Source organism: Scyliorhinus canicula, chromosome 22 (genome assembly GCF_902713615.1).
Source record: "Scyliorhinus canicula chromosome 22, sScyCan1.1, whole genome shotgun sequence".
Taxonomy (NCBI): domain Eukaryota; kingdom Metazoa; phylum Chordata; class Chondrichthyes; order Carcharhiniformes; family Scyliorhinidae; genus Scyliorhinus; species Scyliorhinus canicula.
This window is the reverse complement of record NC_052167.1, coordinates 25,179,304-25,323,482: the sequence shown is the minus strand read 5'-3', so window position 1 is coordinate 25,323,482 and position 144,179 is coordinate 25,179,304. Positions and strand designations below refer to the sequence as shown.

The 144,179-nt window shown below is 51.3% G+C and overlaps 1 protein-coding gene across 4 annotated transcripts; it reads right to left on the bottom strand.

Annotated features, from left to right (window-relative positions):
• Positions 1 to 32,406: 32,406 nt before the first annotated feature.
• Positions 32,407 to 138,231, bottom strand: LOC119956183 (carbohydrate sulfotransferase 3-like). 4 transcript variants are annotated; one of them, XM_038783123.1, is made up of 4 exons: positions 138,100 to 138,231; positions 75,436 to 75,606; positions 36,266 to 36,543; positions 32,407 to 34,564 (listed from the first exon to the last, which is right to left on the bottom strand). In XM_038783123.1, exons 3-4 carry the CDS (start codon positions 36,349 to 36,351, stop codon positions 33,334 to 33,336), a joined length of 1,317 nt encoding a protein of 438 aa, XP_038639051.1. In that variant the 5' UTR covers positions 36,352 to 36,543; positions 75,436 to 75,606; positions 138,100 to 138,231; the 3' UTR covers positions 32,407 to 33,333. The 4 variants fall into 4 exon arrangements, with proteins under 4 accessions (XP_038639051.1, XP_038639052.1, XP_038639053.1 ...); XM_038783124.1 differs by lacking the exon at positions 138,100 to 138,231 and adding an exon at positions 137,424 to 137,670; XM_038783125.1 differs by lacking the exon at positions 75,436 to 75,606.
• Positions 138,232 to 144,179: the final 5,948 nt, after the last annotated feature.

Here is a 144,179-nt window from a genome sequence, read left to right as displayed (position 1 = left end):
TGAGCAAACTGAAGATTACCCTTGGAATGATGGCCTCAGGCAGCCCTCTGCTAATCACCATCTTCCTGTTCGGAATGCTGGAACTCTGATGTGACCTCCTCAGCCTGAACTGCTGTGCCTGGCAGCTGAAGAGCAGTCAGTGAAGAACCGATGCAGAAACACATTCCATGTTACCCCCTGCTCCACACACATATGCCTTTAAAACAGCAGCTGTTGCAAATGTCAGAGGCTTCTGGGATAGCCCGCAAGACTTGAATAAGCTTCCAATACCGTTCCCTAGCCTGTGATTGACAGTTTAATGATTCGGACACAGCTGCTTGGCGGACTGTTTATTTATCTTTCCCTTCACGCTTAAATGCATCTCATGTACCCTGCTTTGATACTGACCACAGCGTTTATCAACACACTCTTGGTATGATTGACAGCTCCTCACCACATCAAAGGAGCAAAGAGGTTTCACTTCCTCATTTCTCACAGCGGAAAGACCAGGAGGATGCTATTCTGCAGAGGGTCGCACTGGTATCATCGTGATCTTCAGGTTGCCCGGTGCTGGGTGGGGCAGACCAGACATGGGACTCCCCCAACCCAAGGGGGGGGGGGATCCAGGGGTCAACCCCTCACCCACAGCGTGAGCTCACCTACCCCCCCTCCCCAGGATCCGTCTCTGCAGCCTGAGAGAGGAAAAGGGGCACATTATCAGTGCCCTGACGCCCCCCCTCCCCCCGCAGGCTCCACTGTTCCAAAGCTCCACGTGGCAAGCTCGCACCAACGTCCGCCAGAACCGAGTTTCCATGCAGGTTTATCATGAATTCGCTCTAGATTCTCCCTCAAGAGGAAACATCCTCTCCACATCCACCTTGTCAATACCCCTCAGGATCTTAAAGGTTTCAATCAAGTCACCTCTCACTCTTCTAAGCTCCAGCAGATACAAACATCGCCCATCCAACCTTTCCTCACAAGGCAACCCGTCCAGTCCAACACATCCAAAGAGAGGCCCTGGCATTCTTGGACAATCCCATCAACATTGTTTTTTTTTTCTGTAATAGTACTTTCTAGGAATAGGAGAGTAACTCTCTTCCTGGCCCCACAAAGCCTATCATCCAGCTACAAGGCACGTCAGGAGTGTGAGGGAATACTCTCCACTTGCCTGGATGAGTGCAGCTCCATCAACACTCAGGAAGGTCGACACCATCCAGGACAAAGCAGCTTCACAGCTCCAGGGTCCCAGGTTCGATTCCCGGCTTGGGTCACTGTCTGTGCGGAGTCTGCACATCCTCCCCGTGTGTGCTTGGGTTTCCTCCAGGTGCTCCGGTTTCCTCCCACAGTCCAAAGATGTGCAGGTTAGGTGGATTGGCCATGATAAATTTCCCCTTAGTGTCCAAAATTGCACTTAGTGTTGGGTGGGATTACTGGGTTATGGGGATAGGGTGGAGGTGTTGACCTTGGGTAGGGTGCTCTTTCCAAGAGCCGGTGCAGACTCGATGGGCCGAATGGTTTCCTTCTGCACTGTAAATTCTATGATATGAAGACCTTGGACAACTATTCTGGTTCAGCGTCAATTTCTGTGTGATTATGAAGAGGATCACCCTCAGAGAAGTTCACCTTGTTAAAGGGACTACATAAATGAACGATGTTCATCTCAGTGCTATTAAATTTCAATGTGCTGGATGCAATTACTACCCCTTTATTTTGCCAGTTGCAAGTAGAATTCGTCAGTCGTTTCTAGAAGGGGGACATTTTCTCCTGGCTACACACAACTAACATGGCGGCTTTCGATTGAACAAAATGGCTGCGCACACATCTGATACATCCAAATAAACATTGTTATCCAATCGTGGGGGCGGCACGGCGGCGCAGTGGTTATCACTGCTGCCTCACGGTGCTGAGGGCCCGGGTTCGATCCCGGCCCTGGGTCACTGTCCGTGTGGAGATTGCACATTCTCCCCGTGTCTGCGTGGGTCTCACCCCCACAAGCTAACGATGTGCGGGTTAGGTGGATTGGCCGCACTAAATTGCCCCTTTGTTAGAAAAAAAAAGTTATCCTGCCCGGCCTTTTCTCATTAGAGCGGAGAAGGATGAGGGGCTACTTGATAGAGGTTTATAAGATGATCGGGGGAATAGATAGAGTAGACAGTCAGAGACTTTTTCCCCGGGTGGAACAAACTATTACAAGGGGACATGAATTTAAGGTGAATGGTGGAAGATATAGGGGGGATGTCAGAGGTAGGTTCCAGAGAGTAGTGGGGGCATTGAATGCACTGCCTGCGGAAGTAGTTGAGTCGGAAACATTCGGGACCTTCAAGCGGCTATTGGATAGGTACATGGATTACGGTAGAATGATGGGGTGTAGATTAATTTGTTCTTAATCTAGGACAAACGTTTGGCACAACATCGCGTGCCGAAGGGCCTGTTCTGTGCTGTATTTTTCTATGTTCTATGGGGCACTGACTGGATCTGAGTCTCGCCTGGTCATGCTGTTTCACATTCTGCTAGAGTCGTGAAATGTGTCTCCATTCACAACCGATCCAGTTTGGGGTTTGCAACTGCAACAAGACTTCTTTCACTTTGCTGTGTAGAAATGTTTAATTTCAAGTGAAGCATATATTTTTTGTGTGTGTGTGTGTGTGTGTGTGCTTCTTCCTGTCACGGCCAACAAATCGTTCTTTCTCGACCCTTTCGCAGAACAGCAAGAAACCCCTATTCAGTGGCAGGCAAGAGGCCTTAGACAAGCCCCTGAATAGAATGTCCTTCTAAGCAACTGGGCTCTGCTTATTTTTCTAACCACACTCAGGGGTTGTGGAGAAGCTCAGAGCGTGCCTTTGTATCACTCACTGGGTCTACGAGGAGTAGGAGTCAAAGAGCCTGAACATTGATACCTTCGAACCCAAACCTTACAGCCAGCCCGTTCATCGCACGTTACACTTGGGGAAACTCAGAGGGGAGCCTGACCAGAGCGGGCGTGGAGGGGAGTGGAGGGGAGTGGGGTGGGATGTCACGTATGAGGAGCATGCCCATGAGAGGGCTGGAGGGGAGGGCGGGGGAGTGGCAGGAGATGGACTGGGATTGGCTGCTTAACCGAGTAAACCTTCAGGCCGACAGGGAAGGACAGGCCCCACAGTGCAAGTGTTAAGAGATGGACTTGTATTTATGTAGTGCGTGACCTGTGGAACGCTTTCCCACAAATAACAATGAGATCATGAGCAGTTCGCCCGTTGTCCTTGGCCTGTTTTGAGCTTTTCGTTCTTGGCTGCTCCGTGTTATACGCACACATGTTTCTATCCCAGCACCATGTTGGGATAATGGGCAGGATGCTCCTTCCCTGGACACCTGGAATACATTCCCCGATGGGACGGAAAATCGGGTGCGGGGGAAAATCAGGATAGGTGCCGGGCGCCGATCCGAAGGCAAATGCTCCAAACTCAGCTGGCGGCGTGAACGAGGTCCATGACGCGCACCGGCCGGGGGATGGAGGCGGGGGGGGGGGGGGGGGGGGGGGGGTGTAAATAAATGCAAATAGATCTCACTGACCCAGCAGCCGGGAATCACCCAGGACAGATCACACGTGGTCACAGCAATCATCAACCTGCCAAGGGGGTAATGGTTGCCCCCTTGGCCCACCGCGAGGTCCACCACGCCAGTGCCAGACTGGTGGAAACCATCCGAGCCCATCCCAGGGTCAGCCAACCCACTAACTGCCTGCCTTCGCCTCCTCTAGCAGCCCCACACACATCCCATCAGTGTTACCCAACTGAAGGCCTAACCTAGAGAAAGAATCTAACTGGAAGACATTGATCTAAATCAAAGATCCTCACCCTTTGATTCTATCATTATTTATCTTCCCTTGCCACCACCCTTTCTCCCTCTGTAGATTGTCGTGTGTGTGTGTGTGTGTGTAGAGAGCGGGGCGAGTTCGAGATGGGGGTGGTGTTTGGGAATCTGATAATGGAGAGACAATTGTAATTTCTTAAAAATCAACAATTTGTGCTTAAACTTCCAAAACCGCTGACTGGGGTCAATCTGACGGAACCAAAACCAGGGAATGAATATAAAAATCTAATTCCGCATGTGTTGCGACTCGGTGTCAAGTGGGGCTGGAATTTTCCGCATGCGAGCCCAGGGTGCTCACATGGGCCACACTGTGAGATTCTCCTCTCCAGTAAATTCTGGGCAATTCAGATAAAATGTAGAGCCTCCCCTGATCGGTGATATGTTTCTGGAATTTTCTGTAGTGGGGGGGGGGGGGGGGGGGGGTGCCGTAATCATTTCATGCATGGCCCCTTTAAATTCAACCTCAGTCGGAAATCCTTAAGATGTTTTTTAAGGAATCTCAGTTCTCCTTTTGTAATCCTCTTGCGAAAACACCCAGAGCAATGTTGGCCTGGGAATTGAAGCTCGTTTTCAAATCTGTCCTTTTCCAAAGTCGAACAGCTGGTTTGCGGCTGGATTTCCCTTTTTGGAAAATGCCTGTTTTTAATCCCACGTCGTCTCTAGTTTAAAAAGTCAATTCTCGGTTTGCGATTTGGTACTTGGGAGCGGAGGGCGAAAGAGCAGGAGTGGGCCATTCGGCCCTTCTAGTGTGTACTCCAGAAGCAGTTAGATATAGCACTTGGGGGCGAAGGGAATCAAAGGAATAGGAGGGGGGGGGGGGGGGGAAGCGAGATCAGGCTATTAAATTGGATGGTCGGCCATGATCATAATGAATGACAAGGACAGCGCAGTGGCGCAGTGGTTAGCACTGCTACCTCACGACGCCGAGGTCCTGGGTTCGATCCCGGCTCTGGGTCATTGTCTGTGTGGAGTTTGCACATTCTCCCCGTGTTTGCATGGGTTTCACCCCCACAACCCAAAGACGTGCAGGGTAGGTGAATTGGCCACGTTGAATTGCCCCTTAATTGGAAAAAAAAATTGGGTGCTCTAAATTTAAAAATATATATATATTTTAAAAATAAATAATGAATGGCAGGGCAGGTTCAAAGGGCCGAACGGCCTCCGCCATTTGATAAGACTCTTGACTGACCTGCTTGTGGCCTCAACTTCACTTTTGACTGACGCCCATGACCCTTGACTCCAGTGTCAGACATGAATCTCTCTGACCCGGCCTGGAATATATTCAATGTCTCAGCCTTCACTGCTCTCTGGGTAGAGACACCCTCCGACAAAAAGTGTTTCTCCTCATTGCCATCTTAGAAGGGAGACCTCATTCTTAAACTGTGAACACAAGAACACAATGATAGGAGCAGGACTGGATCTTACGGCCCATTGAGCCTGCTCCGCCATTCAATACGATCATAGCCCGTTTAGGGCTCCAACTCCCACGTTGTTCCCGCCCACTCCCCATTTCCCTTGATTCCCCGAGAGAGCAAACATCTGCCTATTCCATCCTTCAATGTACTCAACAATGAAGCATCCACAGAATTCACGAGTAAAGTAACATCTCCTTCCCTCAGTCCTGAATGAACGACCCTTCATTGGAGATGATGAGTTTTGGATTCCCCGACTGGCGCAAACAACTCTTTAGCATCGACCCCGCCATGTTTCAATGAGATCATCTCTCATTCTTCTAAGCTCCAGGGAATGTGGGCAAAGTTTTTCCAGAATCTCATCATCGGACTCATCCCTGGGACCAATTCGGTGAACCTCCTCTCCACCACCCCCAATGCAAGTATACCCTTTCAGAGGCCAAACACGCACACGGTATTCCCAGATGTGGGGCTGAATTCTCCGGTCCCCCCCGGCCAGAGTGCGCTGCCGGCGGCAACAGAGAACCCCAATGTCTGGAGAACTCCGGCAATGGTCTCACCAAAACCCAGTACAACTGGAGCAAGTCTTCTTTATTCCTGTCCTCCAATCCCCTCAGCAATACAGGCTGTGGTGATATGATTTGCATAGCTGTCTGCCATTGGTGCAGAACACCGGCTTACCATTGGCCCTGGTCGGTCATGTGCCTCTCGACCGATTGGTTGAGACCAGTCATGTGACGGCTCTCCAATTGGTCGAGAGGCTGAGTTAACCACGCCTCCATACCGAGGTATAAATAGTCAGAATGCCCGGCGGTTGTCCATTTACTGTAGTCAACCGCAGGGCTAACATCTCGCTGATTAAAGCCTAACTTTTGTACAGCAACTCGTCTCGTGTTCGATTGATGGCTCATCACAGGCCAACAAGCTTCCTGATTACTTGCGTACCTTGCGCTACGTACCTTGCCTGAGAATACCCAAGGGCACAATTTTGGAGAGCGCATCCCTACCAACTATGACACTTGACGCTCTAACAAGTATCAACTGGCAGCAGGCGGGACAACCGTCCTCACGGGTGGGCATCCCGCCTTGTAGAGATGCCGGACAATCAGATTAGCCATATGTAATCCCTCGTGTAATCTATGCTGATACCCCAATGCAGCACTGAGGGAGGAGTGCACTGTTGGAAATACCCCTTCTCGGGCTAGTAGTCATTCCAAAGCCCCCCCCCTCCCCTCCCAAGTGGATGCAAAAGATCCAATGGCACGATTTGAAGAAGAGCAGGCAATTTCTCCCAGCGTCCTTGCCAACATCTATCCCTCAGCCAACACCTAAAACAGGTACTTTGGCTATTATTTTCATTGCTGTGTGTGGGACATTCCCGTACCAGCCTCCCCGGACAGGCGCCGGAATGTGGCGACTAGGGGCTTTTCACAGTAACTTCATTGAAGCCTACTCATGACAATAAAGCGATTTTCATTCATTTCATTTCACATTGCTATGTATCGATAGGATCCTGAGTTTCCGACAGGGACCACCTTCCAAAAGCATTTCATTGGCTGGAAAGCACTTTGGGATGTCTGGTGGTCGTAAAGTTGCCGCAGAAATGCAGGTCCTTCCTTTGCCTGATGTTCCTTTGTTCAAGAAGGGGAGTAGAGATAACCCCGGTAACTATAGGCCGGTGAGCCTAACGTCTGTTGTGGGTAAAGCCTTGGAGAGGATTATAAAAGATACGATTTATAATCATCTCGATAGGAATAATATGATTAGGGATAGTCAGCATGGTTTTGTGAAGGGTAGGTCATGCCTCACAAACCTTATCGAGTTCTTTGAGAAGGTGACTGAACAGGTAGATGAGGGTAGAGCAGTTGATGTGGTGTATATGGATTTCAGTAAAGCGTTTGATAAGGTTCCCCACGGTCGGCTATTGCAGAAAATACGGAGGCTGGGGATTGAGGGTGATTTAGAGATGTGGGTCAGAAATTGGCTAGTTGAAAGAAGACAGAGAGTGGTGGTTGATGGGAAATGTTCAGAATGGAGTTCAGTTACGAGTGGCGTACCACAAGGATCTGTTCTGGGGCCGTTGCTGTTTGTCATTTTTATAAATGACCTAGAGGAGGGCGCAGAAGGATGGGTGAGTAAATTTGCAGACGACACTAAAGTCGGTGGAGTTGTAGACAGTGCGGAAGGATGTTGCAGGTTACAGAGGGACATAGATAAGCTGCAGAGCTGGGCTGAGAGGTGGCAAATGGAGTTTAATGTGGAGAAGTGTGAGGTGATTCACTTTGGAAAGAATAACAGGAATGAGGAATATTTGGCTAATGGTAAAATTCTTGGTAGTGTGGATGAGCAGAGGGATCTCGGTGTCCATGTACATAGATCCCTGAAAGTTGCCACCCAGGTTGAAAGGGTTGTGAAAAAGGCCTATGGTGTGTTGGCCTTTATTGGTAGAGTGATTGAGTTCCGGAGCCATGAGGTCATGTTGCAGTTGTACAAAACTCTTGTACGGCCGCATTTGGAGTATTGCGTACAGTTCTGGTCGCCTCATTATAGGAAGGATGTGGAAGCTTTGGAGCGGGTGCAGAGGAGATTTACCAGGATGTTGCCTGATATGGAGGGAAAATCTTATGAGGAAAGGCTGATGGACGTGAGGTTGTTTTCATTAGAGAGAAGAAGGTTAAGAGGTGACCTAATAGAGGCATACAAAATGATCAGAGGGTTAGATAGGGTGGACAGCGAGAGCCTTCTCCCGCGGAGGGAGGTGGCTAGCACGAGGGAACATAGCCTTAAATTGAGGGGTAATAGATATAGGACAGAGGTCAGAGGTGGGTTTTTTGCGCAAAGAGTGGTGAGGCCGTGGAATGCCCTACCTGCAACAGTAGTGAACTCGCCAACATTGAGGGCATTTAAAAGTTTATTGGATAAGCATATGCATGATAAGGGCATAGTGTAGGTTAGATGGCCTTTAGTTTTTGGACTTCCCATGTCGGTGCAACATCGTGGGCCAAAGGGCCTGTACTGCGCTGTATCGTTCTATGTTCTATGTTCTATCTCGCGTGATGTTCCTAACACCCAGTTCGACTGCGCAGGAGGAGACTCGATGCACAGACCACGAATTCTTAGGCTTGGAGCTCATGAATGTACTTCTTAGGGTCACCAGAACTGTGATTTTCTAAGCTGCAGTTATCTCAGGTTATCCCTGTATTACAGAGAGAGTCGTCGGCCACAGAAACAGGCCCTTCAGCCCATCGAGTCGATGCTGACCATCAAATACCAATCTATGCTAATCCCATTTACCAGCACTTGGTCGATGACAGCGATAGAGGTGCTCGTCCAGATGCCTCCTAAACATTGAGAGGGTCCCTACCTCCACCACCCTCTCAGGCAGCTCAGTCCATATTTCCACCAACCCCCGGATGAAAAACTGTTTCCTCAGGTCCTGTCTTAACCACTTACTCCTCACCTTAAACCTCCCAGGGAGCGTCCCTGCGAAACTCCTCTGCACCCTCTCCAGTACAATCACGTCCTTCCGATGGAGTGACGACCAGAAATACACGCAATATCCCGTCTGAGGCCTACCCATTGAAGCCACTCCCTTCGGCCGGGACGTAGGTGGAGGTACGGGGATAGGGCAGGGGATTTAGCCTGTGTAACGGGCCTTTTTGGAGGGTCGGTGCAGAGGCGATGGGCTGAATGGCCTCCTTCTGCACTGCTGCCTCACGGCGCCGAGGACCTGGGTTCGATCCCGGCTCTGGGGTCACTGTCCGTGTGGAGTTTGCACATTCACCCCGTGTCTGCGTGGGTCTCACCCCCACAACCCGAAGATGTGCAGGGTAGGTGGATTGCCCTCGCTAAATTGCTCTCAATTGGGAAAAAAAATGGAAAAGGAAGGCTAATCGAATGTTGGTCTTCATCGCAAGAGGATTCAAGTACAGGAGCGAGCCCTTACTTTACTTGTTTGGACTTGGTTAGAGTGCGCACCTGGAGTATTGTGTGCAGTTTTGGTCCCCTTATCTCAGGGGGCTGGTTTAGCTCACTAGGCCAGGCAGCTAGTGATGCCGAGCGAGGCCTGCAGCGCGGGTTCAATTCCCGTACTGGCTGAGGTTATTCATGAAGGCCCCAACTTCTCAGCCCCTCGCCTGAGGTGTGCTGTGATGAGCCATCAATTGCACGAGAGACGAGTTGCTATACAAAAGTTAAGCTTTAATAAGCTAGAACTTAGCCCTGCGGTTGACTACAATAAAATGGACGACCGCCGGACGTTCCGACTATTTATCCCTCGGTGTGGAGGCGTGGTTAACTCAACCTCTCGACCAATCGGAGAGCCGTCACATGACTGGTCTCAAACAATCGGTTGAGAGGCACATGACCGACCAGGGCCAATGGTAAGCCGGTGTTCTGCACCAATGGCAGACAGCTATGCAAATCATATCACCACATGCTGATCCTCAGGTTAAATCACCACCAGTCAGCTCTCCCCCCCTCAAAGGACAAAGGTCGTCTGGGACTATGGTGACTTTACCTCAGAAAGGATATTGTTGACATAGAGGGAGTGCAATGAAGGGTCACCAGACTTTGTCCTGGGAATGGCGGGATTGTCTTATTCGGGAAACTGGGTCTGGATTCTCCAAAGTTCGGAGAATGAGAGGTGATCTCATTGAAACCCACAAAATACTTAAAGGAACAGACCGGGGTAGATGCAGGTAAGATGTTTCCCCTGGTTAGGGTATCTACAACCAGTGGGCACAAATTCAAAATAAGGGGGAAGCCATTTAGGACGGAAATGAGGAGAAATTTCTTTACACCGAGGGTTGTGAATCTTTGGAATTCTCTACCCCAGAGGAAGCTGACTTATGGAGTATGTTTAAAGCAGAGAGTGATAGATTTTTGTAGTAATAGCGTTAAGAGTTATGGGAAAGAGAGGGTTGAAAAGGGGCAGCACGGTAGCATAGTGGTTAGCGCAATCGCTTCACAGCTCCAGGGTCCCAGGTTCGATTCCGGCTTGGGTCACTGTCTGTGCGGAGTCTGCACATCCTCCCCGTGTGGGTTTCCTCCGGTTGCTCCGGTTTCCTCCCACAGTCCAAAGATGTGCAGGTTAGGTGGATTGGCCGTGATAAATTGCCCTTAGTGTTGGGTGGGGTTACTGGGTTATGGGGATAGGGTGGAGGTGTTAACCTTAGGTAGAGTGCTCTTTCCAGGAGCCGGTGCAGACTTGATGGGCCGAATGGCCTCCTTCTGCACTGTAAATTCTATCTATGTAAAAGGCATTGAAGTGCCATGATCGTATTGAATGGTGGAGCAGGCTTGAGGGGCTGAATGGCCTAATCCCGTTCCTATGTTCATTCCCATTGACGGACGGAAGGAGAACAAGAGGACACCGATTTAAGGTGAGTGGCAAAAGAGCCAAAGGCAAAATGGGAGTCTATCTTTTTTAGTAACAAGTAATTAACAGCTGGAATGTGCTCCCTGATGGTGTGTTGGAGATGGATACGCTAGCGGCTTTTAAAAAAGGTATTGGATAATTATCTGAAGAGGAACAATTTGCTGGAGTGAGTGCAGGGACGGGGGGGAGGGGGGGGGGGGGGAGAGTGGGACCGGCTGAGCAGCTCTTGTGGAGAGCTAGCATGGAGCCGATGAGCTAAATGGCCTCATTTGGTGCTTTACCCGTTCTACGAAAGGATTAACAGTGTTCCCGCGCTCGACATGCCAGGAAGTTGGAATATTTCATGCCACTGTGAAAGAGTTGAAGAGGCCACAAAGTGTTAAACATCCAGAGTGGTGTCTGAACCACAAGATAAGAAGGAGATGCAAAATGCCTTTGAATGTTTAACAGGCTCTGACTCACGCCCTGATCTTATTACAGTTTGCAAGATAAGGGTTAGGATTGTTCCCGCTGGAGTTCAGGAGAATGAGGGGGGATCACATAGAGACTTACAAAATTCTGACAGGACTGGACAGGGTAGATGCAGGGAAGATGTTCCCAATGATGGGTGTGTCCAGAACCAGGGGTCAGAGTCTGAGGATTCAGGGTTAACCATTTCAGACAGAGATAAGGAGACATTTCTTCACCCAAAGAGTGGTGAGCCTGTGGAATTCATTACCACAGGAGGTAGTTGATGCTAAAACATTGACGGCGCGATTCTCCGCAAATGCGGCGAGTCGTAAAGGCTACCGTGAAACTGGCCGTCTTTCACGGCAGCCTCCGCGCCCCCTCCCGGGACCCGATTCTCCCCCCCCCCCGGGCGGGGCTAGCAGCGCGGCCCCATGAAGCACGGCATCGCGGGCTTAGCGACGGTCGCTAAGCCCGCGCGCCAAGCGTCACGGCGGCTGATGCACACGATGACATCAGCCGCACATGCGTGGGTTGGACGGCTCCAACCCGCGCATGCACGGATGACGTCATCACGCATATGCGTCAAACCCGCGCATGCGCGGGCCGTCATGCCCCTCAGCCGCCCCGCGGACTGATCCTGCGGGGCGGCGGAGGAACAAATAGTGCGCAGGTATCGGACCCGCTGCCCGCGATCGGTGCCCACCGATCGCAGGCCCATGCCACCCTTGGCACGGCCGTGGTGCGGCCGTGCCAATCGGTGCCATGGTTGTCCGGGATGGCACTTTGCGGCCCTTTTCATGAACGGTGAGAGCAGGTGCGTTTGCGTTCGTGAAAACGGCCGTAAAGGCCTGGGAACTCGGCCCATCGGCCTGGGGAGAATCGCTGTACGCCGTAAAAAACGGCGAGCAGCGATTCGTGTCGTGGGGCGGCCGTGGGGGGGGGGGGGGGGAGAATAGCAGGAGGTCGGGAAAAATGTCGGAAGGCCCTCCCGCTATTCTCCGACCCGTCGTGGGCAGCGGAGAATCGCGCCCTGAATATATTCAAGAGGCAGCTGGATATAGCACTTGGGGAGAATGGGATCAAAGGCTATGGGGAGAAAGCAGGATTAGGCTATTGAGTTGGATGATGAGCCATGATGGTGATGAATGGTTGAACAGGCTGGAAGAGCCAAAAGTCCTCCTCCTGCTCCTATCTTCTATGTATCTATGCAAAGCCAAGACTGAAAAGTGGGGGGAAAAAAACTTTTTCAGCTCAGTGAGGTATCTCATTTATTATTTATTTGGCGAAAATATTTTTTTGTCACTGGGAGCAGGCCAGGGAAAAATAATTGCCCACACCTCATCTTCAAAGAAATCAAATGTGACAATAACCGAGAGGCCTTGTTGACCGGACATGGGAAGAGTAAGTGTTTGTATTCTCGTTGCTCCAGTTTTCACTCACTGGTAACTTCAGAAACAAGCAATGGCAACAATCTCTGCTCATTATCACCTTGCGGGATCTTGCTGTGCACATGCTCAGAGTGTTGTGTTTTTGGGCATTACAGCAAGAACCACACTTCTTGAATTCGTCGCCGGCTGTAAAATGTTTCGGGCCTTCTGAAAGTCGCAAATCTAAATGTCGAGCATTTGGCTGGGTCCATTGAATCCGGGTGGGAATTCCCATACCCGCCCGCGGAGGACGTGACGGGAAATATCTCGACCTGTGTTTCTCCACTCATCTGCAACGCAAAGAACTGGTTCGTCCTTTCCCTCACACGGGTGAGGCGGAGACGGGAAAACCCGGTAGCCGGGAATCCCGTGTTCCCTTTCCCGAAACAAAAAAAAGGAGACCCCCCTCCCAACACGCGCAGAAGGGGATTCACCCCTCCCCCCCCCACCATGCCCCTCACCCCAACAATGGGGCAACCTGGAGGGCACCCCCCCGACATTGCCATTCTTAGCCCTAACTACAGGCCGTGCTGAAAGAGATGGCAGCACGGTGGTTAGCGCTGCTGCCTCGCTGCGCCGGGGATCCGGGTTCAGTTCCAGCCTTGAGTGACTGTGTGGAGTGGGCACTTCCTCCCCGTGTCTGCGTGGGTTTCCTCCGGGTGCTCTGGTTTCCTCCCACAGCCCAAAGATGTGCAGGTTAGGTGGATTGACCGTGCTAAAATTGCCTCTTAATATCCAAAGATGTATAGGTTAGGTGGGGTTATAGGGTTACGGGGATAGGTTGGCGAAGTGGGCATAGGTACGTTCCCTACAGGTTGATGGGCCGAATGGCCCCCTTCTGCATTGTAGGTATTCTATGGTTCTATGTAGGACCTCCAAATCTAAAGCAGCGAAGGGAAGCAAAGCCATCCACTTCCTTTCCCCAGTGTCACTGTGAAGAATCAGCCACCTTTCGTACCACCAGCGCACTTCATTCATTATGAGAAAGCTGCAGCACTTTAGGAGCTGCTGCTCTGCAGGATCTGGTGCTGACCAGTCTGCCAAGTAACCTTGGGAATGCCTTCCCTGGACCTGCGGCCCGTGGCAAAATTCAGGCCAAGCGGAAGTGCAAGCAGGAACCACAGACAGCAAGAGAAGGAGATGTTGAGGTGGATAGCCGAAACCTCACAGAGATGAGCTTTACGAAGAGTCACGAAGGAAGAGACGGAAGTTTAGGAATACCTGGGATTGAGCGGAGCGATGGGTGGGTGGAAAACAAGTGAGAGGAATTGCTGGTTCGGGGATGGGAGTGTTGTAATTCTCGAGGGCGTCACACACAGTCAGTTTGAGAATCTTCAATTTTTATAAAATTCTCTCACGGAATATGGGCGTCAGTGGCTAGGCCCAACCCTTGCCCGATTGGTAATTGCCCTTGGGAAGGTGGTGGTGAGGCGCCATCTTGAACCGCTGCAGTCCATGAGGTGTATGTACACCCACAGTGCTGTTAGGGAGGGAGTTAGAAGAATAGAACAGTACAGCACAGAACAGGCCCTTCGGCCCTCAATGTTGTGCCGAGCCATGATCACCCTACTCAAACCCACGTACCCACCCTATACCGGTAACCCAACAACCCCCCCCTTAACCTTACTTTTATTAGGACACTACGGGCAATTTATCACGGCCAATCCACCTAACCCGCACATCTTTGGACTGTGGGAGGAAACCGGAGCACCCGGAGGAAACCCACGCACACAGGGGGAGGACGTGCAGACTCCACACAGACAGTGACCCAGCCGGGAATCGAACCTGGGACCCTGGAGCTGTGAAGCATTTATGCTAACCACCATGCTACCCTGCTGCCAGGATTGTAACCTAGCGACAGTGAAGGAACGGCCGAGATATTTCCAAGTCAGGGCGAGGAGTAGCTCAGAGGGGAAAGCTCCAGGTGGAGGGGGAGGGGGGGGGGGGGGTCCCATGTGTCTGCTGCTCTTGTCCTTCAAGGTGGTAGAGGTTACAGGTTTGGAAGGTATTGTCGAAGGAGCCTTGGTGAGTTGCTGCAGTCCATCTTGTAGATGGTACACACGGCTGCCATGGTGCATCGGTGGTGGAGGGAGTGGATGTTTAACGTGGTGGTCAGGGTGCCGATTAAGGGGGCAGCTTTGTCCCGGACGATGTTGAGCCTTTTGAGCGTTCTTGGGGTTACAGTCATCCAGGGAATAGAGGGTCCATCACACGTGCGACTTGTGACTCGTAGATGGACAGGCTTTGGGGAGTAAGGAGGTTATTCCGGCCTTGGGTGACTGTCTATGTGGAGTTTGCACATTCTTCCCGTGTTTGCGTGAATTTCCTCTGGGTGCTCCGGTTTCCTCCCACAATCCAAAGGTGTGCAGGTTGGGTGGATTGGCATTGATGAATTGCCGCTTAGTGTCCAAAGATGTATAGGTTCGGTGAGGTTACGGGATAGGGTGGGGGCCGAGGTAGGATGCACTTTCAGAGGATCGGTACAGGCGTGATGGGCTGAATGGCCTCCTTCTGCACTCTCAGGTTTCTGCGGTTCTATAATATAAATGAATAGGGAGCAGACTGGGAAAAGGCCCAACAATCTCTTGCCCTGGATTGGAGGTCACGGGAGGTGCAGGGGGAGGTGACTGCACAGGATTCCCCTGAGCGGCAAGAATCAGCTAGATTGGTTCCTTCCATGAGGGGCCTTGTCCTGTGACGAGGGAGTAAATTGGCTCTATATTCGCTGGAGTTCAGAAGAATGAGGAGCAATCTCTTTGAAGCATACACGATTCTGAGAGGCTTGGACATGGGAGATGCTAAGAGGCTGCTTCTGTCTGGCCGGGGTATCTGGAACCGAGGTGGGGGGGAATAGTTTTAGGATAAAGGGCTGACAATTTAGGACTGAGGTGAGGAGACATTTGTTCCCGCAAAGGATTGTGGGCAGTTGGAAGACTACCAACCTTTCTTTGGAATCCTCTACTTCAGAGGATGTTCCAACATTGGATATATTTCAGTCTGGGATAGACAGGGGCGAGATTCCCCATCCTGCCAGCCCCATTTTCCGACGAGGTGCAACCGGCCGGCAGCGGGATTCCCCGTTCCCTCAGCCGGCCATTGTGGCCACATGCCATCGGGAAACGCGCGGACATGGGAGCGTCGCCGGCGAAGCGGAGGATCCCGCCACATCATAGAATTTACTATGCAGAACCATCGAGTCTGCACCGGCCTTTGGAAAGAGCACCCTACCCAAGCCCACACCTCCACCCTATCCCCATAACCCAGTAACCCCACCCAACACTAAGGGCAATTTTGGACACTAAGGGCAATTTATCACGGCCAATCCACCTAATCCGCACATCTTTGGACTGTGGGAGGAAACCGGAGCACCCGGAGGAAACCCAGAATCCTCTTGGTAATAATATAATAATAATAATAATCGCTTATTGTCACAAGTAGGCTTCAATGAAGTTACTGTGAGAAGCCCCTAGTTGCCACATTCCGGCGCCTGTTCGGGGAGGCTGGTCCGGGAATCTGAACCTGTTGTGGGACTTGGTTCTGGAAGATGTCTTTTTCATTTATTCTATTTGTTCATATGTTCCTCTTCGACCAATCGCTTACATTACAGTCTGGCTGGACGTAGTTATAGAACCATGACAATACAGGGGGGGGCCATTTGGTCCATTAAATCGATGCCAGCTCTCTATAGGACAATCCAATCAATCGCATACCCCTACTCTATCTCTGTAACTTTCCATGATTATTTCCCTCAACTGCCCATCCAACTTCCTTTTGAAATCGTTCATCATCTCCGTTTCGGTCAACATCGTAGGCGGTCAGTTTCTGGTCATTGCTGCTCACTCTGTAAACAAAGTTCTTAATCACATCCCTCCCCCATATCTTGCCCCAAAACCTTAAAACCTGTACCCATTCTCCTCTGCGCCATCTCAGGGAGCCGTGGACGCCTTTTCTGAAGTGTGGTGGCTAGAACTGAAGACAATGCTCCACCACACCTACCAGAACGTTAAAGGTTGTATCACATGGCCCCCCCCCCCAACCAACTCCAATGCCCCACCCACTCTTTCCCCGTTAGCTGGCCAACTAAGTGACGATTGGAACAAAGGAGAGCCGCATTATAGAATAGATATAGAATAGAACAGTACAGCACAGAACAGGCCCTTCGGCCCTCGATGTTGTGCCGAGCCATGATCACCCTACTCAAGTCAACGTATCCACCCTATACCAGTAACCCAACAACCCCCATTAACCTTATTTTTTAGGACACTATGGGCAATTTATCATGGCCAATTCACCTAACCTGCACATCTTTGGACTGTGGGAGGAAACCGGAGCACCCGGAGGAAACCCACGCACACACTGGGAGGACGTGCAGACTCCGCACAGACAGTGACCCAGCCGGGAATCGAACCTGGGACCCTGGAGTTGTGAAGCATTTATGCTAACCGCCATGCTACCGTGCTGCCCACGGTATCTCACACACTGTGAATCAAACAGCCTTTTCTTTCCCAACTGGAAAAAAGTGTTGAGGAAAAAAGGTCTATAAATGCCCCTGTGTTTGCAGAAATATTTTCCTTCAATGACTCGAGGACAATATAGGAGCGTTGAGAAGCAGCAGTTTCGGATAATGGCCTGGAATGGGACCCTGAGTTGATTCTTTCCCCACCCTGACCCTGTAATTCATAAAATCCATGCGGCGCAAAAGGCCATTCGGCCAATTGAGTCTGCACCAACGCTCTGACAGAGCACGTTACCCAGGCCAACTACAACCCCCCCCCGGCCTATCCCCAAAGCCTCACCTTAAGGGATAATTTTATCATGGCCAATCCACCCCTAGCCTGCACATCTTTGGACTGTGGGAGGAAACCGGAGCACCCGGAGGAAACCCACGCACACACGGGGAGAACACGCAAACTCCACACAGACCCATTACCGGAATCGAAGCTGGGTCCCTGGCGCTGCGATGCAGCAGTGCTAACAGCTGTGCCACTGTGCCGCCCCAATTGCCGGGAGCCATATTTACTCTGGCAACCGAGTATGGTAAAATGCAAACCAGCGATTTTTAAAACATACACATGGCCGCGTGGGCTTCGTTGGGTAGGCCAGCATTTGTTGCCCATCCCTAGTTGCCCTTGGACAGAGTGGCCTGCCGCACCATTTCAGAGGGCAGTCAACCATATGTGGATCTGGAGTCACAAATAGGCCGGACCGGGTTTGCACGCAGACTTCCTTCCCGAAAAGATGAGTGAACCAGATTACAGCAATCGATGATAACTTCATAGCTTTCATTACAGAAAAAATTCCACATTTATTCATTGAATGTAGAGGTTGCTGTCGTGTGATTTGAACCCATGTCCCCAATGTGTTAGTTTGAGCATTTGTAATGCAAGCTCAGTGACGTTATCATTAAGCGACCACCTCTCCGATTGACTGAACCTGAGGATACTTTGGTCCCTATGAATCAGGGGTAGACCGATCTCTTACAGTTCAGGCAGAAGAACTTGCTTCTCATTTTCCAAAGCTCAGAAACTCAACAATCTGTTCAGCCTACTGCCAATGTCACTATCAAATCCATCGGCAATAGGAATGCAAGATCAGCTCAGGGAGACTCTTTCCATCTCATTCTCTGCCTCCATAGTCTTCCGTAAAGGAAACGCTTCCTTGGGAATACTTCCATAGAATTCGTACAGTGCAGAAGGAGGCCATTTGGCCTGTCAAGTCTGCACCAACGCTTTGAAAAGAGCACCCTACCTAGGCCCACTCCCCTACCCTGACCCCGTAACCCCAACTAACCTGCTCACCTTTGGACACTAAAGGGAATTGTACCATGGCCAATCCACTCCTAACCATACTGTGGGAGGAAACCAGAGCATCCGGTCAGGCATGGGTGAACACACAAACTCCACCCAGACTGTGACCCAAGACCGGGATTAAACCTGGTCCATGGCGCTGTGAGGCAACAGTGCTAACCACTGCGCCACCATGCCTCCTCTTGCCGTTTACGTTTCCCAATGCTCCAGTGAGGCCTAGTCTACAATCGGATTACAGGAGAGCTCGGAGCGACACTAGTCATTTCTCTCTTGCTGTAACACAGAAGCTTGCACAGAGATAATGGGCCAAATGGCCTTCTTCCATGCTATGAACCTCAATGCAGCGAATAAGGACACCCCGAAAAAGACACCTGTAACAAAGAGAGTTCTGTACATGTTCCACGATAAAGAATCTCAACATTTGTTTCCCTTTGCTGGCACCGATGGTCCTAAAACACAAATCTATCTCTTTTTCTTTCAGATGCTCCTGAACCCCTTCAATTATGTTCCACTTTTTATTTCTGTTTCTATTCATCAAAGTTAATTGTCATTAACTTTGTCAACAAAGGTTTGTCACATTGCCTCAACAGGTAAAGAGGACATTGGCTGTATGAAGGGAATGTGAGAGGCCATGAGCAGTGAGGTACATAAGGCTTCCCATGAACAGGTTTAGGTGAGGAATTGAACAAACGAATGTAATATAAAATGGGATAATTAGTTAGAATAATCTAGAGGATAGAGCCGGTCTGATGGTAGTGCGTTAGCAGGTAATGAACAAAGGAATTTAGCAAAGCATGGCCTGAAAGGGGGGAGGGGAGCCTCGTGCAGAGGATGGTGAAAAGAATGCTGGGTAACAAGAGGTCCAGGGTTGAGGAATGCGAAGTGGGCCAATCAGGATATGTGGCCAGGTCAGGAGGTGGATAGGATGACCTATGGGAATCTTGGATGTGAAACTTGATGCCATTTGAATGATATGTATAGAGATCTCTTTGTCCTCGGTCTCACTCGGCTCTGGGAGCTTCAGGAGACTGTATGCGTTCTGAATCTCTATAGAGCGGGTCAGCCTTGCATGTTGTTTAAAAATAAATAATACCATACCTACAGATCCCTCTCGAGTTTTATTGAGACCAGACTGACGGGTAAAGAACTTAATTTGTCACAGGAATCCCCTTGAGGAGCAGACGTGCAGAAGCTGTACCCCATGAAGTTGAACAACATCAACTTGCATTCGTTTAGCACCTTCACAAGAGTTAAACATCCCACGGTGTCTCACAGAACAGCGGCACAAAACAGTGCTTGACCACCCAAGGCGAATAAGGAGATCTTCGGGCAGGTCAAGGAAGGGGGGGGGGGAGGGGTGAGTTTGGAGGTTTTGGAGGAGAGGTTTATGGGGGGGGGGGGGGGATTCCAGAGCTTAGGGCTGAGGTGGCTGAATGGTCAGGCAATTCAAACTGGGGGCCCACAAATGTGGATGACACAAAAATGGGCGGGAAGGCAAGTGGTGAGGAAGCACAAAAGATCGGCAGAGGGATATAGATAGGTTAAGTAAATATTGGGCGAAAATGTGCCCTGGGAATATAATGTAGGAAAATGTGAAGTTGTGCACTTTGGTAGGAAGAATAAATGAGCTGAATATTATTTAAATGGAGAACGACTGCAGAAAGCTGCAACATGGGGATCTGGGAGTCCTTGTGTATAAATCACAAAAAGCTAGCATGCAAGTTTAGCAGATGGTTCAGGAAGGTAAGTGGAATGTTAGCCTTTATTTCAAAGGGAATGGAGTATGAAAATAGGGAAGTCTTGCTAAAACTATACAATCATAGAATGTACGGTGCAGAAGGACGCCAATCGGCCCATCGATTCTGCACTGACCCTTGGAAAGAGCCCCCTACTTAAGTCCACGCTTCCACCCTAACCCCGTAATCCAGTAACCCAACCTAATCTTTTGGACACTAAGGTGCAATTTAGCATGACCAATCCACCTAACCTGCACATCTTTGGACTGTGGGAGGAAAACCGGAGCACCCGGAGGAAACCCACGCAGACTTGGAACCCAAACAACCCAAACTCAGCACAGACAGTCACCTGAGGCTGGAATCGAACTCAGGTCCCTGGTGCTGTGAGGCAGCAGTGCGAAGCACCCACTACAAGCCACTGGTTAGACCACGCCTGGAATACTGTGAACAGTTTTGGTCCCCTTATCTAAGGAAAGATAGACTGGCACTGGAGGCAGTCCAGATAAGGTTCACTAGGTCGATCCCGGGTATGGAGGGGTTTTCCTATGAGGAGAGGTTGAGTAGGTTGGGCCTGTGCTCATTGGAGTTTAGCAGAATGAGAGGCGGCCTTATTGAGACATATCGGATTCTCAGGGGGTTTGACAGGGTCGATGCCGAGAGGTTGTTTCCCCTTGTGGGAGAGTCTAGGACCAGAGGGCATCATCGCAGAGTAAGGGAGTCGCCCATTTAAGACAGCGAAGAGGAGGAATTTCTTCTCTCAAGAGGGGAGTGAATCTGAGGAATTCTTTACTGCAGGGAGCTGTAGAGGCCGGGCCGTTAAGTATGTTCAAGGCTGAAATAGACATTTTGTTTCAGTAAGGGAATCGAAGGTTATGGAGACAAGGCGGGAAATTAGAGTTTAAAATCTCATTGAACGGGGGAGCAATAGTCGATGGGCCAAGCGGCCCACTTCTGCTCCTACATCTTATGGTCTAAATGGAGGAGCACAATCACCTTCAAAGGGATTTAGGGTGGAGCAGGTTATAAAACTAGCGAGAGATTCTTCCTGAAAGGCGGTAAGAGAAATCTTCCTGGGTAGAATTTTAAGAGTAACGATGACAATGGAAGCTGCGATACCTCGGAGTAACCTTGACTGAGGTAAAGCAGGAGAGAGATGGGGCGCGTCGTTCGCCAGCAAGTATCCGGGTAATTGAGACTGGTGACAAAATGGCATCGTTGGCGATGGGACAAAATCGGTGGAGTCCATTGAAGCCCCTCCTGATTGAAAAGGATGTTGTCCCAGTGTCCCGATCAATCTGTCTCCCTCAAACAACCTCACTATGAACAGATTATCTGCTCATTATCCCACTGCAGTATCTTGCTGGGCCCACATTGAGCGTTGGGTTTCCTACATTGCAACAGCACTTCAAAACTGTACATTGGTGGGAAAGCACATTGAGAGATCCGAAGGTCCTGAAAAGTGTGATATAAATGCAAGAAGGGGGCAGCACGGTAGCATTGTGGATAGCACAAATGCTTCACAGCGCCAGGGTCCCAGGTTCGATTCCCCGCTGGGTCACTGTCTGTGTGGAGTCTGCACGTTCCCCCCGTGTGTCCGTGGGTTTCCTCCGGGTGCTCCGGTTTCCTCCCACAGTCCAAAGATGTGCAGGTTAGGTGGATTGGCCAGGCTAAATTGCCCTCAGGGTCCAAATTGCCCCTTAGTGTTAGGTGGGGTTACTGGGTAATGGGGATAGGGTGGAGGCGTGGGCTTGGGTAGGGTGCTCTTTCCAAGAGCCAGTGCAGACTCGATGGGCCGAATGGCCTCCTGCACTGTAAATTCTATGAAAGAAATCTTTCCTTTCTTACGTAACTCAAGACAAGAGTGCGTCAAGAGGTGGGGTGGGTGAATGACAATAATAATAATTATATTTATTAGTCTCAAAAGTAGGCTTATATTAACACAGCAATGAAGTTACCGTGAAAAGCCCGTGGTCGCCACACTCTGGCGCCTGTTCGGGTACACTGAGGGAGAATTCAGAATGTCAAATCCACCTAACAAGCACGGCTTTCGGGACTTGTGGGAGGAAACTGGAGCACCCGGAGCAAACCCACGCAGACACGGGGAGAACGTGCAGACTCCGCACAGTGACCCAAGCCGGGAATCGAAGCTGGGACCCTGGCGCTGGAGCTGTGAAGCAACAGTGCTAACCACTGTGTGACCGTGCTGCCCTGCACCGTGCTGACCAGTAAGCTCCCAGGCCTCATTTTCACCTTACGACTGCCAGATGCCAATGGGAATGGCAAGCTGGCCGCCGGGCGGGAGTGAGGAATGGAGCAAGAGCACGCCATTGCTGAGGTCCAAACAAACGGTCGGTGCTTGAGGTGAGTTTTGGGAAGGGGTGGTCGAGCTGAGGGGGCGACACAGTGACACTGTGGTTAGCCTCACAGCGGACTGTGGGAGGAAACCGGAGCACCCGGAGGAAACCCACGCACACACGGGGAGGATGTGCAGACTCCGCACAGACAGTGACCCAAACCGGGAATCGAACCTGGGACCCTGGAGCCGTGAAGCGATTGTGCTAACCACCATGCTACCGTGCTGCCCCCAAACGCACAGGAACTTCCAAAGCCACGGTATTTTCTTCCAGTTGCTGTGAACATTGGAGATTGGAAAGGGAAGCTGACAGGGATCCTCCAACTGGCGTGGGGAGAAGGAACACGGTCGCAATCGGTGTGTTGGCCAAATAATGGAGGAGTGTGGGGCAAAAAGTCAGGTGGTCAAAACTCCAGGAACGCATTGAAAGCAGAGTTGGCTAACTTCAGAAGCTCAGGGGCTGCAATAGTGACCGACAGGAGTACGGTGGAAATGGGACGGTAAATATTATTAATAATATTATTAACCCCTTGCAGGCCTCATTATCCTTGGATTCATGCATGTGGGGAATTGGCCCTTTAGTATCCATTTGAAACACCCCCCCACTGTTATCACTTGCAAGTTACTCTAAACACTTAATACCAGATATTTGTTCTAAGGGTCTTGGGGCGCAGTGGATTAGCATCACTGCCTCTGAGGCAGAAGCTCCGGCTTCTAGTCCCACCCCAGGACTTGACGGCCAATGTGGACAAGCAGGTCGAGTGTGCCAACCTGCGAAACTATTCCAAACGCACCGATGGCTGGCAGCAAGCGCGGGAGAGATTCCTGGTCAGCCAAGCTTGATGTGGAGTTTATAAAGTTATAAACCCCCAGCGACAGACCAGTGATCTGTTCCATGAATTACTCGCTCTGGAAACAGCGAAAGTCTGTCTTAGTGCGACCACTCGGAAGAGGATTGGAATTTGTTCTAAGTGTGATTTTCACAATGCCCAGTGAGTACAGAGCATTGAAGAGATAACGTGATAGGCATTTGCATTTGTTGAATGCCCCAATGCATGACAGGCAGTCGAGGCTCAGGAACGTTAAGCACCGAAGGATTGTGAACATTTACTTGGAAAAGAACACCAGCATATTGAAGAGGTTTCAGTGAAGAATCTCACTATTTGGAATTCATTGACGTGGGACGATGACTAACAGGGGAAACGATCCAGCTGTACAAGGCATTGCAGGAGATTTATGGAGGATAATTTATGGTGCAACATGAGCAAGCCTCGAGCAAGATTTGAATTGTTTTCCTTTCTGATGAATAAGTACTTGGAATCAATTCTCATAAAAAGTACTTCCATACATTCTCCAGGTCAAAAGGAGGCCATTTGGTCCATCGAGTCTGCACTGACCCTTTGATAGAGCACCCTACCGAGGCCCACTCCCCTACCCTAGCCCCATAACCCCACCTAACCTGCACATCTTTGGGCACTAAGGGGCAATTTAGCACGACCAATCCACCTAACCTGCACACCACACAGGGCAGCACAGTAGCATTATAGGTAGCACAATTGCTTCACAGCTCCAGGGTCCCAGGTTCGATTCCCGTCTTGGGTCACTGTCTGTGTGGAGTCTGCACATCCTCCCCGTGTGTGCGTGGGCTTCCTCCGGGTGCTCCGGTTTCCTCCCACAGTCCAAAGGCGTGCAGGTTAGGTGGATTGGCCATGCTAACTTGCCCTTAGGGTCCAAATTGCCCTTAGTGTTGGGTGGGGTTACTGGGTTACGGGGATAGGGTGGAGGTATGGACTTGGGTAGGGTGCTCTTTCCAAGAGCCGGTGCAGACTCGATGGGCTGAATGGCCTCTTTCAGCACTGTAAAATTCTATGTAAACCATTGGACTGTGGGAGGAAACCGGAACACCCAGAGGAAACCCATGCAGACATGGGGAGAAGGTGCAAACTCCAAACAGTCACCCAAGGTCGGAATTGATCCCAGGTCCCTGGCGCTGTGAGGCAGCAGTGCCAAACACTGTGCCACCACGCCGCCTGCGACTTAACTTGTTGCCTAAATCATTTAAAATAAGTTGGGGAAGTATTTGACAGAAAGAACATATTCTGAAGGCAATAAACTTTATCACAAGTGAATCTTGAGGCCGGGGTTATAACATCATTTCATAGGGAATTGGACAATACATTGAAAATGAAGTAGGCAGGATATTGGGATACAGGGAAAAGGGATCAGCGTCAACAGTTTAATTTGCAAAGTTAGAAATAGAACTGGTTCAATGACAAAGTGACCTATCTCTGCCCAGTAGCAATAGCGACAGCCCAGAAAGAATATTTATCAAAAGAATTATTCGAAAAAGAAATGCTTTATCACAGCACGAAATACATACCCCCAACCATTTTATTCTTTCAAGGGAGGTGTGGGTTGCTGCAAAGGTCAGTATTCATTGCCCATCCCGAATTGCCCTTGAACTGACTGGCCTGCTCAGCCATTTCAGAGTGGACTTAAGAGTCAATCTGCGGGTCTGGGATCACATGTAGGCCAGACCAGGTAAGGTGAGCAGATTTCCTTCCCTAAAGGGCACCAGTCAACCAGTTGGGTTTTTTCAACAATCGGCAATGGTTTCATGATCACCATTAATGAGACCAGATTTTCAATTCCATGTTCATTTATTAGAACATAGAACATAGAACAGTACAGCACAGAACAGGCCCTTCGGCCCTCAATGTTGTGCCGAGCAATGATCACCCTACTCAAACCCACGTATCCACCCTATACCCGTAACCCAACAACCCCCCCTTAACCTTACTTTTTAGGACACTACGGGCAATTTAGCATGGCCAATCCACCTAGCCCGCACATCTTTGGACTGTGGGAGGAAACCGGAGCAACCGGAGCACATGGAATTGGATTCCATGACCCGCCTTTGCAGGATTTGAACCCGTGTCCCCAGAACATAAGCCTGGGCCTCCTGGCTACCTGTGGAATGACATTAGGTGGGCGGCACGGTAGCACAGTGATTAGCACAGGTGCTTCACAGCTCCAGGGTCCCAGGTTCGATTCCTGGCTTGGGTCACTGTCCGTGCGGAGTCTGAACGTTCTCTCCCCGTGTCTGCGTGGGTTTCCTCCGGGTGCTCCGGTTTCCTCCCACAAGTCCCGAAAGACGTACTTGTTAGGTGAATTGGACATTCTGAATTCTTCCTCCGTGTACCCGAAGGGATTTTCACAGTAACTTCATTGCAGTGTTACTGTAAGCCTACTTGTGATTATTATTATAAACATGCGCTCCTTACTGACCTCAGAGACAGAGGGCGGGATTCTTTGACCGCGTCCACCCGGCGACTGGAGAATCCCACCTGAGGGCAATGGACTTCTCCATTGTCCGTGTCTCGCCCGTGGCGATCTTGTGGCGGGCTGGGTGGAAGAATCCAGCCCAGAGAGAGTGCCCGGGTAGAGATCAACCGGGTATTATATATATATCGTTTGTAAATAAACCCCGTTCTTCACTTCACCCGATGTGGGCTCCCCGTGTACTTACTAAGACCAGCATGTCCCCACCTTCCCTTACCAGCGAATACTAGACTGTCCAACCCGATTGGAAAGCAGCAATGTCATGCAACACAGGTTGAATGAATGTTTTCATTTAAGAGTACTAAGTTACGGCAGAACATGCTAATCTGCAATAATGTTTATGTGTTGGGGGTGAAAATTTCACTTGGTGTGATTGTGTAATGTATCGGATGTGATCACACCCATGTGGAGCACCTGAGGATGGCGAAGGTGCCGGATGAATGCAAGTTGTTGTTGTTGCCCTTGGATAAAATAGGGGGAGTGGGGACTGTGTGCAGGGAAAGCGTGAGTTGAACCGGGCGGATGTCCTCTTCTGGGTCACTATGCGGAGTCTGCACGTCCTCCCCGTGTGTGCTTGGGTTTCCTCCGGGTGCTCCGGTTTCCTCCCACAGTCCAAAGACGTGCAGGTTAGGTGGATTGGCCGTGATGAATTGCCCTCAGTGACCGAAAAGGTTAGGAGGGGAGATTGGGTTGCGGGGATAGGGTGGAAGTGAGGGCTTAAGTGGGTCGGTGCAGACTGGATGGGCCGAGTGGCCTCCTTCTGCACTGTCTGTTCTATGTTCTCGTTCCATGCCTTCCCACATAAAAAGAGCTCTGCCTACGAAGCTGAGAGGGGGGGTGCCTGTTCTCACGTCAATCACCTCCTGAACAGCCACGGTCTGACAGATTTCACCGCGCTACACGTGACCTTTCATGGCAGCCACAGAAGCGAACAAATGGATGACGCGCGGCATGACTCCAATCTGCCCGACACAACTTGATGTATAACTAGTTGGCAATATCCTCTCCCCTTATCTTTGCAATTTTCACTGCTAGTGTTGGGCCTCATTCCCATGGCCAGGATACCGGGTTTGACAGCTTGGCTTTGGGGGATGGTGCTGGTCGGAGCTGGAACCAAACCGGCTGCGGCCGCTGGTATGAACTCTTGAGAATTCAGGGCAGCACGGTAGCATGGTGGTTAGCATAAATGCTTCACAGCTCCAGGGTCCCAGGTTCGATTCCCGGCTTGGGTCACTGTCTGTGCGGAGTCTGCACGTCCTCCCCGTGTGTGCGTGGGTTTCCTCCGGGTGCTCTGGTTTCCTCCCACAGTCCAAAGATGTGCGGGTTAGGTGGATTGGCCGTGACAAATTGCCCGTAGTTCCCTAAAAAGTAAGGTTAAGGGGTGGGGGGTTGTTGGGTTACGGGTATAGGGTGGACACGTGGGTTTGAGTAGGGTGATCATTGCTCGGCACAACATCGAGGGCCGAAGGGCCTGTTCTGTGCTGTACTGTTCTATGTTCTATGATTGGGTTATTCGCTGGACAATGAGGATGAGAGCATTGGACAGGAACTCAGACCAACAACAAGAGAGCGCATGTACAGCCATGTAATACCAGTCGTTTAATGACTTATCATCCATGGTACAGAGGTGTTCCTAACTGCAGGTACAGTACAAAGAAACAGTCTCAGAGCCGAACATCGCGCTCCCGCATCCACAGCTTCCTCAATAACTAATTCTCTGCAAGCCAGCTGCAGAGCGACTCCCCAATATACCTTGTCGGGGAATCAGAGCTGAGGTAAAAATGTGTGTCCTCCCGCAGCCAGAATGGGTCTGAGCTTTGAACCGTCACAAACGAAAACTCCGGGTGTGCCTTGCGCTGACTCGGAACGTTCGGCGTCGCGGTGGGCACGCGGATGGTGCAGGCGAGCCCCCCCCCCCAGCCGAGTAGAAAAGCCAGACGAGGGGCCCGGCCGGCTCGCAGGCGTCCCCCTGTTGTAGGCCCGAGGCTCGCTGGGGCTGACCAGGCCGTCCCGACCGAGCGTCAGCAGGACCAGCCGTCGGACGACAGAGCCCCTGGCCCACGTGTCATTCGGGAACCGTTGGATCAGCAGGTCGGAGTTCACCAGGAGAAAACCCTCCCCAACGCCAAATCGGAGTACATTTGTTTTCAAAAGAAAAAAACACGGCTTTGAGGCATTCCGTGTAAAGTGCAGCGTCAAGTGTCGGATCGTGAAGACCTACAAAGACTTAAATAGCTACTATTAAAAAAAAAATGAAGACAATCATAAATAAGTTGAAGCCTTGCGTAACTAAAATGCTCCTTTCCCTACTCCCTAAGCTACAGACTCGACTGGTCCAAGAGTGAATCGCGAGCTCCCAATTTGTGACGTTTATTATTTGGTCCCCCGAGTTTCCAACTTTTTTTTCGCCAAATCTGTCCTGATGTTTCCCCTGATGATGATGATTTACCCTGGGCAGCAGGGTAGCATGGTGGTTAGCATAAATGCTTCACAGCTCCAGGGTCCCAGGTTCGATTCCCGGCTGGGTCACTGTCTGTGTGGAGTCTGCACGTCCTCCCCGTGTGTGCGTGGGTTTCCTCCGGGTGCTCCGGTTTCCTCCCACAGTCCAAAGATGTGCAGGTTAGGTGGATTGGCCATGATAAATTGCCCGTAGTGTCCTAATAAAAGTAAGGTTAAGGGGGGGGTTGTTGGGTTACGGGTATAGGGTGGATATGTGGGTTTGAGTAGGGTGATCATGGCTCGGCGCAACATTGAGGGCCGAAGGGCCTGTTCTGTGCTGTACTGTTCTATGTTCTATGTTGTCAGAGTGGGCGTTCCGACCGATCGGATTCCTGCTCACCCACCTCAGCAGGAACCATCCAGAAATTATAAGGCCGTGTGGAATTCTCCGGCCGTCCGCTGGCGGCGGGATTGTCGGGTGTCTCCCCGGCAACGCACCCCCCCCTCCCCCCGGGGTCTGGCGGCTTCAGTGGGAATTCCGATCGACGGCAGCGGGAGCAGCGATGGCTGGGAAAATCCGTCCCTACGTTTATTTCCCTGCAGCGGGCATGCACCAGTCACCAACCTTACCCCTCCCTGCTCGCGCGCTCAAGTCGGATGCAGAGACGCGGCCAATTTCTAAAATGCAACGCCGTGATTCCCCTGCGTATCGGACACCAAATTGGAACCATTCCCCCCCTCCCCATCCTCCCACCTACCTCCTCCTCCTCCCCCCCCCCCCCCCCCCCCAGCCTCAAGAGTAAACAAATGATCGAGCAAGTGACCCAACCAGCGTTGTGCACTTTGAAATGGTTTACTGCTCGCCCAACTGCATCAAGAGTATTACATCGGGCACATTTTGGGCAGACGGGAGTAGAAGGTGGGGGCATGAGAACTTGAGGATAAAAAGGAGGCTCTTTATTATAATGGGCAGCGATGAGCGGACTCTGAGTTACAGAGCGAGTTGGGCGGCCTGCTGTACAAAACGTCAGCGCGCGGGCGCAGCGAGCGGTTAGGAAAGCGACTGGAACATTGCCGTTTATTGGCAGGGGAACGGAATGTAAAGGTAGCGATGTTTCTCTGCGGTTCGAGAGGCCTGGTTAGGCATAGTTTCTACCGTTTAGGTCACCTTTAAAAAAAAGGATAGTCAGAGGAGGCACACTTCATCGCAGTGTTAATGTAAGGCTACTTGTGACACTAATAAAAATTATTAGTGTCATTACGCTCGACGGATACCCAGCCTGGGGAAAGTTATATTCGGAAGAAAGGTTGGCGAGGCTGGGCCTGTATCGTCCATTGGGGTTTAGAAGAATGAGAGGTGATCGTACTGATCCGTGTGCCAGCCCCTGCCCCAATACCAACCCCCCCCCCCCCCCCCCCGCCCCGGCCACCTGACAGGGTGGATGCTGAAAGGATGTTTGCCCTTGTGGGAGAGATTAGAACTAAGAGGCACGGTTTAAACGTTAGGGGGTCTCCCGTTTAAGACAGGGTTGGGGGGAACGTCTCCCTTCCCAGGGGGTCATGAACCTGTGGAACTCTCCAGGCTGGGTCACTGAACGTAGTTAAGGCAGAGGCAGACAGATTCTTGGCCAACGAGGGGATCAAAAGAGAGGCCACAGCCAGATCAGCCATTACGGAATGGCCGAGCAGGCTCGAGGGGCTGAATGGCCTCCTCCTGCATCTAATTTGTATGTTTGTGTAGGGGTTTTTTTTGTCCCTGTGAACGTGCCTATCTTAATTAACAAATAAATCCTAAACCAACATAAAATAAATCCCACCTACTAAATCACCACTCCGCACCATGTTAGACAAGGTGCCATAAGCTTGATGGTCGTGTTACTGGGCATGTACTTCAGAAGCCTGGGCTAACGATCTGGAAGGATGTGTTCAAATCCCATCGCGGTGCTAATTCTGTAATGATGACCATGAAACGGCTGGGTTGTCACAAAAAAAAAAATCTGGTTCACCAATGCCCTTTTGGGAGAGGACGGTGGCACAGTGATTAGCGCTGCTGCCTCGCAGCCCCAGGGATCCGGGTTCAATTCCAGCCTCGGGTCACTGTCCGTGCGGAGTCTGCACGTTCTCCCCCGTGTCTGCGTGGGTTTCCTCCGGGTGCTCCGGTTTCCTCCCACAAGTCCAAAGACGTGCGGGTTAGGTGGATCGGCCGTGCTAAATTGCTCCTTGCTCCAAGTGTCCAAGGTTAGGTGGGGCTACGGAGATGGGCCGGGGGGGGGGGGGGGGGAGATCCCCTGTCAGAGGGTCGAAGGAGACTCGAGGGGCAGAACAGCCTCCTTCCGCACTGTAGGAATTCCACATTCTAACAGAATATGGGGAGGAACATCGGTCATTTTTACTCGGTCTGCCCTACAAGTGACTCCAGACCCACAGCAATGTGATTGACCCTTAACTGCTCTGTGAACTATGTTCATAGAACATTACTGCTCAGTACAGGCCCTTCGGCCCTCGATGTTGCGCCGACCTGTGAAACCCCTCTAAAGCCCATCACTATTCCCTTATCGTCCATATGCCTATCCAATGACCATTTGGATGCGTTTAGTGTTGGCGAGTCTACCAACATCAAGGGCAATGTGGCAAATAAGCGTTGGCCTAGCGATGCCCAAATCCCATGTATAAAACTGAAATTCACTCATTATGTAGCAACAGTGCGATTTCACTGAAGTACTTTTCATACACCGTGTGGATTACCGTTTGGAAGAAATAGCATCCCGATAAGATAATGAATAGAGCAGTGTCAAAGTTCTGGGTCCAAATGTCGAACATTCTTATCCAATTGGGCTTTTAGGGAGGGAGCTCCAGGATTTTGCCCCAGCGACAGTGAAGGTACGGCCGATATATTTCCCAGTCGGGGTGGGAACCTCCAGGTGGTGGGGTTCCCAGGTATCTGCTGTTCTTGTCCTTCTAGACGGTAGTGGTCGTGGGTCTGGAAGGTGCTGCCTAAGGAGCTTTGGTGAGTTCCCACAGTGCATCTTGTAGATGGTACACACGGCTGCCACTGTGCGTCGGTGGTGGAGGAGGGTTTGAATGTTAATGGAGGGAGAAGCAATCAAGCGGGGCTGCTTTGTCCTGGATGGTGTCGAGTGTTGAGTGTTGTTGGAGCTGCACTCATCCAGGCAAGTGGAGAGTATTCCATCACTCACCTGACTTGTGCCTTGTAGATGGTGGACAGCCTTTGGGGGGTCAGGAGGTGAGTTACTCGCCGTAGGATTCCTAACCTTTGACCTGCCCTGGTAGCCACAAGGAGGGGAAAATCAGGTGGTTTAATGTCAGAATATCTCCGGATCTCATTGGTTACGGATGTAGTCATCGCTGGTTGGGCCTATTTGTTGCACATCCCTAATTGCCCCTGGAACTGAGTAGGTCATCTCAGAGGGCAGTTAAGAGTCAGCTGCATTACAGTGGGGGGACTAGACAGAGCAAGTGTAGGCCAGACAGAGCGAGGAGGGGAGATTTCCATTGCTGAAGGGACATTAGTGAACCAGGTGGCGTTTTTAAACAAGAACAGTCCTGGTCACCATTACTGAGTCCAGCATTATATTCAAGATCTATCAACACCAGCTGCTGTGGAGCTTTGAACCCATGTCCCCAGACCACATCAGTCTGGGCCTCCGGATATTGAGCCCAGCGACATTACCACCATCGCCCCCCCCCCCCCCCCCCCCCCACTCATATTTCTGTCACGCGTTAGAATTGCCAATAGGAATTTCTAGGACCAATTTTTCATACTACTGTGAATAGCTTGGTTGCTCAGCCCAAGAGAATGGGTTCACAAGACCCTCACCGGTTGGCGTGGCGATCAGTCACTCCTGCAACATTTGCAACCCATTAGGTGGGAATGTGTGGGTAGTGTTAAATTTCTGCTGCCAGAATCCAGAAGGCGAGGCCTCCGCGCACGCTGCTGTTGCTTCTTGAGGCGCAGTTGCTCATAGAATAGAATTTACAGGGCAGAAGGAGGCCATTCGGCCCATCGAGTCTGCACTGGCTCTTGGAAAGAGCACCCTACCCAAGGTCAACACCTCCTCCCTGTCCCCATAACCCAGTAACCCCACCCAACACTAAGGGCAATTTTGGACACTAAGGGCAATTTATCATGGACAATCCACCTAACCTGCACATCTTTGGACTGTGGGAGGGAACCGGAGCACCCGGAGGAAACCCACGCAGACGCGGGGAGAACGAGCAGACGCCACACTGTCACCTGAGGAATTGAACCCGGGACTCTGGCGTAGTGAGGCCGCAGTGCTAACCCACTGTGCCACCATGCCACCCTTACCTTTCATATTCGCCAAGCGCGCACCTTGAGGTGGGGCATTGCCTCAATATATTCTCACATATTGAAGTGAAACATTTTCTCAGTGTGGTAAACAACCAATTCATTCTTGGACCAGCCTTTGCTCTTCTACAGCGATTACAACGTCACCTAGACTTACCTAAATGGCTAAGGAGGCCCCAGTGTGGAGTTCAGGCACGAATGAGAATATCCTGACCTGGAACCTTCCAGAAGGAAATCAAATCCCATATTCCCACTGACAAAACAAAACATTTGGCACTGATTGGCTAAAATGTACCCCAAAACCCACAATCATCACCTCCTTCAAATTTGGCCCCAAATATCGACAGTCAAAAATAAAATCTCCCAAGTCCCAAAGCCAACTCGATTATTGGGTAGCTCAGTGAAATTCTAATAAAACATTTCTATAACTTAAGATCAAAATGAGTCCAAGCTCTCTCCTATAATTTGATATTTTAGTCTAAAGCCTAAATTCAATACAAATAAAATTAAGTTCCTCTGTAACTTTGGTTCCCAAAGCAGCCCCAATACCGTGCTAAACCTTTATAAAATCAAGTCATAAAAATAATCTTTTTCCTTAATAAATAAATCTCTTTTTGTGTGTGTGTGTGTGTGTTTAATATATCTGTGTTCCTATTATCAGGCCTCTGCTGGGCCTTCTATGGCCGTCCACGAGATGCCAGATTTGTGCTGCACCTCCGCAATAGGTCAAACAAGAATTCACAACAAACGGAACTTCGAATCCCAAGGCTGGGACAGCGAAGAAAAGGCGTCGGACTTTCAGCTATTCCCGGATAGTTATATCCTTCAGTTAGGCGATTCCAAGGCTCCCCCTATCCTCCAGCAGGCTGGCCGATCTGTTGGCCAGAGTTTCCGCGTCTTTGGCCAGCTTGTAGCCAAACAGTTTCATCGTCGGCCCGCACACGGTTTGGACGACCTGAGCGATTTTGAACGGAAGGGCGAGCCTCCACTTCTCGAACTGCTCTGTCGAGTTCTTGCGCGTGGAGTAAAGATTGTCGCTGCCCTGTGAGGTCTGGGTGTTGGTATAGATCCACTTTTTGACCTCCGGCGTGATGGGAATGCCGGCGAAGCGGTACATCTCGTACGCCTTCTTCATGGGCTCCAGGGCCACGTCCTCGTAGCGCATCAGCATGAAGCGGTCCTTGAGCCAAGCAGGTTGGCTTAGGCCGAGCTGTGCGGAGGTGCGGAGGTTTTCACAGTTCCCTCGGAGCTTCCCGACCTCCTCGTCATCTGGCACTACCCCTTGGCTGGCCCACTTCTTCCAGGCTTCATATTTGCTGGGGAAGGCCACCATCCGGGAGGCCAGCACAGCCCTGGGGTCACGGACCAGCTGGATGACCTTCAGGTTGATCCGGACATCTTCCATCAACGGGCGAAGAAAATCCAACTGCCGTAGGCGCACGGTTTTCATCGCCACATGCTGCTTCTGGAGGCAGGCGTGCATGGCCAGCGTCATGTTGAGCAGCCCACACCGGTGCAGTCGACAAGGGAACCGTTCGTGCCATGGGTACTTGGTCCTGGGGGGGGGAGTGCAAACCGGCTTCTCGCACAGCGACTTGCTGGAGCCCCGGCGGAACAGGAAAGCAGTGACGTGCTGGACAGGCAAGGGTAGCAGGAAGTTCTCCAGCGCGTACATGTCGCACAGCATCAGCCGCTGCACCACGTCGCGGTAGACGATGGAGGTGGCCACCGCGTTGGCACCCTTTGGCTCAAAGGTGACCGTCCGCTCCACGTGCCACAAAGGTTCAAACAGGTAGAATATGTTGCTGTTCTGATTGAAGAACTCGCCCACAAAGGAAGAGCCTGTTCTCGTCGTTGCCATCAATATCAAGTGCTTCCGGCCGGTCTGTTCCTTTGAATCTTCCCGCTTTGGCCCAGCCTGCGACAACACGCAGTTCAACAAGGAGGCGCTTGTGCCGGTCAGAAGGGAGTCATTCTCGGTTAAGGCTCGGGCGGAAATGCTGTTGTTTAACCCTGCGAATTCCCCTTGTGGGAACTTCAATATTAACTTGTCAGACACCCTAAACAGGGAGATAGAAAAGCTCAGGATTAATGGAATAGAATCATTAAATAACAATCAATACAATCACCTGCAGGCGCAAGGTCAATATTATAAACAGCGGGCAGGGTTCTCCGTCCCCCCGGCCCTGTTTTCCGGTGTGGCGTGCCCCCCCCCCCCTCCGTCGCCGGCAGCAGGATCCTGCATTCCCACAGCCGGCCAATGGGGTTTCCCCATTGTGGGTACCCCTAAGCCGCCGGGAAACCCATGAGCGTGGGTGCGCTGCCGACGAAGTGGAGGATCCCGCCAAGGGGGAATCCCGCAGAGAATCAGTGAACTAATCATTATCAGGAATAGAACTCAACTGGTATTACAGATCAACAGAATCAATTGATGGATCCAAGAAAATGAAATGAAAATGAAAATCGCTTATTGTCACGAGTAGGCTTCAATGAAGTTACTGTGAAAAGCCCCTAGTCGCCACATTCCGGCGCCTGTCCGGGGAGGCTGGTACGGGAATCGAACCGTGCTGCTGGCCTGCTTGGTCTGCTTTAAAAGCCAGCGATTTAGCCTTGTGAGCTAAACCAGCCCCTAAGCCCCTAAGAGGATATGTATGGTGGCGTGCTGGCCATTCGTTGGCAGATACACGGGGAAAGAGTCAGGGTTGTGAATCTCTGCTCGGTACAACACCAAAGAAGGTCAATCAAGGAGGGCGGCACGGTAGCCGAGTGGTTAGCACCATTGCTTCACAGCTCCAGGGTCCCAGGTTCGATTCCCGGCTTGGGTCACTGTCTGTGCGGAGTCTGCACGGCCTCCCCGTGCCTGCGTGGGTTTCTTCCGGGTGCTCCGGTTTCCTCCCACAGCCCAAAGATGTGCGGGTTAGGTGGGTTGGCCGTGATAAATTGCTACTCATGTCCAACAAGGTTGGGTGGGGTTACTGGGTTACGGGGATAGGGTAGAGGCGTGGGTTTGAGTTGGGTGCTCTTTCCCAGGGCCGGTGCAGACTCGATGGGCCGAAAGGCCTCCTTCCGCACTGTAAATTCTATGATCTATGAATTGCATCAAGGACAAAGAAGTCACCTTAACAATGGGCAATAAATGCTGGCCTTGTCAATGAGACTCACACAGAACTAATTGCAAGGAAACGCATTCTGAAGAGGGTGAGATAGAGAGCACCAATTTTATTCTATTCACTCAGGGATGCGGGCGTTGCTGGCTGGGCCAGCATTTATTGCCCATACCTTATCACCCTTGAACTGAGTGGGCTTGCTGAGCCATATCGGAGGGCATTTTTAACACTCAACACAGTGCTGTGGGTTTGGAGGTTCATGTAGGCCAGACCGGGTGAGGGTGACAGATTTCCTTCCCTGAATCATTGAACACCTACAGAACATTTACAGTGCAGAAGGAGGCCATTTGGCCCATCGAGCCCGCACCAACCCTCCAAAAGAGCATCCCACCTAGGCCCAATCCTCGCCCCCATCCCCATAACCCCACCCAGCCTTTGGACCTGCACATCTTTGGACGTCTCCTGTCTAAAGATTAGGTGGGGGTTAAGAGGTTATGGGGGTTGGGGGGGGGGGGGGGGGGGGAGTGGTCCCAGGTGGGCTGCTCTTTCGTAAGGTCGGTGCAGGCCCGATGGGCCGAATGGCCTTTGTCTGCCCTGTAACGGGCCTATCATTTCAGGAGATTTGGAATATAAAGCGACAGGGAAAACCTTTACCTTGAAATGATGTTGTTTTCTTTCTCAATGATCACCAGAGCAGCAACAAAAAACAGAATAATTGCATATTTGCTTCTCATTCTCATTGCTACTGGCTGGGTGTCTGCAGTTCCTGGTGCTGTTGCTGCGCTGGGGGAGGCCCAGTGTGCTGATGTGAAATCCTCAGTGGCACGTCAGCGATCCTGCGTTGCCAGCCTCAATACCAGGGCAATGCCAGTCGACCGGCGAAGACATCTGTTGCGTCAGCTTCTGCCTCTTCCCAGCGACAGCGGACTGTGCTGCGGAGATAACAAGAGAGAGAAAGGGGGGGGGGGGTGTTTCAATGTTTCATCCTTGTTGCCAGACGCCCACCAAACCGGCCCCTCCCCCCGCAGTGCTTACACCCGGCTGCCAGACCTGGCGGAACGCAATCCTGGCGCTTTCACCGCTTGACGGCTTGTCCCTGACTGCCCCCTCCACCCACGCAGCCGCCAGCGGCCGCCTGACTCAGCCACCCTCGATTGGAAAGATTCCATTGGAAAGCCAAAGTCTTCACCTCCAGGAAACATAGAACATAGAACAGTACAGCACAGAACAGGCCCTTCGGCCCTCAATGTTGTGCCGAGCCATGATCACCCTACTCAAACCCACGTATCCACCCTATACCCGTAACCCAATGCTGTGAAGCATTTATGCTAACCACCATGCTACCCTGCTGCCCTGCACAATCTCAGCAATTTTTGCAGAGAGAGGAGGGAGCTATTGTTTCGAGTCCGGATGACTCAGGTCGGGGCTGGTTTAGCACAGTGGGCTAAACAGCCGACTTGTAATGTGGAACAAGACCAGCAGCGCGGGTTCAAATCCCGTACCCGCCTCCCCGAACAGGCGCCGGAATGTGGCGACTAGGAGCTTTTCACAGTGACTTAATTGAAGCCTACTCGTGACAATAAGCGATTATTATTATATTTTTATCAACGTCAAAGCTCTTTATCAACCAGATTCCACCCGTTAGCTCCCTTCTGTCTCTCTCACGGACGCTGTCAGACCCACTGGGATTCTCCAGCATTTTGTGTTTTCTTATTGGATTGGATTTGTTTATTGTCACGTGTACCGAGGGACAGTGAAAAGTATTTTTCTGCGAGCAGCTCAACAGATCATTAAGTACATGGGAAGAAAAGGGAATAAAAGAAAATACATAATAGGGCAACACAACAGCTCCAGGGTCCCAGGTTCGGTTCCCGGCTGGGTCACTGTCTGTGCGGAGTCTGCACGTCCTCCCCGTGTGTGCGTGGGTTTCCTCCGGGTGCTCCGGTTTCCTCCCACAGTCCAAAGATGTGCAGGTTAGGTGGATTGGGCATGCTAAATTGCCCGTAGTGTCCTAAAAAGTAAGGTTAAGGGGGGGGTTGTTGGGTTACGGGTATAGGGTGGATACGTGGGTTTGAGTGGGGTGATCATTGCTCGGCACAACATCGAGGGCCGAAGGGCCTGTTCTGTGCTGTACTGTTCTATGTTCTATATACAGTGTAACTACATAAGCACCGGCATCAGATGATAAAAGAGAGAGGTTAGTAATAATGTTTGTTTTAGAATTAATTTTTAAAAGATTAGAACGAGTATAAGTTAAGTAAAAAGTGGATCTGTTGGAGAGAGCTCGCAGAAAGTCGCCTCGCTCCGGCTCCATCTTGGCTATCTGATTCCAGCCTCCGCAGTACCCCACTTATTCCTCCACCTCCAAATTGGTTGACCCTTGACCGTGAATGAAAAATCCGTCTTCCCCAGTTCCCTCATGAGCTGCAAGGTCGAAGGAACTGAAAGGAGACACACAATTCAATTTGGGGGAAAAAACACATCTTTCCACCCCCCCCACCCCCCTCCCCCACCCGGCTTCCAGCTCTCAGCACTGTCCCGGAGCGTAATCTTCAATCGTTGCAGTCTACAGGCCCATGCCAGAGGCTTGGCAAGCTCTGATCCAGTCACGATTTGCAAACTCCCGCTCTCACACTTGCGTATTTAATTATAAAATCACAACTGCAGAATGTGAGGGGGGGGGGGGGGGGGGGGGGGGGGGGGGCGGGGGGAATCTATCTGGACCAGCGCGGTAGCATAGTGGTTAGCACAATTGCTTCATAGCTCCAGGGTCCCAGGTTCGATTCCCGGCTTGGGTCACTGTCTGTGCGGAGTCTGCACGTCCTCCCCGTGTGTGCGTGGGTTTCCTCCGGGTGCTCCGGTTTCCTCCCACAGTCCAAAGATGTGCGGGTTAGGTGGATTGGCCATGCTAAATTGCCCCTGGTGTCCAAAATTGCCCTTAGTGTTGGGTGGGGTTACTGGGTTATGGGGATAAGGTGGAGATATGGGCCTGGGTAGGGTGCTCTTTCTAAGAGCCGGGCAGACTCGATGGGCCGAATGGCCTCCTGCTGTACTGCAAATTCTATGATATTCTATTCTATGACCAGCGGCAACTCTGATCAACTGGTGGAACTTCCCAAGGAGGTTTACGACCATCTTTTGAACGCAACCACTTACCGAATTGCAATCACGCCACCCCCCCCACCCCCCCGCCTCCCCCCCAGCCCCCCCCCTCACCGACCCCAAGGCACATCGATGTCATGGACCCGACATTACCACGCCCAGGCGAAGCAAAGCAAATGCTTAATAAAACGCCCTTCCGACAGGGCTCCCTCCCTCCCTGAGCAGCCTGTGGGTCACACCTCAGGAAAACCTCCACAGAGTGGGGGGGGGGGGGGGGGGGGGGGAGACTGAGCCTCCTTGCACTGGGACTTTCCCCACGGACCTTGCGACCCACACTTCTGATGAATAATAAAACACCGCGACTTTTTTAAAACTACTGTCCCAAATTATTCCCAATGCAACGAGAGGAAACGTTTATTTTTCTTATTCATGGAATGCGGCCGTCGCTGACTGGGCCAGCATTTATTGCCCTCCCCTATTCGCCCTTCTGTGGCGCGAGCATTTAAGAGTAGACCCGCATCACTGTGGCCTGGAGTCGCATATAGGCCAGACCGGGTAAGGACGGCAGATTTCCCTCTCTGTAGCTTCGTTCTTCTTAGTGAACCAGATGGGTTTTTTACCACAATCGACAATGAGTTTCATGATCGTCATTAGATTTCTAATTCCAGATTTTAATTGAATTCAAATTTCACCATCTGCAGTGCTGGGATTTGAACCCCTCTCCCCAGAGCATTGCCCTGGCTCTCTGGGTTACGGGTCCAGCGACAATACTACTACACCATCACCTTCCTTGCACTGCACCTTTGATGTTACAAAACCTCCAAATGTGCATTGAGTATAAAAATCAGGGCCGGCCCAAGGTACCGGCAACTCGGGCAGTCGCCCGGGGCGCCATGTGCTCGGGGGCGCCAGAGACTCAGGTCCCGCGCATGCGCAGTTGGGCCGGCGCCAACCAGCGCATGCGCGGTGGCCGCACCCCCAGGGCGGCCCCCCCCCGCCTCGGGTCTGTCCCCCCGCCCCCCCCTCGGGTCCGCCCCGCCCCCCCCCCCCCCCAAGGGCGCCAAAGTTCAGCTTGCCCGGGGCGCCAGCAACCCTAGGGCCGGCGCTGATAAAATTGGCAAGTCATGCTGCAGCTAATAATAATAATCGCTTATTGTCACGAGTAGGCTTCAATGTGAAGTTACTGTGAAAAGCCCCTAGTCGCCACATTCCGGCGCCTGTTTGGGGAGGCCGGTACGGGAATTGAACCCGCGCTGCTGGCCTTGTTCTTCATTACAAGCCAGCTGTTTAGCCCACTGTGCTAAACCAGCCCCTGTTAGAACCTTAGTTAAGCCACACTTGGAGTATAGTGTTCATTTCTGTTCGCCACACTAGCAGAAGGATGGGGAGGCTTTGGAGAGGGTGCAGAAGAGATTTGCCAGGATGCTGCCTGGTTTGGAGGGCATTAGTTCTGAGGAAAGTTGGATAAACTCAGTTTGTTCTCACTGGAACGATGGAGGTTGAAGGGCAAACTGATAGAAGTCGACAAACTTATGCCTGGCATGGACACAGTGGAGAGTCAGAACATTTTTCCCATCGTGGAAGAGTCAATTACTAGGGGACATATATTTAAGGCGCGATGGGCAAAGTTCAGAGGAGATGTGCCAGGTTTTCCACACAAGAGGGTAGTGGGTGCCTGGAACCCGCTACTGGAGGAGGTGGTGGAAGCAGGGACGATAGTGACGTTTAAGGAACGTCTTAATAAATACATGAACAGTGGTTAGCACTGCTGCCTCACAGCGCCAGGGACCTGGGTTCAATTCCCGCCTTGGGTCAGTGCCTGAGCGGTGTCTGCACATTCTACCCGTGTCTTCGTGGGTTTCCTCCGGGTGCTCCAGTATCCTCCCACAGTCCAAATATGTGCAGGTTAGTTGGATTGGTCATGCTAAATTGCCCCTTAGTATTCAAAAGATTAGGTGGGGTGACTGGGAAGGGTGGTTTGTGGGCCTGGTGGGGAGGGTCAGTGAAGGCCTGATAGGCCGAATAATCTCCTTCTGCACTGTAGTGATTCTATGAATAAGCGGGAATAGAGGGATACAGACCCCGGAAGGGTAGAAGGTTTTAGGTTAGACGGGCAGCGTGGTCGGCACAGGCTTGGAGGGCCGAAGGGCCTGTTCCTGTGCTGTACTTTTCTTTGTTCGTTGACTGCTGATAAATGCTGGAGCTCTTTGCTCACATGCCTGACATACTCGAAGGAATGTAACTCAAAGTTTGGAAAAACAATTCGACGTACTGAATTAAAACCCTTCACCCTGCTTTTCAGCAGTCTCCGTAACCTCGTGCCATCCTACCCGACTCATGCACCTCTTCGCTCATCCTCCACACCTCCCTTCCTGACCTGCTCTCCACTGGTAACACGCTCCTGTGCCTGACTGAAGGTGGCTTCATAAATCTAACTGACCCTTTGGACAGCAATGTTGAAAAATGAAATGAAATGAAAATCGCTTATGGTCACAAGTAGGCTTCAAATGAAGTTACTGTGAAAAGCCCCTAGTCGCCACATTCCGGGCCTGTTCGGGGAGGCTGTTACGGGAATTGAACCGTGCTGCTGACCTGCCTTGGTCTGCTTTCAAAGCCAGCGATTGGCGACTGAGGTAGCTTGCCGTGGAATTTAGTACCGCTGGCTGGCGTGCCAGTTTTTCAATGACATCCCACCCCCCCAGTAAGAAGTCTAACAACACCAGGTTAACGTCCAATAGGTTTGATTTGAATCACTAGCTTTCGGAGCACTGCTCCTTCCTCAGGTGAATGGAGAGGTGGATTCCAGAAACACTTATGTAGGCAAAGTCAAAGATGCAAGACGATACTTTGAATGCGATTCTTTGCAGGCAATTAAGTCGTTACAGGTCCAGATGGAGCAGGTTAAAGAGGTGTGAATTGTCTCAAGCCAGGATAGTTGGTAGGTCTCTGCCCCTGATTTCCTGACCCCCACCCCCCTCACAATTCTGGTCTCATTCTTATATATCCATTTATACCAGGGGTGGGCAAACTACGGCCCGCGGGCCGCATGCGGCCCGCCAAAGGTCTTTATGCGGCCCACCAAGATCAAGTCATTAAAAAAAATTTTTTTTTTTTAAAGTTAATGGGGGTAGCTGTTGGGTTACTGGCATAGGGTGGATACGTTGACTTGAGTCGGGTGATCATTGCTCGGCACAACATGTGTTTCATGTGAAATTTCTACTTTAAAATATTAATTAATAAAAATTAATTGCTTTTTTTTCTTTAAACTGAGTTACTTTGTTTTTCAAATAAATGTGTTTCATGTAAAGTTTCTACTTTAAAATATTAATTAATAAAAATTTATTGCTTTTTTTTTCTTTAAAAACCTTTTATTTTGGCTATTTTAAATATTAATTATTTTACTTAATATACTATGCGGCCCTTTAAAATTGTGAATTTCTGAATGTGGCCCTTGCACGGAAAAGTTTGCCCACCCCTGATTTATACAAATGTGGTCCAAGAGGTTTAACGTAACGGGCGAGATTCTCCGGTCGCCGACGTTGCCGAAGGCCCATCCCTCCGATGCTCCACCCCCGACCGGCCGGGTTCCCAACCGCGTGGGTCACGTGCGGCCTCATCCGTCGGGAACTTGGCGTGGTGGCTGGGGGCTCAGTCCAGCGCCTCCAGAGTCGGGGGAGGGTCGATCTGCGGGGCAGGGGGCACTTTGTCAGGGGCTGGGGGCACTATTGGGGGGGGGGGGGGGGGGGGTCTGGAGCTCGCCCAGGCCGGGTCCACGCGCAGCCAGCGCCATGGCTGGTTTAGCTCACTGGGCTAAATCGCTGGCTTTGAAAGCAGACCAAGGCAGGCCGGCAGCACGGTTCGATTCCCGTACCGGCCTCCCCGGACAGGCGCCGGAATGTGGCGACTAGGGGCTTTTCACAGTAACTTAATTGAAGCCGACTCGTGACAATAAGCGATTTTCATTCATTTCAGGTTGCCCCCTGGCCACGGCCATGGAGCCGGCAATTCTCTGGGCCGTATCGGCAGCCACAGCCGGGTGCTCTACGTTACTCGACTGCCAGCCCCCAGCCAAACGGAGGATCGGTTGCCGTTTTGCATCGAATTCACGGGCGTAAAATGCCACCGTACCCACGCCGGTGTAAGGACATAGCCTCAAAGTCAGAGAATCCAGCCCAACACCTCTGCTTTCCATGCCTAATCCTTGAGATATGACAGTGCGACGTTTGCCGTTGCCTGTGAACTATTTTGATTGATTTCCAAATCTGTACCAGGCTCTGATCTCCATGTACCTCGTGCAAACCCGTCTTGGGCCTGGCGATCATTCTTTGCTCACCCACTCCGTGAAGGGGCCTGGGACGGTGCGGGTACGTCCTATCTCGCCCGTCGGCTGCTTGCCCACACTTCGAGCGGGCGCGCGGCAAAGATGGCGAGCCCACCATGATACTTGGCTCAAATCTCGGGAGACTGGCGCGGGTCAATCGACAGCCAGCGAGGGAGACGGAGCGGCACGACCCATCGTTGTTGGAGGGCACTGACCCTCTGCCCCCGCACCCCGTCTGCCAGGTGGGCCCAGGTTGGGGGGGGGGGGGGGGGGGGGGGGGTGAAGGACTGAGGCTGCAAACCTTCCTCTGGCCAAAATTCGCCTCGACAGTCGGGACAAGACAGAACCAGCAGGCTGATAGCGGAACATGACAGCTCCTGTTTAGTTTCATGTAGGTCTGTGCCTAGGAGCCCTTGGGGGCAGAAGAGTCAAGTTAATGAGTAACAAGCTACAGTACAAAGGTATGCGCATGGGAGCCTTCTGCTGGCATTCCAGTCATTATTCTTTGTTTGGGGGTTTGCACGCTAGTGATGGCATTATCCCACAATGAGCTGCCTCCCCTGAACGCAACCCACCCCACCCACTGCCCCTTCCTTCCCTTTGCCAGTTAAATTGACTCCCCTCCCCGTCACCCCCTCCCCGCCCCCCCCCCCCTTCCCCCCCCCCCTCCTGATCTTGCCGGAGTTCAATTCCACGAGTCAAATGGAAAAGAGAAAACAAGAAAAAAAAAAGTTGGGAAACCTGAAATGAAGGAAAAAAGGAAATGTGCATCTGCTTGTTGGGGTCAGAATCTGCTCCCACATTAGACATGGAGTGGCACATCCCAAGTAAAATGTACTGTAGCATTCCTACAGTGCAAACGGAGGCCATTTGGCCCATCAAGTTTAAAAGAGCATCCGACCTAGGCCCACTCCCTCATCTTATGCATGGTAGTACAGTGGTTAGCACTGTTGCTTCACCGTGCTAGTGTCCCGGATTCGATTCCCGGCTTGGGTCACTGCCCGTGCGGAGTCTGCACGTCCTCCACGTGCCTGCGTGGGTTTCCTCCGGATGCTCCGGTTTCCTCCCACAGGTCCCAAAAGACGTGCTGGTAATAACAATAATAATAACCTTTATTGTCACAAGTCGGCTTACATTAACGCTGCAATGAAGTTACTGTGAAAAGCCCCCCAGTCGCCACATTCCGGCGCCTGTTCGGGTACACGGAGCGAGAATTCAGACTGTCCAAATGACTTAATTACCTAACAGCGCGTCTCTCGGGACTTGTCACCAGTCCCCGTTACCTCGTGAGACGCTTGTGGCTGGCCGGGAGAATTCCCCGAGGGAACGACGGGCATGGGAATCAGCCTCGAAGCTCTTTCCCGGCACCCTGTCCGGTCTTGGAGAATAGATTCCCATTCAACGTGGAATTCGTGCTAGGATGGTGCCGAAGCAGGCCTCACGTTGCCAGCCCAGCTTCGCCAGATCTCCTAATGCTGCCAACTGATATCTGGGAACATTTCCAAAGTCAGTAGGATTTTTAAATAAAGAGGCTATTAATTATGGTGCTTACAGCAATGCGCACAAAAAAAATTGCATTCACAAGTGACGTGGACTTTTTGAAATGAAAGACCGTAATCTTTTCCCAGGAATATTCCCTTGGGATTATAATTGCTGCAGCACTGAGGCATTCTGGCATGTGAACAGGCAGGCACTGCAGACAAACTCAACTGGAATCATACACTCTCCCTTAGGATGAATAGAAGAGTCTTTAACCCTTCCGAATGTTTCCCTAACTTTTTTTAATGTTTAGAGTACCCAATTTTATTTTTTCCAATTAAGGGGCAATTTAGCGTGGCCAATCCACCTGCACATCTTTGGGTTATGGGGGTGAAACCCACGCGGACACGGGGAGAATGTGCAAATTCCACACGGACAGTGACCCAGAGCCGGGATCGAACCTGGGACCTTGGCGTCGTTGAGGCAGCAGGGCTAACCCACTGTGCCACCGTGCCACCCAGTAACTAACTTTGTTTTGTTGCTTTTCTTTTCGTCAAGTGTCTCGTGAGGTAATGGGACACGTGAGCACAAGGGCTGGCACACTTACAAGCATCAGCACCGTGCGATGGGTTACATCGGGGGTCGGAGGTACAATGAACATTGACGCACTCTCTCTGCTGCCTTTGCGATGTGTTCCCAAGTCAGTTATCAATAATCATAGATTCATAGAATTTACAGTGCAGAAGGAGGCCATTCAGCAAATCCAGTCTGCATTGTTCCTTGGAAAGAGCATCCAACCCAAGCCCAGGCCTCCCTCCTATCCCCATAACCCCACCTAACCTAGTGGACATTAAGGGGAAATTTAGCACGGCCAATCCACCTAACCTGCGCATCTATCGGACTGTGGGAGGAAACCGGAGCACCCGGAGGAAACCCACGCGGACACGGGGAGAACGTGCAAACTCCACGCAGGCAGTCACCCGAGGCCGGAATTGAAACCGAGACCCTGGAGCTGTGAGGCAGCAGTGCTAACCACTGTGCCACCATGCTGGTCGATCGGTTCCTTAAAAGTGAGGGGCAGCCACAGGCGCAAATAGGCAGTGAGTGTATCTACTGGACAAGGTCTCACAACAGAATCTGCAGGAGAGAGCTGCACAGGAGAGTCCATGGCTGAACAGAGCAATGCAAGTGTTCGCTCTGTACAGAGCTCCTGCGCCTCTAGTTAACAGCCTACAAAGAAGAAACTTAACTCAGGAACAAAGGGGTATAAACATGGGGCGGGATTCTCCCCTAACCGGTGGGGCGGGCCGTATCAGCGACGAGGAGTGGCGTGAACCACTCTGGCGCGGGCTGTCCAGAAGGTGCGGAATCCTCCGCACCTCCAGGGGCGAGGCTTGGCGCCGCACCTACCGTGCCAAAGGGCCTCTGCCGGCCGGCCCGATTTGGCGCATGCGCGGGAGCACTAGCGTGTACTGGCGTCATCCCAGCGCATACGCAGGGGGTGTTCTTCTCCGCACCGGCCATGGCGGACCATTACAGCAGCCGGCGTGGAAGGAAAGAGTGCCCCCACGGCACAGGCCCGCCCATGGATCGGTGGGCCCCAATCGCAGGCAAGGCCACCATGGCGGCCCCTGCTGAAGCCAGATCCCCCCCCCCCCCCCACCGAGGACTCCGCAGGCCACCCACAGAGCCAGGTCCCGCCGGTACGGATCTGGTGTAACATACGCCGGCGGGACCTGCCGAAAACGGGTGGCCATCACGGGCCGGAGTATCGCCGGGGGATGGGCGCTGCCAACGGCCCCAGGATGGCGTGGCACAATTCTCGTCCCCACTGAAAAAACGGCACCGGAGAACCCCGGCAGTGGGTCGGAGAATCCTGCCCATGATTTATTGAGGTATGGTTTTGTCAATTGTGCCAATGCAGTTAAGGATGGAAGTCCATATGTGTTATATGCAGGGAAGTACTGGCAAATGAGAGGAGAAGTTTCAGATTTTGAAAGAGAAGTGGTAGGTGAAAAATCTTTTGAGGCTGAGACCCCAGAGTCAGTTATTAACTTGCAGCGGACTCCAAATTAAAAGACTACGCTGCTGTAGCTAATCTGTGATAGCACATTAAAAACATGCAAAAAACCCATGAGGCTGTCAGCATTCTGGATTAGCATCTCCCAGGAGTATCCAGTGCTGAGTAAAACAAGCATTTTGTTGCTGTTGCCCTTCACGACGACCTACACGTGCAAGGTTGGATTTTCCGCTTTCATAAAGATGAAGACAGCCCAAAGGAAATGGCTGAAATCTGATATGCACATTGTCCTCTCCTCCTTTGAACAAGATTCAACTGAGATCATTGGGACCAAGCAGGCTCCCCTTTCGCATTAAAGGTAAGCGAACATTGTGTGGGTGCGAAGGCCTGTGTCCCGAAGGCCGGGCAGTCTGCAAAAGTGGGTCCCAGGAAAAGAAAGTTTGAAAAACGTTGCATTAGAGAGATATGCATTGGAGCCATATTGACATCTCAATGTGTTCTTGGCTTCAAGCTGAATTAGTCCATAGCTTGGATGTGAAGGCAAATGAAATGTGGGTGCGTGTCCCATGCGACTTGAATGGGACATTGCTGGGAGCACAGCCAAGATTTCACAGGACGAGGCCTTGAGTTGGAGAACGGGTTCAAGATATAGAGACGGCACATATGTCCTAGATGTCCCTCTGTTCAAGACTGAATCTGCATTGTCTTATCCTGATCACTCGCAACAAAGCTCAGCATTAGTCCAGGGTTGAATCACTCAGGTCAAGTTGTGTTTCAGAAGGAAAATCCGGATTGATTTTGGGCTTTTCATCACAGAGTCTGTGGAATCCCGAGAGTGCAGAAGGAGGCAATTCAGCCTATCGAATCTGCACCGATACCCCGAAAGAGCACTCAACCCAGGTTCACTCTCCTGCTCACTCTGCCCCATCCCCGTGACCTCACCCGCCCATCTTTGGACACCAAGGGGCAATTTAGCAAGGCCAATCCACCTCACCCGCACACATTTGGGCTGCGGGAGGAAACCGGAGCACCCGGAGGAAACCCGCGCAGACACGGGGAGAGCGTGCAAACTCCACACAGACAGTCACCCAAGGCCGGAATCGAACCCGGGTCCCTGGCGCTGTGAAGCAGCAGTGCTAACCACTGTGCCACCGCGTCGCCCAACTGTCTCAAAGCCGATCAGGTATTTTTTGAAGTGTAGGCACTGCTGTAATGTAGGAAAACGCAACAGCCAATATCACACAGCAAGATCCCAGAACATTGACCATATAATCTGATTTTAACAATGTTGATTGAGGGATAAATATTGGCCAGGATATTGGAGACAACTCCCCCAATCTTCCTCGAGCTAGTGCCTCGGGATCTTTTATGTCCACTTGTTCAGGCAAACGGGTATAAAATCTCATTCGCAAGGCGACACCTCCGACAACGCAGTGCTCCCTCAGCACAGTGCAGTGTCAGCCTCGATTAATCGGAACGGTTTCTCCCACGCCTCTGGAGTGTGACTAAAGAAAGATCAGCCCTCAGGGAGGCTCAACGCCAAAGGGAAGTTGCTGTCAATTAGCAGCCGTTTATAAATGCCCCACTCTGGCCTCTTACGGGAAGCGCCAGGCAATAAAATTCAGGAAAACCATCGGGAAATGACTGCATCTCTCCCTCCTGGTCTTTCACAAGTTTGACACTTTTGTGCTTTTACAGCTGGGGTGTGAGAGGTGTGACGGAACTAAACTGTGCGGCTCCTATGGCTGCCCTAACCCTGAGTCAGAGGATGTGCTGCTTTATCGAGGCGGTGCGTGGTCACCGAACACTCAACGCATCACCAGGGCAACCGAGTTAGCCAGGACGTGCTAACGTCTGCTTTTGTTGGAAAAAACGAACCTGAATTTACACAGTGCCTTTCATAATTTCCCAAAGCACTCGACAGCCAATTCAATATTTCTTTCTAAAAATTGCCATTTGTAAGATAGGAATTGTATTGCATCCTGGGCTTGATCGTAAAACACCTACGGTGCAGAAGGAGGCCATTCGGCCCACCAGGTCTGCACTGGCCCTCCGAAAGAGCACCTGGACCGCCTAGGCCCAAGACTAGCCAGTCCAGGAGACCCTTCTTCACACAGAGCGTAATGGAATGTGCCTCTCTCCCTCAAAGTGCTGTTGAGGCCGGGTGATCAATAGAAATGCCAAACCTAAGCTTGATAGGCTTTTTGTTCGACAACAATATCCAGGCTTAGGGAGCCAAGGCAAGCGGATGGTGTTATGACACATGCCGGCCATGACCTGATTGAATGGTGGGACAGGTTCGAGGGGCCGAATGGCTCCCGCCCATGCGATGAATCATAGAATTTACAGTGCAGAAGGAGGCCTATCGGCCCTTTGAATCTGCACCGGCCCTTGGAAAGAGCACTCTATCTAAACCCACACCTCCACTCTACCCCATAACCCCACCTAACCTTTTTGGATACTAAGGGCAATTTAGCACGGCCAATCCACCTTTTAGGGCCATGGGAGGAAACCAGAGCACCCGGAGGAAACATAGAACATAGAACAGTACAGCACAGAACAGCCCCTTCAGCCCTCAATGTTGTGCCGAGCCATGATCACGCTACTCAAACCCACGTATCCACCCTATACCCATAACCCAATAACCCCCCCCATTAACCTTACTTTTTAGGACACTACGGGCAATTTATCATGGCCAATCCACCTAACCCGCACATCTTTGGACTGTGGGAGGAAACCGGAGCACCCGGAGGAAACCCACGCGCACACGGGGAGGATGTGCAGACTCCGCACAGACAGTGACCCAGCCGGGAAACGAACCTGGGACCCTGGAACTGTGACGCAACTGTGCTAACCACTGTGCTACCGTGCCCTCCTCAAGGAGGGGTAGCAAAGCCACAAAGGGCTAAGGGTGGCACAGTGGTCAGCACTGCTGGCTCACAGCTCCAGGGTCCCAGGTTCAATTCCCATCTCGGTTGGCTGTGTGCGGAGCCTGCACGTTCTCCCCGTGTCTGCGTGGGTTTCCTCCGGGTGCTCCGGTTTCCTCCCACAGTCCAAAGATGTGCAGGTTAGGTGGATTGGCCAGGATAAATTGCCCCTCAGTGTCCAAAAGGTTAGGTGGGGTTACGGGGATAGGATGGAGGTTGCTCTTTCCAAGGGCCGGTGCAAACTCGATGGGCCCAATGGCCTCCATCCGCACTGTCATTTCTTTGATGCCAGAGCAGCACATTCCGAACAGAGGAAACTAAAATGGCGCCTTTCCCAAAATCCCTCACCGTGCCATTATTGAACTGTGCGTGTGGAAGCCGAGGAGATCGGCAAACGGACTATTTTCCAAAATCACGACGAGTTTTTTTTCGTGCGTTCATTTGTAAGTAAATCTCGGCTTCTTCACACCCTTTCCCCCCAGCCCAGAATAATGAGATGAAGAACATTTCCCCAACGCCCTCGGTAGGGGCCTTGCCAACCCCAACATGCTCTCCCCCCCCACCCCCCACCCCCCACTCCACTGCGATGGCTGTAAATATGGGGACAGTTGGGACCATAAACCGCGGCTCGTTCACACAGCTGCCGGCCTCCATCCAAACCAGTATGGAACCAACTGCAAAGAATATGGCTGCAACGAGTTTGGATCGAAAGGAACACGGTCACCATGGTGACTAAGCCCTCAGGGGATTTGTTTTGACAGATGCACTTAACCGTAAAGATGAATTCTTGGCTGACAATCCGGAGCGGCAATAGAAGCTGCTGGCAAAGAAAGCACTGAGCTGAAAACAATTTGCGTCCACTCGTGTTGCCAAGTAGTCCAGGAGGGCATGGACCTGAAGGCGCGTTCATTTCTCTCTCTCTCCCCTGGGTGAGCTCCCATCTACCCGTCTTTACCGTGGGGCAGCACGGTAGCATGGTGGTTAGCATAAATGCTCACAGCTCCAGGGTCCCAGGTTCGATTCCCGGCTGGGCCACTGTCTGTGCGGAGTCTGCACGTCCTCCCCGTGTGTGCGTCGGTTTCCTCCGGGTGCTCCGGTTTCCTCCCACAGTCCAAAGATGTGCGGGTTAGGTGGATTGGCCATGCTAAATTGCCCGTAGTGTCCTAAAAAGTAAGGTTAAGGGGGAGCGTTGTTGGGTTACGGGTATAGGGTGGATACGTGGGTTTGAGTAGGGTGATCATTGCTCGGCACAACATTGAGGGCCGAAGGGCCTGTTCTGTGCTGCACTGTTCTATGTTCTATGTTCTCTTTCCCAAATAACAGAAGTTGCAGCACTTCAGGGTTACTTCATTGACAGCGAAGCAATTTTGGGATGTCCTCGGGTTGCGACAGGCACTATATAAATGCAAGTTCTCTATTTTCTTGTGCCCCCGCCGAAGCCTTTCAGACTGTGATTTAGTCAGAACAACAGGAAAAGGCCATTCGCACCCCTGATCGATGGGAACAGGAATAGGCCATTCAGCCCTTCGCTTTCCACTGCAAGCCGAGGGTGATAGAATCTTGGGGCCCAGAAAGAGGCCATCCCACCCAATGGGCCTGTGCCACCTCTTTGAAGAGGGGGATGGTGGGAGGAAGGGCATTCATTTCACGAGGGCGAGACGCAACAAAGCGAGGGAGGGGGAGTTTTCTGGCTGTTTTCACCAGGGGATCTTCTGGTCATGTCGATGGCACCCCCCCCCCCCCCCCCCCCCCCCCCCCGCTGTGGGCTTTTAAGCAGGATGGGGTGGATTCAATGAGAAATCCCAGAGACAGCAGCGGGATCAGAACATCCCGCCACTGGCCAATGGCAGGCCACCTCCAGCTCATCGAGCGGGAAATCCATCACCACCCCCCCAACCCCCCTGCAGTGACTGTTGTAAACGCCAAACAAATTAATCCGCGTCCTCTATTTCTGTTCCCTGCAGCCTACTGAAAGGTTTGTGAGGCAAAGCCATCATCCAATTCCTTTTGCCATTCCTGCGTTTGTGGCAGCACGTGGCGCAGTGGTTAGCCCTGCTGCCTACGGCGCCGAGGACCCGGGTTCGAATGCCGGCTCTGGGTCACTGTCCGTGTGGAGTTTGCACATTCTCCCCGTGTCTGCGTGGGTTTCACCCCCACAACCCAAAGATGTGCAGGGTAGGTGGATTGCCCAGACTAAATTGCCCCTTAATTGGAAAATAAATAATTGGGTCCTCTAAATTAAAAAAACATTCCTTTCTTTGTCCTGGTAAGTATAAGACAAAAAGCTTTGACAACATGTGTCTCTTTAGAAATTTTCAAGCAGTTAACTGCGAGTTGTGCGAAAGGTTCAGCAGGTTTTAATCAGCTCGAGCAAATATTTAATAGACGAAAGCACCAGTTGACTTCCTCGGATTCCGTCAGTTTGGAGACCTCCCTATTGGCAGGTGCAGAAACACTTCTTGGGGGGGGCACAGTTTCGATGGGCCAAATAGCCTCCACTGTGCCCCAATTACCCTATAAATCCAGGGGTGTCGCCATCTGATGTCAAATGACTGCTGCCTCACGGAGCCAGGGTCCCGGGTTCGATTCCCGGCTGGGTCACTGTCTGTGTGGAGTCTGCACGTCCTCCCCGTGTCTGCGTGGGTTCCCTCCGGGTGCTCCGGTTTCCTCCCACAGTCCAGAGATGTGCAGGTTAGGTGGATTGGCCATGATAAATTGCCCTTAGTGTCCAAAAATGTGCGGGTGAGGTGGGGTTACAGGGATAGGGCAGGGGAGTGGGCCCAGGTGGGATGCACTTTCGGAGGGTTGGTGCAGACTCGATGGGCCGAATGGCCTCCTTCTACACTGTAGGGCTTCCATACAGCCTTTCCTGGAATTGGGAGCACTCCAATGAAGTCAGCTTTTCCGTATCACCAAGTTGGCACACTAAATAAATATTCTCCGAGCAATTTAAACCTTGGAAATTAAGTCTTGAATTTGGGGATTCAGACCAAGAAACAAAGGAACTTCACTTCAGCATTGGCTCACGGGCTCCACTCCAATGACTGCCTGGGATGTTTGATCAGGATTGTCCATGAATTGATCGCCCGGTGACACATTCTTTATTTAAATTACTTGAGTGTCTTCGGATCTTTTATTTTCGTTGCTGAGACATGGGTGTCAACGACAGGACGACATTTACTTCCCATCTCCAGTTGAGAAGGCACCTCCTGATCCGCTGCAGTCCACCTGATGTAGGTACACCCACTGTGCTGTTGGAGAGGGAGATCCAGGATTTTGACCCAGCGACAGTGAAGGAACGGCTGTTATATTTCCAAGTCAGGATGGTGGGCAACTCAGGGAGGAGCGTGCTGGTGGTGATGTACCCACACATCTGCTGCCCTGGTCCTTCGAGGTCAGTGGTGGGCAACCCCCTGGCCCATGGGCCACGTGGAATCCATAGACTCTCTACAGTGCAGAAGGAGGCCATTCGGCCCATCAAATAGAACATAGAACAGTACAGCACAGAACAGGCCCTTAGTGTTGGGTGTGGTTACTGGGTTATGGGGATAGGGTGGAGGTGTTGACCTTGGGTAGGGTGCTCTTTCCAAGAGCCGGTGCAGACACGATGGGCTGAATGGCACTGTAAATTCTATGAAATTCTATGAACGTGGACAGGCTTTGGGGAGTCAGGTGAGTTACCCACCGTAGGATTCCCAGCCTCTGACCTGCTCTGGTAACCACAGTATTTATATGGATGGTTCAGTTCAGTTTCTAGGATGTTTATAGTGGGGGATTCTGCGATGGTAATGTCCTTGACTATCATAGAACATAGAACAGTACAGCAAAGAACAGGCCCTTCGGCCCTCGATGTTGTGCCGAGCAATGATCACCCTACTCAAACCCACGTATCCACCCTATACCCGTAACCCAACAAACCCCCCCTCCCAAACCTTACTTTTTAGGACACTACGGGCAATTTAGCATGGCCAATCCACCTAACCCGCACATCTTTGGACTGTGGGAGGAAACCGGAGGAAACCCACGCAGACACGGGGAGAATATGCAAACTCTAATTTCCATTTTTTTAAGTTAGTGAGCAATTTGGTGTGGTCAATTCACCTAAACTGCGCATCTTTGGGTTGTGGGGGTGAGACCCACGCAGGCAAGGGGAGAATTTGCAAACTCCACGCGGACAGCGACCCGGGGGTCCGGGATCGAACCCGGGTCCTCGGCGCCGTGAGGCAGCAGCGCTAACCACTGCGTTGCCGTGCCACCCGCAAACTCCACGCAGACAGTCACTCAAGGTCGGGATCGAACCCGGGTCCTTGGCGCTGTGAGGCAGCAGTGCTAACCACTGTGCCGCCCCCAACTTGACATTTTTTCCACCATACTTGGCATAGGTCCAAAATGAAGATATCAGGATTCTTGTCATGACATCATTTTCCATTAGTCAGTCATGTTTCCTCTGTTTTGTGACAGAATTTAAAAACATTTTCTTTTAAAGTTACTCAGTGACCACCGAAAGTGTAAATCCACAGCAAGGGTGAAGAAGGTTTCCCTGAACGGCGAGAACACTGAAACAACATTTTTTTACTGTTTTGGGCTCCCACTGTTAGTGTTTCTTACCAGGCGAAAGATCACCTGGTAGGTTCATTTGGAAGTTGCTAGCTACAAGAAGCTAAAATTTCCGAAAGATATTTGAGATTTTAGAGCCTTCTTTTAACTCCGTAAACTGCAAAAGGTTAGGCCCGATCTGATGGAAGACTTATAAATTATAAATGATAAGGCGGGGAGTGGGTTTAGGTAGGGTGCTCTTTTGGGGCAGCACGGTAGCATTGTGGATAGCGCAGCCGCTTCACAGCTCCAGGGTCCCAGGTTCGATTCCGGCTCGGGTCACTGTCTGTGCGGAGTCTGCACATCCTCCCCGTGTGTGCGTGGGTTTCCTCCGGGTGCTCCGGTTTCCTCCCACAGTCCAAAGATGTGCAGGTTAGGTGGATTGGCCATGATAAATTGCCCTTAGTGTCCAAACTTGCCCTTAGTGTTGGGTGGGGGTTACTGGGTTATGGGGATGGGGGTGGAGGTGTTGCCATTGGGTAGGGCGCTCTTTCCAAGAGCCGGTGCAGACTCGATGGGCTGAATGGCCTCCTACTGCACTGTAAACTCTATGTAATCTATGTAATAATGAAAAAGTAAATGGGGAAAGGTTATGGATTGAAGAAATACTAACCACAAGGGACATATTCAAGATAATTAAAGGAAAGCTTTAAAAAGCCTGTACACAGGAATGGTTAGAATAGATAATTCCTCTGTGTTAAAGCTTGCCCGGGACAGAGGTAAAACAATTCTTCTCGCTTCTGGTGCAGCACTTAAATCACTGGCTTCTAAATAGAGTTGAAACTGTTGTTTGAACAATTTTCAATGCAAATTTAAATTACCAGTGGTTGTTAGATGTCTGGGACCTCTCCCCCCTGTGCTCACTGGCCTACATTGACCTCGCTGACGTATATTGTGTTTTAATCGGGTTTTAATAAGAATCTTGGTCCATTGAAGAGTTCTTTTTGTCGGAGATTCCGAAGTTACGATTACTTCTGTAGTCGAATAGTTGATTCCGATTTTTTTTCGTTCTTTTATTCTAAATCTTCACTAGTCTTTCTCAAAAGCTTAATTAACTCTGGTACCATGTTATATTTTAAACTCCTGGTACCATGTTATATCACCTTGTGTAATATAGTACATTACTCTTTGAACCAGCCGAGTTGATGAAATGAACAATAGCCTTCTTGTAAAGATGAACTCATTTATTGAGTAATATAAATAATATTTGTGAGTCCTTTTCACTTAATACTCAACTAGTGAAATAAATAAAATACAGTAGAGATAACTAACTAACTCTACAATGTAATAATTAAATAATTCATAACTTCTTTCTCTCTCTAGCTATTATATGCCTTGTCTGTTCACTCCCCTGAAGCACACTCTCTCAGAAAGAGCAGGAAAGTCTTTCTTAGCATTGTGGACAGCACAATTGCTTCACAGCTCCAGGGTCCCAGGATCGATTCCGGCTTGGGTCACTGTCTGTGCGGAGTCTGCACTTCCTCCCCGTGTGTGCGTGGGTTTCCTCCGGGTGCTCCGGTTTCCTCCCACAGTCCAAAGATGTGGTTAGGTGGATTGTCCATGCTAAATTGCCCTTAGTGTCCAAAATTGCCCTTGGTGTTGGGTGGGGTTACTGGGTTATGGGGATAGGGTGGAGGTGCTGACCTTGGGTAAGGTGCTCTTTCCAAGAGCCAGTGCAGACTCGATGGGCCGAATGGCCTCCTTCTGCACTGTAAATTCTATGATAATCTATGATATTGAGACATCTAGTGTTGAATTGCCTGTACTAGTTTTACATACATTGATCACATATATTGATATACAGAGATCACTACATACCCCATGTCCTTACTCGAACCAGGTCCCGTTCTCCTCTCCCCTCCCCCCTCTGTGCTCACTGGCCTACATAGACCTCGCTGACTCGTAGAGTTTTAATAAGAATCTTCCGATTTGATTTTGTGTTTGGATATCCGAAACAAAAGTGTGCATGCGCGTGTGACATGATCAGGAGCGCTGGTTTGCTCAGACACGGGGAGAAACGTGCAGACTCCGCACAGATAGTGACCCAAGCCGGGAATCGAACCTGGGACCCCTGGCGCTGTGATGCAACAGTGCTAACCACTGCGCTGTGATGAATGCAGCTTCACAATTGCAGGCCGCCCTCCAGTATCTGTCATGAGAAACTAGCCTTCATGTGTGACCCTGGAACCTGTTTAGATGGGTCGGCATCGCAGGCACACAATGCACCAGAGAATACTCGATAGGGAACAAGAGGAAAACTAGATTACGGGCGAGATTCTCCGTCGGTTGACTCGGGAATCGGGATTGGGCGGAGAATCGGTTTTGACGCCGATATTCGTGGTGGGCGCCGGTTTGACGCCAAATCGCAATTCTCCGGTTCCTCGACAGTGGCATCAATGCGTTCCACTCCACACGTACAGTAAACGCCGTTGGTATCTCATCTGTGTGCCTGAGCCGGTATTCTCCGGGGGCTCAGCGGATTCTCCACCGGGGGAATTACCGATGGCAAAGGTTCGCTTGAGTTGTTGCAATCGTGGAACAGATGCCGCGGCTGCCGCGGGGAGGTGGGCTGCGGAGCCGGCTGGGGTACAGAGCATCATTGCCGTGGCCGGCAAGGCAGCCGTGCAGCTGCGCACGCCGCCAATAGCCCACTCTGAATTTAGGGTCACAGGTCGTATTTGTGCCCCCCCCTCCCCCGCCAGGGCAGTCCCCTCCCAGTGCCCTCTGCCCCCAGCCGATCCATCTGCAGGACGGGCGGGCTCCAGCGCCATCTCGTGGCTGGGATGAGTGTGTGTGTGGCGAGTGAAGTGCGCGTATGCGTCAATCACAGACCCCGGCGAATCCCGCGCCCGTTCTCATTGGAATCGATTGTGTTCCCCGTGTCCCCAGTGCTAGCCCCTCCGCAGTCACTGAATCGGTCCAGGTGCGGCGCCAGCCGTCGTGGAAGTCCACGAACCCTGCCCCGACGTCAACGATTTTGTAACTATGTCCCGCAGGATCCCTCTGGCCTTGCGACCAAATCGTCAGCGCCGCCCCGGCGCCGATCTTCCGCCCGGTGGGGGACTAGCAGTCACGCAGCGTGAAACCCCCGGCTTCACCTGCGGATACAGCGCAGAGGGGCTGGGTCCGTGGCCCCACAAGCGCACAGTGGCAGCTGGACACGTGTGGACTCGGCCTGCCAAAAACTACCCCCTGTTACCCCCCTTGCCACCCCCCCATCAGTCCCCGCAGCCCCCGCCGAAGCCCCCACCCCCCCCCCCCCCCCGCCAGCAGAACAGCTCCCCACCCCCCCCCAGACTGTGGCGGCGCTACGCTAGGACCCCAAAAGGTTGTGAGGACCCAGGCCCCATGCTGTCGGGGACGCAGCCCATCAGGGGGCGGAGCATCGAGCGAGGGCCTCCTCGAGCACGCCGTTTTTTTGAGGGGGCGGAGCATCGGATAAACGGCGCCGTTCCCCGAGTCCAGCGTAAAAACGCGATCTCCGGCCGATCGCCAAACGCAATTCCAGCGTCGGAGATCGGGGAGGATCCAGCCCTTTGTCTCCGGGACGGACAGTGCCTCCGATTTATTTTCCTTCCCTTGCCTGGGGAAAAGAAAACTTTAGCGTCTCAAACCCTGCCTTGAATAAGGATGGAGTGGGTCCGCAAACGAGCCGTGGGTCCCGAAGCTCGGCTGGCGAGGGTCTTGAAGGCGAGTCAGTTGGCAAAAGTGGGTCCCGGGGAGAGAAGAAAAAGAGTTTGATAAACACTGCTTTGACAAATTCTTTCCAAAAAGGAAAAAAAAAACCACATGAACAGTATTTCCTGCAGGAGGAACGTGCAAACTCCACACAGACAGTCACCCGAGGTCGGAATTGAACCCGTGTCCCTGGCGCTGTGAGGCAGCAGTGCTAACCACTGTGTCACCGTGCTGCCTTTGAACATCCCTCGTTACCAGATATGAATATGTTGGGGGGGGGGGGGGGGGGGGGTCGGAGGTACAGGCAGTTTTGGCATCCAATTGAGTAACCGGCCTGTTTGCTTTCCAGTATTTTTTTGAAAGAATCTCGCACGGTCGCCGAAGCCTTTTTCAATCTTTGCCAACTTGACCTTAACCGACTCAAATCCCTGAAACCGCTCCGGGTTTATCCTTGACATATTATTTCCTGCTTTATCCTGCTTGGGTTTTGGAATTGCCTGGGGAAAATATTTGTCTTCCTCAGTGTTTTCTTCCGCAGGATTTGTGAAACTTGGAATTGGGATCAAAGCATCTTTCCGAGGGCTAAGTATTTAACCCAGCGTTTGCCAATGGCTCATTTACCCACTTGCAGACAAAAACCAGCATGTGAGAACAGACGCAAGGACAGGCGGGAATAGGATCAGGAGGCGACCATGTGACTCCTCGAGCCTGTTCCGCCATTTAGTGAACCGGGGTTGAACTTCTTCCCGAGTTCCATTTTCCCAACCCTGCCCCATAACCTTGCGTTCAAAGAAGAAAGGACAGTACAGCACAGGAACAGGCCCTTCGGCCCTCCAAGCCTGCACTGACCATGCTACATGCCTGAACTAAAACTGTCTGCACTTACGGAGTCCGTACCCTTTCATTCCCACCCATTCATATATTTGTCTAGATGTCCCTTAAATGCCACTATTGTGCCTGCTCCCACTATCTCCCCACAGGGCCGGCTCAAGGCACCGGCAACTCGGGCAGTCGCCCGGGGCGCCATGTGCTAGGGGGCGCCAGAGACTCGGGTCCCGCGCATGCGCAGTTGGGCCGCCGCCAACCAGCGCAAGTGCGGCGGCCGCCCTCCCCCAGGGCGGCCACCCTCCCCCCCCCTCGGTCCGCCCCCCCCCCCCTCGGTCCGCACCCCCCCCCTCGGTCCGCACCCCCTCGTTCCGCCCCCCCCCCGGTCTGCCCCCCTCCGCCCCCCCCCCTCGGTCCGCCCCCTCCGCCCACCCCTCGGTCCGCCCCCCCTCCCTCGGTCTGCCCCCCCCCCTCGGTCCGCCCCCCCCCTCGTTTCCCCCCCCCCTCGGTCCGCCCCCCCCCTCAGGTCCGCCCCCCCCTCGGGTCCGCCCCCCCCCTCGGGTACCCCCCGGGTCCGCCCCCCCTCTCGGCCCACCCCTCCTCGGCCCCACCCCTCCCTCTCGGCCCCGCCCCCCCTGTGCCCGCCCCCCTCGCCCCCCCCCCCCCCCTCCCCCCCAAGGGCGCCGAAGTTCAGCTTGCCCGGGGCGCCAGCAACCCTAGGGCTGGCGCTGCCTCCCCACCCTCTGTAGAAAACTTGCCTCGCACATCTGTTCTAAACTTTTCCCCCCACGCACTTTAAACCTGTGTCCCCGAGCACTTGACTCTCCTACCCTAGGAAAGTGCATCTGGCTATCCACTTTGTCTATGCACTCATAATTTTGTAGACCTCTATCAGGTTGCCTCTCAACCTCCGTCGTTCCAGTGAGAACAGACCGAGTTTATCTAACCTTTCCTCATAGCTAATGCCCTCCATCCCGGGCAACATCCTAGTAAACCCAGTAATTACCGAGGAAACCGAGTAAACCACCAGAGGTCGAAAATCTGTGAACTCAATCATGAGCATGTTCAGCAATGTTCCACAACCCTTTGGTGGAGTTGCCAAAGGAATTAGCCCGAGGTCTTCAGGAATTGATCAATCACCAGGCACCGGAGAATAATCATCGGGACATTCGGCGAGATAGGTTTTGTTTGTCATGTTAGAATCACAGAACCCCTGCAATGCAGAAGGCGGCCATTCAGCCCATCGAGTCTGAACCAACCCTTTGAATGAGCACTCTACCCATATCCGCTCATCCAACCACCTCTCCCTATCCTCAAAACCCCATAACCTGCATGTCGCTGGACGATTTATCAGAGCCAGTTCACCTAGCCAGGCCACCTAACCCACACATCTTTGGAGTGTGGGAGGAAACCGGAGCACCCGGAGGAAACCCACGCACACACGGGGAGGACGTGCAGACTCCACACAGACAGTGACCCAGCCGGGAATCGAACCTGGGACCCTGGAGCTGTGAAGCATTTATGCTAACCACCATGCTACCGTGCTGCCCTTAATCACAATGGGCAACCCCCTCACCTACCTCAGAATTCCACAGCCCTCTTCAGGGAAGAAGTGCTCTTCCCCTCCGAAGTTTTAGGACAGATAAACTAAAGCTTGGTCAAAGTGGGATGACGTCAAGCAGCATCACAAGCGATAGAGAGCCGGGGCAGGGGGGGTGGGGTGATTTTTGAGGGGGAATTCCGGAGCTGGGAACCTCGCAGCTAAAGGCATGGCCCCCCCCAATGGGGAAGTGATTGTGACATTGTGAGAAATGTACAGAACTGAAAGGGTTAATGTTATGTCCGAATCAACCACTAGAGGGAGCTAGATGCGGAACTATATGAAGCATCAATGCTAAGCCTTCTGGGAGAAGGTTGGGAGAAGGACTGTAGAAAAGCTAGTGTGAGTGAGAGCAGATCGTAGTTATTGTATTAGTGTAGACAGCGGTAGATGAGCATAGTTATTGTCAATTGTTTATTATGTGGAGGCTGGTTTAGCTCACTGAGCTAAATCGCTGGCTTTTAAAGCAGACCAAGCAGGCCAGCAGCACGGTTCGATTCCCGTACCAGCCTCCCCGGACAGGCGCCGGAATGTGGCGACTAGGGGCTTTTCACAGTAACTTCATTAAAGCCTACTCGTGACAATAAGCGATTTTCATTTCATTTTCATTAGAAGTGAGAGGTTGAATTCAACGAAGTAGTTTAAATAAATCTTTAGCTTTGTTTAATACAAAAGCTTTGCGAACATTACGCCAACCATTCTAGGATCTGAACCACAAAGAAGACCGCAGTGATGAAAACTAGGTGTGGTAGGCCGGTATTCGAGGAGTGTAGGTCCCTCGGAAGAGCTGGGGGGGGGGGGGGCGGGGTGGACGGGGGAGGGTGGTGTTTACAGGGATAGAGAAGGGGTGAGACTATGGAGGGATTTGAAAATGAGGGTGAGAATTTTAACATCGAGGAGCTGCCTGACCGGACTGCGAGGCGAGTCAGCGAGCTGAGGGGTGACGGATTTGACCCAAGTTACAATTCGGGCAGCAGGTCGAATGGAATCGGCCCTGTGATTTCTGTCGCTTTGTGGTCATTCCATAAACTAAACCGGGATGAGGGAATGCGTCGGGATTTTGGGGGGGGGGGGGGTTGCAGGGGGAAAGAGCTGTCAAACAGATGATGAGAAAAGAAGATTAAAAGGTGCGCTCGTTTTCGAAGCACAAAATGAGTTAGATCAGATGGTCTTCGAATTATAACATCTGGATTCAAACAAACGCATGTCAAAATGAAAATGAAATTTTCAGCAGCACGGTAGCATGGTGGTTAGCATAAATGCTTCACAGCTCCAGGGTCCCAGGTTCGATTCCCGGCTGGGTCGCTGTCTGTGCGGAGTCTGCACGTCCTCCCCGTGTGTGCGTGGGTTTCCTCCGGGTGCTCCAGTTTCCTCCCACAGTCCAAAGATGTGCGGGTTAGGTGGATTGGCCATGATAAATTGCCCGTAGTGTCCTAAAAAGTAAGGTTAAGGGGTGGGGTTGTTGGGGGTATAGGGTGGATACGTGGGTTTGAGTAGGGTGATCATGGCTCGGCACAACATCGAGGGCCGAAGGGCCTGTTCTGTGCTGTACTGTTCTATGTTCTATGAAATGAAATGAATGAAAATCGCTTATTGTCACGAGTAGGCTTAAATGAAGTTACTGTGAAAAGCCCCCAGACGCCACATTCCGGTGCCTGTTCGGGGAGGCTGGTACGGGAATCGGACCGTGCTGCTGGCCTGCCTTGGTCTGCTTTAAAAAGCCAGCGATTTAGCCGAGTGAGCTAAACCAGCCCTTGGTGGAACGTTCGAACAAGTAAGCAGTTGCAACTCTTCGCCTTTATTTCGTCGGCCCTAAATGTGACAGCCCTGCTCGGTTAGATGGGATTTCTCAAAGGCATTTACAAACATGTGAATTAGGGGCAGGGGTAGGCCATTCGGGCCCTCGAGCCTGCTCCGCTATTCAATAAGATCATGGCTGATCTGATTTTAACTTCAACCCCATATTCTTGCTGACCCCGATAACCTTTGACCCCCACCTTGTTATTCAAAACTCCCTCTAGCTTAGCCTTAAAAATATCCATTGGCTCGGCCTCCATTGCAGCTCCCGAAGGTTCTATAGAACCATAGAATCCCTGCAGGGCAGAAGGAGGCCGTTCGGCCCATCGAGTCTGCGCTGACCCTCACCCGACCTCGGCCCACTCCCCTGCCCTAACCCTGTAACCTCACCTAACCTGCACATCTTTGGACTGCGGGAGGAAACCGGAGCACCCGGAGGAAACCCACACAGACACGGCCAAGGCCAGAGTCAAACACAAGGCCAGAGTCAAACCCAGGTACCCGGTGCTGTGAGGCAACAGTGCTCACCACTGTTCCCCCCATCGGGGGGCAGCACGGTAGCATGGTGGTTAGCATAAATGCTTCACAGCTCCAGGGTCCCAGGTTCGATTCCCGGCTTGGGTCACTGTCTGTGCGGAGTCTGCACGTCCTCCCCGTGTGTGCGTGGGTTTCCTCCGGGTGCTCCGGTTTCCTCCCACAGTCCAAAGATGTGTGGGTTAGGTGGATTGGCCATGCTAAATTGCCCTTAGTGTCCTAAAAAGTAAGGTTAAGGGGGGGGAGTTGTTGGGTTACGGGTATAGGGTGGATACGTGGGTTTGAGTAGGGTGATCAGTGCTCGGCACAACATCGAGGGCCGAAGGGCCTGTTCTGTGCTGTACTGTTCTGTGTTCTGTGTTCACTATGCCACCCTCTGAGAAACAAGAAATTCTCTTCATCTCTGTCTTCAATGAGAGACCCCTTATTTTTAAACTGTACCCCTATCGTTCTGGTCTCCCCCACAAGAGGAAACATCTTTTCAGCATCCACACCCCGTTCAAGTCCCCTTCAGAATCTTATGTATTTAGTGAAAAGATCACCTCTCATTGTTAACTCTAATAAATAGCGGTTCAGTCTCTCCAACCTACCCTTGAAACATAAACCCTTTCCCGCCAATCACAGGAATCAACGACGTGAATCTTTTCTCAATTTCTTCAAATGCAGGAATAATCCCCCCCCCTCAAACAAGGAGACCAAAACCGTGCACGGAAATTGAGACGTGGTCCCACCAATGCCAACTTTAGCAAAACCTTCCTGCTTTTAAATTCCATTCCCCTTGCAATAAACAATAAAATGAGGGGAAGGTCACTGAATGTTAACCTCGCCCATATAGCCCACACCCTGAGAATCGATAACGACAGATTTAACATACGTCAAAAATGTAGGGCGCGATTCTCCGCACTCACGATGGGGCGGAGAATAGCAGATGGCGCAAATTTTTACGGCGACGCTGGTCCGACGCCCTCCCGCTATTCTCCCCCCCCCCCCCATGCCCGCCCCCCGACACGAATCGCTGCCCGCCGTTTTTTTACGGCGAGCAGCGATTCTCCCCTGGCCGATGGGCCGATTTCCCAGGCCTTTACGGCCGTTTTCACGAATTTTAATACATCTGTTTTCCCAAGTTCGTGAAAACGGCGGCAAAGTGCCGTTCTGCATAACCATGTCACCGATTGGCACGGCCGTGCCAAGGGTGGCATGGGCCCGCGATCGGTGGGCACCGATCGCGGGCAGCGAGTCCAATTCCCGCGCACTCTTTCTCCCTCCGCCGCCCCGCGGGATAAGTCCGCGGGGCGGCTGAGGGGCATTACGGACCGCGCATGCGCGGGTCTGACGCATATGCACGGATGATGCCATCCGCGCATGCGCGGGTTGGAGTCGTCCAATCCGCGCATGCGCGGCTGACGTCATCATATGCGTCAGCCGTCGCTAACTTTGGCGCGCGGGCTTAGCGAAATTCGTTAAGCCCGCGATGCCGTAGTTCACGGGGCCGCATTGCTAGCCCTAACCGGGGAGCAGAATCGGGTCCCGGGAGGGGGCGCGGAGGCTGCCGTGAAACACGGCCGTTTTCGTGGCAGCCTTCACGACTCTCCGCCTTTGCGGAGAATCGCATGGTTTTTGGAGCGAGTATCGCATTGAGGAAATGTGAACAATGCTACGAGAGTGACAATAATACTAATAATCTTTCTAAGTGTCACAAGTAGGCTTACATTAACACTGCAATGAAGTTACTGTGAAAATCCCCCAGTCGCCACACTCCGGCGCCTGTTCGGGGTACACGGAGGGCGAATTCAGAATGTCCCATTCGCCTAACAAGCACGTCTTTCGGGACCATAGGGGCTGGTTTAGCTCACTGGGCTAAATCGCTGGCTTATAAAGCAGACCAAGCAGGCCAGCAGCACGGTTCGATTCCCGTACCAGCCTCCCCGGACAGGCGCCGGAATGTGGCGACTAGGGGCTTTTCACAGTAACTTCATTGAAGCCTACTCGTGACAATAAGCGATTTTCATTTCATTTCACTTGTGGGAGGAAACCGGAGGAAACCCACGCAGACACTGGTAGAAAATGCAGACTCCGCACAGACAGTGACACAAGTCGGAAATCGAACCCGGATCCATGGCGCTGTGAAGCAACAGTGCTAACTATTTTGTAGTAAAATATCCCAAGGTACCTCACGGAAGCATAATCGGACTAAAACTAATAGTCCAAAGGATTATACCCAAGGGAAAATGCTGGAAAATCTCAGCAAGTCTGGCAGCATCTATAGGGAGAGAAAAGAGCTAACGTTGCGAGTCCGATGACTCTTTGTGAACTCTGGTGAACACTGACACTCAAAAAATGAAATGAAATGAAAATCGCTTATTTTTTTTATTTTTTTTTATATAAATTTAGATTACCCAATTATTTTTTTCCAATTAAGGGGCAATTTTAGCGTGGACAATCCACCTACTCTGCACATTTTTGGGTTGTGGGGGCGAAACCCACGCAGACACGGGGAGAATATGCAAACTCCACACGGACAGTGACCCAGAGCCGGGATCGAACCTGGGACCTCAGCGCCGTGAGGCGGTTGTGCTAACCAATAGGCCACCGTGCTGCCCTGAAAATCGCTTATTGTCACGAGTAGGCTTCAATGAAGTTACTATGAAAAGCCCCTAGTGGCCACATTCCGGCGCCTGTTCGGGGAGGCTGGTACGGGAAACTGAGGAGGCAAGTTAAATAACGAAGATAGAGGGCAGCGCAGTGACGCAGTGGTTAGCACTGCTGCCTCACGGTGCCAAGGACTCGGGTTCGATCCAGCCCCGGGCCACTGTCCGTGTGGAGTTTGCACATTCTCCCCGTGTCTGCGTGGGTCTCACCTCCACAACCCAGAGACGTGCAGGGTAGGTGGATTGGCCACGCTAAATTGCCTCTTAATAAAAACAAAATAACGAAGATGGATTGAATCCCAGTTTAGGCGACGGAAGACCAGCCTTTAACAAAGCAGCCCATTGTGATCGTTGACCTGACAGTACAATACGTGGATTGAATTGCGCAAGTTTGCAGATTTCTAATGATGGAACTTAAACCAAACATAGAGCGATGAGTTAATGAGCGGTGGGGCTTACTACCCACAAGGAGGAAAGAAACCTTTGGACACCAAAGCCAGAGGAACAATGAAAAAACACAGAGCATGAAAAAAAAACCAATAGACTTGACACCCATCTCTTTGACTAAGCTGTTGATCATTTGTCTTTTCGTGAATGGTTGTCAATATTTCTTTAAGCTCTTACTATGACCTTGGGACATGTAATTATACTAAAGGCACTACATAACTTTGAGCTGAGGTCTGTGTACCTGCTATTCGATGTTAATGATGATATAGAACCATATAATCCCTAGTGTAGGAGACCATTCGGCCCATCAAGTCTGCACTGACTCTCTGAAAGAGCACCTTACCCAAGCCCACTCCCCCATCCTATCTCCGTAACCCCATCTGCACATCTTTGGACACTAAGGAGCAATTTTACCATAGTCCCTCCACCTAATTCACCCACCTTATTAATGTTTATACTACTAATTTTGACACAGCTTCAGCCCGTTCTATCTCTGCTACCTCTTTGCTAGCTTAATGTAAAACCAATCCTACCACTGCGCTCTCTCCCTGGAACCCAGGATCTTAAGTCAGCCTGAAATGTTTATCTAATTCTTCTTTACAGTTTGCCCAGGTCCACACCTCCTCCCTCTCTGTGGTAAATCTTCCAATGTTTTGACGCTCCTCTTCCCAAAGGAAAGTCACCTTGTTTTCCCAGTGATGTTTTGATCTCGCTTCACTGGGGGAAACGGAAACTCCCGTCGGCGGAGAATTCACCCCAATGACTTTCCCAATATTTAATTGGAGCAAACTCCTGCTCAGCCAGTATTGGCTGTCGATGACTATGTAGAGGGGTTACGGGTGGTGAGGTAGAGCTGGGTGTCATCAATGTGAAACTGGCACTGTGTTCAGCCACAGAGGGAACATGTAGGTGCGAAAAAGGAGGGACCCGAGGTTAGATCCTTGGGGAAACCCAAGGAGGAGAAGCAATGCTCATTGCTCCCTAAAACCCCTCTTCCATTTTCATATATTTATTGCATTCCTCACTGCTTCCTTTCTATATGTGTCACCGCCGAGGATGAAGTTAGCCAAACTTCGTGGCTGATGTGTCCTCAGGTGACTCTGCAGACCGATCCTCGAGGACAGGGAGGATAGGGATTGCTCTGGGGAAGGATAGGGGACAGTCTTCAAGTCTTCCCTCTTTCTCTTTCAGCTTTCCACACTTCATTGGAGCAGAATTGGGCCACGGAATCGCCGGGCCAGGAGACCCGGTGACGCTGGCGTCAACACTACGGTTTTTACGCCAGCGTCAACACTTGAAATGAAAATGGCTTATTGTCACGAGTAGGCTTCAATGAAGTTACTGAGAAAAGCCCCTAGTCGCCACATTCCGGCGCCTGCTCGGGGAGGCTGGTACGGGAATCGAACCGTGCTGCTGGCCTGCCTTGGTCTGCTTTCAAAGCCAGCGATTTAGCCCAGTGTGCTAAACAGCCCCAGTATTGCAGAATCCCGGCCCTGGTCTCAAACCAACCCAACAGCTGCCTTTTGTCAACCTTCCCAGGAAAGAGCTGTCCACCCTCAAGGGGTTCAGGACTGGTCACGGCCTCTGCTTGGCCAACCCCAGATGGGGCACTGGTGCCAGGCCCCTGACATGCCTGTGGGGCTGACCGAACCGTGCGCCACATCAGAGAAGAATGTCCAATCCACACTCAGCACAGCAGGAGTGGGAACAACTGCTTGGCTTCGGGAGTTTGCATTCGCTAGATAAATTATTTTGCAGAATGCAGTGTGGGAATGTAACTGCTGACGATTATGGCCCTCTGGCTCCCACTCAACTAAAGGCATAGAATCATGAGCTGTTTTCTTAACGCTCCCTTTTTATATCACCCCCTGATCTTACCATATCTTGTTCCGGCTCTCCTCATCTCCCTTTTCATTTCCCTACAACGTTTTCTACATTCCTTCTCAGGTGCCTCCATTTCCAATTTCAGTTTTAATACTTGGACTGATCAAACTCCAGTAATAATAATAATCTTTATTGTCACACGTAGGCCTACATTAACACTGCAATGAAGTTACTGTGAAAATCCCCTAGTCGCCACATTCCGGCGCCTGTCCGGGTACACAGAGGGAGAATTCGGAATGTCCAATTCACCTAACAGGCACGTCTTAGAACATAGAACAGTACAGCACAGAACAGGCCCTTCGGCCCACGATGTTGTGCCGAGCAATGATCACCCTACTCAAAACCACGTATCCACCCTATACCAGTAACCCAACAACCCCCCCCCCCCCCCCCCCCCCAATTAACCTTATTTTTTAGGACACTAAGGGCAATTTATCACAGCCAATCCACCTAACCCGCACATCTTTGGACTGTGGGAGGAAACCGGAGCACCCGGAGGAAACCCACGCAGACACGGGGAGAACTTGCAGACTCCGCACAGACAGTGCCCCAAGCCGGGAATCGAACCTGGGACCCTGGCGCTGTGTGGAGCAACAGTGCTAACCACTGTGCTACGGTGCTGCCCTAAAGCACCTCTGCGTGGGAGTCAATATCATGACTGCCCTTCAGGTGAAACAGGATCGGAGAACGGGAAATAACTGCTGCAGGATGAACATATGCAAAGTAGTCCCATGTTAAAATCATATTTAAATTGAGGGGTGGTAGATATAGGGCAGATGCCAGAGGCAATTTCTTTACTCAGAGAGTAGTAGGGGTGTGGAACGCCCTGCCTGCAACAGTAGTAGACTCCAGTGGTCACTGGATAGACATACGGATGAAAAGGGAATAGTGTAGGTGTAGCCATCTAAGATGGCCACTAACGAACACAAAATGGAAGAGTGCTGGGAAAACGGACATGTTAAAGAGCAAACAGCTTGCAGAGCGATTATGCCTTGAGACACTTGCAGAAACCGGTTTCCCGACAGCTGCAGAGATCAGGCAGCGTTGTAAATGGAAAGCCGGTAGCATATTGATGAGGTGATACCGGGCCAGTCCCAGGTACAATGGACACAAATTAAGTATCAATCGATACATTCAATAGCAGACCAGACACGGTGGAGCCAGAGAAGCCCAGGACAATAAGTCCTAAGAACCGCCCCAGCGATCAAGGAACGGCCCTAGGATTGGGGGGGTTCAAACCATATCGATTGGGAAGAGGCCCAATCGATCCCCAGCAGGTGAGGGAGCCCGCCCAAAGGGGCGCGGACCCCCTGGGACCTATAAAAGGTCCCACACATGGTTCAGTCTCCTGTCTCCGGCCTCCGACTCCAGCCTCCAGACCCCTGTCTTCTACATCAGCCGTCGAGCTGCAGCCGCCAATACGTGAGTGCCTAAACAACGACCGCTACCTGAAACCGGCATTACTTACACCCTTGCCGACTGATAGAGATCCGAAGCCTGCAGACCAGACCAGACCAGAACAAAGGCCTTGTTCCCTGACCTCGCAGTTCCTTCTTAGCTAAGTATTAGTTGTTTAGTGGTAGAAGTAAGTTTAATCTTTAGCGTGTGCGTGAGTGTTATTATAATTGTGTTATAATAAACTCTAATTGTTTTGGACTTACTAATTGGTGTACAGCTTTATTGCTTTGAACTTGACCTTGATACTTGTGACGGTGTCTTTACGGCACCTGGCGACTCCAGAGCTTAGAACGAGAAACAGAGCCAAGTGAGTGTTAAGCACACTCACCCAAAACGAGGTCAGATAGGCTTCAGATGGTTTCACGGGTCGGCGCAACATCAAAAGCCGAAGGGCCCGTACTGTGCTGTAATGTTCTATGTTCTATAATTCCAACCTTATTCCTGTATTTTCACTGGTAATTTCAACCTCCGGCCAGTGGTGGCGCCTGAACCCTTTCCCTTCGAAAGCATTTTCCAGATCACCTATTTCACTTTCTTCTCTTTGTACCTCCATGTTTGTGGCTTTAGCAATAACCCTGAGTTTATTAACCACTGCTTACCCTATCTCCCTCTGCTCGACGTTTGCTGTTGATTCTAACCATGGTGTCCAGTCACTTTCCCAATACATAGAAACATAGAGAAATACACCACAGAACAGGCCCTTCGGCCCACGATGTTGGGCTGAACTTTTGTCCTAGGTTAATCATAGATTATCATTGAATTTTGGACACCAAGGGCAATTTATCACGGCCAATCCACCTAACCTGCACATCTTTCGATTGTGGGAGGAAACCGGAGCACCCGGAGGAAACCCACACAAACACAGGGAGCACGTGCAGACAACGCACAGACAGTGACCCAAGTCGGAATCGAACCTGGGACCCTGGAGCTGTGAAGCAATTGTGCTATCCACAATGCTACCGTGCTGCCCTTAAGAACAAATTAATCTACACTCCATTATTCTACCATAATCTATGTACCTATCCAATAGCCGCTTGAAGGTCCCTAATGTTTCCGACACAGCTACTTCCACGGGCAATGCATTCCATGCCCCCACTACAATACGCTTCCAAATTCTTTCAAATCCGTTTTGTGACATCCCGGGCACTTGGGAGGTGATTCACCAGCGAAGATCTGTGGCCGTTAAAGCCATCTCCCCCTTCTAGTCAGATGCCCACCCCATGAGAGCTGGCAATGCCGGATGACCACCGGCCAGAGGGTTACTGTCCGAGCCGCTCACCATCCTGACTTGGAAATATATTGGCCGTTCCTTCACTGTCATCAGGTCATAATCCTGGAACTTCCCCTCCCTAACAGCACCGTGGGTGGACCTGCACCACGTGGACTGCAGCGGTTCGAGAAGGCAGCTCACCACCACCTTCACAAGGGCGTTTAGGAATGCGCAATAAATGCTGGCCTAGCCAGCATCCCCCAATGAATAAATCATAGAATTTACAGTGCAGAAGGAGGCCATTCAGCCCATCGAGTCTGCACCGGCTCTTGGAAAGAGCACCCTACCCAAGGTCAACAACTCCACCCCATCCCCATAACCCAGTAACCCCACCCAACACTAAAGGCAATTTTGGACACTAAGGGCAATTTATCATGGCCAATCCACCTCACCTGCACATCTTTGGACTGTGGGAGGAAACCGGAGCACCCGGAGGAAACCCACGCACACACGGGGAGGATGTGCAGACTCCGCACAGACAGTGACCCAAGCCGGAATTGAACCTGGGACCCTGGAGCTGTGAAGCGATTATGCTATCCACAATTGTGGATCTTTCCAAGAGCCGGTGCAGACTCGATGGGCCGAATGGCCTCCTTCTGCACTGTAAATTCTATAACTCTATACCGTGCTGCCCAAATAAAGAAACTAACCTGAGATGTACAAATGAGCTCAATCCTGAGTGTTCCTGAATGGTCAGAGCTGTCCGCACTGTTGTTTCCAAAGTCTACTTGGTCATCGATCCACCCATCCGCCCTGCCCCCAAAATGGTTCCCAGTGTTTTCCAAACCTTTGTGTTTCTACCTAAGGAAGGCTAATAATTTCATCTAAATGGACAATGCCCACAGGTGCTCGGAGTTATAAAGTGAGGCCTATGTTGAAGGCCATGTGGTGCAGCTTCATACATTTTGGAGTCATCGTATTTTCGAAAGAGAAACGTGTTTCGCAAAGGCATACACCTCACTGAAGGGGTCCCATGCATACTGAACTCCAACAGTCGGCAGGCCTCCAACCCCATTCATGGCAGTTGGCCAGCGCCTGCCTGGGTAACATTTACGCTATGAGCCCTGTGGGATGCCAGCATCACAAGGACAGGTCTGTCTACTAATTAGTTCCATGGCCAACAGTCAACACCAAGCAAGGAATAACAGGGATGGATTTCAAGAGCAGAAATGCTGCGGATGTTGGAAATCTGAAATGAAAACAGTAAAGGCTGGAAATGTGCAGATCGGGTAACCGCTTAATGGAACACCTCCAGCGTGACCCCCCGAGGTATCGGCTGCCTGTCATTTTAATTCTCCACTCGCACTCTGAAGTCCCTGTCCGCGGCCTGCTCAACAGAAGCTTGAGGAACAGCCTTCTGATTTGACTCCTCCCAGGCTTTTCGACTCAATATTGAGCTTTACAGTTTCAGATGACCTCTCTCCTCCCATTGTTTGCAGATGGCAGCGTTTGGTGACGGTTGTTCGATCCCGATTGCCTCTACTTATGATTCTTCACTTGTCGCATTGCCATCTCCCTTTCGCCTTGCGCCATCAGCCCTTTTTTTTAAGAGAGAAATACAGCACAGAACAGGCCCTTCGGCCCACGATGTTGCGCCGAACTTTTGTCCTAGGTTAATCATACAATTTTGGACAATTTTTCATGGCCAATCCACCCAACCTGCACATCTTTGGACTGTGGGAGGAAACCGGAGCACCCGGAGGAAACCCACGTGGAGGATGTGCAGACTCCACACAGACAGTGACCCAAGTCAAAATCGAACTTGGGACCCTGGAGCTGTGAAGCAATTGTGCTATCCCCAATGCTACCGTGCTGCCCTTAAGAAGTTAACCTACACTCCATTATTCTACCCTAATCCATGTACCTATCCAATAGCCGCTTGAAGGTCCCTAACGTTTCCGACTCAACTACTTCCACAGGCAATGCATTCCATGCCCCCATTACTCTCTGGGTAAAGAACCTACCTCTGACATCCCCTCCATATCTTCCACCATTTATCTTAAATTTATGTCCCCTTGTCATGGTTTGTTCCACCCGGGGAAAAAGTCTCTGACTGTCTACTCTATCTATTCCCCTAATCATCTTATAAACCTCTATCAAGTCGCCCCTCATCCTTCTCCGTTCTAATGAGAAAAGGCCTTTTGTTCCTTAATCCCCACAGCCCTCCACCCCATCACATTTTGTTCTTTATCCCCCAACGCCCTTTCCCTGCGTCTGTACTTGCTTAAAACCCGTCAGCTTCTTTGACAATTTCCTGTTCTGACGAAAGGCCATCGATCCGAAACGTGAACTCTGGTCCGCTCCGCAGTTGCTGTCTGACTTGCTGGGCCTTTCCAGTACCGCGTGTGGGGATAGGTTTGGACCTGTTCAAAGGAGGAAGTCCATCCTCGTGAAGTGTCCGCCTCGTCCATTGTGAAGCAGATTTTAAAAAACCCGGGCAATAAATTAGGCAGCGGTTTGAGTGTTGGCGCCCATTTACTCTAACGAGCCATCTGCCATTTTGGGGTTTCAGGTCGCGCTTCAGTGAACCGCTGAGCATCAGGGCCGCGATTGGCCAGGCACGGCATTCTGTTCTCTGCCATACACATTCTCATACATTCGATACGTGTTGGGTGTTAACACCCAGATTTGCTACAGTCGGCGGACACATCGGCAGGGAGCACAGGGCGGCACGGTGGCACAGTGGTTAGCACTGCTGCCTCACTCTTCCAGGGACCCGGGTTCAATTCCGGCCTTGGGTGGCTGCCCGTGTGGAGTTTGCACTTTCTCCCCTGTGTCTGCGTGGGTTTCCTCCCACAGCCTAAAGATGGACAGGTTAGGTGGATTGGCCATGCTACATTGTCTCTTAGTGTCCAAAGATGTGCAGGTTAGGTAGATTGGCCATGCTACATTGGCCCCAGTGTCCAAAGATGTGCAGGTTAGGTTGGGTTATTGAGATAGGGCGGGGGAAATGAAATGAAATGAAAATCGCTTATTGTCACGAGTAGGCTTCAATGAAGTTACTCTGAAAAGCCCCTAGTCGCCACATTCCGGCGCCTGTCCGGGGAGGCTGGTACGGGAATCGAACCGTGCTGCTGACCTGCTTGGTATGCTTTAAAAGCCAGCGATTTAGCCTTGTGAGCTAAACCAGCCCCTCCAGCCAACTCCAGTAGGAGTGGGCCTAGGTAGGGTGCTCTTTCAGAGGGTCGCTGTAGACTCGATGGGCTGAATGGCCCCCTTCTGCACTGTAGGAATCCTATGGAGTTCTATGTTCTGCAGTTGTCTATAATGGCCCCACTATTCCCAATCATAGCGGAGGTGGTTAGTAAACTCCAATCACGCCAGGAGAACTTACCCCTTTAAATGATTCAATTGAATTATGCACATTATTTATATATATCTTTCCTCCACTCCATGCAATTTGTTGATGAAATAACCCTACATTTATTTAGAGAGTTTGCGGCCATCTTGATCATGAGCTCTGTTTACTGTAGTTCATAGAGCGTATTTTAAAATAGATTCTGTAGACTGTTTGCTACAGCGCACTGCACAAACAGGCTCCGCTGAGTAAACAGGATCTTTAATTCGCTGTGCAATATCTTGCTTGCCCTGGTACGAAGCCCATCTGGTCTGCGGAGAGGTCGTTTCCCTTTGAGGGAGAAGCGAGGACGAGGGGGGGTCACCGTTTAAAAGTAAAAGGGTGGCCCCCTTCAGATGGAGATGAGGGGAAAGCTTTTTTCTGTCAGAGGTCCGTGGGACTGCCGTTCCTCGAAAGGCAGTGGGAGCAGAGGCTTTGAGTGTTTTTAAGATGGAGGGAGAGGATTCCTGACAAACAAGGGGGTGAAAGGTCATCGGGAGGCGGCAAGAGGTTAGAATAGAATAGAACAGTACAGCACAGAACAGGCCCTTCGGCCCTCGATGTTGTGCCGAGCAATGATTACCCTACTCAAACCCACGTATCCACCCTATACCCGTAACCCATCAACCCCCCCCCCCCCATAACCTTACTTTTTAGGACACTACGGGCAATTTAGCATGGCCAATCCACCTAACCCGCAGATCTTTGGACTGTGGGAGGAAACCGGAGCACCCGGAGGAAACCCACGCACACAGGGGGAGGACGTGCAGACTCCACACAGACAGTGACCCAGCCGGGAATCGAACCTGGGACCCTGGAGCTGTGAAGCATTGATGCTAACCACCATGCTACCGTGCTGCCCATGTTGTGATGAGATCAGCCATGATCTGGTGGAACAGCAGGGCAGGCTCGAGGGGCTGAGTGGGCCTACTCCTGCTACTAATCCATGCGTAACTCACTGGCAGACACAGTGTGAACAAACGGTCGTGCTGACAACGGCGATGTGCGAGCTGATACAATGCACCACGTATAAGACATAGAAAACCTTTAAAGGTGTCAGCTTTGCCGCTGGAGCTGTCATTATAACTTGTAAATAATTAAATATTTGGCAGCTTCTCATTACCAGTTACGAGAAACCATCTCAGCCGTAAAGGTTGGTTCAATGACGAGAGTTACATTCTAATTATATGCATTTTGAGACAACACTATTGTGTTTGCAATGACGAGCATTGTTAAAGAGGATAGCAGCGACTAAAAGGACCCCATCTACCTCTCAATCTCATTTAGCAAAGACAAAAATACTTCCAGCCTTAATCTCACAAACATTGCAATTGGGACGTAGTTTATTGGAACCTGGACATCTGATATTATATGCTGACACGTTTAAGGAACTTCTTAATTACCATTGGAAAGGCTTACTTTTATATAAGAGCTTTCATGACACCAGGGCCATACCAATGTACTGTGCAGCTGGACAAATGTTTTCAAAGTGAACTCACTTGTTTAATGTGGGAGCATTTCAGTTAATTTGTGCTCTCGCAGCCAGTAATGATATTGTGACCAAACAATCTGCTTTTATAATAATCTGTATTGTCACAAGTTGGCTCACATTAACACTGCAATGAAGTTACTGTGAAAAGCCCCTCGTCGCCACATTCCGGCGCCTGTTCGGGTACACGGGGGGAGAATTCAGAATGTCCAATTCACTTAACAAGCACGTCCTTCGGGACCTGTGGGCGGATGCCGGAGCACCCGGAGGAAACCCACGCAGACACGGGGAGAACGTGCAGACGCCACACAGCGACCCAAGCCGGGAATCGAACCTGGGACCCTGGCACTGGCCCCTGTTCTGGTCAGACCCCACCTATGTTGTGTGTTTCTATGAAGTCTGCCATCCTTACCTGATCTCCAGGTGACTCCAGGCCCCTGAAATGGTCCAGCAAGGCAGTCAGTTCAGGGCAACTCGGGATGGGCAACAAATGTTGGCATGAAAAAGATTCATAATAAGTATCGGCTCAGCATTTCTCCGTCCCACGAACCAAACCAAATCGCTCTCTCCACTTCATTTGTCACTACAAGTGGGAGAAGGGAAAGAAACGTCGCGGATTTAGTTCGAAAAAAAGTCGATATTTAGCCATAGCTGCTGATTACAATTCAGCCTGTACAAATAAAACATTTCCCTTCTCTGTGTGGCTCCCAAATGAAATGACTTCGGCCAGCACCAACCTTGCTACTGCTTCATTGCTGGCCCACATTGCAGACGTGGGTCCATCTGTCGGGAATTTAACCCTAACCTGTCCCTCTCATTCAGCAACATCGAAAGGACGATTGGTCGTGGGGCTCATTCAAGGTCAAAGATTAAGGCACCTTACAGGAGCGGAGTTTCCCCCCATCGTTGGCACCCTCAGCTGGGTTGGCATTGAAAATCAGTGACGGACAAGTGGCACAATTGCCAGCGGTCTTAGCCTGAACGCCAACCCAAAATCATCTTCTTCCCGCCCACCACCCATCACCCTTCACTGAACAGTAAAACAGTCATCGGTAAAATACACAAGGGGCTGGATTCTCCGCTTCAGCGGCTAAGTGCCGGCTCCAACGGAGAATTTGTTTTCAACCAAAAAAATCAGCGCCGACCCCTCACCGATTCCGGGCTAGCAACGGCGCCGGGTGAATCTCCCGGCTCTCGCGACGAAAACAATGGCCGAGTCCCTGGCCGTTGGTGCGCGCGGCTGATGGCCTTCAGTGGTCGCGCCTTACAACATGCCGCTGGCCGTGGGCGTACCCGACCCGCCATCCGCGACCCCACAGGCCAGTCCTTGACCAACCCCCCCACCAGTCCCCCCCCCCCCCCGACTCTCACGCAGGTCCGCCCCCCCCCCCCCCGGCCAGCGGCACGGATCCCGGCCGAGTGTGGCCGCGATGGACACAGTCCGCAGCCGCCACGCCGGGTTCCCGGCCGCTCAGACCACAGGCGTCCCGTGCCGTCGGGAACCCGGCCCATCGGGGGCGGAGCATCGTGGGAGGGCCTTCCGCTGACATGCTACCGCCATTAGAACATAGAACAAAGAACAGTACAGCACAGAACAGGCCCTTCGGCCCTCGATGTTGTGCCGAGCAATGATCACCCAACTCAAACCCACGTATCCACCCTATACCCGTAACCCAACAACCCCCCCCCCCCCCCCCCCCCCCCAACCTTACTTTTAAGGACACTAAGGGAAATTTAGCATGGCCAATCCACCTAACCCGCACATCTTTGGACTGTGGGAGGAAACCGGAGCACCCGGAGGAAACCCACGCACACACGGGGAGGACGTGCAGACTCCGCACAGACAGTGACCCAGCCGGGAATTGAACCTGGGACCCTGGAGCTGCGAAGCATTTATGCTAACCACCATGCTACCGTGCTGCATGTGACACGATTACGCCATTACCAAGGTGGCGGAGCATGGCTGATCAGCATCAAACCGGCGCTGGCCCCGATTTGGGCGTCGGAGCCCATTCTACGCCCGATCGCCGATTACGATATCGGCGTCGGGCAACGGAGAATCCAGTTAACGCGGCTGTGCGACTGATTGTGAAGCAGTTTTAGCAATGGGTTCATTGCCCTTAAGGTGACCTGTCTCTCCCTTTCCACCCCCTACAAGAAATATAGGAAGGTTAAAAGTGAGCAGTCTATTCAGCCCACGCTCCTGATTCAAACCCCCCTCCAGCATCTTAACTCCCCTAACACAGCATCCAGCTGCAAGCCCAGCCTCCCTCCTACTTTGCTTCATTAACCTGTTTTGCATTTAATTTTGACAAGTGAAATATCGGCTTCCAGACCCTATTCTCCTGCGTTTATACCGAGAAATATTTTGGGTTTCCCTCCCCGATTACTAAAAGTGCGACATCGGGTGCCTCGACACTGAATTTCATCTTGGCTCTCTTTCGGAGTAAATCCCTGACAATACATTCCGAGTGAGAAACATGGCCAACTGGGAGCACACATGGGGAAGCCCAGGAATGTGCCGGCCTGAACTTCGGATATGTTTTCCCCAGAGGGTGAAGCTTCTTGTCCACAGCGGGGAAAACAGAAAGCGGCCCCAAAATAGATCGACAGAGAATCGACATACAGCCACGGAGGAGCGGGGTCCTGAAGGAGCCCATTGCCTCTGCTCCAACTCCTTGCTACTAGCTAATTACTCCCATACTCGCATCCGAATTAGGAGCAGGAGTAGTCCACTCGGCCCCTCGAATCTGCTGCCCCGTTCAATACGATCGTGGCTAATCTGATTGTAACTACATTCCTGCCGACCCCTGTTAACCTTTCACCCCCTTGTTGATCAAGAATCTATCGAGCTCCGCCTTTAAAATATTCAAAGATTGTAATTCCACCGTCTTTTCAGGGGTTCCAAAGGCTCATGACCCTCTGAGGAATTCCTGAATTCCGGGACGGTTTTCTGTTTTAAATGGGTGACCCTTTATTTTTAAGGAGTGACCCTTATTTCTGGACTGTCCCACAAGAGGAAACATCCTCTCCACATCCACCTCAATACCCCTCAGGATCTTCTATATTTTAATCAAGTCGCCTCTTCTAAATACCAGTGGATATAAAAATGGCAGCTTCCAGTCGCTTCATCCATTGGAAACTCCCTGGAACAGGTGTGAGGGGCTGAATGGCCTCCTCCTGTTTCTACCTCCCAGGTACAGCAGCATTGTATCCTCATTCATGACCGCTCGGTGTTAAAGACATTGTAAAGGTTATGAAATGTTTACATTAGAAGAGCTAATAGCTCATCAACCTCAGGGGAGGAGATGGAGGTCTTGTGGCGCAGTGGGTTAGCCTCTGTGCCTCTGAGCCGGAAGTTCCGAGTTTGAGTCCCACCCCAGGACTTGATGGCCAAGGAAGGTGCGTTCGTAACTGGGCCAATCAGGTGGAGTGTGTCAGCCTGCAAATCCGTCCAAATAAGCCAATGGCTGGCGGTAAGAGCGGGAAAGACTCCTGGTCAACCACGCTTGATGTGGGCAACTCAAGCTATAAGGGACCGGCGACAGACGAGCGACCTGCTCCGGGAATCAGTAGCTATGGAAACAGACACAGGTCTGCCTTGGAGTGCTGCTCGGAGCAAGGAAGAGAATTGGAATTGGATCGGGGAAGGAGAACATGGACGCCAGTTACCTGCAGCTGAACAAATGACTGCCACATGACCGGAAATACAAGCACATTGACTGTAAAGTGCTTCGGGACGTCCTGACTTTGTGAAGCTGTGTTGCTCCGGAGAGGTGCAATTCTGACTTCCGCCAGGTGTTCTCAGGAGCATCTTTTTTTGTCCCTCTTTCTCCCTTGCCAAAGACACAGGTGGAATCTCAAGCCATGTTCACAGCTGCACAAATGGGGACGGGAGAGAACATTTCGTACAAACACAGGACATTATTGCGCCCAGTACAAGCAGCAGAGGCTCGAAACTTAATGAAGAACCAGCTAATCAACGTTGGCTTAACATTGCCGTTCTATTTCATCCCGTCAATAAATGCTGCGTTCCCAGACACGTCCCTCACCAAAGATTATTTTGACTCCTTTCCCATAATACATCATTCCACCTGCCCGAGACTCTGAATAATCATCCCCTAACCCCGCCAATCCCACACTTCTGTGTCCAAAATGCCACCAGAGAGTCAAAACGCCCTAAAGAAGACACACGGCCTTTTTATGAACATTCCTCTGAGTTTTCTGCTAAGTTGTCTGGAGCTGAGATTAACCTTTATCTTTTGGAGACTCCAGGGCAATCCTGGATGTAACAGAAAGCTGCTGCCCGCTGACCACTCAGACGTGGTACCGTGCCAAGATCACACGGGAAAATATTCGCACCAACAGCCACCTGTTAGAGCTGCACCCTGTATCAGTGAATGTACCTGTGCCGGCCTGCGTCCTGTGCCAGTCCGAGCCCCTGTATCAGTGAATGTACCTGTGCCGGCCTGCGTCCTGTGCCAGTCCGAGCCCCTGTATCAGTGAATGTACCTGTGCCGGCCTGCGTCCTGTGCCAGTCCGAGCCCCTGTATCAGTGAATGTACCTGTGCCGGCCTGCGTCCTGTGCCAGTCCGAGCCCCTGTATCAGTGAATGTACCTGTGCCGGCCTGCGTCCTGTGCCAGTCCGAGCCCCTGTATCAGTGAATGTACCTGTGCCGGCCTGCGTCCTGTGCCAGTCCGAGCCCCTGTATCAGTGAATGTACCTGTGCCGGCCTGCGTCCTGTGCCAGTCCGAGCCCCTGTATCAGTGAATGTTCCTGTGCCGGCCTGCGTCCTGTGCCAGTCCGAGCCCCTGTATCAGTGAATGTACCTGTGCCGGCCTGCGTCCTCTGCCAGTCCGAGCCCCTGTATCAGTGAATGTTCCTGTGCCACTGTGTGCCCCTGTGCCAGCGTATGTGTGTCTCTGTGCCAGTGTGCATCCCGGTACTGGCCTGTGTCGCTGCACTGCTCTGTGCCCTGGACCAACACACAAGCGATTATTCTGCACTGAAATCAAGCTCGGACTCCCTCCTTCGGCCTCTGTGTGTCAGGTACAAAGATGACACTCAAGGAGATCCGACCATCCCTGGGTTGGACAAGGTGGTGTGCTGGGAATTGTATTAAAAGCTGTGGATGGCTGGCCACTTGGGAGTTGGATGGAGACCCAATTAACCAAACTCGGACAGAAGATCACAGGAAATTCACCTGGTCAGTCGGAGGTGAATCGATATTTGGTTTGCTTGAAAGTTAGCCCAATAAGTCACCTAGTTCCTGTTTAACATGAACAATCAGATCCGAAAGAAAAAAAATATTTTTTTTTTTGCTAGCAGGGTTAACAAAAAGTTTAAAGTTCCTAAACATTACGGGGAGCAAATGGCAAAATGTTCAAAAACGCTTCGTGCCCATGCTCAAATGGTCGATATTCTCCGGCCGCAAATTCTGAACAAGTTAAGCAGCCAGGTTCGGAATCTGAAATGTGTGTGTGTGTGTGTTCCTGCGGCGATGTGCGTGTCTCTGTGCCAGTGTGCACCCAATGTGCGCCAAGATGCTTTTGACTTTCAACTAACCAACAGCAAAGTCTACAAGAGGCAGCTTCAGCTCATGGGAGAGACAGCTCGCGGCTTGCAACACAAGTCACGCTCTGTAAGTGAATCCCTCATCCTGGTTTCCAGAGCCAGGAGGAGGGGTGGGGTGGCGCTGGACGGAACGGGAGTCGGGAACTGATTGTCCCGGAAGCTCTTGGGCTGAAATGAAACCTCAAAACAGGGCGCCCCCCGCCCCCCTCTCGGGCATACCAGAAGGTCAAAGGAGAAATCAACTTCGCAGAAAGTAATAAGAATTCAGTCAATGGGTTGAGGGTTAGATAACCGGCTGCTCATGAGTTCTACTACACCACAGCAGCCTAAATCTAGACATTACACAGCTGGACAGGATTTTACTTCAATGGAATAAATATTACTCATCTTTGCACATGGAAACTTTGACGATGATCAGGCCGGTACGGTGATGGGTGTGCTTGATCGTAGGGCTGGAGTAGGATATCTTATCCCACACATGTGCATGCGTTTCCCTGCCATCACCCGACCTCACTCCCCAGCCTCACTGACCAGCCTTGGGTCCCTACACCTAAGCACGTCCATTCCGCAAGCGACAAATCTCTCCATGGCCTCACCTCCTCCCGCACCTTTCAGTCCTCCAACTTGCATGCTCCACACACCCTCCGCCTTCCCTTCAGCCCATCACGGAAGGTGCTGCCTTCTGCTCCCTCAGGTGGCTCCCTCTCTGGAACTCCCTCCCCACTACGATTCACCTCTCATAGAAGCCCTACAGTGCAGAAGGAGGCCATTCAGCCCATCGGGTCTGCACCGAACCTCCGAAAGAGCATCCTACCTTGTCCCACTCCCCCTTGCCCTATCCCCATCTAACCTGCACACCTTTGGAACACTAAGCAATTTATCATGGCCAAGCCACCTAACCTGCACGTCTTTGGACTGTGGGAGGAAACTGGAGCACCCGGAGGAAACCCACGCAGAAAGGGGGGAGAACGTGCAGACTCCGCCCAGACAGTGACCGGAATTGAACCCGGGTCCCTGGTGTTGCGAGGCAGCAGTGCTAACCACTGCGCCACCGTGCCGCCCCTTCAAAATTTGAGTTTTTAAGCAAGAACTCAGTACTCACTGTCCCACCCCACCTTCTTCCACGTCACTTCTCCCTCTGTAAATCGACCTGGAGCCATAATTGTAAGTTTTTACCGTCGGATAAGGAACCTCACTCTGCATCTACCCTCACTGTACCTGAACTGGGTGGTGGGTGAGGTGGGGGGGGGAGCATGCACTGGCATTGGCTGACACGAAGATGACACGGGGGCAATAAAAGGCCCGGGGGGGGGGGGGGGGGGGGGGTGGGAGTTATGAGTTGGCATGGAGGGTAGGAGTTGCCACAGGGGGTAGCATGAGCTGCGAGGGGCGAGGCCTACAGGCCCTAAAATTTAACAAAACACCTGGGACACAGACTTGGAAACTCACGCGGGCCTCTTGACCGGCACAGCCTGGCACTCGGCACTCCCCTGCCGTCACCTCCGGGAATCTGCTTCTGGCAGGACAGCGGGCCTGGCTCTGCCCCACATCCCACCCACTCTGCCGAGGGGCGGGCGCCAAGTCGGGACATTTTCCGGCTCGAGCACCGATAGTGAAAATCGGGCCAGCCATCTTTTCCAACCACAAGACCTGGGTTAGGCTTCAGTCAGAATCTTGGGCCCAGAATTCCTCACATGTTGGAGATATTGAGGCCTTTGAAACGGTGTCGAGGGAGGCCCGGGATTTAAGACATCAGTTATCCACTTTCAAAGCCCAGTTTATTTGGGAGTTTTGTTTTCTCTTTATTCTCTCTCACGGGATGTGGGGTGTCACTGGCAAGACCTAGAATTTGGTACCCATCCCTAAATCAGGGGCTGGTTTAGCACACTGGGCTAAATCGCTGGCTTTGAAAGCAGACCAAGGCAGGCCAGCAGCACGGTTCAATTCCCGGACCGGCCTCCCCGAACAGGCGCCGGAATGTGCCGACTAGGGGCTTTTCACAGTAACTTCACTTGCAGCCTACTTGCGACAATAAGCGATTTTCATTTCAATTGCCCTTGAACGGAGTGTCTCGCTCGGCCATCTAAGAGGGACAGATAAGGAGTCAACCACATTGCTGTGGGCCTGGAGTCACATGTAGGCCAGACCAGGTAAGGATGACAGATTTCCTTCCCTAAAGGGCATTAGTGAACCAGATGGGGTTTTAAGCAACAATCCACTATGGTTTCATGCTCAACATTACCGAGACTAGCTTTATATTCCAGCTTGAGTAATTGAATTGAAAGTTCAGGGTGGGATTCGAATACATGACCCCAGAGGCTTCCAGATTACTGAGCTGAGGACATTACCCCGACACCCCCATTGCTCCTGAGCGAGGGATGATTTGATCAAGGGTTACAAGACGATCATAGAATTTACAGTGCAGAAGGAGGCCATTCGGCCTATCGAGTCTGCACCGGCTCTTGGAAAGAGCACCCTACCCAAGGTCAACACCTCCACGCTATCCCCATAACCCAGTAACCCCACCCAACACTAAGGACAATTTATCCTGGCCAATCCACCTAACCTGCACATCTTTGGACTGTGGGAGGAAACCGGAGCACCCGGAGGAAACCCACGCACACACGGGGAGGATATGCAGACTCCGCACAGACAGTGACCCAAGCCGGAATCGAACCTGGGACCCTGGAGCTGTGAAGCGATTGAGCTATCCACAATGCTACCGTGCTGCCCAATGGAGGGCGTTTGATTGTATTTTAGCGAACAAATTAGTTCAACTGCACAGGTTAGGGTGGACCATCAGAATCTTCATTTATTCCAGTGCAGGTGCTTCGATATCAATTGCGATTCTGCTCCCAGTGAATAGTGGATGTGCGACTCACCAAATTCCTTCAAGCGAGAGCTGGGTCTGCTTCTCAACAGTAAGAAGTCTTCCAACACCAGGTTAAAGTCCAACAGGTTTGTTTCAAACACTAGCTTTCGGAGCACTGCTCCTTCTTCAGGTGAATGAAGAGGTTTGTTCCAGAAACATATATGTATAGACAAATTCAAAGATGCCAGACAATGCTTAGAATGCGAGCATTTGCAGGTAATTGAATCTTTACAGATGCAGAGATAGGGGTAACCCCAGGTTAAAGAGGTGTGAATTGTCTCAAGCCAGGACAGTTGGTAGGATTGTGCAAGCCCAGGCCAGATGGTGGGGGGTGAATGTAATGCGACATGAATCCCAGGTCCCGGTTGAGGCCGCACTCATGTGTGCGGAACTTGGCTATACGTTTCTGCTCGGCGATTCTGCGTTGCCGCGCGTCCTGAAGGCCGCCTTGGAGAACGCTTACCCGGAGATCAGAGGCTGAATGACCTTGACTGCTGGAGTGTTCCCCGATCCACATCATGCCAGCTCAACAGGGTAGAGATTGCTCGAGTTAGAAGATAATTTTCCAGAGCTGTTCTCCATTATTAACCTCTATCTTTTTAAGCTGTCTTTTCATATCTCCTGGGAGATAAGATGGTATATGGGTGAGGGAGGACATTTATGTATTGAAACAGAAAAGGCATCACAGCCACATGGGATGGGCTGAACTGATCTCTGTCTGTTTATCGTCATTCACACATCCATATGTTCGTAAATCACTGACGAAAAGTCATATCCTGTAGTATCTAAGCCCAAAAACCTGTGTAGCCATAATGTCCCTACAGTGGAAAAGGAGGTCATTCGGCCCATCGAGTTGGCACTGACCCTCTGAAAGAGCATGTCGCCTAGGCCCACTCCCCCATCTTATTCCTGTAACCCCGCTCATTGATCATGGCCAATCCACCTAACCTTCATATCATTCGACACGAAGGGGCAATTTACCATGGCCAATCCACCTAGCCTGTACATCTTTGGACTGTGGGAGGAAACCGGAGCACCCGGAGGAAACCCACGCAGACACGGGGAGAACTTACAAAATCCACATAGTCACCCAAGGTCGTAATTGAACCCGGCCCTGTGAAGCAGCAGTGCTAACCATTGTGCCCCCCCCGTGTCGCCACCCTTATGCTTGCCACACTGGAAGCTTGGCGGAAAGCGTAGAACCACCAACACCTGCTCGTACAGAAAGAGGCCATTCAGCCCATCGCGAAATAAGAGAAGAAAGAAACTAGCCTTCCATTTTAATCCCGCTTTCCAGCACCTCGGCTTGCGTACTCCAGCATTTCAGATGCATAACCAGGTAGCTTTCCAACGAGTTGAGCGTTTCAGCCTCAGTCACCAACTTGGGTTGCGAATCCCAGACTCCCACCGACCTCTGGGTGAGAAAGTTATCTCCTCACATCCCTTCTAATCTTCCCACCAATCACCTTAAATCTACGCACCCCCGGGTAATTGAACAGTGCAGTGGTATCGTCACTGGATTAGTAATCCAGAGACCCAGGGTACAAATCTGGAATTAAAAGCCCAAATGTGACCATGTAACCATTACCAATTATCGTAAAAACACATCAGGTTCATTACTGGGCTTTCGAGAAGGAAATCTGCTGTCCTTACCTGGTCTGACCTACCTGTGACTCCAGAGGCACAGCAATGTGGTTGACCCATAAATGCCTTCTCGCTCAGCTCAAGGGCAACTAGGGATGGGCAACAAATGCTGGCCCAGCCAACAAAGCCCACATCCCCTGAATAAATGACACGACCAATCAGGTGACTTAAAAGATTGCGGCTGTTTGGACGAAAATAAGTTAGGCGGACAACTACATTACACCCCAGAAGCCCCTCAATATTTTATAATTTTTAGACCGCAGCTGGAATACGGTGAACAGTTTTGGTCCTCTTACCTAACAAAAGATATACTGGCATTGGAGGCAGTCCAGAGAAGGTTCACTAGGTTGATCCCGGGTATGGAGGGATTTTCTTATGAGGAGAGGTTGAGTAGGTTGGGCCTGTGCTTATTGGAGTTTAGAAGAATGAGAGGCGACCTTATTGAGACATATCGGATTCTCAGGGGGTTTGACAGGGTCGATGCTGAGAGGTTGTTTCCCCTTGTGGGAGAGTCTAGGGCCAGAGGGCATCATCTCAGAGTAAGGGGGTCGCCCATTTAAGATGGAGATGGGGAGGAATTTCTTCTCTCAGAGGGGAGTGAATCTGTGGAATTCTTTACCGCAGAGAGCTGTAGAGGCCGGGGCGTTAAGTATGTTCAAGGTTGAGGTAGACAGATTTTTAAGGGAATCGAGGGATATGGGGACAAGGCGGGAAAGTGGAATTGAGGAATATATCAGATCAGTCACGATCTCATTGAATGGCTGAGCAGATTCGATGGGCCGAATGGCCTACTTCTGCTCCTACGTCTTATGGGCTCATGATCCCTCTGCCCGAACGCCACGCCCATGTCACTGTCCCACGTTACAGAGGCATGTGTCCAAATATCTCCAGAAGCCCACGTACAATCGTCAGCAGATCTTTAGACCAAAGTTAAACATGCTGCGTGTGCTGTGTACAATCGATGTTTCGATGAGTTGAAACTTTCTTTTTCTCCTTCAGAGAAAGATGCGCTGTGAATTAAGCACTTTCCTTGGGTCCCGACTGTTTACCAGTGATTGATGCCTATTTTATATTTGGTCATGTTCAAATTAGATTGCCATGAAACGCCAGTGGAACTTGACACTGCCAGAATGGACACAAGAGTGGGCGCATTTTCAGATCCAGCCTCTGGCTGTGCCCGCAGGAGGGATTTCCAGGCCTCTGGATACTTAACAAATTGGAGGACCAGACCAGAAGGTCCCTCGAGCCTGCTCTGTCAGTCATTATTCTCATGGGCAACCTTCTGCGTCAACTCTCTGCCACCCATTCCCCATATTCCTTGATTCCCCGGAAGACCCAAAACCCGGCCATCTCCAACGATGGGAGCATCCAAGGCTCGGTGGCACCGTTGCTTCTCAGCTCCAGGGTCCCAGGTTCGATTCCCGGCTTGGGTCACTGTCTGTGCGGAGTCTGCACGTTCTCCCCGTGTCTGCGTGGGTTTCCTCCGGGCGCTCCGGTTTCCTCCCACAAGTCCCGAAAGACGTGCCAGTTAGGTGAATTGGACATTCGGAATTCTCCCTCTGTGTACCCGAACAGGCGCCGGAATGTGGCGACGAGGGGCTTTTCACAGTAACTTAATTGCAGTGTTAATGTGAGCCTACTTGTGACACTAATAAAGATTATTATTATTATTACATCCGTCCGAGGTAGAGAATTCCCAAGATTCAGAGCCCTTTGGGTGAAGAGATTTCTCCTCGGCCCAGTCCTGAATGATTGGACCCGTTATCCTGAAGCTGTGTCCTCCATCCCGCTTGTTCCAGATTCCCCAAACACCTGTCAGGCGGCTTCAGAATCTTGTGCATTTCAATCTCACCACTCATTGCTCACAATTCCACAGAGGCCCAATTTACTCATCCGTTCATCATCGGACAATCTTCTCATCCCAGGGACCGAGTGAAGATTCACTGCACTTCATCCTTCATTAGAATGTCATGCAATCCATTGATCTTCATTGTTGTTGTTATTTACAGCGCAGAAGGAAGCCATTCGACCAATCATAGAACATACAGGCCATTCAGCCCATCGTGTCTGCACCGACCCACTTAAGCCCTCACTTCAACCCTATCCCCTTAACCCAATAAGCCCTCCTAACCTTTTTGGTCACTAAGGGCAATTTTGAACACTAAGGGCAATTTATCATGGCCAATCCACCTAACCCGCACGTCTTTGGACTGCGGGAGGAAACCGGAGCACCCAGAGGAAACCCACGCACACACGGGGAGGACGTGCAGACTCCGCACAGACAGTGACCCAGCAGGGAATCGAACCTGTGACCCTGGAGCTGTGAAGCCACAGTGCTAACCACATTCCTACTATGCTGCCCATCGTATCCACACCGGCTCCCAAAAGAGCTACCCAGCTAGTCCCATTCCCCAGCCCTATCTCCGCAACCCTCTAAATCATAGAATTTACAGTGCAGAAGGAGGCCATTCGGCCCATCGAGTCTGCACCGGCTCTTGGAAAGAGCACCCTACCCAAGGTCAACACCTCCACCATATCCCCATAACCCAGTAACCCCACCCAACACTAAGGGCAATTTCTGGACACTAAGGGCAATTTATCATGGCCAATCCACCTGACCTGCACATCTTTTGGACTGTGGGAGGAAACCGGAGCACCCGGAGGAAACCCACGCACACACGGGGAGGATGTGCAGACTCCGCACAGACAGTGACCCAAGCCGGAATCGAACCTGGGACCCTGGAGCTGTGAAGCGATTGTGCTATCCACAATGCTACCGTGCTGCCCAAATGAATGAATTACTTTTAAATATATATCCCACTCGCTTTTGAAACCTCCTATTGAATCCACCTCCACCATTCTCCCAGGCAGCGCATTCCAAACCCCAACAACTCTCTAAGTAAAGAAGTTGCTCCTCATCTCACTCCGAGCTCTCTGGCTGACCATCTTGAAATTGTGACCCCTAGTCACTGACATACCAACTAGTAGATACAGTATATCCTTCTTTACCCCGTCAAAATTGTTCAGAATTTTGGACACCTCAGTAAGGTCACCTCTTCATCTTCTCTGCTCCAGGGAGAACAAGCCCAATTTCTCCAATCTTTCCTTGTATCCAAAATTCCTCATTCCTGGAATCATTCTAGTAAATCTCCTCTGCACTCTCTCCAGGGCTTTAACATCCTTCCTTAAATAAGGTGCCCAGAATAGAGCACAATACTCCAAATACTCCAAATACTTCCCGTACCAGCCTCCCCGGACAGGCGCCGGAATGTGGCGACTAGGGGCTTTTCACAGTAACTTCATTGAAGCCTACTCGTGACAACAAGCGATTTTCATTTTTCAAATGTGGTCTGGCCAATGGGAGGTGTAGCATCACTTCCTTGCTTGTACACTCTACGCCGCTATTTATAAACCCAGAGATGCTATAAGCCTTCTTAGCACAGAACGTACACAGCATTTACAGTGCAGGAGGCCATTCGGCCCATCAAGTCTGCACCGACCCGACCTAAGCCCACACCTCCACCGTAACCCCACCCTACCTTATTTGGACACCAAGGGCAATTTAGCACTGCCACTCCACCTACCCCTGCGCTTCTTTGGACTGTGGGAGAAAACCGGAACACCCGGAGGAAACGCACGCAGACACGGGAAGATCATGCAGACTCCGCACAGTTATCCAAGCCGGGAATCGAACCTGGGACCCTGCCGCTGTGAAGCCATTGTGCTAACAAACTGTTTCAAATTGCCTGGACACCTTCAGCGAATTATGCACTCGAACCCCGACGTCCTTCTGCTCCTGTACGCCCCCCAAAGTCGTACCATTGAGCCTGTATTGTCTCCCCGTGTTTCTTCTACCAAAATGCATTGCCTCACATTTTGCTGCATTGTGGTTCATCTGCCAGGTGTCTGCCCATTTGGCCAACATGTCAATGTCCCTCTGAAGTTGCTCAGCGTCATCCTCACAATTCACTATTCATATCCCTGGGCGCGACATTACAAATCTATGGAGATTGTAACATTTAAGAAAAAGGAGACTCCCGTGCTTGTTACGTTAATTTTTGGTTAGTAACAAGGTTGGGACCCTCTGGGAGTGTTTTTCTAGTTCCACAGATCAGGTCAGTGAATAGCTCTTCCCGAGAGCAGTTATTTCCAGGAGGTCAGTCTGCAGGTGCCACAGAGGTAGGGACGGAAACAGGAGCAGATCCCAGTTAAGGTAAAAGAAAAGAGACCCTGTGGGGTAATGGTTGGCACCACCATCAGCCTGAAAGTGTGCTTGTGAGCTGGTGTTTGAGGGTACACAGAAATCCAAGGGGGAGGAATCTCGGAAGACGAGATTGAAACCCCGTGAGGTGGGCCATGGTTGACCCCGTCCAAGTGGGAGCAACGTTTGGAGACAATTCCAAGGCAGCATCTTCGAACATGGAGACTGGAAACCTTTGCGAGAAAAACAAAGTTTCAGTGAGATTGATTGACTGAAAGGGGGATTCAAAGACTAGGTGAGTTCTTGGGAAATCCATGGGCACTGTCTTGGGTGCATCTGGCATTTACTCTGCGGTATGGTTTGTTCATCCACAGTTTGTCTGTTTCTGTAGCTAATTATTCCTGGAACAGCTCACTGGTTTTTCACTAGGGGTTAGAGTATTGTAAATTGTTTTATATTCCTGAACTTGTATATGAAGTTTAGTTTTGTTTGTTCAAAACCCCTGGCTTTATTGGTACAGCATGGTGGAGCAGTGGTTAGCACTGCTGCCTCACAGCGCCAAGGACCCTGGTTGACTGTGTGGCGTTTGCACGTTCTCCCCATGTCTGCGTGGGTTTCCTCCGGGTGCTCCGGTTTCCTCCCACAGTCCAAACATGTGCTGGTTAGGTGGATTGGCCATGCCGAATTAGCCCTTAGTGTCAAAGATATGTAGGTTAGGCTGGGGGAGGGGAGGGGGGCAGCATGGTGGTTCAGTGGTTAGCACTGCTGCCTCTCGGCGCCGAGGACCCAGGTTTGATCCCGGCCCTGGGTCACTGTCCGTGTGGAACATAGAAAAATACAGCACAGAACAGGCCCTTCCAGCCCGCAATGTTGTCCTAGATTAAGAACAAATTAATCTACACCCCATCATTCTACCTTAATCCATGTACCTATCCAATAGCCGCTTGAAGATCCCTAATGATTCCGACTCAACTATTTCCACAGGCAGTGCATTCCATGCCCCCACTACTCTCTGGATGAAGAACCTACCTCTGACATTCTCCCATAGATCTTCCACCATTCACCTTAAATTTATGTCCCCTTGTAATGGTTTGTTCCACCCGGGGAAAAAGTCTCTGTCTACTCTATCTATTCCCCTGATCATCTTATAAACCTCTATCAAGTCGCCCATCATCCTTCTCCGTTCTAATGAGAAAAGGCCTAGCACCCTCAACCTTTCCTCGTCAGACCTACTCTCCATTCCAGGCAACATCCTGGTAAATCTCCTTTGCACCTTTCCAAAGCTTCCACATCCTTCCTAAAATGAGGCGACCAGAACTGCACACAGTACTCCAAATGTGGCCTGACCAAGGTTTTGTACAGCTGCATCATCACCTCACGGCTCTTAAATTCAATCCCTCTGCTAATGAACGCTAGCACACACCATAGGCCATAGGAGTTTGCACATTCTCCCCATGTCTGCGTGGGTCTCACCCCCACAACCCAAAAAAAGGTTTGCAGGTTGGATGAATTGGCCACACTAAATTGCCCCTTAACTGGAAAAAAAATAATTGGGCACTCTAAATTTTAAAAAAAGTTTATAGGCCGAGAGGTTATACGGATAGGGTAGGGGAGCGGGCTTGGGCGGAGTGTTCTCAGAGGGTCGGTGCAGACTCAATGGGCCGAATGGCCTCCTCGGCACGGTAGAGATTCTATGATTTGGTCCAAAAGCAGGTTTCTTGAATCTCAACCTTTACCTATGGTGAACAAAAATGTTATTGGTTCCTAAGTGGATAACCTTCCAATGTTCCGGGGCCTGGCCAAGGATCATAAGAAGGTGAGGTGATCAAAACGTCTCCGGGTGTGGTCCCAACAAAGCTCTGATTGGAACATCATTTTTTTTTTCCTCCAGTACTCCAATCGCCTTACAGTAAAGGCCAACAAGCCATTTGCCTCCCCCATTACTTTGTTTAATTCTCTGACGGGGCGTGGACTTCCCTCAGGCCAGCAACTGTTGCCCCAAACTAATTGCCCTTGAACTGAGCAGCCATTTTGAGCCATTTCAGAGGGCAGTTAAGTGTCACTGTTGTCAAATGTCGGCCAGACCAGGTAAAAGCGGCAGATTTCCTTCCCTGAAGGAAATTAGTGAACCAGATGGGTTTCTTTTATAAATTTAGAGTACCCAATTCATTTTTTCCAATTAAGGGGCAATTTAGCCTGGCCAATCCACCTGCCCTCGGTTTTGGGGGTGAGGCCACGGGGAGACTGTGCAAACGTCACATGGACAGTGACCCAGGGCCGGATCGAACCTGGGTCCTCGGCGCCATCAGGCAACAGTGCTGACCACTGTGCCACCGTGGCCCCTAAACCAGATGGGGCTTTACACCAACTGATGACAGTTCTATGGTCACCTGGCTTTCAATTCCAGATTTATTAACTGAATTTAAATTTCAGTTGTTGCTGCGTTGGGAAGTGTCCTTAATGTCCTTAATCCAATGATGTGACATTATAACTACACCACCATCATGACCCCAAACCCCCTCCCCTGTACCCCTGCAGACTAACTTTCTGTGTTTCTTGTAGACATGAACAGCCGAGGCCCCAGCACTGATCCTTGTCATCGTCCGCTAGTTACAGCCTGCCAATAGGAAAATGCCTCATTTATCCCTACTCTCCGTTTCCAGCCCATTAACCATTCATTCTAATATATGACATCCATCTCAGAATACAGGAACAGGAGCAGGCCATTCAGCCCCTCGAGCCTGTCCCAACATTTAATGAGAACATGGCTGATCTGTGAGCTAACCCCATATACCTGCCCATATACCTTTGCTGAACAAAAATCGATCTGTCTCCGATTTAAAATTAACAACCAGCACGGTAGCACAGTGGTTAGCACAGTTGTTTCACAGCTCCAGGGTTCCAGGTTTGATTCCCGGCTTGGGTCACTGTCTGTGCGGAGTCTGCACGTTCTCCCCGTGTCTGCGTGGGTTTCCTCCGGGTGCTCCGGTTTCCTCCCACAGTCCAAAGACGTGCAGGTTAGGTGGATTGGCCATGATAAATTGCCCTCGGGTTAGCTGGGGTTGCTGGGTTATGGGGATAGGGTGGCGGTGTGGGGCTTAAGTTGGGTGCTCTTTCCAAGAGCCGGTGCAGACTTGATGGGCCAAATGGCCTCCTTATGCACTATAAATTCTATGATCTATGATCCGTTCCAGTTTCAACTGAAATGAAAATCGCTTATTGTCACGAGTAGGCTTCAAATGAAGTTACTGTGAAAAGCCCCTAGTCTCCACATTCTGGCGCCTATTCGGAGAGGCTGTTACAGGAATTGAACCGTGCCGCTGGCCTGCTTTCAAAGCCAGCGATTTAGCCCAGTGTGCTAAACAGTCCCAGTTTTAACTGCTATTTGTGGGAGAGTTCCAAACCTCTACCACGAGTGAAGAAATTCTTCTCAGCATCTCTTCTGAACGGTCTGGCCCTAGCTTTTTGACCATGCCCCCCCCCCCCTCCTCGCCTAGTTTTAGAATCTCTAACCAGTAGAAATAGTTCTTTTCCTGTCAATATCTTGAATATTTCGATCAGATCACACCTTAACCTTCTAAATTGGAGTAAAACAGGTCTGATTTGAGTAATCGCTCCTCGTAACTCAACCCCTGTAATCCAGGTATCATTTTTGTAAACCTGCGTTGCACCCCCTTAACGGCCAAAATATCCTTCCGAAGGTGTGGTGGCCAGAACTGCTCACAGTGACTCTGAGTGGGGTCTACCCAGGGTTCTGTAAAGCTGCAGGATAACCCCTGTGTCTTTATACTCCAGTCCTCTCGATATAAAGACTAGCATTCCATTTGCCTTTTTGATTATTTTCTGCACTTGTTCTTGGCATTTTAAGGATCTATGCACCTGAACCCCCAATGGGCCGAACCTCTTTCCATTAGAAAGTACTCTCTGCTCTATCCTTTTTTAGTCCAAAGTGGATAATCTCACACTTGTTCACATGAAAATCCATCTGTCCCAATTTTGCCCACTCACCTCGTCTGTCAATACCTTCTTGCAATTTGACGCTATCATCTAGGCTGCCAACTGTGCCGCCTAACTTTTTACCATCAGCAAATTTGGAGATGTGACTTTCTATGCCATCATCCAAGTCATCAATGAATAGTGTGAACGGATCCTGACCTTATGTGTAGCATTATATTACATGTCTTTTGGAAATCCAAGTATGTTACATCTACTGGCTCCCCTTTATCTATCCTACGGGCTATAGACTCACAAAAATCTAATTAACCAGTCAAACTCAGATTCAGTCAAAAACAGGCTCATCCCAATGTCAGAGGCCTTTGTGTTCGACCTGCACATCATTAGAACCCGAGGTTATAAGCAGTATTGACACTCTAGTGTGTTATCCAAGGGATTGCTGGGGTGGCAAAGATGCACTGAAATAATAATAATAATCTTCATTCTTGTCACGAGTAGGCTTCCATTAACCCTACAATAAAGTTGCTGTGAAAAGCCCCTAGTCGCCACACTCCACTCTGTTCGGGTACACAGAGGGAGAATTCAGAATGTCCAATTCACCTAACAGCACGTCTTTCAGGACTTGTGGGAGGAAACCGGAGCACCCGGAGGAAACCCACGCAGACACGGGGAGAACGTGCAGACTCCGCACAGACAGTGACCAAGGCCGCGAATCAAAGCCGGGTCCCTGGTGCTGTGAAGCAACAGTGCTAACCACTGTTCCACCGTGCCGCCTTATCTCAAACCGTCAAAAGGAGACATACGGTCGGGAAGGGAGCATAGTGTTTAGCACTGTTGCTTCACAGCTCCAGGGTCCAGGGTCCAGGTCCCATTCCCGGTTTGGGTCACGTGCGGAGCCTGCACGTTCTCCCCGTGTCTGCGTGGGTTTCCTCCGGGTGCTCCAGTTTCCTCCCACAGTCCAAAGATGTGCAGGATTGACCATGCTAAATTGCCCTTAGTGTCCAAAAAAGGTTAGGTGGGGTTACTGGGTTGCGGGGATAGAGAGGCGGCGTGGGGCTTAAGTAGGATGGCCTTTCCGAGAGCCGTTACAGAGTCGATGGGCCGAATGGCCTCCTTCTGCAATGGAAATTCTATGATTCTATGATATGGACTGCACAGTAAACGCTGCGATGTGTGGAATATTCACAACATACAAGTATTAACCGGCATCGCAAACCACTTCCTAAAAGGACAAGGTTATTGTACAGCAATGCTTGGCTTGTCAGAGGACCTATATGAGAAATACCCTGCTGATCAAACCTGCTGCGTATTTCTGGACTCTTCTAACATGTGTTAACTTGTACTTCTCTGGTTTCCACTGATCACTGCCAAACTGTACATTCCAGTGTTTTATATATATCAGGTGCTTTTCCACCTATTAACAAAGTCACTTGTTCTTGGGCAGAAGTCCCGTTACTGAGGAGGGAAACAGCAAGAAGATCAAGTTCCAGTCACAGAATTGTTACATGCAGAAGGGCAGCACGGTAGCATGGTGGTTAGCATAAATGCTTCACAGCTCCAGGGCCCCAGGTTCGATTCCGGCTTGGGTCACTGTCTGTGCGGAGTCTGCACGTCCTCCCCCTGTGTGCGTGGGTTTCCTCCGGGTGCTCCGGTTTCCTCCCACAGTCCAAAGATGTGCGAGTTAGGTGGATTGGCCATGCTAAATTGCCCGTAGTGTCCTAAAAAGTAAGGTTAAGGGGGGGGTTGTTGGGTTACGGGCTAAGGGTGGATACGTGGGTTTGAGTAGGGTGATCATGGCTTGGCACAACATTGAGGGCCGAAGGGCCTGTTCTGTGCTGTACTGTTCTATGTTCTATATTCTAAGGAGGCCATTTGGCCCATCGTGTCTGCACCTCACACTCCAGTGGAGTTCCAGTGACTTAGTGCGTATTGTTTCTGCTCAAATAACCATCTGATGCCCTTGACTGAATCAGCCAATGTGCTTTATTAACTGCTCTCTCCACCTGCCTTGCTGCCTTCAATAATCCACCCAGGTCCCTCTGCTCCTGCACCAATAAGGTCACGGGTTCAAATCCCAAATCTAATTCAATCAATGTGGCATTCTGCGGCCGAGCAACAGGAATCTAATGGCCATAAATGTCGCAGGAAGTTCCATTTTACTGATGCCCTCTCGGCTCAGTGTAAAAGGTGACACAGTAAAGACTTCAAGCAAAGCATGAGGGGATTTTTCCACGGAGTCCGGGCCAACATTCATCCCTCAACCAAATTCTCAAAACGAGACAACCTTGTCGCTATCGCGTTAGTTGTTTGGGGGAGCTGGCTATGCCCAAAACGGCTGCCGCATTTCCGATATCACAACAGGGGCTACACTCCAAAAACTACTTTCACTGGCTGTGAAACATTATGGGATGTCCTGAGGCAAAAGGTCCGACAGAAATGCAAGTTCTTTCTTCCTGACTGTCGTTCAGGAAAGGGAAGATGCCCCCCCCCTAAAACACCCTGGCCTACTCGGAACTCCAGTTATCACCCCAACTGGGTGAACCTAAATGCCCTCCAATGTGGCGAGGCACACAGTCAACTGCCCGGCAACAACTGACAGCCAACAATCCTGCCAACCAAACGAAGGAATGCCAACAATGATCAGTGATACGCGGAGGGCAGGAAATGTCTCCCCCTTTTCAAGGCTTCTGCGTAAACCAGCGACTTCCTGCACCAGAGAAGGGAATGTGAAAACCGATGAGCTTTCAGATATGCTGGGCAGATGTAGATGAGGATTAGAAAGAGGTCGAGGATAGAGCCCCTCGCGAGAGCATGCAACAGTCCTCCGAGGTCTCTGCATTCCTCCAAATTTTGGGCAGCACGGTAGCACGGTGGTTAGCATCAATGCTTCACAGCTCCAGGGTCCCAGGTTCGGTTCCCGGCTGGGTCACTGTCTGTGCGGAGTCTGCACGTCCTCCCCGTGTGTGCGTGGGTTTTCTCCGGGTGCTCCGGTTTCCTCCCACAGCCCAAAGATGTGCGGGTTAGGTGGATTGGCCATGCTAAATTGCCCTTAGTGTCCTAAAAAGTAAGGTTAAGGGGGCTGGTTTAGCTCACCAGGCTAAACCGCTGGCTTTTAAAGCAGGCCAGCAGCACGGTTCGATTCCCGTACCAGCCTCCCCGGACAGGCGCCGGAATGTGGCGACTAGGGGCTTTTCACAGTAACTTCATTGAAGTCTACTCGTGACAATAAGCGATTTTCATTTTTCATTTTCGAGTTGTTGGGTTACGGGTATAGGGTGGATACGTGGGTTTGAGTAGGGTGATCATTGCTCGGCACAACATCGAGGGCCGAAGGGCCTGTTCTGTGCTGTACTGTTCTATGTTCTAAAATTCTAAATCTGGCCTCGTGCATCGCCGATGTTCATCACTCCACTATCGCCGGCTACATCTTTAGCTGTCAAGGCCTTAAGTTCTATAATTCCCTCGCTGAACTTCTCCACCTCTCTTTCCTCTTCTAAGACTTAAAACCAACCTCCTCGACCGAACCGTTTGTCAAAGAATCTCCCAACTTTTACAGTCTTGGAGAACGGGACAGCAGTGTAGCATGGTGGTTAGCATAAATGCTTCACAGCGCACAGTGTGCGTGGGTTTCCTCCGGGTGCTCCGGTTTCCTCCCACAGTCCAAAGATGTGCGGGTTAGGTGGATTGGCCATGCTAAATTGCCCGTAGTGTCCTAATAAAAAAAAAGTAAGGTTAAGGGGGGGGGTTGTTGGGTTACGGGTATAGGGTGGATACGTGGGTTTGAGTAGGGTGATCATGGCTCGGCACAACATTGAGGGCCGAAGGGCCTGTTCTGTGCTGTACTGTTCTATGTTCTATGTTCTATACCTTTCCCCTTTAAGTACCCAGCCCACAGGCGGAGCAGTTAGAGGCAGAGTGAACCTCCCTTTGTGTAGCCCTGAAAATTTGGCTCAGCTTCCAGTCTGAACCATTTATCTCCCACGACAGATGTTGCCTCTCTGCATGTTACAGGCAGATTTGGTGGGCGTGAAGCAGTCCGGGCCTGTAAGCAGCAAGACCTGGACAAGTTTCTGGTTTGGGCTGTTTTGTGGCAAGTATCATTCGTGGCCGCACAAATGCCAGGCGGTGACCATCTCTAACAAGAGGGAATCGAACCTTCAGCCCTGGACATTTAATTCAGGGGCGGCAGGGTGGCACAGTGGTTAGCACTGCTGCCTCACAGCGCCAAAATCCCGGGTTCGATTCCGGCCCCCGGGTGACCGTCTGTGTGGAGTTTGCACTTTCTCCCCGTGTCTGCGTGGGTTTCCTCCGGGTGCTCCGGTTTCCTCACACAGTCCAAAGATGCACAGGTTAGGCGAATTGGTTATGCTAAATTGCCCCTTAGTGTCCAAAGATGTGCAGGTTAGGTGGATTGGCCATGATAAATTGCCCCTTAACAGGGCGCTCTTTTGGATTGGTTGGTGCAGACTCGATGGGCTGAATGGCCTTCTTCTGCACTGTCGGGATTCTACAGATTCTATGCATGGCAATGTCATCGCTGAATCCCCCACTATCAACATCCTGGGGGTTACCATTGACCAGAAGCTGAACTGGGCCCAGACATATAAATACTGTGGCTACCAGAGCAGGTCAGAGGCTGGGAATCCTGCGGTGAGTAACTCACCTCCTGACCCAACCCCCAAAGCCTGTCCACCATCTACAAGGCACAAGTCAGGGGTGTGCTGGAATACTCCCCACTTACCAGGATGAGTGCAGCTCAAGAAGCTCGACACCATCCAGGACAAAGCGGCCCACTTGTTAGCACCCCATCCGCGAACATTCACTCCCTCCATCACTGATGCATGGTAACAGCAGCGTGTACCAGCTACAAGCGTCAACTCACCAAGGCTCCTTCGACAGCACCGTACAAGTCTCAACCTTTGGCATCTAGATGGACAAGGGCAGCAGATACCTTGAAACCCCACCACCTGGTGGTTCCCCTCCAAGTCACTCACCACCCCAACTTGGAAATATATCGGCCGTTCCTTCACTGTCGCTGGAGCAACATCCTGGAAATCCCTCCCTAACAGCACAGCGGGTGTACTGTCATGTGAGAGTACCTTTAAGAAATGGATGTTTAAGCAATGTACCTTTAAGAAATGGAGCAGCTCATATTACTGAAGTGATGTCACAGTGCGGGTGGAGCTGGGTTTTTTAGCTCAGCCATTTTGCAGTATTTTCAGTTTGAGAGAGAGCAGCTGAAAAGTGCCTGGCTGGTTTGCTGTGAGCGGTTTGAAAGGAGAAAGCCAGTTTTGAGGAAAAGAGCTTGGTTGTGTCTGTGTTTGCAGTGAGCTGGATCTGCTGTGATCTCTGCCAGGAAAGAATATCTCTGAATCATTTGGGTGATTTAAACTCATAAAAGTAATGTCTTTAACCTGGTGTGTTTCTGTTTAAAGGAGTTAAGGAGGTTTAGAACATAGAACAGTACAGCACAGAACAGGCCCTTCGGCCCTCAATGTTGTGCCGAGCCATGATCACCCTACTCAAACCCACGTATCCACCCTATACCCGTAACCCAACAACCCCCCCCCCCCCTTAACCTTACTTTAATTAGGACACTACGGGCAATTTAGCATGGCCAATCCACCTAACCCGCACATCTTTGGACTGTGGGAGGAAACCGGAGCACCCGGAGGAAACCCACGCACACAGGGGGAGGACGTGCAGACTCCACACAGACAGTGACCCAGCCGGGAATCGAACCTGGGACCCTGGAGCTGTGAAGCATTTATGCTAACCACCATGCTACCCTGCTGCCCAGTTTGAAGGAACATTTTGAGGAATTATTTAGTGTTGTATTATTTTAAGTAAGGGGTGTTAAGGGATCCAATGTTTATTTAAGAAGGTTAAGTTGAATTCATGGAATAAACATTGTTTTGTGTTTGAAAACCCACGTGTCCATAATTGTAATGCCACACCGGGAGAACAAGCCGTGTGCTTCAAAAGCAACAATACATTAAACTGGGGGTTGGTTGAACTCCATGATACATTTTGGAGTTCTGGAAACGCCGCTCCCATAACAGTACCTACACCACATGGACTGCAGCGAATTCAAGATGGTGGCTCACTACCACCTTCTCAAGGGCAATTAGGGAAGGACAATAAATGCTGGCCTAGCCAGCGACACCCACATCCCTTGAACGTAAAAATGAGTAGGAATCTAGAAGTCGTTTTGGCCTGTGGGCCCAAGAAAAGCCGGCATGACGAAATAGCCTGAAAGCTATTTCCCATCCAGATTGGCAGGGTTGGAACCCTGACTGCGGAGGTGAAAGGTCACTGTCTACTGCACCTTACTAATTTTCACAGTAACTTCACTGCATTGTTAATGTAAGTCAACTTGTGACACTAACAAAGATTATTATTCGACAGCTCGTTAAAGGCAAATTTAAACATAACTCGTAGCCTTCTCTTGCCCCACATTTAAAGAAAATCCCACACGACACAAAACATTGCAAATAAACCTCCTTCGGACCAAAGTTTAGCGGTGTGCGCAATGTACAAGCAATCAAGAAGAATTTGCTTTTTTTTTTACAGTGAACATTTTGGTCGACTCGAAGAAATTATGGCGATCAAGAAACGTGCTGCTCAATTTTCTCCCACAGTTGTGTCTGGCAGAGCGGTCAACAATGGGTAAAACGTTCAGAGTGGCTTAGAAACCCATTTCAAATTATGCTCTTAACTAGTGAGGCTATATCCATCCCTAATTATCCTTCAAGTGAATGATCCAATGGTCATTTCAGGGGACGATTAAGACATGGGGTGGGGTTCTCCCCCAGCCGTGTGTTTCTCTCTACCCGCTGCTTGACGATGGGATTTCCCTTTGATGCCACCCCACACCACCGGAAACCCGCGCGTGAGGGTGCGCTGCCGCCAGGAACAGAATCCCAACGGTTGGAGAATTCCAGTCATTGTTTTGGATCCGGAGTCACATGTAGGCCAGGCAGGTAAGGGGCGGCAGATTTCCTCCCGAACCAGATGAGGTTGTAAACAGCGATCAATGATGTTGTCATGGTCACCGAGACTAGTTTTATATTCCACCAGCTGCCGGGGTGGGATTTGAACCCATGCCCCTAGAACTGTAGCCTGGGCCTCTGGGTTACTAGAGTATATTATCGCGGTGTCGCCGTCTCCCCATGATGGTCTGAGCTCATCTGGGCAGCACGGTAGCATAGTGGTTAGCACACTTGCTTCACAGCTCCAGGGCCCCAGGTTCGATTCCCCGCTGGGTCACTGTCTGTGAGGAGTCTGCACGTCCTCCCCCTGTCTGCGTGGGTTTCCTCCGGGTGCTCCGGTTTCCTCCCACAGTCCAAAGATGTGCGGGTTAGGTGGATTGGCCGTGATAAATTGCCTCTAAGTGTCCAAAACAGGTTAAGTGGGGTTACTGGGTTCCGGGGATAGGGTAGATACATGGGTTTCAGTAAGGCGCTCTTTGCAAGGGCTGGTGCAGACTCGATGGGCTGAATGGACTCCTTCTGCGCCGTAAATTCTAGGATTCTATGAAAAAGCACAACCTGGAAAGGTTGTAATTACAAAGAATTGGTGGACAATCAGCAAAGAGTTTTAGCTCCAAGCATGAGGAAGGTTTGAGGCCTCACCGCTGGCAACCTGGACCCTTCCCTACGAGAATATGCTGTCATGTTCCCACTTTCACTGAAAGGTTTATTACCTCTCTTGTGTGTCTCACCACTGACTCCAAGCCAATCCACTTTACCATCGATTTCCTACCTCCTTCTGGCTCAGCTCATGTCCCCTGTCAACACCGCCGACACCTCAGCCACGTGATCATTCTTCAGGTGCAAGGCTGGACTATCTGGCGCTTACACTCAAGGGTGAGGATGCACAATGGACATGAAGAAAGTTTAGGATGAGCTGGTCTTTGGCAGGTCTGCCCACCATGGGCGCACATTCACAAAAAAAAGCTAACCCACGAGACCCCGGCTCCAAAACTTTCAGCTCTTCAACTGCGGCAGTGGAACTGTGGGCAGTGGCTTGACTTCAAGAATGCTTAGGATGCACTAAAATAAGGCCTGCCTTCATATAGCGCCTTCCGACGCCGCAGGATGTCCACAGCGCACAACTGCCAATTAGAATCGTAGAATCCCTACAGTGCAGAAGGAGGCCATTCAGCCCATCGTTTCTGCACTGAATCATCCAAAAGACCTAAGCCTACTCCCCCACCCTAACCCCATGACCCCACCTAACCTGCATATCTTTGGACACTAAGGGGAAATTTGGTACTCCCAATCCACCTAACCCGCACATCTTTGGACTGTGGGAGGAAACCGGAGCACCCACGCAGACACGGGGAGAACATGCAGACTCCACACAGACAGTGACCCGGGGCCGGAATTGAACCCAGGTGCAATGAGGCAGTGGCGCTAACTGCGGTGCCAACTTGCCGTTCAATTAAGTGCTTTCGCAATGTAGACACTGTTTCAATGTGGGAGACGCAGCAACCAATTTGCACACAGCAAACTCCCACAAACCATTGTGCTGCCAACTGTGATTGAATGTATTACTGGAGGTTCCCCCCCCCCCCCCCCCCCCCCAAAAGATGGATCGTCTGAATCATGTTTATTCAAGGGTAAATGAGAGTCAAAAATCCTCAGCTCTTCAAATATGACACGGCTTCTTTAATGTGCGTTTGAGAAATGTTACGAGGCTATAAACCTTTATTTTTAAAATTATGACTTTTCAACTTTTAACTGACTTGAAATTTTGCAATTTGAAATGAGGCAGAGCAAACTGCTTAACAATGGAAGGTCACCTTCCACGGCGAAGGTGTAAAAGTACAAAGAGAGGGACATTTCCTATCATTCAGACATCCATCAGAACTGTCGAAGGAACAGACATTAAAATGCTGGGTATTGAAACAATGGCCGCCACAGGCAGACCCACCCCAATCCCCTTGGAAATACACAATGGGTGAAGTATAGCACACCAGGTTGCAAGCACTAAAGAGAGATTGCAAGTGACGCAGGAGGTGTCGAGAAAGTTTTCAGCAAGAGGAGGCAGGCTGAAAGGTTGCGCTCTCTCCCTCTCTCCCTTTTAGGAAAAAGGTGTGTCGGCCGGTTCAAGGGGTCAATTACTGGAAAACTGCCAGCGAACCGGGATCTCGTACTAATGTTCCACATGCAAGAAACCAGCTAATCTGAATCGGCTGCAATGTTTAAAATCTACACCTCAAGGAAAATCAACGGACACTTAACCATGGCTGAAATGTTCTAGTTGGGATTCACTTTTCCCGCTGGCAACACAGCCCCGCTAGCGGGAGTCATGGCGGGATGGGGTGTCTTCAGTGAAAAATCCAATTGACAAGCGGCGGGGGGAGTAGAGAATTGGATGTTTATTGTCACATGTACCGAGGTACAGTGAAAAGTATTTTTCTGTGAGCAGCTCAACAGATCATTAAGTACATGGAAAGAAAAGGGAATAAAAGAAAATACACAACTTAATTGAGGCATACAAGATGATCAGAGGATTAGATAGGGTGGACATCGGGAGCCTTTTTCCTCGGATGGTGATGTCCAGCATGAGGGGACATAGCTTTAAATTGAGGGGAGATAGATATAGGACAGATGTCAGAGGTAGGTTCTTTACTCAGAGAGTAGTAAGGGCGTGGAATGCCCTGCCTGCAACAGTAGTGGACTCGCCAACACTAAACGCGTTCGTATGGTCATTGGATAGGCATATGGACGATAAGGGAATTAAGGGAATAGTGTAGAGGGACTTTAGAAGGGTATCACAGGACAGTGCAACATCGTGGGCCGAAGGGCCTGTACTGCGCTGTAATGTTATATGTTCTATGTCTATAACACAGGAATTGGGTGAAGCATACAGGGGTGTAGTGTTAATGAGGTCAGTCAATAAGAGGGTCATTTAGGAGGCTGGTAACAGCGGGGAAGAAGCTGTTTTTGAGTCTGTTTGTGCGTGTTCTCAGACTTCTGTACCTCCTGCCCGATGGAAGAAGTTGGAAGAGTGAGTAAGCCGGGTGGGAGGGGTCTTTGATTAATCCCACCACCAGCGAACGGTGCGCCGCCAGGAAGCACGCGGGGGGGGGGGGGGGAAACAGAGAATTGCGCCCCCATATATATTCTTTAAATTCTTTTTTATGGGACTCTTACTTCCCTGTGACAATACTATTTGTTTCTTGGGTTTAGTGATGAATAAATTTGCCCTCGCTGTAACTAAAAAAAAACATGTTTGATTGGTCCGTGTTGCTCGCCACATAAATGGTTAAACACATTCCGATTTGCAAAAGATATGTCCTTCCAAAAGATTAACCTTTGTTGAGGCCAGCTGAAGTAGCTGAATAGAGGTTGCAGGGTTGGAGGGGGGCGGGGGGGGGGGGGGTGTTAGCAGTTTGCCCCTTCACACCAGGTCGTGACAGAGCGAACACAGGCCCGAGTTTAACGGCCCTTCGGGAAGTCGCATCAAATTATCAGCTCAGATCTTGCGCTCGTCCCTGGAGTGCGACCTGAATCCACAAACTCCAAGGCGAAACTCTGAGCCATCGAGGGTAAACAGACCTTTGCCATAATGTACAATAACCCAGTCTTGGACTTCCACACTGCGCAGCCAAACACTAAGAAAGAGCCATTCATCCACTAGAGACGGTGAAACATTTTAATTGGCAACACATAGCCTTGATCAAGTGTAGCAAGATGCTGGCTGCGGGGAATACAAGCAGGGCTATGTTGCAATATCTGCACTGTGTATTTGGATTAGCAGAGCCCAGAAGGACTCCAAATCCATGAACAGTGGCAGAAACACCTAATTATAGAGAGTAGCCAGTCTATTATAGGCCTTGTTTTGTCAACGCTCCAGTTCTGACATGAGTTTCATTTACAAGTTTTCAGTGTCATGACATATAGCACAGAAAGAGGCCACTCGGCCCGACCATTCTGTGCCAGCTCCACTCAAGTCTCCCCGCGTCATTCCTTATCGAAACCTACCCTCCATTCCCTCCTCCCTCGCAAACCTGTCCAGTTTCCCCTTGAATCCATTAATATTATTCGCAGTCCTCAATTAGGATGCAAAAGAGGCTTTGCATTTATGTAGCACCTTTCATGGTCGCACGATATGCTTTACAGTAAAGTACTTTCGAAGTGTGGTCACCGTTGTACTGGAAGAAACCTTGCAGCTACATTGACTACTGCAAGCCCCCCCCCCCCCCCCCCCCCCGCTCCCCCCCCCGCAAACTGCAAAGTTTGATAAACGAGCAGGAACTTGAGGATAGATATCGGCCAAGGGGAAGCGTCCATTCGCTTCCCCAAAATGGCAGCACGGATGGTTCATGTCCGCCTGAGGTGAAGTCTCCGATAAACATCTCGTCTGAAAGAATCCTCCTCTGACAACGCGGCACTCCCTCACACTGCACTGGGCACGTGGGCCTACGCCAAGACAGGACGGTGCTTTGACCCAACAACCTCCTGGCTCAGAGTGCTAGATAGTCAACTACTGAGAAGCTCAGAATCCAAGATTCACAGACTTTTTCTTGCACAGAAGGAGGCCATTTGGCCCACCCCTGTCTGCACCAGCCCTTACACCGGTTGAAAGATAGGTAAACGCAAAATTGCACTTGGGGCTAAAGTGTGTTGGGGCGAGGGACATAATCGCCAGACGCCTTAAGAAGCTCGTTCCGCAGTCATTTAAGGGTTCTCAATTGGCTTCAGGCAGAATTCTGCCCCCTTCGGAGAGGGCTGCCCCAACTTCGAGAGCTGCCAACCAATAGCGGGTAAAGCTCGTGCCCCAGCAGCACCGCGGGGGAGCAGTGGCCATTGTTCGGACTGTCGGCTGAGGAATCGGGTCCCCAGACCTGGGGATAAATCCAGGTCTTGGCCTAGTCCAGGTTGGCAGGCCCCAGTGACTGGGATAGGAACCTGTATTGGCAGATCGCTGGGAGGGGGGGGGGGGGGGGGGGGGTGATGGTGTTGGTTAGGAAATACAACGGGAGCACCTTGATGATGGTGTATGTGTGTGGGGCGGGTGGGAGGGGTGGGCTCCTCAAGGCAGGCATGAACTCTTGCCACCAGCCATGGGGAAAATCAATCTGGGCAGGGAGGCTGTCAATTGGCTACTCGAGACCGACAATCAGCCCATTGGAGGGCTGATCACCTGATCCTCCCCTGTCATGGCTTAAATACCTGTGGAGTTGGAGGGGGGGCTGGGGGTATTGGTATATAAATGGCACAGTGCCGCTGCCATGGCACCTAACTTTTCACCCACCCTGCCTGCCAACCCGCCCCCTCCCCCCACCGCCCCACCGAGGGAGGGTACAATTCCGGAGGTTAAGATAACACCGATTGTGGGGAACGTGTGCCCCATAATCTAGCCGACCGTCAGCCCGGGTGCCATTTGGGATGGTACAGTTAGAACATAGTTCAGAACATAGAACAGTACAGCACAGAACAGGCCCTTTGGCCCTCGATGTTGTGCCGAGCCATGATCACCCCACTCAAACCCACGTATCCACCCTATACCCGTAACCCAACAACCCCCCCTTAACATTACTTTTTAGGACACTACGGACAATTTAGCATGGCCAATCCACCTAACCCGCACATCTTTGGACTGTGGGAGGAAACCGGAGCACCCGGAGGAAACTCACGCACACACGGGGAGGACGTGCAGACTCCGCACAGACAGTGACCCAGCCGGGAACCGAACCTGGGACCCTGGAGCTGTGAAGCATTTATGCTAACCACCATGCTACCGTGCTGCCCTAAGGGAGTTATACTCCCTTTCTCCAGAACCCAAGAATGGGAATGCCAGCCAGACCCATACCACACGGGCACCGGCCCGGGATCATTGCTGGATAATTCCTGCAAAATACAAAACTATGGGTGGACATGAGGCGAAGACGCGACTGCGCCTCCAAGCAACGCCCTCCGTGCCTGAAGAGTCTGGGTCAACACACAAACAGTATTGCCGACTGCAGCTCGACTCCCATAGAGTTCATGGAGTGCAGAAAAAGACCATACGGCCCATCGAGTCTGTACTGACCCTCCGAAAGAGCACCCCACCCAGGCCCAATCCTCCGAACCCACCCCCGGAACCCGCGCAATGATCGTGGCCAATCCACCTAACCTGCACATCTTTGGACAGTGGGAGGAAACCGGAGCACCCGGAGGAAACCCACGCAGACACAGGGGGAGAGCGCGTGCAGACTCCGCACAGACAGCCAAGGCCGGAAGCGAGCCTGGGTCCCTGGTGCTGCAAGGCAGTAGTACTAACCACTGCGCCAACGTGTGGCCTTCAATGCTAAATGAACAAGAAGATAATTTTTTAAAACTCAGCCTGGGGTTCTCCCTCTGTGTCACTCTGCACAAAAGATTGGAAATGAATCTTTCTTGGATTTAGCAGCTTACGCAATGTGTGGCAATTGAGAAGAATTTACATCTCTTCAAGTGGCAGGTGAGATTTCAGTGTATCTTTTTATCTATTCAAAGAAAGTATGGCAACCAGGAAATTCGCTGTCAAGTATCCCATGTGGCCTGACCATTGCAAACTCTAGCAGTGAAAAAAAGGCAAATATCACTGTGCTTTATGAAGATTCCTCGCCAAATCCATCTCTGGCAGTGCGGCCTTAGAACATAGAACAGTACAGCACAGAACAGGCCCTTCAGCCCTCGATGTTGTGCCGAGCAATGATCACCCTACTCAAACCCACGTATGCACCCTATACCCGTAACCCAACAACCCCCCCCCCCCACCTTACTTTTTAGGACACTACGGGCAATTTAGCATGGCCAATCCACCTAACCCGCACATCTTTGGACTGTGGGAGGAAACCGGAACACCCGGAGGAAACCCACGCACACACGGGGAGGACGTGCAGACTCCGCACAGACAGTGACCCAGCCGGGAATCGAACCTGGGACCCTGGAGCTGTGAAGCATTTATGCTAACCACCATGCTACCGTGCTGCCCTTGCGTTGCCGGTAAGACACAGCTGCTGGTAGAAGGTGGCAAAATTTAGCTCCGTAACGCCAAAAATCGTGGGGCCTCAGAAGAACACAAGGAACAGGAGCAGACGTCGACCATTCGGCCCGTCTAGCCTGTCCCGCCATCCACTCTGATCCTGGCGGATCTTGGGCCACAACTCCACTTTCCTCACCCGTTTCCCGATTATCCCTTCATTCCCTGAGAGACCAGCAATCCGCCTATCCCAATCTTAAAGGTATTCAACAACGGGACAGCCACAACCCTCTGGGGTAGAGAATTCCAAAGATTCACAACACTGAAGAATTTCTCCTCATCTCAGTCCTAAATGATTGACCCCTTTTCCTCCCCAAGACAATTTTATTGTCTACAGTTTTACACTTATTGTTTTATAATAATAATAATCATAAATCTTTATTAGTGTCACAAGTAGGCTTACATTAACACTGCAATGAAGTTACTATGAAAATCCCCTGGTCGCCATATTCCGTGTCTGTTCGGGTACACGAGGGAGAATTCAGATTGTCCAATTCACCAAACAGCACGTCTTTCGGGACTCGTGAGAGGAAACCGGAGCGCCCGGAGGAAACCCACGCAGGCACAGGGAGAACGTGCAGACTCCGCACAGACAGTGACCCAAGCCGGGAATCGAATCTGGGGCCCTGGAGCTGTGAAGCAACTGTGCTAACCACTGTGCTATCGTCCCGCCAGTCTCTACTGTTCTGAATTAGTGGGTGAAGATGAATTGAATCCCATGTAGGTGTGGTGATATGCATCACTGTAGATGCACAAGGGGTTAATGTAAGTACACGTAGACTAGCTAGACACTAGAGGGAGCACCAGAGACATGACACACGGACACATCGACATCGATGTGTCCGTGTGTCATGTCTCTGGTGCTCCCTCTAGTGTCTAGCTAGTCTACGTGTACTTACATTAACCTCTTGTACATCTACAGTGATGCATATCACCACACCTCACTCAACCAACAGGTCAGTAAGATAGGACACGACCAATGGGCATTCACGATACACACAGAGGTGACACTACCACAGGAGGGCATTACACCAACCCATACATAAAGGACACAGCACACATGATCTTCCTCTTTCAGTGGAGACACTCAGTGAGTACAGACACAGGGTTGATTCAATATCACACCCTCCACGTGGATTGTAGCAGACTGGTTCGTCAGTCTGAGTAGCTATAGAAGGATTAACAGTAGAGGCGAATCCAAGTAGGAGAATTGTAAATAGTTCAATAAACGTGTTGAAGTTATCTCCACTTCTGAACCTTCCTTTGTCCGAGTGCACATCAAGGAAGCCGCTTATGCTACGCCAAGAGCATAACAAGACAGTAGGGAATTCGAAAAATCCATGTTTTCGCGCTCTTCAAAATGAACTGAATGTGCGAAGATAACAGAACGCAGATGTTGCCCGGGAAGTGTTCAAATTAAGTTCCCACAAAGTGGGATGTTCACCTGCGGCAACTGGATCACATGTCTTGCGGCAAAATTAGCGTTGCACGAAAGTGGCAGCTTCCTTGGACTGTGCAACGTGTCCTTGGCGCTAATATTTCCCAATTTCCAACAAGGGATTCTCAGGAGTGCTGGGGCCCAGGAAATTCCCAATCCGTTTGCCACATGGGCAGTAAAGAAGGATATTGGCCATGCGCAACTGGACATTCCGATTCAGGAATTCCATCAACTGTTCCCCTCCCTCAGACATAACTAATACTGCGGATTCTTACAAGTTATGACACTCATCATGAAATCATTGAACCCCTACACTGCAGAAGGAGGCTATTCGGCCCATCGAGTCTGCGCCGACCCTCTGAAAGAGCACCCTATCTAGGTCCATGACCCCGCCCTATCCATGCAACCCCACTTAACCTTTGGACACTAAAGGGTCAAGTTAGCATGGCCAATCCGCCTAACCTGCACATCTTTGGACTGTGGGAGGAAACCCACGCAGACACGGGGAGAACGTGCAAACTCTACACAGACACCCGAGGCCGGAATTATTTGAATGGATGTAAATTGAGAGAGGCGGATACTCAGCGAGACCTTGGTGTCCTCGTGCATCAGTCGCTGAAAGTAAGCGCGCAGGTACAGCAGGCAGTAAAGAATGCAAATGGTATGTTTGGCCTTCATAGCGAGAGGATTTGAGTACAGCAATAGGGATGTTTTACTGCAATTGGATAGGGCATTAGTGAGGCCAAAGCTGGAGTATTGTGCGCAGTTTTGGTGTCCTTATCTGAGGAAGGATGTTCTTGCTATGGAGGGAGAGCAGCGAAGGTTTACCAGGCTGATTCCTGGGTTGGCGGGACTGTCAGATAAGGAGAGACTAAGTCGGTTAGGATTATATTCATTGGAGTTCAGAAGAGTGAGAGGGGACCTCAGAGAAACATATAAAATTCTAAAAGGATTAGACAGGGTAGATTCAGAAAGAATGTCCCCAATGGCAGTGGAGGCCAGAACTAGGGGTCAAAGTTTGAGGATAAGGGTCAAACTTTTTAGGACTGAGGTGAGGAGAAATTTGACACCAACCTGGGCGGGCATCAGGGAGAATATCCTGACAGGAAAGAGGAGCAAGGAGATGCAGTATGGAGTATGGGCAGCACGGTGTAACAGTGGTTAGCACTGCTGTCTCACAGCGCCAGAGATCCCGGGTTCAATTCCGTCCTTGGCCACTCTCTGGATTTGGATTTTGTTTATTGTCACGTGTACCGAGGTACAGTGAAAAGTATTTTTCTGCGAGCAGCTCAACAGATCATTCAGTACATGAAAAGAAAAGAAAAGAAAATACATAATAGGGCAACACAAGGTACACAATGTAACTACATAGACACTGGCATTGGGTGACGCATACAGGGGTGTTGTGTTAATGAGGTCAGTCCAAAAGAGGGTCGTTTAGGAGTCTGGTAACAGCGGGGAAGAAGCTGTTTTTGAGTCTGTCCGTGCGTGTTCTCAGACTTCTGTATCTCCTGCCCGATGGAAGAAGTTGGAAGAGTGGTAAGCCGGGTGGGAGGGGTCTTTGCTTATGCTGCCCGTTTTCCCCAGGCAGCGGGAGGTGTAGATGGAGTCAATGGATGAGAGGCAAGTTCATGTGATGGACTGGGCTGTGTTCACGACTCTCTGAAGTTTCTAACGGTCTGTCTGTGTGGAGTTTGCACTTTCTCCCCGTGTCTGCGTGGGTTTCCTCCGGGTGCTCCGGTTTCCTCCCACAGTCCAAAGATGTGCAGGTTAGGTGGGAAGAGGGTGGGAAGCGGGCCTAGGTGGGATGGTCTTTCGGAGGGTTGATGCAGACGCAATGGGCCGAATGGCCTCCTTTTGCACTATTGGGATTCTATGGACTCTTCTATGGAAGCTGCTACGTTGAGGCTTGAGCCCACGTCCTCAGAGAATTGCCCTGGGTCTTTGGGTCACTAGGCTAGTGACACCACTATCTCCCTTAATGATGCTGGTTGTTCAATACATTGTGCTCCTTAACCCTGAAACGGACGACGTGCCACGGGAGTTAGAGCTGCTGGCACCTTCCAGAGTGTTTGAAAACCTGTAGGAGATATTGTGAGGTGTGGGTTAAGTTTGAGGGAGGGGAAAATTACTGAGATGCTTCTTTGAATCAGAATACCCAGTTGCCTAGCACGAGTAATCTTGTTTTCTGCTATAAACAGGCCTCTCTGATTAACCAGCACTCTTCCCAGACATGTGAAGCCTTGACAAGTCAGTGTTGGAAGTCGAGAAATATTAGAGCAGAGGTTATTTTAAACAGTGTGAGGAAACCAGCACTTACATGCAATGTTAATTTTAATGAGAGCTTCACTTGCACCCCGAGAATTTCTTATTTTGTGCAAACTTCTTTTTCACATTTATTGAGCAACATGTGCTCACATTTCATGTTATCTCACACCCTCCTTTTATGCTCAATTAACCTTAGATTTAGATTTACTGTCACGTGTACCGAGGTACAGGGAAAAGTATTGTTCTGCGTACAGTCCAGGCAGATCGTTCCATACATGAAGAAACATAGAACACATGATAAATGCACAATGTAAATACATTGACATAGTCATTGGGTGAAGCATACGGAGTGTAGCACAACACAGCACAGAGGATACGTGGAGAGATCAGTTCAGTCCATAAGAGGATCATTCAGGAGTCTGGTAACAGCGGGGAAGAAGCTGTTTTTGAACCTGCCAGTGCGTGTCTCAGGGTTTTGTATCTCCAGACCGACGGATAGAGGTTGAAAGAGAGAATAACCCGGGTGGGAAGGGTCTTTGATTATAGAACATAGAACAGTACAGCACAGAACAGGCCCTTCGGCCCTCGATGTTGTGCCGAGCAATGATCACCCTACTTAAACCCACGTAACCCGTATACCCGTAACCCAACAATCCCCCCATTAACCTTACACTACGGGCAATTTAGCATGGCCAATCCACCTAACCCGCACATCTTTGGACTGTGGGAGGAAACCGGAGCACCCGGAGGAAACCCACGCACACACGGGGAGGACGTGCAGACTCCACACAGACAGTGACCCAGCCGGGAATCGAACCTGGGACCCTAGAGCTGTGAAGCATTGATGCTAACCACCATGCTACCGTGAGGCCCCTTTATGCTGCCCACTTTCCCCAGGCAGCGGGAGATGTCGACAGAGTCAATGGATGGGAGGTGGGTTTGCGTGATGGACGGGGCTGTGTTCACGACTCTCTGTAATTTCTAACGGTCTTGGGCTGAGCAGTTACCATACCAGGCTGTGATGCAGCCCGATAGGATACTTACTATGTTGCGTCTGTAAAAGTTGGGTAAGAGTCAATGTGGACATGCAGGAATTTCCTTAGTTTCCTGAGGAAGTATAGGCGCTGTTGTGCTTTCTTGGTCATAACGTCAACATGGGTGGACCAGGACAGATTGTTGGTGATGTGCACACCTAGGAATTTGAAGTTGTCAACCATTTCTCCCTGTGCAACATTGATGCGATATTTCGCTTCTTGAAGTCAATGACCAACTCTTTAGTTTTGCTAACGTTGAGGGATAGATTGTTGTTGTTGCACCACTCCACTCGTTTCTCTATCTCTCTCCGGTATTCTGCCTCATCGTTATTCAAGATCCGACCCACCACAGTCATGTCATCAGCAAACCTGTAGATGGAGTTGGAGCCACATTTTGCCCCACAGTCGTGTGTGTGTAAGGACTGTAGTGGGGGGCTAAGTACCCAGCCTTCCGGGGCCACAGTATTGATGTGTACCATGGAGGAGGTGTGGTTGATCCTTATTAATTGTGGTCTTTGGGTCAGGAATTTGAGGATCCAGCTGCAGAAGGAGGAGCCAAGTCCGAGGTTTTGGAGTTTGGATATGAGCTTGTCTGGGATTATGGTGTTGAAGGTGGAATTCAATGAATAACAGAGAACAAAGAAAATTACAGCACAGGAACAGGCCCTTCGGCCCTCCCAGCCTGCGCTGATCCAGATCCTTTATCTAAACCTGTCTCCTATTTTCCAAGGTCTACTTCCCTCTGTTGCCGCCCGTTCATATACCTGTCTAGATGCCTCTACCACCTCCGCTAGTAAAGCGTTCCAGGCACCCACCACCCTCTGCGTAAAAAACTTTCCACACACATCTCCTTTAAATAGAATAGGAGACTGATGTAGGAGTCCTTGTTGTCGAGATGCTCCAGGGCTGAGTGTAGGGCCAGGACGATGGCGTCTGCTGTGGACCGGTTGTGGCAGTATGCAAATTGCAGTGGATCACTACCTTCTGGGAGTATGGAGTTGATGTGTCTAAGGCCCAACCTCTTGAAGCCCTTCATAATGGATGGCAGCACGGTAGCACAGTGGTTAGCACTGTTGCTCACAGCTCCAGGGTCCCTGGTTCGATTCCCGGCTTGGGTCACTGTCTGTGCGGAGTCTGCATGTTCTCCCCGTGTCTGCGTGGGTTTCCTCCGGGTGCTTCGGTTTCCTCCCACAGTCCAAAGACGTGCGGGTTAGGTGGATTGGCCACACTAAGATCGCCCTTAGTGTTCAAAAAGGTTAGGAGGGGTTATTGGGTTACGGGGATAGAGTGGAGATGTGGGCTTGGGTTGGGTGCTCTTTCCAAGAGCCGGTGCAGCCTCGTGGGCCGAATGGCCTCCTTCTGCACTGTAAATTCTATGATAATGATCAATGTCAAGGCCACCGGATGGTATTCGTTGAGGCACGTTGCCTGGTTCTTCTTTGGCACCGGTATGATGGTGGTCTTCTTGAAGCAGGTGGGAACTTTGGAACGTAGTAGGGAGAGGTTGAAGATGTTCGCGAACACATCCGCCAGTTGGTCCGCGCAGGATCCGAGTGCACGACCAGGGACTCCATTAGGACCCATTGATTTCCGAGGGTTCACGTTCAAGAAGGCCGTTCTGACTTTGGAGGCTGTGACGGTGGGTATGGGTGTGTCCGAGACTGTTGGGGCAGTTGACGACGGTTTGTTGGTTTCCTGCTCGAAACTAACGCGTTGAGTTAATTGGGGGAGGGGTGCGCTGCTGCCGGAGATTCTACTCAGGTGTGCTTTGCAACCCGTTATGTTGTTTAAGCCTTCCCATAACCGACGCGAGTCCATGTCGTTAGTCCTTACCCATTGTTTAAACAATAGAGACGAGTAGAGGCCTACGGCTGAATTCATGGCTCCACCAGGGTCAGGTTTGAGCCGGGCAGGAGCTAACAATAACTGCGCTACATCCCACCGTTGGATTATATTAGCAGAGGCGCGAACAGGGACAGGTGGGGTTACCTACCCGCAGGAGGAGCTGATCAGGCTCATTAAGTGCCTAATGAGGCCAATTAAAGGAAGTCGATGTGGATTTTCATGTCAGCTCTTGGTTCCCACACTGACAGGGGCCTGTTCCAGGGCCTGGTGATCATAGAATTTACAGTACAGAAGGAGGCCATTCAGCCCTTCGAGTCTGCACTGGCCCTTACAAAGAGCACCCGACTGAAGCCCACGTATCTACCATATCCCCGTAACCCAGTAACCCCCACTTAACATTTTTTGAACACTAAGGGGCAATTAATCATGGCCAATCCACCTAACCTGCACATCTTTCGACTGTGGGAGGAAACCAGAGCACCCAGAGGAAACCCACGCAGACACGGGGAGAACGTGCAGACTCCGCACAGACAGTGACCCAAGCCGGGAATCGAACCTGGGACCCTGGAGCTGTGAAACAACTGTGCGGACCACTGTTCTACCATGCTGCCATGTTTGCCTGGTTGCAGGAGCAGCTTGTAAAAGGGTCGAGTGACAACCCTCCCCGTGCCCCGCCACAGAGCAATGGTGCAGCTGCTAAATTTATTTTCCAATTAAAGATTTATAAAGATTGCTGGGAGGGCAAATAGCAGGGGCGGGCTCGGGAGCCGGAAACCGTCCCTGTCCTGTTGAGCACAGTAAGATGGCACGGGCTGCAACTGGATGCAGCTTTACCTGAGAGCTACTCCACACCCTTGAAGTTAGTTCAATCTGATTTATTGAACCTGTCACATAGTTAGCTCAATCCTCTGTGAGTTCGACCCTCTGCTATGTTAGCACGTACTAGATGCTGTGGTATGAAGAGGCAAGAGTTCAGCTCCTTTTTCACCAACACACCTTTAATGGTTCAAACCCACTCTGCACCGAACTCTACAGATCATCACAAGCTCCAGAATCCACCTGAAGCCCCTTTACATATCAGTGTCAATCATTGAACACTTAAAATAAATGAGACAACTAATTGCAATGTCTCTTAACCCATTACTTAACATACTAACCTAGTGTGATTAATCTGCCTGACTGAACCAGGCTAGCTCTTAGCCACGTGCTGTAGGAGTTATATGATACGTACACCCTGACTCACACTGTAGATGTCACCAGTGGAAAGAGGCGGAGTGTGAGTGCCTCGGGCCTTTTATAGTGGGAAACCACCCCCAAGTGTTCTGCCTGCTGATTGGTTATGTCCTGTTCGCTATATTCATTGGCTGCCTCTCTGTATCTCATTATGTGCATGTCATGACAGGACCAACCTGTATTTCTCTCCCAGAGGGATAAGTCTAGCCTTTCTCGATAGTCAGCAGCCTTGCCTGATCAGTAATGTTCCCAAACGCCAACCACTCAGTGCGATAGGATTGGCAAAGGTGAGGAACTGCCAAAAGCTCAGAGATTTCCCCCCCCCCCCCCCCACCCCCACCCTCACCCCACCACCACCAATATATCTGCTCCGAACATCTTCCTCGTGAATGACCACTGGGTCAATAAATCCACTGACCAAATGATTGGGTAAAGAGAGATGGAGAAATGGTTGGGATTGTGCCAAGGACATAGATTCCCACAGAGCAGGAGGCCATTCGGCCCATCGAGTCAAGGGACGTGGGCTTCACTGGCCCTAATTGACCGTGAAACAACTGTTATTTCAAAACCCATCTGGCTCACTGATGCCCTGTAGGGAAGGAAATCTGCCGTCCTTACCCGGTCTGGCCTACACGTGACCCCCAGACCCACAGCAATGTGGTCGACTCTTAACTGCCCCCCTCACTGAAATGTCCGAACGAGACATTCAGTTCAAGGGCAATTAGGAATGGGCAACAAATGCTGGCCCAGCCAGCAACGGGCACACCCCATCACGATCGAAGCACCCCAGTTGACTGACTAATTTGCCGGTTCCTTGGCAAAGCCTCCTGATTGAGTGGAATTGTGGTCACATCTTGAAAGGAACATCTAATCCTCAAATCTTCATTGGCTCGCAAACCATCCTGGATTCTAGCCAATGAAAACCCTTTTTCGTTGTTGGCCCCACCACCAACATCGACATGGGAAACAAAGAGATACCCAACAAGCGATGTTAAATATTTTTTAAAAACAAAAGAGAAACAAGATAAAGCGGGTAGAGACGGAGATTGGCTGGATGAAAAAAGGAGGCGGGGGAAAGAGATGAGGTTACTTTTCCAGTGGCAAAGGGTCAGAAATATCACGATGAGTGAAATTCTCCGTTTGGGAAACTGTGGCTACTGAAGCTGGGAGACCCCGCACCCGGGATCTACCCGGCTCTCGAGATTCGACACAGTAAACCTTACTCTAATGTGCGGATTCCTGAGGTACCAGGGGCTTTGGGATTCAACCTCTTCGCCCCAGAGACCTCGGGCGAGCGCCATTCAGCACTGGGCCCCACAAATGGGGTCCAGACGGAACGGCGCTCATGGGGGTCTCCAAGGGGATCGAAGGCCCCCAGCTGCATGCCTTTGGGTAGGGTGGTACCAGCTGGGTACCTTGGCAGCTCCAGACTGGTGCTGCCAGCTGGCGTGGGCACTGCCAACTTGTCAGGCTGGCACTGCCAAGGTACCCAGCTGGCATTTTCTGCGTGTGTGCGATGGTGCTGGGTTTGCCGTGCTAAAATTGCCCTTAGTGTCCAAAACGTTTAGGTTGGTTTACTAGGTTACGGGGATAGGGTGGAGTGTGGACTTCAGTGGGGAGCTCTTTCCAGATTCGATGGGCCAAATGGCCCCTTTCTGCACTGTAAATTTTATGATCCGATGTTCATAGAATTCCTACAGTGCACAAAGAGGCCATTCGTCCCATTGAGTCTGCACCGACCCTCTGAAAGAGCACCCTACCTAGCCCCACTCCCCCATCCTCCCCCTGTAACCCCACCCAACCTGCACATCTGTGGACATGAATGGACAATTTAACATGGCCCATAGCTTGAAGTCTAAAGGTTTAAGTTCCCACTCCAAAGAGTTGATGGTGGCACAGTTAGCACTGATGCCTAACATCATCTGGGACGCGGGTTCAATTCCGGCTTGGGTCACTGTCTGTGCGGAGTCTGCACGTTGTCCCCGTGTCTGTGTGGGTTTCCCCCCGGGTGCTCCGGTTTCCTCCCACAGTCCAAAGATGTGCAGGTTAGGTGGATTGGCCACGCTAAAATTTGCCTCTTGATGTCCAAGTTAGGTGGGGTACGGGGGATAGGGCGGGGGAGTGGGCCTGGGCCTGGGCCGGGTGCTCTTTAACAATAACAATAATCTTTATTGTCACAAGTCGGCTTACATTAACACTGCAATGAAGTTACTGTGAAAAGCCCCTCGTCGCCACATTCCGGCGCCTGTTCGGGTACACAGAGAGAGAATTTAGAATGTCCAATTCACCTAACAAGCTCATCTTTTGGGGTTTGTGGGAGAAAACCGGAGCACCCAGAGGAAACCCGCGCAGACACGTGGCGAGAACATGCAGACTCCACACAGACAGTGACCCATGCCGGGAATCGAACCCGGGACCCTGGCGCTGTGAAGCCATAGGGCTAACCACTGTGCTACCATGCTTGCTCTTTCAGAGTTCGGTGCAGATGGGCCGAATGGCCTCATTCTGCACTGTGGAGTTCTCCGCTTCTCATTGAGCACACAAATCTAGGCCGACACTCCGGTGAAGCACTGTCACGGGCGCGGTCTTCCCGATGTGAGCCTGTACCACAGCTCCTCGGATGGCTGCTCAAGATCCTTGCTGTGGGGGACTGTAAAGTCCTTGGGAATGCGTCGAGCTCCTGAAAGAGCCGATATGAATGCATCCTTTGTTGCTATGTGTACACAGCAAACAGCACCGTCTTGTTTCCCCTGAGTTGGAAAAAAAAACATCTGACTGTCAAAGTAGGAATTACTGAAACGTGAGGAACACATTTACTCACAGCTGTACTGGAATTATACTCGGTGTCAATTGTAAAAATCATGTTAGCAATCAAACCGTTAAAGCTCAATTATAGTCGGCTTCTAATCATAGTAACCTTAAAGCCCAAGAGAGCTCAAACTGGGCAAATGAGAGAGTTCAGGGGCCATAGTTTGTGCCCCATTGAGCTAAGAGTTCAGCTGGGAATCTGCTGTCAGTTTAGCTTCTCAACAAGGGAACGGGAGATTGTCTATCCGTGATTCTGGATGAAACTTCACCCGTTGCGTTTCGCCTGCACCCCTTTCATTTTGATCTACTCTATTCGCTGCTCACAACGGGGTCTCCTCTACATTGGGGAGGCTAAACGCAGACTGGGCAACGGCTTTGCGGAACACCTTCTCCCAATCCGCAAGCCTAACCCTAACCTTCCTGTCGCTCACCATTTCAATTCAGCACCTTGCTCTCGTTGCCCACATATCTGTCCTTGGCCTGTTGCAATGTTCCAGCTGTGCCCAACGGAAACTGGAAGGGCAACTCCTCATTATCCGATCAGGCACGTTACAGCCCTCAGAAACTCAACATTGACCAACAACTTTTAGACAGCAATCTTCCCCCTCCATCTGAACCCGTCCCCCTCCTTTTGTAGTTTGTTGTCTGTTGTTTTACAGCTCCCTGGCCTGCCCTAACCCAATCCCATTAACCCATTCTGCTGTCTCGCTTTTTGCCACTATTAAGGCTCGTCATCCCTTTTAACGGCTGCCTTGGGTGGAGTTTGTACATTCTCCCCGTGTCTGCGTGGCCCATCCACCTAACCTGCAAATCTTTGGACTGTGGGAGGAAACCGGAGCACCCGGAGGAAACCCACGCAGACAACGGGGAGAACGTGCAAACTCCACACAGCCAGTCAGTCACCCGAGGCCGGAATCGAACCCGGGTCCCCGACGTTGCGAGGCAGCAGTGCTAACCGCAGGATTTTAAGAGCACGACCCGCCTTCGTGCAACAGTGCGCAGGATTCCACCGTATTCAGAAACCAATCAAGCGGCAGGGCTCAGTGCTGCTCTGAAATGAGATTCTGGTCTCCAAACGCTACTTGCACGATGAAAGGGTCCATTAAGCACTCCTGGAAACTCAAACCAGGAAATTAGGCCAGATTTGTATCAAACCAATATGAGGAGATGAAAGAGGCTGTAGGGTCTTTGCTGCAGGGGAGGAAAGAACACTGGCAGTGACTCGCACTACCCGAAATTTAATATTGCTCAGCACGGAGCCTGCGGGCGAAAGCCATTCTCAATATGCTCTGAGCTGAATGCAATCGGCAATGGAGCGTAGTGGACCTGGATCCATTCCCATTGCAATGAAGGCAGTCTTTCATTACAATCTCACACAGTTCTGGAGTTACTCTTTCACCTGCCTCTCGACCAGGAGAGAACAGGGTTATTTAGACATATTTTTCTTATCGTCACACAGATTGGGTTCACAGGCCATGTATGGGTAACACCGGAGAGAAAACCACCGGAAACACTTGTAAAGACATCTTTACGTTGGTGAGAGCTGCTCAAGGAAGAAGACCCCCATTTCCTCTCGCCACCCCAAAGTATTTTATCGAAAATAATGTGTTTTCGCAGTGAGGGCATTGTTACGGCGGGGTGGCACAGCGGTTAGCACTGCTGCCTCACAGCGCCAGGGTCCCAGGTTCCATTCCCGGCTTGGGTCACTGCAGCGCCGGCCCTAGGGTTGCTGGCGCCCCTGGCAAGCTGAACTTCGGCGCCCTTGGGGGGGGCGGGGCAGAGGGGAGGGGGGGTCGGGGCCGAGTGGGGGGGCGGGGCCGAGGGGGGGGCCGAGGGGAGGGGCGGGGCCGAGGGGAGGGGCGGGGACGAGGGGGGGGCGGACCCGAGGGGGGGTAAGGACCCGAGGGGGGGCGGACCCGAGGGGTGGGCGGACCCGAGGGGGGGGGAGGGGGGGGAGGGGGGGGCGGACCCGAGGGAGGGGGGCGGGGGGGCGGACCTGAGGGGGGCGGACCCGAGGGGGGGCGGGGGGAACCGAGGGGGGTGGGCGGGGGGAGCAGGCCCGAGGCGGGGGGGCAGCCGGAGGGGGGCGGGGCGGAGGGGGCCGCCCTGGGGGAGGGCGGCCACCGCGCATGCGCTGGTTGGCACCGGCCCAACTGCGCATGCGCGGGACCCGAGTCTCTGGCGCCCCCTAGCACATGGCGCCCCGGGCGACTGCCCGAGTTGCCGGTGCCTTGAGCCGGCCCTGGGTCACTGTCTGTGCGGAGTCTGCATGTTCTCCCCCTGTGTGCGTGGGTTTCCTCCGGGTGCTCCGGTTTCCTCCCACAGTCCAAAGATGTGCGGGTTAGGTGGATTGGCCGCGGTAAATTGTTCCTGCATGTCCAGGGATGTACAGGTTAGGTTGAGTTACGTAGATAGGGCAGGGGAGTGGGCTTAGATAGGGTCAGTGCAGACTCGATGGACCAAATGGCCTCCTTCTGCCCTGTCGAGATTCCGTGATGCAAATATCAGAAGTGCAATTAGTGCACAGCAGGATCCCCCCGCGCAACACCATAATGTGCAGGTCATCTTTTATTTAGTTACATTGGCTATTGGGGGCCGGATTCTCCGCGTACCCCGGGTACCCCGGCCGCGTGTTTCTCGGTGGTCTGCCATTCGCCGGCGGTGGAATTCTCAACTCCCGCCGCTTGTCAATGGGATTCCCCATTGAAGCCATCCCACGCACCGGGAAACCTGCAGGCGGGGGGCGCACCTCCGGCGGGAACAGAGGATCCCAATCCCAAGAGAATTCCGACCCCGATACATTTTGGCCAGGGCGCTTGCGGAGAACGCGTCCGCTCTTCTTCAAAATGGTGCGATCGGGAGTGTTTTTGCCCAGGCTCAGTTTAGCTTCTCCTTTGGAAGCCGCCATCTCCGACAGTGCAGCCCTCCCTCAGTCCTGCACTGGGGGAGGGCGTCAGCATCAACTCTGTACGCAATGCGCTGGCGTGGAGCGTGTGCCCTCAAGCTTGTTGACTCAAGAGAGTGCTGTCACTGAGCAGCAACTGAGTCTCAAGAGAGACCCCTGACCGTGGAGTTTTTATTTGTTTCTGTGACTGTTTCGAGTGTCAGTAACCAGACTGCCTGGCTGAACATGCGGCCAATCGCTCATCTCAAGACGCAGTAAACTCTGCGTCTCAGAATCCTCCTGGCTCATGGAGTTCTGCTTCACCTCATTGTGTCACTGGAGTGGCAGAAGTGACCACCATTGACAGCGTGCCTTTGATGTGAAAATATACGCACCAGTGTCTGGGTCTGACTTGTGTCTGACACTGAACCTATTGTACTCGTCTAAACCTCACAGCTGCAAGGGTGACCAGACGAGAACCAGATACCCTGGCGTTTTTCTTTAAAGATTTATCATGAAGCACGCACACCCAGAGCTCCAATCAAGTGGTCATAATTGGAGTCTCCCTCTGTATCAGACAAAGACTTGATTGAATGCACAAAAGCAAGCTTCATGTGCACTGTCATCCTCAGTGCGTGGTCTTCAGAACAGTCGGGCGGCATGATGGCGCAGTGGTTAGCACTGCTGCCTCACGGCGCCGAGGTCCCAGGTTCGATCCCGGCTCTGGGTCACTGTCTGTGTGGAGTCTGCACATTCTCCCCGTGTCTGCGTGGGTCTCGCCCCCACAACCCAAAGATGTGCGGGGTAGGTGGATTGGCCACGCTAAATTGCCCTTAATTGGAAAAAAAAACGAATTGGGTACTCTAAATTTATATTAAAAAGAAAGAACAGTCTCCTGACTGATGTTCCAATGACTACCTTGTGTTGGATCTTGTAACCTTACATGCTTCCGTTAAGAAAAAAATCATAGGAGCGCAGCAGGAGAAGGAGGCCATTCCTCCCATCCGTCTGTACCCGCTGCCCAGCAAGGGCATCTTAGCTTGTCCCACCCGCCTTCACCTCACAGCCCGGTGTCTTTGCCATTCCTCCTTAAAGAATGGAAGCCACATTGAATCTCCCTCCACTCCAGTCTCAGGCGGTGCATTCCGGGTCTCAACCGCTAGCTGTGCAAAACAAACTCTCCTCGTTCGCCTCCGGTCCTTTCGCGAATCACCTTAAATCTGTATCCGCTGGTGCACGACCCGCCTGCCAATGGGAACAGTTTAGAATCATGGAGTCAAAGAATCCCTCCAGTGCCGAAGGAAGCCAATCGGCCCATTGAGTCTGCACCGATCCTCCGAAAGAGCAGCCTGCCTAGGCCTAATCCCCCGCCCTATCCCCGCATCCCCACCTAATCTTTGGACTTTTGAGGGGCAATTCAGCACGGCCAATCCACCTCACCTGCTCATGTTTGGACGTCGGATTCTGCCCATCTGCTCTGTTGACAGCATGCCCGTAACATCGACGCTACGACCAAGAAAGCACAACAGCACCTGTACTTTCTCAGGAAACTAAGGAAATTCAGCCACGTCTACATTGACTCTTATCACTTTTTACAGATTGCACCATAGAAAGCATCCTATCTGGCTGCATCGCAGCCTGGTATGGCAACTGCTCGGCCCAAGACCGTAAGCAACTACAGAGAGTCGTGTACACAGCCCAGTCCATCACACGGACCCATCTCCCATCCACCGACTCTGTCTACACCTCCCGCTGCCTTAGGAAAGCGGGCAGCATAATCAAAGACCCCCTCCCATCCGGGTTATTCTCTCTTCCAACGGGCAGGAGATACAAAAGTCTGAGAACACGCACTAACAGGTTTAAAAATAGCTTCTTCCCCGCTGTTACCAGACTCCTGAATGACCCTCTTATGTGATGTGTTGGGTAAGCTGGGTCTGCGAGGACTGCGTTTACTGCAGCAGTGAGAGAGACAGGCTTCCAACACTTGAAGAAATGCAACTCGATTTTATTGAACTCCTAACTATTAAACATACTTTAACTGTGGGTTGACACTATGCTGAGTTGACTGGAGACCTGAGGCTAACCTGACCAGACTATCTTACGACCACATGGTGGATGTTCGTGTTGTTGCTCACGAGCTCTGACTGTCTCAGAGGCTGCATCCCGAGAGAGCAGAAAAACTAGTGCCCTCTGGCTTTATAGTGGTCGTGTCCTGTCTGGTGATTGGCTGCTGTGTTCTGTGTGTTCATTGGTCATCCTGTGTGTCAATCACTGCCTGTCTGTGCACCATCACATACGTGTGTGGATATTATGACATTATGGACTGAACTGATCTCTTCACACATCTTCTCTACTGAGCCGTACGACACATCGGATGCTTCATCCGACGCCTGTGTCTATACGTTGTGTATTTACCGGGGGGGGGGGTGTTGGCTGCAGCTGAAGACGTCGGCAACGCTGGCCTGAAGTAATGCGAGTTCAGATCTGTCAGAAAACGGCGATAGTGATGGGGTTAATTGCAGCTGAGGAGACAATAACATCAAACAAGAGGTTCATCAAACAGGATTAAAGGGTATCAAATTGATTTATATAAAGGCCCCAGCATCACACGGAGTGATTTAGTTATTTCCTCCGAGAGGAGTTAGGACTGCAGGGTAGTTCAATCAGCCTGCTTTTGATTTTAATGTTTATTGCTTCTGCTGCTGCGATTCTGAACGTGCTCGGCTAATTACATTGTCACAAAATGATTCCTCAAAGCACTATTGGCTGCAATCACCGCCCGCAGTGTGAGGGAGGACTTTGAGGATGTAAACGTGCCCTTCGCTAAAATCTGCCCTGTCGCTGTGGTAATTCTGTCAGCTATCTGTCAATGAGCCAACTCCGGCAGTCGGGTCATTAGCGTTACTTAGCATATTGGTAGCAATATATTAGATATCAGCGTATTAAATGCAAGCACAGTTAGATATACAGGGAATGAACAGCACAGACCCCTCCACCCATAGGACATAGGAGTAGAATTAGGCCATTCGGCCCATCGAGTCTGCTCCGCCATTCAATCATGGCTGATATTTTCTCATCCCCATTCTCCTGCCTTCTCCCCATAACCTCTGATCCCCTTATTAATCAAGAACCTATCCAACTCTGTCTTAAAGACACTCAGTGATTTGGCCTCCACAGCCTTCTGCGGCAAAGAGTTCCACAGATTCACCACCCTCTGGCTGAAGAAATCCCTCCTCATCTCTGTTTTAAAGGATCGTCCCTTCAGTCTGAGGCTGTGCCCCCGGGTTCTAGTTTTCCCGACAAGTGGAGACATCCTCTCCATGTCCACTCTATCCAGGCCTCGAAGTATCCTGTAAGTTTCAACACGATCCCCCCCCCTCATCCTTCTAAACTCCATCCGGCACAGACCCAGAGTCATCAACCGCTCTTCCAAGACAAGCTTCAGGGATCATTCTTGTGAACCTCCTCTGGACCCTTTCCAAGGCCAGCACATCCTTCCTTAGATACGGGACCCAAAACTGCTCACAATGCTCCAAATAGGGTCTGACCAGAGTCTTACACAGCCCAACAGGTTGGTACCATTATTTAGATAGGAGTGTCAGAACGCACAATCCCGAATGCATCATCGTTCATAGCACACTCAATCCACCATCTTGAGCTGTCCCCCAGCAGCCCACAATCAGAGCAATTACCCCCCCCCCCGCCCCCGTCCACTCCAGGGGAATGTTCATAGTGGGCCAGATGTCGAATAACGATGAGTCAGAATATAAGAGAGAGATAGAGAGCCTAGTGGAGTGGTGCAGCGACAACAATCTCTCCCTCAATGCCAGCAAAACTAAAGAGCTGGCCATTGACTTCAGGAAGCAAAGTACTGTACACACCCCTGTCAGTATCAACGGGGCCGAGGTGGAGATGGTTAGCAGTTTCAAATTCCTAGGGGTGCAAAATCTCCAAAAATCTGTCCTGGTCCACTCACTTTGACGCTATCACCAAGAAAGCACAACAGCGCCTATACTTCCTCAGGAAACTAAGGAAATTCGGCATGTCCACATTAACCCTTACCAACTTTTACAGATGCACTATAGAAAGCATCCTATCGGGCTGCATGACAACCTGGTATGGCGACTGCTCGGCCCAGAACCACAAGAAACTTCAGAGAGTCGTGAATACCGCCCAGTCCATCACACGAACCTGCCTCCCATCCATGGGCTCCATCTACACCTCCATCTGCACCTCCCTGCCTGAGGGAAGCGGGCTGCATAATCAAAGACCCCAGCTTACTCACTCTTCCAACTTCTTCCATAGGGCAGGAGATACAGAAGTCTGAGAACACGCACGAACAGACTCAAAAACAGCTTTTTCCCCGCTGTTACCAGACTCCTAAATGACCCTCTTATGAACTGACCTCATTAACACTACACCCTGTATGCTTCACCCGATACCAATGCTTATATAGTTACATTGTATACCTTGTGTTGCCCTATTATGTATTTTCTTTTATTCCCTTTTCTTCCCATGTACTTAATGATTTGTTGAGCTGCTCTCAGAAAAATACTTTTCACTGTACCTCGGTACACGTGACAATAAACAAATCCAATCCAATCCAATGTCAGACGTTGCTCACTCATGTTTTTTCATTTATTCTTTCAGAGGATGTGGGCGTTGCTGGTTGGGTCAGCATTTCTTCCCCAGCCCTGATTGCCCTCGAGACTGTGGTGGTGAGCTGCCTTCTTGAACCGCTACACACCGTGTAGAGTAGGTACATCCACAGTTCCATGGGCAATGGTTAGATTCTCTCATATTGGGCATGGTCATCGCCTGGCTTCCAGATGCATAATGGCACGGTGGCACAGTGGTTGGCACTGCTGCTCCACAGCGCCAGGGACCGGGTTTCGCTTCCCAGCTTGGGTGATTGTATGTGTGGAATTTGTACGTTCTCCCTGTGTCTGCGTGGGTTTCCTCCGGGTGCTCCGGTTTCCTCCCACAGTCCCAAGATGTGAAGGTTAGGTGGATTGGCTATGATATAAATTACCCCTTGGTGTCCAGGGGTGTGCAGGTTGGGTTGGGTTACGGAGATAGGGAGGGGGAGTTGGTCGAGATAGGGTGCTCTGTCGGAGGGTCAGTGCAGACACGATAGGACGAATGGCCTCCTTCTGCACTGTAGGGATCTATGATTACCTCACAGAGCAGCAGGGGAGAAGGGGTTGGACTCATTCATTCGGCCAATATCTGTCTCTCCAGCACCATCAGGAAAAAAAGATCACATGATCTGGTCATTATCACAGTGCTGATTGGGGGAGTTTACTGTGCACAAATTGGCTCCCGCTTTTCCCATAGTGCAACAGTGGCCAAACGCCAAACGTATTTCCGTGCCTGTAAAGCACTTTGAGACATCCGGCGGCCAATGGAAAGTGCCGTATAAACACAAATCTTTCCTTCACAATGCTGTGCTTCTCCAATGGTCTGAAATGGGCCTTTAAGGGGAGGAAGTCAACTGTATCCATGCTTCCAGTCTGAGACATTCAGCACAGCGAGCCAGTGCCAACAACAACTTTCCAATCCTTTGCCCTGTACGTGTAACAGTTCTGAAAGATGCAACCTGAGATAAGTGGTTACAGGAAGGGAAGTAGGTCATTCGACCCCTCAAGTAGTAACTCAATTTGGAAGGGAGAAGGCTACTAATGACAATTGTGATTTGTGAATTTACGCAACACCTTATGTTACATTAAAGCATCTCATGACACTTTGTGCAATGAATAATTCGCAAAGCGCAGCGAGCATGACTTCGGCAAACGTTGCCTTCTGATGCACCAGGGATTTACAACCCAAAGATGTGCAGGTTAGCTGGATTGACCACGCTAAATTGCCCCTTGTTTGGGAATGAAAATAATAATTGGGTACTCTAAATTTATTTTTAAAAGAGTCAGCTTACGTTAATAGTGAAGTTACTGTGAAAAGCCCCTAGTCGCCACACTCCGGCGCCTGTTCGGGTACACGGAGGGAGAATTCAGAATGTCCGAATGACCTAACAAGCACGTCTTTCGGGACTTGTGGGAGGAAACCGGAGCACCCGGAGGAAACCCACGGGGAGAACGTGCAGACTCCACACAGACAGTGACCCCAGCCGGGAGTCGAACCTGCTGTGAAGCAGCAGTGCTAACCACTGTGCCACGGTGTCGATTTGCTTTTCACACGTTTCTCAAGACTGAACACCTCCGGCGCAGCCATGCGCCATACTGGACCGCCTTCTCAGCAAACTCGCACTGCCGCCGCTGCCAGTTCCAAGCAGTACACGACACAGCCCCCACTCCTCCCCCCATGAAAACAGCCTTGACGTCAGGGACCCCCCTCCCCGACACCGGGTGTGAAAAACCCGCAAATAACTCAGCCAGGGAGGCAGGTGAGATTATCACCGACAGCGAGGCCCGCGTGTCGGAGCAGTGAATTATTCCCACAAAGTCCGGCTTCAAACACTGGGCACTTATTTTGAGCATACTCGAACCGTCCTGCGCTGCGGAAAGTGTAAGAATAAACCATCTGCGCAGGCAAACGGTCGAACGCCTAAAACTCTGAACAAGGAGGGGCAAGATGGTGTGGGAAAATCCATGTTTTCCAGGATAAGGGGCTGGTTTAGCTCACTGGGCTAAAACGCTGGCTTTTAAAGCAGGCCAGCAGCACGGTTCGATTCCCGTACCAGCCTCCCCGGACAGGCGCCGGAATGTGGCGACTAGGGGCTTTTCACAGTAACTTCATTGAAGCCTACTCGTGACAATAAGCCATTTTCATTTCATGAGGATTGAACACGAGTCTCTGAAACTCTGGTAAAAAAAAAATCCAGCAATTAAATGCAGTAAAAATAAGATTTGACTCCAATTAGCACAGACCTGCTCGGATTTAAACAGGCAACAAAACCTGGGAATGCCAGCCGAAATACCAGTAAAAATCCAGGGATCCAATTTAATATAAACAACACATCGTTTGGTTTAGTGTCCGTAAATCGAATGTTTATAAGAACACAACATGCAGTCAGGAAGTATTTATTACCCCACCAAGCGCAGTGCAAAGTTCAAGAATCTCTCCTTAAAACGCCTCTGGATGCGGGGGGATCGATTCCGAAGATCGAAATCCAGGATTGTGGATCAGAGGCTGGGAGAAGGGGTTAAGGCGGCAATCAGTCATGACCTGATGGAATGGTGGGACAGGCTCATGCGGCTGAATGGCCTCCTCCTCTTCCTAATCTGCCCATGCACCTTTTAAACCGGTTCTAAGAACGAAGAAAAGTACAGCACCGGAACAGGCCCTTCGGCCCTCCAAGCCTGTGCTGACCATGCTGCCCGTCTAACCTAAAACCGTCTACACTTCCGGTGTCCCTATCCCTCTATTCCCATCCTATTCATGTATTTGTCACGACGCCCCTTAAACGTCACGATCGTCCCTGCTTCCACCACCTCCTCCGGCAGCGAGTTCCAGGCACCCACTACCCTCTGTGGAAAAAAAACTTCCCTCACACATCTCCTCTAAACCTTGCCCCTCGCACCTTAAACCTAGGCCCCCTAGTAATTGACTCTTCCATCTTGGGAAAAAGCTTCTGACTATCTACTCTGTCCATGCCCCTCATAATTTTGTAGACTTCTATCAGGTCGCCCGTCAATCTCTGTCGTTCTATTGAGAACAAACCGAGTTTATTCAACCTCTCCTCATAGCTAATGCCCTCCACACCAGGCAACATCCTGGTAAACCTCTAGCACCCTCTCTGAAGCCTCCACATCCTTCTGGTAGTCTGGCAACCAGAACTGAACACTATACTCCAAGTGTGGCTTGAGTAAGTTTCTATACAGCTGCAGCATGACTTGCCAATTTTTATACTCAATATACCAGCCGATGAAGGCAAGCATGCCGTATGCCTTCTTGACCACCTTTATGCTTGCACGTTCTCCCCGTGTCTGCGTAGATTTCCTCCCGGTGCTCAGGTTTCCTCCCACAGTCCAAAGATGTGTAGCTTAGGTGGAGTTACGGGAAAAGGGTGGGGGAGTGAGTAGGGGGCTCTTTCGGAAGGTCGGTGCAGACCCGATGGGCCGAATGGGCCTCCTTCTGCACTGCAGGGATTCAATGAGTGTGCTTTAAACTCATATGATACACATAACCCAGGAGAGTCTGCTGGTTCAAGAGCCCTGTTCTAAGTGACTTCGACAAGGGAGACTGGACATACTTGACAGCCTTTCTCATAGAACAGTACAGCACAGAACAGGCCCTTCGGCCCTCGATGTTGTGCCGAGCAATGATCACCCTACTTAAACCCACGTAACCCGTAACCCAACAATCCCCCCATTAACCTTACACTACGGGCAATTTATCATGGCCAATCCACCTAACCCGCACATCTTTGGACTGTGGGAGGAAACCGGAGCACCCAGAAGAAACCCACGCACACACGGGGAGGACGTGCAGACTCCACACAGACAGTGACCCAGCCGGGAATCGAACCTGGGACCCTGGAGCTGTGAAGCATTGATGCTAACCACCATGCTACCGTGAGGCCCCCCTTTCCTGGGCCAATAACTGTCATTCGAGGAAGGCCTTGTCAAAGCAGTCTTAAATTTCTTGAGGTGCTCACCAAAGAGCGCCAACATGGGCTCGGGCTTTGTAATTTAGGTCGAAGGAACATGCGGGTTATTACTGAATTAGGACCAGGATGTTTGTATCCTGATATCGCAAGCAATGCTTTACCAATGTTTAATTGATCCGCCTCATATCAAAGGGCAAATTTCTCATATTTCCTCGGTAGTGGTAGGAAGCCAATCGCAACACTATTAACAGCAGGCTTCCCCTGACTCTCTTATCTCTCTCTCTCCATCTACACCTCCCACTGCCTGGGGAAAGCGGGCAGCATAATCAAAGACCCCTCCCACCCGGCTTACTCACTCTTCCAACTTCTTCCATCGGGCAGGAGTTACAAAAATCTCACAGCACACACACAAACAGACTCAAAAACAGCTTCTTCCCCGCTATTACCAGACTCCTAAACGACCCTCTTATGGACTGACCTCATTAACACTACACCCTGTATGCTTCAACCGATGCGGATATTATGTAGTTATATTGTGTAGTTATATTGTGTACCTTGTGTTGCCCTATTATGTATTTTCTTTTATTTTGTTTTCATCTACTTAATGATCTGTTGAGCTGCCCGCAGAAAAATACTTTACACCGTACCTCGGTACACGTGACAATAAACAAAATCCGATCCTTTCACCCTCAAGTCTTGGAAAGGTTGTCCAAACGCTCGCTTTCCTGGTGACCACAAGGCGGTGTGCGCCCACGGGGCTGCTGGGACAATGCAGAACATCCCGCCTGAGCAAAATCCCAGTCCCTCCCCAGCCGGACTCTCATTTCGGAGTCAGGTCGTTGGAGGTTTCAGAGACTTGGGCACAAAACCTAGTCTGAAACCTCCATGCAGTAGTGCCCGGTGATGCTGCATTTCACTGCCTTTTGATTGAGATGTTAAACCGGGGGGGGGGGGGGGGTGCCAACGCAATCAAAAGTGTTGACTTCTGCAATTAAAAGGTACTGCTATCCATTTTGCAGTACACTTATTTTGTAACACTTGCCTGTCATCAGGAACTCTGATCCAGTAAGATACAAGCACTGGACCCGTATCTGCCTATTTGATGAAGGAGCTACGCTCCAATGAAGGATCTGAGGAAGGAGCAGCGCTCCGAAAGCTAGTGATTCCAAATAAACCTGTTGGACTTTAGCCTGGTGTTTTAAGACTTCTTACTGTGCCAACCCCAATCCAACGTCGGCATCTCCACATCATGCTTATTGAAATCACACACAATAGTTCCAGAGTACATTTATCAACTGCCCACTTTGCAAACCTAGTTTGATTTTTTCATTGCCTGCGTGTTTTGAACAACATCATTAGCCAACCATTTGCAGGCGACACAGTACTGAAGTAAATGAAGTGACCATAGTCCCAGATGACCATTGGCTGCTTTCCCCTTTGAGCGGGGAGAGCTGACTGGTGGTGATTTAACCCGAGGGTCACGACACCTCAGGCGAGGGGCGAGGTTGAGAAGGCGGGGCCTTCATGAATAACCTCAGCCGGTACGGGAATTGAACCCACGCTGCTGACCTCGCCCCACCACCCAAACCAGCCGACTGAGTTAAACCGGCAACACAGAACTATTCAAGGGCTATCCGTGTGCTCGAGCCACACGTGACCTGATCATTGACCTCTCGGCTGTTGGTGAGAACTTACAGTCTGCAAACTGACTGCCTCGTTTCTACGCTTCACCAGCAATGGTGCTTCAAAAGTACATCATTAATTAATAATCTTTATTGTCACAAGTAGGCTTACATGATCACTGCAATGAAGTTACTGTGAAAATCCCCCAGTCGCCACATTCCGGCGCCTGTTCGGGTACACAGAGGGAAAATTCAGAATGTCCAAATTACCTAACAAGCACGTCTTTCGGGACTTGTGGGAGGAAACCAGAGCACCCGGAGGAAACCCACGCAGACACGGAGAGAACGTGCAGACTCCACACAGTCAGTGACCCAGCGGGGAATCGAACCTGGGACCACTATGAAAATGAAATGAAAATCGCTTATTGTCACGAGTAGGCTTCAATGAAATTACTGTGAAAAGCCCCTAGTCGCCACATTCCGGCGCCTGTCCGGGGAGGCTGGTACGGGAATTGAACCGTGCTGCTGGCCTGCTTTAAAAGCCAGCGATTTAGCTGGGTGAGCTAAACCAGCCCCATGCTGCAAAGCACTGAAGGCACTATATAAATGCACTGATTTATTTCTGCAGCCACTGTCTCTGGGTAGGAACCTGGGCTCAATTTTCTGTATTAGGTCTGGAGTGGGGAGGATGTGTGGTGACAGGGGTGACTTTCTTGTTGTGGACACAACCTTGTGGGGCAGCGAGTTCACGTCCCTGCCTCTGAGCCAGATGTTCCGGGTTCGAGTCCCGCCCCAGGACTTGACGGCCATGGAAGGTGCGTTCATAATGCAGCCAAACAGATTGGGTGTCAACTTGCAAACACGCCAATAGCTCGAGATAAGAGCGGGAGAGGGCGCCCCTCAAGCTATAAGCCCCTGGTCATAAACTAGCGACCTGTTCTTGGGATTACTAGCTATGGCTGGCTTAGTGCACCATTAGCTTGGGAAGAGAATTGGAATATGGTGCAACTACAAACTTGGAGATCATTCATTGCCCAGCCACTAAAAAAAAATAGGAAGTGACAGTTATAGCCAAGAACAGTGAAGCGTGGCAGAAATATATATGGGTAAATCTCTGGAAAGCACATTCCTCATACCCCAGAAAACAGCACATAGGTCAGTTTGCCTGCTTTGCTGTGCAGTGTCCCAGATTTTAAGGGAAGCCAGTTACCTCGGTTGGCGGGCGTGGTACAGAATTACGCCAATGATATAGGTTCAATTCCTGCTCCGACTTACGAACCGCCTCCTCCCTTTGAGCTTGGAAGGCAATGGCAACCCAGCACTGACAAAGAGGTCAAATAAAACGGTTCAGAGTGAATCATCAGGAGGCAACGGGGCAAGGCCAGCAGCAAGGTGGCACGGTGGTTAACACTGCTGCCTCACAGCATCAGGGACCCGGGTTCGATCCCGGCCTCGTCTGTGCGAAGTCTGCACGTTCTCCCCCGTGTGTGCGTGGGTTTCCTCCGGGTGCTCCGGTTTCCTCCCACAGTCAAAAGATGCGCGGGTTAGGTGGACTGGCCGTGGTCGATGCGCGGGGGTTACCGCAGATAGGGTGGGGGGAGGGGGAGGGTGCTCTTTCAGAGGGTCGATGCAGACTCGATGGGCCAAATGGCCTCCTCCTACACTGGAGGGGTTCTATTGATTCTATGGGCCTTGTTATCATAGAATTTACAGTGCAGAAGGAGGCCATTCGGCCCGTCGAGTCTGCACCGGCTCTTGGAAAGAGCAGCCTACCCAAGGTCAACACCGCCACCCTATCCCCATAACCCAGTAACCCCACCCAACCCAACACTAAGGGCAATTTTGGACACTCAGGGCAATTTATCATGGCCAATCCACCTAACCTGCACATCTTTGTGACTGTGGGAGGAAACCGGAGCACCCGGAGGAAACCCACGCACACAGGGGGAGGACGTGCAGACTCCACACAGACAGTGACCCAAGCCGGAATCGAACCTGGGACCCTGGAGCTGTGAAGCAATTGTGCTATCCACAATGCTACCGTGCTGGGCAGAGCGGGCATGACTCCTGATTCCAGCTCATTAAATATTGACAGCACATCAAGTCGGGGGAGATTGGCGTCCATCGCAAACCCAAAAGATATATATATTAATATAAAAATCGTGGGTGCTGGAAGCTGATATAAAAAGGAGTGCTGGGAAATAATAGGTCTGGCAGCATGTCTGGAGGGGAGAGATAAAGATGGTTTTGACTCCAATATGGCCCTTCTTCAGAACTGTTTGAGCTTGGAAAAGAGTCACATTTGACTCATAGCGCCAACTCTCTCTCTCTCTCTCTCCACAGTTGCTGCCAAGTCTGTTGTTTTTCCAGTAACTTCTGCTTCTATGAAGACGTTCTGTGCTCCCTTCAATCAACCGGGTCAAGAACAGGCTTTCAAAAAATTCACCCCACAGTTACAAGTCTGCTCACAAGAGATGGTCCCAACTCATGGGGACGAAGGAGCGGATGCTGGTGTGCGTGTTCTCGCTCTTTCTGTGAGTTAGTGGAAGGCTCCACAGGACCCAGGAAGGTCTGACGGACAGAGCTGCTGTTTTCACACCTTCACCCTCTTTCCCGTGGACACCGGAAAGAACTTGCATTTTTCTACAGCGTCTTTCTCGTGACACCAAAGCGCTTTATCGCTCTTTCTCCTTTTGAAACGTCGTCGTTGCAAGGCGGCTGGCAGTTGGTGCAGAGCAAGATCCCACAGGCCCTCGGGGACAATGGGCCGACAATCGTTTTTTTTTTCCCCCCTTCTGTCATTTGCTGGAGGGTTACGGGCCGGGACACCAGAGTTGAACTCCCCGGCCACTCTACGAAATAAAGCCGTCGGATTTTTCCAATCCACTCAAGTGGGCGAATGGGGCCTGGCTTAAACACCTCATCGGAAAGACACATCCCTGACAGTGCAGCGCTCCCTCAGTACTGACCCTCTGACAGTGCGGCACTCCCTCGGTACTGACCCTCTGACAGTGCGGCACTCCCTCAGTACTGACCCTCTGACAGTGCGGCACTCCCTCAGTACTGACCCTCTGACAGTGCAGCACTCCCTCAGTACTGACCCTCTGACAGTGCAGCACTCCCTCAGTACTGACCCTCCCACAGTGCAGCGCTGCCTCAGTACTGACCCTCTGACAGTGCGGCACTCCCTCGGTACTGACCCTCTGACAGTGCGGCACTCCCTCAGTACTGACCCTCTGACAGTGCGGCACTCCCTCAGTACTGACCCTCTGACAGTGCAGCACTCCCTCAGTACTGACCCTCTGACAGTGCAGCACTCCCTCAGTACTGACCCTCCCACAGTGCAGCGCTGCCTCAGTACTGACCCTCTGACAGTGCGGCACTCCCTCGGTACTGACCCTCTGACAGTGCGGCACTCCCTCAGTACTGACCCTCTGACAGTGCAGCACTCCCTCAGTACTGACCCTCTGACAGTGCGGCACTCCCTCAGTACTAACACTCCGACAGTGCGGCGCTCCCTCAGTACTGACCCTCTGACAGTGCAGCACTCCCTCAGTACTGACCCTTTTGACAGTGCAGCGCTCCCTCAGTACTGACCCTTTGACAGTGCGGCACTCCCTCGGTACTGACCCTCCCACAGTGCAGCACTCCCTCAGTACTGACCCTCTGACAGTGCAGCACTCCCTCAGTACTGACCCTCTGACAGCGCAGCACTCCCTCAGTACTGACCCTCTGACAGCGCAGCACTCCCTCAGTACTGACCCTCTGACAGTGCAGCACTCCCTCAGTACTGACCCTCTGACAGTGCAGCACTCCCTCAGTACTGACCCTCTGACAGCGCAGCACTCCCTCAGTACTGACCCTCTGACAGTGCAGCACTCCCTCAGTACTGACTCTCTGACAGTGCAGCACTCCCTCAGTACTGACCCTCTGACAGTGCGGCACTCCCTCAGTACTTTTCGTCAAAAAAAAATTCATTCACGGGATGAGGGCGAGGCTGGCTGGGCCAACATTACTTGCCCGTCCCGAATTGCCCTTGAATGGCTTCCCCGGCTATTTCAGAGAATGGCAGTTATTAGCCAACCCCATTTCACCTGATGGTCACATCTCTGGAGCGGGGCTCGACCCCCCCCCAGGTAGGGGGACTACCAAGTGTGCAGGGCTGACAATGTAGGAGAGTTCGCAGGCTGACCTATGGCGGGACAGGACGCGAATGCTCCTGCAGTGGCCGTATCCGGCACGGTGGCACAGTGGTAAGCACAGTTGCTTCACAGCTCCAGGGTCCCAGGTTCGATTCCCTGGCTTGGGTCACTGTCTGTGCGGAGTCTGCACGTTCTCCCCGTGTCTGCGTGGGTTTCCTCCGGGTGCTCCGGTTTCCTCCCACAAGACCGAAAGATGTGCTGTTAGGTAATTCGGACATTCTGAATTCTCCCTCCGTGTACCCGAACAGGCGCCGGAGTGTGGCGACTAGGGGCTTTTCACAGTAACTTCTTTGCAGTGTTAATGTAAGCCGACTTGTGACAATAAAGATTATTCTTAGAACCACCTTTGTACCACTCAACACATAGAACATCGAACATTACAGCGCAGTACAGGCCCTTCGGCCCTCGATGTTGCGCCGTCCTGTGAAACCTCTCTAAAGCCCATCTACACTATTCCCTTATCGTCCATATGCCTGTCCAATGACCATTTGAATGCGTTTAGTGTTGGCGAGTCCACTACTGTTACAGGCAGGGCATTCCACGCCCTTACTACTCTCTGAGTAAAGAACCTACCTCTGACATCTGTCCTATATCTATCTCCCCTCAATTTAAAGCTATGTCCCCTCGTGCTGGACATCACCATCCGAGGAAAAAGGCTCTCACTGTCCACCCTATCTAATCCTCTGATCATCTTGTATGCCTCAATTAAGTCACCCCTTAACCTTCTTCTCTCTAACGAAAACAGCCTCAAGTCCCTCAGATCTTCTAACAGGGTCATTCCTATTTGGGTGGGTGGAATTAATAGGCTCCTACAGCCCGTGCGAAGAGAGGGGATGGTGGTTCCATTCCCCCTCCCCAACCAGCGGATATCAGACAGGATTCAGAGTCAGACCCAGCCTCCGCTCGATGGGGCTCACACCTCCTATCAGTGAATTAACACACAAAATCCAGCTTGTTGTTCCACCCAGTCACATCGATTTACAGCACGGAACGAGGCCCTTTGGCCCACTGTGTCCACACCCCTCATCAAACACCTATCTATTCTAACCCCATTTTCCAGCACTTGCTCCGTAGCCTTGCGTGGCAATGACACTCATCTAAATGCTTCTTAAATGTTGTGAGGGTTACCAGCCCGACCACAATTGCAGACAGCGAGCCCCAGATTCCTACCACCCTCTGGGTCAAGACGTTTTTCCTCAAATCCCCGCCAAACCCCCCCTGCCCATTACCTTAAATCTATATTCAAGCCATCTTATGTTGTGGGGGGAAAAATCAGTGATTAAAAAAACATCGGCCAAGGGAAACTGCTACACCTCTGAACCAGCAATAGTAGGTGGTGTGAAAAAAAATCACACAATTTACACTCTCCGGGGAAACAAGGACATGGAACGCAAGCCCCTGAAATGTTGGGAAGAATCCAGCACATTCATGCAATAGAGATAAGATTAAACTTCAATTACCACAGACCTGGGAACTCCACGGTCTGGAGGTTCACCTCCAAGTCGCTGGAAATTTATCACCCGTTCCTTCACTGTCGCTGGGTTAAAATCCTGGCATCCCTCCCTAACAGCACAGTGAGTGTACCTACGGCACATGGGCTGGCGTGATGCAAGGTGGCACCACCTTCTCACGGGCAACTGGGGATGGGCAATACACACTGGCCTAGCCAACGTCCTGCAAATGATTTTTTTTTAAAAAGGCTGTCCTGCGTAGCGCTGCTGCTTCACAGCTCCAGGGTCCCAGGTTCGATTCCCCGCTGGGTCACTGTCTGTGCGGAGTCTGCCCATTCTCCCAGTGTCTGCGTGGGTTTCCTCCGGGTGCTCCGGTTTCCTCCCTCAATCCAAAGTGGGGTGACGTGGATGGGGTGGGGGTTGAGCCTGGATAGGGTGGACTTTCCGAGGGCCGGTACAGGCTCGATGGACCGAATGGCCTCCTTCTGCACTGCACCGCTTCTATGATTGAGAACAGCCCCAAAAATCTGGCCCAAAACACCAGCACAAACGCAGGGATCCAATTTAATTTTAAAAAAAAGACACATTTACTGTTTGTCAATCAGCTGTTGGGGAGACTATTTGCTACATTCAACATTTTCGCACAGAAAGGATGGCCTGAGAGTGCCTCAATTCTCCTCTGAGACAACTCATGGCCTGGAAAGGGTTTACCCCAGTGGGGGGGGGGGGGGGGGGGGGGGGGAGGAAAAGTGCAGACGTGGGTGGAAGAAAGGGAGGAACTCACCTCTGTCTGACAAGTGTGGGCTCCCAGACTCTCTCCCAGCTCGGTTAAGCAGTCTGTAAAACAGAGCCTTTGATGGGGGTGACAATCGAAGCCCACGCGCGTTTCATTACAGAATCTGGAGGCGAGTGAAGTCTCTCCTTCTGGGAGAACCGTCTCAGAAAAAGTGGCCCCACCGGCCCCGAAATGCAAGGAAAGCCACACATGCAGAGTGAATCAGGTCAGATGCAGAAGGTTTGCAGGGGCTGCCTCTCTGCAGCGGGAGGGGAAAGCAACAACAACAACAAAAAGGACTTGTGAAAAAAGATACAACTGTCTTGTCAGAAGTTTGGAGAGGAAGGACCAATCGCAGGGACTCCTGCCCCCCCCCCCCCCCCCCCCCCCAACAAGGCACTCTTTGAAAAGTAGCAACAACAAAAAAAAACTTTGGGACAAGAGTGTGACAAAAGGTCTGCGTTCAGTTTCACCCCCCACCCAAAAAAAAACAGTCCTGGGAATCTGAAAAACTGCCAAGTTGAGGAAAATGCAATTTAAAATAATTCTGTGAGACAGAGACAGAGAGAGGAGACGATTAAAACCTGGGGGGGGGGGGGGGGGGGAGGACATAACTGCTCAGAAATAAAGCACAATTTGGGGTTTTGCTGGTTGGAGGCTGTTTGTAAAATAAAGATTCTCTTACCCTGAGCCACGGGCTGTACATCTCATCCAGTCCCAGCCACAGGATCACCTCCCCCCTCTACCCCTCTTGTCTCTTTCTCCAACCTTCCTCGGTTTGAAATAGACACAAAGGGATGAGGAGGAAGGAGGAAGGGAGGCGGGGGGCGGGGGGGGGGGGGGGGTGTAATGGAGAAATTCGCACAGCGGACTCAGCGGGGTTGGACAGGGGTTCTCTGCAACTCCAGGCTTTGAGATACCCCTGCCTTTCCCGTCGGCATCGTTTCCACCCCGATCCCGCCCCCGGGAGGAGGAGGAGGAGGGAGGGAGGGAGGGATAGGGCTTGCAGGCTCACTCCGCACAGCTCGCCCGGGGATGAATGAAACTCACACACACACTGGCGTCAGTTTCAGCGGGGAGGCGCGGGCGGCTGGGCTCCAGCACTGACCCAGCACCCCCTCCCCTCTTCTCTTCAGCCCACCCCCCACTCAAGACTTTGCAAGAGGCATCCTGGATTTCTTTAAGAAGGGTCGGATTTCCCTCCCACACCCCCTCAAAATATGCTTGTGCAGTATACCAGCCAAGAGGGTACAGCCTGGTACACTGCTACAGAATACCAGTCAAGCGGGTACAGCCTGGTACACTGCTACAGAATACCAGCCAAGAGGATACAGCCTGGTATACTGTTACAGAATACCAGTCAAGAGGGTACAGCCTGGTACACTGCTACAGAATACCAGCCAAGAGGATACAGCCTGGTATACTGTTACAGAATACCAGTCAAGAGGATACAGCCTGGTACACTGTTACAGAATACCAGTCAAGAGGGTACAGCCTGGTACACTGCTGCAGAATACCAGCCAAGCAGATACAGCCTGGTACACTGCTACAGAATACCAGCCAAGCGGGTACAGCCTGGTACACTGCTACAGAATACCAGCCAAGCGGGTACAGCCTGGTACACTGCTACAGAATACCAGCCAAGCAGATACAGCCTGGTACACAGCTACAGAATACCAGCCAAGCAGATACAGCCTGGTACACTGCTAAAGAATACCAGCCAAGCGGGGACAGTCTGGTGCATTGCGACAGAATACCAGCCAAGCGGGTACAGTCTGGTGCATTGCTGCAGAATACCAATCAAGACGGTACAGCCTGGTACCTGGCTGCAGAATACCAGCCAGGCGGGTACAATCTGGTACATGGTTGCAAAATGCCACCCAAGAGGGTACAGCCTGGTACACGGCTTCAGAATGCCAGTCAAGAGGGTGCAACCTGGCACACGGCTGTAGAATACCAGCAAGATGGTCTTACCTGCTGCACTGCTGTAGAATATCAGCCAAGAGGGTTCAACCTGGTACATTGCTGGAGAGTAACAGATAAGAGGAGGGGGATCCAGCACTGGCTCAAGTCTTGGTTCAATGGGCATGAGATACCCTCAATTACGACACAGGAGAGAAGATTGGTAATTCAAAGGCTTTAATTACCAGAGAACTGGACAGCTGCCGAGAAGTGTGGTCACAGCACGCTGCCCAGTGAGCATCACCTTATAATCCGTTTCCTGGGGGCGGAGCCAGAGGAGGAGTCTCCCAGGGTTCCAAGCCCTGTCTTAAAGGGCCAATGTATTAAAGGCAAGGTACAGTTACAGCAGTTACCGATACCATTCATCACATTCACCCCCTGTTTAAAAAAACACATAGTCCGTCGGGGTAAAAGTGGAGTTATAAGTTCAGTCTTTTGGGTGGTCTGACCGTCCGTGCTGACCTTCTCCGCTCCGGTGGTGGTTCCGTGGATATGGTCGGTTTCGGTGATGGTATATCCGGGAGCACGGTTAACTGAGCCTTTGCCCGCTTTGGGGCGGGGGGGTATCCGGGGTGACTAGGGTGATTGGTGCCGGTGCCAGCTGGGGGGCAGGGGGTGCTTTGGGGGGGGGGCGCTGTCGGGGTTGGCAGTTGGTGCGGGGAGGGGAGCGTCGGTAGGAGGGGGGAGGTCGGTGGGGAAGCCGGCGGGTGCCAGGTCTCGCAGGGAGACGGTATCCTGCCTGCCGTCGGGGTGCTCGACGTAGGCGTACTGAGGGTTTGCGTGTAGCAATTGGACCCTCTCGACTATCGGATATGTTTTATGGCTCCTCACGTGTCTCCGGAGTAGAACTGGTCCCGGAGTCGTCAGCCAGCGTGGAAGCGAGACCCCAGAGATGGTCTTCCTGGGGAAGACAAACAAACGATTGTGAGGGGTCTCGTTCGTGGCCGTACAGAGGAGCGACCGAATGGAGTGCAGGGCATCAGGTAGGACCTCCTGCCAGCGGGCGATTGGGATACTTCTTGACCGTAGGGCTAGAAGGACGGCCTTCCAAACTGTCGTGTTCTCCCTCTCCACCTGCCCGTTTCCCCGCGGGTTATAGCTCGTCGTTCTGCTCGAGGCAATGCCCTTGCTGAGCAGATATCGACGCAGCTCATCGCTCATGAACGATGTACCCCGGTCGCTGTGGATATAAGAGGGGAAACCAAACAGTGTGAAGATGCTGCGCAGTGCCTTGATCACGGAGGCCGAGGTCATATTGGGGCAGGGGACAGCAAAAGGGAAGCGGGAAAACTCATCGATAATGGTGAGGAAATAGATGTTGCGGTTGGTGGATGGGAGGGGCCCTTTGAAGTCCACACTTAGTCGCTCAAAGGGCCCAGAGGCCTTTATCAGGCGAGCCCTGTCTGGTCGATAGAAGTGCGGTTTGCATTCCACTCAGATCTGGCATGCCTTAGTCATGGCCTTGACCTCCCCTGTGGAGTAGGGTAGGTTGCGGGACTTGATGAAATGGGCAAGCCGGGTGACCCCCGGTGGCAGAGGTCATCGTGGATGACTCTCTGCCGGTCTTTTTGCGCGTTGGCGCACGTGTCACGGGACAGGGCATCCGAGGGCTCGTTGAGCTTCCCCGGGTGATATTTAATATCGTACGTATAGGTGGAGACCTCTATCCTCCACCTCAGAATTTTGTCGTTCTTTATTTTGCCCCGTTGTGTGTTATCGAACATAAAGGTGACCGACCGTTGGTCGGTGATGAGGGTGAACCTCCTACTGACTAGGTAGTGCCTCCAGTGTCGCACGGCCTCCACAGTGGCTTGTGCCTCCTTCTCGACTGCAGAGTGCCGGATTTCCGAGGCGTTGAGGGTTCGGGAGAGGAACACTACTGGTCTGCCCGCCTGGTTGAGGGTAGCAGCCAGGGCGACGTCGGATGCGTCACTTTCTACCTGGAAGGGAATGGCTTCGTCCACCGCGTGCATGGCGGCCTTGATGATGTCAGCCTTGATACGGCTGAAAGCCGACTGGGCCTCAGCCGTCAGGGGGGAAAACGTGGTCTTAATGAGTGGGCGGGCTTTGTCCGCATATCTGGGGACCCACTGGGCGTAATAGGAGAAAAGCACCATTTGAGTGCCTTGAGGCTACGGGGGAGGGGGAGTTCCTTAAGGGGACGCATGCGGTCGGGGTCTGGGCCTAGGACCCCGTTTTCCACGACGTAGCCGAGGATGGCTAGCCGGGTTGTGTGGAACACACATTTCTCTTTGTTATATGTGAGGTTGAGGGCCCGGGCAGTCTGGAGGAACTTCCTCAGGTTTGCGTGTAGGGGCGCCGAGTTTTTGGTCAGAAGTCCAGGCGCTTCCTCTGGACAGAGCCGCAAAATCGGAGAATCCAGCCCTGAGTGTCGACACCAACGGAGAATCCGTGGACTTTTAAGACAGAAAAAAAGGGCACGCACCTGGACCGATTTTGCTACCGTTGAGGGGCTAGCACCGGCGCCACATGGAACACAATCAATTCCAATCCCACTGATGGGTTGGATGGGGCCAGAAGGCACCCAGTGGTGGGGGGGGGGCCTGGGGGGGACACCTATATGACCCGTGGCGCCAGATTCAAAGTGGGCTGTTAGCGGCGTGCGCAGTTGCATGGCTGCCTTGCCGGCTGCGGCAATGATGTTCCGTCGACAGCGACCCCACAGCCCACCTGCTGGCCTACTCCCCCCCCCTCCCCGCCCCTCCCCCAGCCCTGGCAGGAGTCACCGGGCCAACAGCACAACTATCAGCAAACTATGGTGATGCTGGACGCTTTCCGTACCCCCCCCCCCCCCCCCCCCCCCCCCACCCCGCTCTCCCTCAGCGGCACCATACAATTTCACGATTTTTAAAAGCACAAGTGAACCGCGCGAAACCCGGCCCACCGGGAGGCGGAGAATCGCGGAGGCCCCGGAGAAAACCGGGTCGCACCTGCTAATGATGCGCAACCGGTGTCGACTGTACGTGCGGGGTGAACACGCACTGACGCAGTTTTCAAGGTGATGGGGAATGCCGATTTGCCGTGAAATCGGCAATTGCCGTGACCTTCGCGTCAGAAGATATTCTCCACCAAATCACATTTCCGATTTCGGCGTCAGCTAAAGGAGAATCCGTCCATGGTTCTTTCAGTCATATCGGGGTTCAAGTAGCCCCAAAAGGAGGGTGAGTTGTACCCAACAGGCCAGGCCATGGGAGTGCCCGAGAAATAAAGTAGGGCAAGGCACACTCCACGAGGCAGCCTGGTGCCAGTCACACAATCGGATTAATGTGATGCCAGCCATCACCCAGTTTGGGGATGAATGACAACGAGTGCAGACAGGCAGGTTTAACAAGGCGCCCTCCTTGATAAAACTTCAGCCTTGGCTGAGCTACTAATATTCTCACCTCAGAGGGTCGGGTCATCAAGTCCAATTCCACAAAACCTTGTGCTGACGTTGAGGGAGTGGTGAGTAATCCAGCCCATTAATCGGAACAGTGCTCCCAACAGTGACCACTGGGGGTGGCGTGGGGGTGGGGTGGCGTGGGGGTGAGGTGGGCCCCACTCTCCCAATTATCTGACCCGTGTTTTCACAGCACGGCAGCACGGTAGCATGGTGGTTAGCATAACTGTGGTTTCCTCCCACAGTCCAAAGATGTGCGGGTTAGGTGGATTGGCCATGCTAAATTGCCCGTAGTGTCCTAAAACGTAAGGTTAAGGGGGGGTTGTTGGGTTACGGGTATAGGGTGGATACGTGGGTTTGAGTAGGGTGATCATGGCTCGGCACAACATCGAGGGCCGAAGGGCCTGTTCTGTGCTGTACTGTTCTATATTAACTGAGCTGTTCATTGGCTGAAAGCATAGAACATAGAACATAGAACAGTACAGCACAGAACAGGCCCTTCGGCCCTCGATGTTGTGCCGAGCAATGATCACCCTACTCAAACCCACATATCCACCCTATACCCGTAACCCAACAACCCCCCCCCCCCCATACCTTACTTTTAAGGACACTACGGGCAATTTAGCATGGCCAATCCACCTAACCCGCACATCTTTGGACTGTGGGAGGAAACCGGAGCACCCGGAGGAAACCCACGCACACACGGGGAGGATGTGCAGACTCCGCACAGACAGTGACCCAAGCCGGGAACCGAACCTGGGACCCTGGAGCTGTGAAGCATTTATGCTAACCACCATGCTACCGTGCAGCAATAACAGGGTTCTCAGAATCATGGTTTCTGGGGAAGAAAATTGAGCAGGGATAGGCCATTTGGCCCATCGAGCCTGCTTCGCCATTCAATAAGATTCTCTGTCACGGAGAATTCCAAACACCAACTCGCCTATCCCTGTTCAAGGAGAGGTACTTTCCGGCTGGAACAGGTACCTGTTGGCGGCTAAGGACTTGAATCTGAGCTAGAGGAGAGTGACGAATGACTCTGGGAGAGAAAGGGGGCAGAGCCTGGCGTCACGGAGCCGCTCGGGATGAACGGCAGGGACGCGCACCGGGACAAACATCAACCGTTGTTGGAGGACCATCGACTCGGTGAAAAGACGCTCTTTGGTCTGCCTGAAAACTGTTGGTCTTCCTCGGGAAAGAGTTGTTCCTGAATGAGTGTTGCAGACAGGCACATTCCAAAGCCCAGGTCTACCTGCTGAGGGACACGTTAAAAGTGGGTGCAGAGGCGCAATGGGGGAAGGTCGCTGTCTAAGACCTTTCAGCCAGAGGAAGGGAATTGTCAAGAATTCCCTTGGGCCGAATGACTCACATTGAATGGGCAGCACGGTAGCACAAGCGGATAACAC

Excerpts from the sequence above, each read along its gene's own strand:
- LOC119956183 (XM_038783123.1), bottom strand. The coding sequence starts at position 36,351 with ATGAGAATGAGAAGCAAATATGCAATTATTCTGTTTTTTGTTGCTGCT. Across the intron at positions 34,565-36,265 it reads GAAAACAACATCATTTCAAG|GGTGTCTGACAAGTTAATAT; the intron begins GTAAAGGTTTTC and ends CTCCCTGTTTAG.